The sequence below is a fragment of the Passer domesticus genome, chromosome 1 (assembly GCF_036417665.1).
Source record: "Passer domesticus isolate bPasDom1 chromosome 1, bPasDom1.hap1, whole genome shotgun sequence".
NCBI lineage: Eukaryota > Metazoa > Chordata > Aves > Passeriformes > Passeridae > Passer > Passer domesticus.
The window spans coordinates 45,943,853-46,088,031 of NC_087474.1; the positions used below are offsets into that span (position 1 = coordinate 45,943,853).

The window sequence follows — 144,179 nt, forward strand, 5'->3', positions numbered from 1 at the left end:
GCTGTGTTATTGCTACCTCCTATAGGGCTTCTGCAGCACAGAAAACACCCCTATTCCTTCTCCTACTCCTTGTTCTAGAGTTTTACTGTGGGTTTGCGTTTGCAAAGCGGCCTTTTTGCTCATGAGCACCCTGCAGATCCAGCTAAACCCTTGCTTTGGGTTCAGAGGTCAAAAGGCCCACATAAACTGTGACACGTCCCCTTGGGCCATGAGGTGTTTCATGACTTGCAGAGCACTTCCCTTCAGGAGATCCCAGTCGCAATCCCTGCAGCTCCCACTGTAATTACTCCTCTGAAGAGCGGTGAATATACAGCACAAGTGTGGAACAAGACCCAGCTACAGCAAAGCCGCTGTTCCTCCTCCTCCTTGTGCTCTCCTGCTCGGCACAGAACAGCACTCAGGCACGGCTCATCCGATAGGGATATATTAATAATTTAAATACCACTTTTTGCTAGTGTTGATTAAATATAGCAGAGTATAACCTCATCAGTAAATGCAGTCTCTCCAAACAGATCCATTTCACTCTTTCCTCCCTGACCTCTCATTTTTATCTTTCTGACTAGCTATTCCTTGCCTTCCAGGTGCTCCTTGTTGCTGTCTTCAAGCTTTTCTTTATCCCTCTGCACTCTTCATTTTATGTTCTTGTTTTCTATCTTTGAGTTTTCCATTCAACTGTTTACTTTCCCTAGCCTTTCCACTTTTTTCCTCTCACATATGTAGGTTTCTCTAAAATGTTTACAACCTCTTTATGTCCATCTCATTTTCCTAATTATTTTTATGAATCCTATCCTGTGAAACACAAGGTTTGAGTCTAATGTGCCAAGTACCATGCTAAGTTTTTTTAAAAAAATATTTAACAGATAACTGTCATGTTGTTAGCACAGGAAAGTAATTTTGGTTCAGATTCAGCTATTGATGCAATGGAAGTGTAAGAACAGGATGGCTTTTGCTCTCTTTGTGGCAGTAGTAGTGGTAAGGCCGTTTACACCCCAATAAGGTTGTGAAGATAAACCTGGTACTAAGCAAGCCAGCCTGTGGGTCTGACAGAAATCCTGTGTGTCCAAGCCCTCTTGGCCCGTATTTCTTTCCTTTCTGGGGGAGAATCACCCTTCTACCACTAGCTGTTTTGGGGAGATAACTGCAAAGGACATGTATTACACTGATCTCAAGAAAGCAAGCAAGGAAGAAACACAATTTTTCATATAAGACAGCGGTCTCCTGAGTACCCAGGCTCTTCTTCCAACATGAATTATGTGTGGCAGTTTCATATTGCAAGAAACATTTATCTGTGCTTATTACATAATAAATATAAATGAAGGCATAAAAGGAACACCTTTCAAGTGTTTGAGGATTACATACTATTTTTCCCACCTGCTTTTCAGGAGAAAAAGTCTCACAGTCTGCTCTTCTTTGTATTTGATTTTAATTGAGTAGCCTTGTTATAAATTCAGTAACCAAAGGAGTCTGTTGTTGCTGTCTGAGTGATTGAAGGGTACAGACTCCAGATAGAGTTTTGTACATAACCAGCATAGAAAAAGAGCAATATGATACGTTCTGCTGATTTTTAACTCCTGTAACCTATATTTCATTTTTGCCAAAATCAATAGAGTCATGGAACACTTAGAAACTCGAAGGGTTGATATTATTAAGGTTCATAAAATTGCTCTGGGATGGCTCAGCCGTTGAGATTAACTGGGCCTGCTCCAGCCTGCAGCAGATCAATTACCTTCAGGCTGTTTTCTCTTAATAAAACTCTTCAGGCAATTTATTTCAACAGGTGCCACCCACAGAACCTGGCTACAAAGGCACATACTACTAAACAATTCTAAAGGTTTTAAAAGTTACTATAAGTGTGCAAAAACAGAACATCACCTTCTTAAATGTAAAGGTGCCCATATTCAGCAACCATTAATTACTATAGAAAACCTCCAGCACTACTTCAGAAGAGCTGCAGCAGAGCAGGGCACCTCTAAAAAGAAAATGACATTTGTTTCAATCTCTAAGACACAAGTAGTAAGAAATAAAGCTTGGGTTTATATCTTCACAGGAATTGCATATTATTTTTTTGAGAAGTGCTGTGTTTAATATCCAGCATCACGTTTCAGACAGTGTAGCTCATTACTAATCCTGCACACTACAGCGAAAGGAGTGATTCCAATAAATCTTCCTGTTTATAACAAAAAAGGAAGGGAAGGAAATAAATATACCTCTGAAAATAAATTAGATTTTTCTCAACTCTCAAGGGTGATGATAGACCTATACAAGTACATAGGAGAGACATCATCTTAATCAGATTGTCCTAACTTCTTTTGTCCAGGGAAAGCAAAATCCATAAGAGTTTGTTCCACAGTTTTCTGCTGTCCCAGGACAAGGCACATTCTGGAACACAGTATTTCTGTGTCTGCTAGGTCTTCTCTATCTCTTTGCTCACACAGTTTCTATGATCACTGGACTGTCCCTTCATATTTCCAAATCACTCTGACAGGTATCAGCAATCTCAGCTGGATAGTGGTTGTGACACACTGTCAGCAGAAATAATTCACAGTCCTCAGGATTAAGCCCCTGCTAGTGAAGCACATTGGCCTTGGCAGTTCCTATAAATTCTCTAACAGCATTTGTTCCTCGGGACGCTGGACAGGCACATCTCGTTACCAAACAGTCCAGAGCTTGCATTCCTCCCCCCACTCATTCTCATCTTCTGTATTGTTTCATTACACCAGTTCTCTTTTTCTCTTTCCTCAAGTGAGACCTTCGCTTTCTAGTTTGTTACCAATACCAACCCTTTCTCTCTTCCATCACCTTCGAGGTGATCTGAATAAGGGTGCCTGTAGAGATTCCTTTTGTCAGTCTGTAATGATATTTCTCCTACTGCTCTGCTTTGTTCCAGTGGAGCTGCCTCAGGGCGTATTCTGCAGATTTTGTGGCAAGGCTGCCGTTTCCACCTACCACAGGGCTTTGCTTCTGTGAAGTTTCTGTTGATCCCCCACACTTTCACACGTTCAGCAGCAGACTTAATAATAGCAGGACTGCATTGTAGCAAGTTAGGGAACTTCAGGCTCCCTTTCCTTGGTTCATTTAATCCAAGGTTAGCATGCAATGAAGACTTGTTCTAGAAAGTATGTCTCTTCAGAAAACCACTGTGTGACTGCTGCATGGTTAGATGTACTCAACCTAGCATAAAATGAGCCATTTTGAGTGCTGAGAGCAAGAGAGCTGCTGCAATGTGGAGCTCAGAGCCTCAGGTAACTAACCAGGATGTTAGAGTGTTTTGAACTCCACGCCATATGGCCATATCTGACTTAACTCGTTATTTATACTACTTGAGCTTCAGCCACAGAGCAGACAAATTCTTACTTACAGAAAGAACCTTATGAAAGCAGAAATATTTGGAACCTCTTCTTGTGAAGACCAGGCTAAATAAAAGTGCAGAAGACAAAGGAGTCTCATAAAGCAGAAGTGAAGATGCAGGATTGCCATTGGAGTTTGTACACGGAGGAATTTGCTAGGGAAAACCAAAAACAGCAGAATGCAGTGGCAAACTATTATAGTGTGTATCTTGTCCTATTTAACAGCTTTGTGGGACCAATTCACCTTCTGCAGGATACAAATATTTCCCCCTTGAGCCAACCCCTTTAAACATACATTACCTACATTCTGAGGAGGGAAAGTATGCTCCTGCCAGGTTAGTAATCTGATCTCTGCTTGCACATCTCTGCTCTTATGTATCTTCTCTCACTTTTAAAGTTGCAGTTGCATTAACTTAACTTTTATATATATAAAAACACCATGTAGAACTGGATTATCTGTGTCTATAAGGCTAACTGCTCATACAAGTGAAACCTTGTTTCTATTAGAAACAAGAACAATTTACCTAGCTTGCCTACCCTGGCAGTAGCAACAACAAAAGAAACAAAAAATCACATATTTTGAATGAGAGGTCCTGAAAGCCCTTATATCTTTGACATGGAAATTACTTCCTTTGTTTTTATAATGTTGATTATAAGTCTCAAACTTCCTGCTGCCAGAATAACACTGAAGAACATTAGTGACTCAGAAAACCTAATTAGTCTCCACCAGAGCTTTCCTTATTTTTTTGCTTTTGGTTTCCAGTACCATATATTCATGCTACCTTAAGTGCTTCCGTGCAGCTCTGGAAAAAAAAAAAGTTACAAAAAAACATAGCAGCTAAATACTATGTCGTCAGGAAAGAAATTTAGGCTACACTGAGAACCTTTCAGGTAGTTCTAACATATTTCCAGTCACCCTTCTTTCCTTGCTGCAGACAGAACAATGAAAGCAGCAGAGGCCTTCATTTGCCCTATTGAGCAGCTGACTGGGAAGATTTGGCAATGCCCCTTCCTAAGGCATGGAGTATGATCATCTCCTCCCAACTGAGGCCTGGAATGTTTCTGTAATTCTTCACTGTTCTGAGGACTTTTAACTCCTCTGCATGACATAATCTCCTTACAGGTTTCAAAATGAAGATCTCTTGCTGTACATGCCACATTCTCGTTGCGTGGCATTTGGCCACTGCGAGTAGTCATGCTAATTTGGCATAGATGCCATGATTCACAGTCACAGCAACTGCATCTCATTATGCTTCTATTTGAAGGAGCAAATTACAGAGTAAGTTATCCGAAGCCCACAGAACTCAATATTTACAAGCAGAAGTGATGGATCCGGCTTCCCCTAACCTGATTTACTAGCCACGGTGGTTTTACTTAATTTTTTATGGAGTCGGTGTTTATCTGCTGTGTCTCTAAGTAGCAGCTGCCAAAAGATGCATCAGAGAACACGGAGGAAACAGCTTGCAGCGACAAGCAGAAGCTAAGTGGTAACAACAGAACAGGACCATATGAACATGGGCTGAGCTACTACTATATTTCATGGCAGATGCTCACTCTGTGAGATTGAGAATATAGCCACCACTTATGGTGGAAATACTGGAAGGTCAGCAATGGACTTAGAAACAGAAGGAAAGCAATGATCTGGAAGTGCTCACAGACTAGCTTTTGAGTGAACAACTGGCAGAGCAGCCAGATGTGAGAGACAGTGGGGCTCTTGAAATATGTTGCCATATTGAAGTCAGTATAGCTGCATCGCTGGAGATTTACTGGCAAATCTGTTTTAGCAAGAGAAGCTTGTGGACCACTGTTGAATACAAACAGCTGTATCAGAAACAGCAGCAGGGTCTAAGCTTGACTGTTCAGATGTTAGCAAGTTTATTTGTTTCAGTCTTTGCTTAACCTGATTTTCATTTTGGTGGGGATTCCAGAATGTGCTTTGCTGTCCTGCTTACTGGAGGTAAAGAAGAGGCACATTAAGACAGTGATAAAAAGTACCTTTGGCAAACTGAGTAACACGGCAAACAAGACTCAAGGCAAGATAATCCTACACGTCAAACACCCCTTAAATGACAAACAAAATCATGGCTTGGGAATGCTGCTTGCTTCCTCTATATGACTGAGAAAGGGTGAATTCTTTATGAAAAACTGAGGTGACTAACACAGTCGCTTTGATGGCTGGAGGGCATCTTCTTGGTAAATCTGGTCTTTTTGCTAGATAACTTATGAAGAGGAGGAAAAAAGAGATACTGAGGTTGCAAACCCTTTAACCTATACCCATCCAAGACTAAAAATGTGATACAAATTTTATACAGAAAAATTTTGAAAATGGTACTTGGAGTCACTGTTGGTGACTAAAAATAGTAGTTGCATCTTCTCATCTCTTTCCTCACCTTTTCAAATTTTTGACAGTCTGTCTCAGAGCATGATCCTAAATACTTCATTATACATTCTTAAACTTCATTAAGAATAGCACCCAACTCAGGCTTTAAAGTCTGTGTTCATAAAACATTAAGATGTGCCACAGTGTCAAGCATCTTGATGGAATTCATCCCTTTTTTTCAATTTGTTCTTGTGGAAATTTGTAGTACCCTTACACTGTCTCTGAGTCCTACCCCTCCTTGCTTTTTGGCATTATTTCTCTAGTCTCTAGGACTACTAAGAAACAAACAGCTTTTTTTTTTTTTTCTGTTGGAATAGGGCATTTGTCTCTGTCTGATCAGCTGTGTTCACAAGGCTCAATTACAGCTCAGTTTGAAGCTTATTTTTGAGGTCACAGTGCCCTCTACTGTCCAATGCGTTCTCTCTGCTACTGCATCATCATAATTAAAAACAACAGCAGGTGAAATAACACATTCATTTATGTTTCAATGTACTCTTTCATCTAGGCTAGTAGGCCGAGTCTGGGGTTGTTTCACTGATTGAAAAGAAAACAGATTGTCCGGGCCATTGTCATTTCTTGCTGACTAATGCTGCTTTGTCAGAGTTGCTGATAATTTAAATTAAACAACTGATCTATGCAGATCTTGAATCACACCTGACTTGTAAATGTTGAGTAAGTCTACATGAGGAAGCACTTGGAGATGCATGCAAAGTAAGAAGAATCAGGCCTGTGTTTCAAGTACAAATTTTAAATACCTCTGCCACAGATTTGTATTGCTCCAGGTGATCATTCCAGCTCTGCAGATACAAATTACCTGTTTCATACAGAGGTGTTCTTTACAAGCTCCTCTTCAATTTGTGTTTGCCTTCACTCTCTCCATGAGTGCTGTGTGGCAATGCAGGTAGTTTCACTTCCCTATGAGTGCTGCCTGGAGCACCACAGACTGTCCTGTGAGAATGCCTGGGACCATTCCTGCCAGCTGTCAGCACTGAAGAGATTATATGAGTGGAGGGGAAAAATTCCTAAAATACACTGTTTGTTTCATAGTCTCAATTTCTTTTTAGTTTGACAGAATAACTCATTATGCTCAGACAGCAGCAGCTGACTTACTGTTTTACAAGGCAGGTGCAACCACTCCAGTTCCTCAATGTGCTACAACTTGTTTCCCAGTAAGGGATCTCGTAGCATGGCTCCCCGTGGCATGACATGTGGGAGTTCAGAGGATTTCTCTTCCAGAGAGATTCCATTGATGATATATATCAAGGTGTATGCTGATGATGGACCGAAGCCTGAATATAGGATGGCATTCATTTTCTCCTGCTAGCCCCACAGCAAAATAAGTAGAATTCACTAAACAATGCACTTTCAAGTGTGCACTTACAGGTGTATGTGTTTACATGCATGTTTATATAAAAAGCCTCTATACAATACTAAAAATCTTGCACTGCTGGGCATGAAAGGCATATTTCACAAGACAGATCTGTCTTTAGCCATTTCTCCCATGCAGCTGTCATGTCATCAAGTCACAGAGGATTTCATTGAGTAGAGCTGTGGTTCCAGAATAAGTCCCAGGGTTGCACTGCAAGGAAACTATGGCCCATTAGTAATTCTGGGTTTTGCTGAAGAAATACTTCATGGAAAGGAGTTTTAAAATTGCCACTTAATGGAAGGAGAAAAGGATGTCAAAGAGCAGAATGCAGAATAACTGTCAGAAAAATATGATAAAGTTTTAAAAGGTATTTTCTCTTTAGAGAAGACTTTCTGATCTGTTGAAGCGGTACTTGGAAAAATTCTGTCTGCCTTTCAAACAGAAAGAGCTTCAATGCCCACTAACAACTCACAAACTGCCTGTACCAGGTTTAAAGTAGTTTCATGTTAGTACACTGTATGTGGAACTCCATTTCACAGGCAGCATGGAACCCCCACATTTCAGCTGCCATTATAAGCCTTAGTGCCAGCATTGTTAGAAAAACTGAAGAACAAAGAATACAAAATAGATGATGACAGTCTTACTTTGCAGTAATCTATTAACTTTAGTTAGTACTGGGCAGATCTCAGCTAAAGGAATGTGTCTGATAGTGAACACTGCACTTCAGTAGTGTAAAGACTGAAAGCAGTGAAAGACTTTCACTTTTCTTTCACTTCAGTAGTGAAAGACTTTTCCTAATCTCCTTTATCCCTTGTTGTCATCCTTATTTTACATCAGCCATGGTAGTTGAAAAGCAGATTTTCCTCCTCCACCAAGTACATGCAGCAGAAAATACCCTTAAAGTCTACACAAGGAAGATGTAAAAAGTAACCCAGAGAAGAGTAATCAGAGGGAATGTAGTATCAGTTTTCAAGTAGGCAAAAGGTTGCTACAAGGAGTGACAGAAGCACTGGATAAGGAGTGAAAGGCTAAAATTTCAGTCTGGGTCAGGTTAGATATTAGGGCCAATTTCTAAAGAAAGAATAGTTAAATAGTAGAATCTTTAAAGGACCTGTGGAGTCTCCATTGTCGGGGTCTCTTAAAAACAAAAAAGATAAACATCTTCCAGAGGTGGTTTAATTATAAACTAATCTTGGCTTGAGTCAAGGAGATGATCTCTGAAGACCCCTTCCTGCCCTACCTATTATTATTATATACTGGCTAATCCCTCAGTGAGTATTTATGAAAAACATTCATCCCAAGTATCCACTCACCCAGCTTTGAGCTGGAGACCACCCAGCTCCTAACATACAGAGGAAAATGGTACTTTTACCCTGAGATGCCATGCTGTTTATCACAAAGGCTCTATGTAACTTGGAGATTGTCAGTCTTCAACAGTAAACTACATCGGCAGCACCTTCAAATTTTGCCAATACCTGAAAAAGAATGAAAAAAAAACAAAACAAGAAAAGATAAAGAACTCTGGAAGCAGAAGAGCAGGGGCAAACCTGTAATATTTGCTTGGGCCTTTCTTTTGAGGTGGGAGAGCAGAAGAAAAGAAGGAAGAAATAACACTGAGTTTGCCGTTGAAAACTAGCCCAGGTCTTAAAGAGGCACACAGGTTTCACTGCTAGGTCTGCCACAGATGTACTTTGCAAGTAAAGTGGATGATCTAAAATGAGGTGATAACAAGGAAGGAAGAGAGTTGTGACAATAATTGATTAGTAGCATTAAGAATAGGGGATGTGTATGTGGAATGAGAATGAAGAGGAGTAGGCAATAAATGAGGAAGAAAATGAAAAGTCAGAGCACAAAGAAGGAAAGAGGAAAGAAAAGTCATATTAGAAAATAACCTTTAATGTGCAAGTGCAACAGAGGCCTAACTCCAACAAAGAGTCTGTTCTTTTTAGTCTTTCATATGTTTTTAAAGGAGTGCTACAGGTAGAAAAAAAAATCTGAGTGCTGAAGTGAATCTTGGCTCTGGAACCTGCATCCCCTGACCTGTTGCTATAGTAGGTCAGACACCCCGAAACATCACGTTCCCAAGGACATGTAAAAGCCAGTCAGCCATGGCTACATTTCTCATGTAATTCAAGAGATTGAGAAGGCATCCTTGTATGTACCTTCTGTACCCCAGGATACAATAAATGTTGCTTTCTCATGGCATAATATCCACTCTATTGCCCTTGTTCGAGACTGGGTCTGTCTGTCTCTTCTGTGATGGATTTTTGCCGCTGTCTTCTTTTGAACTGACTTGGGGTTTCTTCCTACTCAGGATTTCCACAAATAAGTCCCAAAGGTCTTGTGAAGAGCCTGTTTCTGGTCCTTGCTCCTCACTGTCACTACTACCTGAATTAGGATCATAGAATGATATAAAATACTGTGTTAGAAGGGCCCTATCAGGATCATCGAGTCCAACTCCTGGCCCTGGACAGGAGCCCCTGAGAATCACCCCATGTGCCTGGGACCATTGTCCAGACACTTCTTGAACTCAGACAAGGCTTGGTGCTGTGACCACTTCCCTGGCGAGCCTGTTCCAGTGCTCAGCCTCCCTCTGGGGGAACAGCCTTTTTCTGATATCCAATCTAAATCTCACCTGACTCAGCATCATGATGTTTCCTCAAGTCCCGTCCCTGGTTATGAGAGTGGGGAGATCAATGCCATTCCTCTTTCCCTCACAAGGAAGTTGCAGGCTTGAGCGAGGTCTCCCCTCAGTCTTCTCCAGGCTGAACAGACCAAGTGACCTCAGCCGTTCCCCACATGGCTTCCCCTCAAGACCTTTCACTATCCTCATTGCTCTGCTTCGGATGCTCTCTAACAGCTTCATGTCTTTTTTATATTATGGTTCCCAAAACTGCACACAGAACTCAAGGTGAGTCCCTTGCCCAGCTGGCCATGCTGTGCCTGGTGCCCCCCAGGACAGGGTTGGCACTGCTGGCTGCCAGGGTACTGCTGACTCACGTTCAGCTTACCATCAGCCAGGACCCACAGGTCCCTTTCCACAGCACTGCTCTCCAGCCTCTCATTCCCTGTGCACACAACCGGAGTTGCCCTGTCCCAGGTGCAGAATTTGGCACTTGCCGTTGTTAAAGTCCAGAGAAGAACAACTGCACCCCTTGTGCAAGAAGAAAAGGAAAGCCAAAGAAGGCAAAAAGTTCACACCCACCTTGCAAAAAGAAAGATTGCAACTGCACCTTCAAGTTTTTCTTACACATCTCCTGTTGTAAGGTCCTTAATAAACACTGTCAGGTTTCTGTCCTGTCCCTGCTCTACACTTTGGAGCTGCCCTATCCGTGTCTTAAAGGCTCTGTAATTTTAGCACTAATGGAATTGGATTTTTTTCCTGTGGTTTAGCTCTCCTGTTTCTAAAAAAGCTCTCCAAATATGGCTTAGAAGAAGAAGAAATTCAAACTCAAGGCCAGTCATATGTCTTTACTCCTCAGAGATGCCAGGGCTATGGCAGACATGTGCTTTGGACTTCAGCATTTCCATTAAAAGGGATTTATTCCCATTTTTACTAGGGAGTTCAGCTGAGACAACCTGATCCTTTTGCAGAGACTGTATTCATCTTTTCCAGTGTATGATTACATTTCTTCCATTGTGTCCACTTGAATTCAAAATCCAAAATCATGAAGATTAAGAAGGAAAATAAGTCCTTATGCTCACGATTTTTACTCAGTTTTCTACCGAAAAAGATGTTTGGATACATGAATTTGTCTAATTATATGAAATTATTTTTTACTATATAGCCAGTTTCAACTTAATTTAATGCTAGACTTGAAAATGGTGGGGTGTGCCTTTGTAATTTGGTGGCTTCTGTATTAATGACAGTTCAGATCAGCATGATCAGTGAAAGCAAAAGGGGACAAAATGCTGAGACCGTCAGCTTGCTTTCTGAGACCCGAAGTGAAGGGCTGCAAGTGTATGAAAATGATTGCCACAAAAGAAAATACATGCATCTTTATGCAAACATGCAATCTGCATAGTTTTGCCCTGAGTAAGGTGTTAGGTGTGGCACGATTACCCGGTTCAGCAGCAGCAAGTCCTGAGCAACTATTCACTTACACAACTCTGGTGTGGAAAGAAAGCTCTAAGTGGGTGCAGACATCTGCTTTAATCCTTGCAAGGCTTCCTGAGCTTTGTAAATTGGCTTTTGTGTAAATGAAAATCAGGCTGTGTATTTTCTGCCTGGTATGGTGTTGAGTGCATGTTCCAAAAGTATTTAAAGATTACTTCTTTATTAAGATACAGAGCAAAATAATTGTTTTGTCTACCTGGAAGAAATTAGAAGTAGTACATGTGGATACAAGCTAATTCTTTCCTCTTGTTCAGGCTCATTTATTGCAGACAACAGTAATATTTGCTTAAAATAGCAGAGTAAAAACATTTATATCTTACCATTTATAATCCAAAAAGACATTTATGTCTTGCCTGGATGCCATCCAACCAGTAAGTAGAAAACAAACAAACAAAACTACTGTGATAGAAACAAACCAAATCAACTTAAGAAACATAAATGGATATCCGATGCAGGCAAGCACGCTTTCTCACTCACCATGTCGATTTTGCACCTGAGGACCTGGTGGAAGATCTGGGAAAACATAACATACCCGAGGCAGACCGTGTAAGGGGAGGGGGGAAAGGGATGCCTGAAGAACATCCGAGGCATTCCAGTGAAATTGTGCAGCGGCGGCAGGAGAGGTCTCTATGCAAAGAGCGGAGTTCCCGCTGTGTCCCTGGGGCTCGAGGTCAGGGGCAGCGGGAATTTAGGCGGCCCGTGGGGAGCACGGGAAACGCTGCGTGCACAAATCCCTCTTTTTCTTCCTTGTGTTTCCCGGTGGCTGCTGGCTCTCCCGCCCGCCGTGTCCCGCCGGTGCCGCCGGCAGAGGGCACAGGGCGGCCGCGCTCCCTCCGCGCCGCCCTGCCGCACAGGTGCGTGCCCAAGGACCATCAGCTTCCCATTGGGAACAAACAATCAGAAAAGTCCCTGTGCCTGTGAACCTTCAGAGCAGGCGAAGTGTTAGGGCACGGGTGAGAAAATCGCTGAAACTCAGTGATGCCAGACAAGAAATCATGAAGGTGACTGCCCTCCTTTTTTTTTTTTTTAATCTTTTTGTTGTTTTTTTTTTTTTTTAAATCTAACAATAACAGCTCTGATGGAGTGGCAGTGAATAATACAGTAGGTTAAATAGACACGTGAAGGATTGTCTTAGGACCCCACATGGCCAAGAAGTTCAGTGATAAGCGCGTTTGTCAAAAGAAAGATCTGGTTCCTGGAAGCGGAAATGAGTTTCTAATTCAGACCAAATGATTTTCAGCTGGAAATAAAAAGAGGGAACTATATCAGAAGTTGAAAATAAAAAGTTATTTGATAGGTGATAAAGTGTTTTACTATTTCAGTTGAAACTGATGTAAATTAGTAAGTTTACAAGAAGTTGTGATTAACTTGAGGACAGAGTCAAATATTTTCAGTGAATATGACATTGTGCGTTTACTCAAAATGTGTGGGTCTTCTTGTTTTTCATTTAAATCAGCCCTTCATACTCCCCCAAATTTGATTTTTGTATTTTCATTTGATTCTGAATTAATTTTCCCCTATTTTTCCAGTTCATCAGCCAACCAAAAACCAGCCACAAGCCCTTTTTTTTTAGAGTCCTAAAGGGTGTGCAAAGAGTGATAGTGAAAAGTCCGTTTGCCATTACTGTGTATTTTGGTTTTGTAACTGGAATAAATTATATTAGAAATAAATTTCTTTTCTGACATAGCAACAACAGCAAAAATTATTCTGTTTCCAGTCCCAAATATTAAAAAAAAGTGTCCAAACAAGAATTATAAGTTGGTTTATTTATTGGTATCCTGAATTTTGAAACATTTATTCTGCCTTAGTTTCCTCCCACCTTTTTTAATGGAAGGTGGGGTTCTCATGAAATTCTGTTTCTTATGTCCATACTTTAAATAGCAACACAAGGTGAAACAACACAAAATTCACAGTAAAATTACCAAAGAAAAATCAGAGGATGCCTTGAAGTGGAAAAGGTTGGTTTCCCAAATGCTGAATTCAAATGTTTTAGTCTTAAAATTAGATTATGGGGAATAGCCATCTGATATTAAAATTTAAAAGTACTCTTGTACCTTATAGCTCTATGTGTGGATATCCAATACGCGTGGGTTTCGGTGGAGCAAGAAGAACAACTAGTTTATAATGTCTTGTATATACAAATAAGGAAATCCAGTTAAAACAGCTGAAACTACACTTGTGTTAAATAAACAAGCTCCCTGCTGTGGTCCTTTGCATCACAGAGATCCGCAATACCTACAGAATCAGGTTTATGTCTGAACTTCATATTTAGGAATCATGATTCTCTTTACTCGCAAAAGTGCAGACCATCACGTAACATTTTTGCAAAGGCTTGGTTTTTTGGTTTTTTTTTAACTTGTGATTTCCTCACTAGCTTGAAATGTTTCATTCAAAAGCTGATTTTCAAAGTGACTTCACATGGAGAAATCTATTTTAAGGCATTGGTTAATTCAACATCAGTGAAGTGTGGAGAGGAACAAAAATGAAGTCATTGTTCATGGTGAAATATGTCATATTCAATGGTGGGGGAAATTTTGCAGACCTCTCTTTCTTTTCTCAATTTTATTCCAACCGATTGGTGCACTTATTAATTCTTATGGCTTTCATTAGTTAAATGAAGATGATACACAGTTCTCTGTTTCCTTTTCTGGGATCTTTTTCGTCTTCTCTAAATAATTTCTCCATCTGGATGCATGTTCAGCACTTGCCATGAATCCCAGATAAAGCAGAAATCCATTATTGCCATCCCATTTGTTGTCTTTGTGTGTTTGGATAACTGGTTTAAGCCACAGTTGAGCAGCTTATTTTATGTGGACATACTCCAGAACCAAAGCAGTAAACAGGGAATTACCAGTGTATTCTAACACAAAAATTAGAATAAGCATTCATATTTCCTGTGTTTAGGCATGCTTACACTGGTGCTTTTTAAATTTTTTTTTCAGTTAGAATCTGGTATAGCTAAAATTTGGATGTATGATCTGGTTTTCCTTCAGGTTACATGTTATGGAAACCTCCTTTCTAAGCTAGAGTTGTCTTTAACCATACTGCTGTTTTGTTTATGGTCACATTGCACGTGTGACTTTTAGTATTCTTTTTTGTGGTTTTCAGTTTCTCGTGTGATTTTAGGTTTTAAAATGTCTGCCCTATTCTCATGTTATCATGCTGTGCTTAGCCAGTGCAAAGTTTTGTGCTTGGCACATAGGGCAATTCATCTCAAAATTACATGTTATTTGCTTAATTTGGTATTTCTATTTACACTAACTCTAAATACCCACTTGGATCTTATGATCAGCTTCCAATTTATTTCTGCTGTTGCATCTGGACAGTTGCTATTTACATCTTTCTGGATTTTCCAGTGTGTCCATTCTGGTGAAAACGTCCATCTCGTCGCAGCTGCACTGCGGATTCATATTTCCAGAATAATGCAAGTGTTAAAAATATTCTAAGCCATAAGTTTTTGTGTGTGTGAAAGAGAGACTCGTACATTGCAGATCTTAGGCTCTGGGCTCTTAGATCACTTGGGGAATCCACAGCCTTGAGTGGCTCTAGGCACAAGCTGACGAGGCACTTCCTCAGCATCAAATAGTCTGCGTGTTTATGTGTTTGTGGGCAAGGTGGGGATGAACCAGTCGCAAACCTGATGCCTCCTTTGCTGCCTATACCAAAGCCCTGAGGAGGAAAACATTTTGCTTTTCCTCTTGGGGAAATTTTGCATGCAGAATGGCAGCAGCTGCTCAGGAGCAGGGTGGGAGTTCCTGGCAGTGGTAAAAGTGTGCTGATCTGATGCCTCTCGGTGTCATTTTACACTCTGATTTCTTTTACATCAAGACAGCTCAAGCTTATGCCTCAAATTTTGGACAGCAAAATTCAATTTTGGGTATATTGTCATGATGGCAACTCTGCCTTTGTGATAAATATATAGGCTATTCTTCTATAAGCGAAGTAAAAAAGAACTAAGCTCTGAGGAAGAGGATCCGCCCCCAAAAAAACCAAAAACAACCACATCCAAAACTCCACAAAGAAAAACGTAAATTAACCTCTTCAGTTCACATAAGTTCTCTTATTATTGAATTAGCAAACGGAAAGGAAGTATCCATGTGTTCTCTAACAGTTTGGCCAAGGTTGAAAGAACAGAAGAACAAAGGCATGATATTATGGCATGGAGCAAAAGAGGCTTTAAAATAATTCAGGAACAAATGTTAAAATGTTTAGGCTGGTCTCTGAAAAAAACCATAGACCTTCTAAAATAACAAACACTATAGAAAATACTTTCTGTATAGGACTCAGAAACACGAGTCTTTCTAAAATTAGTGTGAGCTGTGCATCTACCTTTATAATGGCTTTGAAATTTCAGCCTATAATATTCCTTGTTAGTCTTTGCCTTCATCAGCTGTATAGGAAAGAAAACATTTTTTGTGACTGAGAACACAAGTGAGTTGTCTGTCCAGAACTACTGGAAACCATTCCAAGTTGTCTTAAGTGCTAGATAGGCTCTACAACACATACTAATTCATTTAAGAACTCAGAGATATTTAAAACCTTGTAAAGGAAATGATGGGAGCACAAGTGTTAGACTTTTATATGTTCAGTCAAAAATTCCTAGTGAATTGTAAAATGAAGGAGCAAGGAAGGCCAAAGTCTTTAACCATCTGAAACAATCTAATAATCCTCTGGAAATGCACTGTTTGAGGTGACTATGTTAACTGAAAATGGAGAGATTAAATAAAGTCAGGCTGATAAATCCCCTGAGTACAACTAACTTATTTGTAATATCATTGGAGATGAGTTGTATGACTGGTGTCTCAAGTTGGAAAGCTATGACATTCAGAGGGAAGGTAATTGAAGCCTGACATTCCAAAGCCCTCAGTACATGTTCAGATATTATCAATGCAAATCTTACAGCCAACAATTTGCATCAAGATAAAAAGTAATTCCTCCTTTGGCTGCCTTGGGATCAATCCATGAGAGAACACAGGAAGAAATAATAATTGATTTGTGATGATGTATCAACCATGTATTTAAGAGAAACAGAAACTGCTCTCCCACACTCGACTTTTACACCAGAGTGAAGACCAGTGAACACCACAGAGTTCTTTTTTCAGAAAATCAAATGGGATTTTCAATAGAAAAGACCCTGATTGAAAGCAGTCCATTTTCAGTGACCCTTATGAAGCACAGACTGCCAGTTTAAGCATCACAATTTTCTCCACCTCTGCGAGAGCTCAAAGAGAGGGTTGTTTCTGATGACACCAAATACCTAAATGATTTAGTACTTATACTTAAAATTGTGTATGCATTGTCCCTAGGAGCTGACTGGAAGACAGGTGCAGACTAGAAGGGATGACAGCATGAACCTCACCAATTCCATATAATTCCTTTCACATCATTTAAGACACCTTAAGACAGAGACACTGGTAAAAAGCACAGAAATCATTCTAGTTTGAGGTGACAAAGTCTGGAATTATTTTTGTGCTTTTTACATGTGTCTCTGTCTTAAGGCATTTTAAATGATGTGAAAAGAATTAAATGGAATTGGTGACTTCTGACACAGTTTTTTTGGTATATACTTTGTTTCTTCTCTGACTCTCTCAGAACAGCTGACCAAAATTAAGCATCTAAATAGAGAAGAGCCACAGCTGTTCAAGGAACTGTTATCACCTCCACCTTTTGAGGGATTATTTGTTTCAAATATCATCAATTACAGATTCAGCTGCAAGCATTTTCCCTTTTTGAATTCATCTTACTCTTTGAGCTATTCTGCAATTGTTGGTAATTTAAAGAGGCAAAGAGCTAGCTGAAGGACAACCATTCAGTTCCCAACCATTTCTGCAACTACCCTTCCCCAAACACTGGAGAACACAAACCTTTGAAAGAGATGCTCATGGAGTTTGTGAACATGACTCACACCCAGGAGATTCTCTAGAACACAACACCTAAACCACTCCAAATTACTGCATATATTCCTGGTAGGCTTCACAATGGAAATAAAAACAATTCAAAGTCAAGTAAGAGGCAAAAATTGTTGCTTGAGAATGGCTGCTTGATTTTAATTTATCACATTAGTTAGTCAATGCATTTCCTGGAATAGACCTATTTTCCATCCTAAAAAGCCTTAAAAATACTGGGGTTTTATGTGTCTGATTGTCAAATCATATTTTATATTAACACAGCTAAAAATGCTACAATGGTAATATATCTAATACTCTCTGCATTGGGACAAATTATTATCCCACTCTTCAAAAAAACCTCTCTGTTCAACTTTTCTGATAGGCATCCCCATAGATTTTTCTTGGTTCCTCAGGTTATTACTCTGGAGAACAAGGACCAGCTTCTATACTGCCTGCAAAGGTTCCTAGAGCCTCATTGACCAACCCTGACATCAATGACTAACTTTAATAAAGATCTTGAACATTAGACCACTGTCAGTTCATTTTTTAGAGTTCTTATTAGTGATTATTGTTAGTTTGTATATCTTGAATTGTTGGTGTATAATCTTAATATTTTATGTATATTTTAAATGATCATGATGCAAAATATTGTTTATTGCTCTGTATTTCAAGTATACCATTAAATCATGGATTCATTGTGCTCTGCACAGGAAGTTTAGAAAATAGCATTCTCCAAATATTTTTTTTTCTGCACTGCTTATCTCCAAGATAGATAATTTGGATATAAATCTGTTTTCTAAATGTGATACACAAGGCAGCCTACAGTCATCATGACTACTCATCAGTCTCTTCAAAGTAACCTTACTGGGAGACAGTTCAGAATCTTCATTTTGTTTGATCCCCCAGTTTCTCTTTGGAAAATTGCAAATAAAGGCTCCAGTTATAGAGGTGTTGCACAGACAGCTTGTTCCAAAAGGTCTTGGTTCTGGCAAAGCACGAGGAGTTTTGCTGTTGCAGAGCCACTGCAATGCTTGAGCACTGATTTAACTTTATGCAAGCAAGGCTGCTGATTTCAATGGGACCATTGGCATAGCCATGCCTTGAGCCAGTGTACAGCCAATAGTTCTGATTCAGGAAAGTGCCAGTGCACGTGCTTGGTGTCACTTGTAATCAAGAAAGCCCCCTTAGCCTGAGGTTAAGCAAAAGACTTTCACAGCATTGAATATCCATGAGAGAATACACGTGTTTTGCTACCAAGATGCCATAAAAATATAATGCAGAGACAAAAGGCATCATACGGAGTTACCAACTCAGCGATCTATCCTGATTTTCATACATTCCAAATGTTAGTGAGATACATTAATACATGGCTGCAATTTAGCATAGTTCAAGGTAGATTTGAATTGCCTGAGGCTCTTATCTCCTTGCTTACATTCACAAACCAAGACGATGCTGCTGCTACTGTTCCTTGGAACCTCACAGCTCTTCCATCCCATACAGCTTCTTTGCAAACCAGGGATCTTGTGACCTAGTTGCAAAACACCCAGCAGCTGATCTCAATTTGGGAACAAGATAAACTATGGGTGCATAACAAAAACTTTTGGAGCAACATGAGGATTTTATCAGAGGCTGCTTTAAGGGATGGCTCTTACAGGAAGCTTGGAAGAACCTCAAGAGATCATTTGATTGTCCTAAGGCAAGATTAGCTTTAATCACATCATTCTTGAGTAGTGCATGCTCAACCTGTTCTAAAAGACCCTGAATGATAGGTATTGCTCCTTATACTCTCTAGGTAATCCTGTACTGTGTGTCACTATCTTTCCTGTTTGAATACCTTAGATAAAGTCTCAGGTAACTCTCTCTTGCTTTAATATATGCCATTATAATTGAAATAAAATCCTTTTAAATAAATAGCCTACAGCATTTATGGAGAGGAATTTATTCCTCACTTCTTTTCATTCTTCACTTCTCCTGACTTAACAGAGCTAATTCCACCCTCTTCTTATACTGTGTTTCCCAGGTCTGTATTTACTATCTTGGGGACCCTGAAAAACCCATATTTCAGCCATTTATTTGAGTTCTGCTGGCAAACCTAGGAGTCTTTATGAATATGATTGCAAAGCATTTTGAAAACGAAATTATTTGTGTAACTCCGTGCAAACTACAATTGTATTTAACTACAGTACAACTATCACTCCATATGAATCTAAGACTTAGACCACCTTTTGTAGATGAGCAGCCCTAGCAAATTTTGTGTACTATCAGAAACATCTGTGACTGGTTCCACTGCCCTCAGCAACTTGGTTAGAGGAAAAAAAAAACAGAAGCAGAAAGATTTGGCTAAATAAGAATGATATATCAAAACACCCAATATTTTAATGAAAGAAACTGAATATCCACACATTTGCACTTCTGTACAGTTTTTGTGATATATATATAATTTTAAGCTGTTTACAAATAACATTTAATGCTTCAAATATTACATAATGTTGATATTATATTTCTAGCAGAAATAAATATATTGCACTTAAAAAGAAACTTTTCATTAGATGTTGCTTCATAGTTTATGTTCACAACTTTTTTTTCCATAAAAAGATTTCCCTCTACCCCCACCCCATACACACAAACACACACTGCAGTACATGGTGAATGTGCTCACGCAATGCAATATAAACAACAAAGTCAACACAGCAAACAGAAGAACTGTGGTACATTCTGTTAAAGAGGCTACATCCAGTTTTTTTACCTTCCTTGTTTTTAAACCAAATCTTTCCTCATGTTTCTGAAGGTACAATTAAAAAGAAAAAGATTGTTTAAATGTGCTAAAGGTAAAATACAGCAAACTGTATTTTTTGTCCTTAAACTATCATAAAAAGTTACTTCAGAGCTTTTTAATTCACTGCTTAGTTTTTTCTTAAAAAGATAAAATAAAGAAAAGAAGTTGTCATCTGATAATCTAGAGATTATATGCAAGGACATTTATTACAGAGTAATACATAAATCCTCTGGCCAGTAAGTAGGTGGTTAGTAAAGAAACCACATCTCCTGCAGCAGAAATGCTCTGTAAATAATAGTGGGAATAAAATCTCACTAAAATTAAAATTAATTTTGCAGTGAGTGTTCATCCCCCTGCAGATGATGAGTATACGCACTGTGGCCACAACTTCCTCAAGGCAAGAAGCCATAAGTGTTACACTGATCTCACTATTGCTTTTACCCTTATCTAGGAGTAAATGACCACAATTTATATTGACTTACACTTTTGGAAATTATCCCAAGGTTTTGCAAAAGTTTTTGTTGATACATCTGTTTCTGTACAGTACACACATATAAAGAGGATGTACTACATAATGAAGTTGCCAGCCCAAATGCTTTTCAGTTAAAAAAGGATCCTTTTCAAGTGCCAGTTAGTGTTTGCTGGATGTTGGAAATGGCAACGTCTTCTTACATGTGTACATGTTGATGCAGTGTCCCGGCCTGCATGGGTAAAACTGTCTGGGAGAAATTCTGCAATTGCATTCTGAAGGTTGTGGTACCAAGCATGTTAGCTACCATACAACTTATCATCCTTGGACTCATGAGGAAGCATTTCCATTAGGAACTCTACCTTTATCTACTTGGTCTATGCTTGTTGTTCTGTTTGCACCCAGAAGAGTACGACTGAAACCCAGTGGCATTGATTTGCTATCTTTGACAGTGCCTCAGGCCACACAAAGCAATGCTGCAAACCAAAGACATAAATTAAAAATGGGAGGGTTTATGTTTAGATTCTCAGGGCTCCAAAAGTAGAAGAAAAAATATTCGGACAAATACATCCAAATCAGTTTTGTTAATATATGGGATGCTTTTGTTGAATTAAAGACTGGAGGGTGTTGACAATCTATGGATAAAATGGTAATACAGGAAAAACGCAAAAATACTTGGAACACTTCCAAGTAAAATCTTATCATTCTCTTTGAAAAGCATATTCAGGCATGTTCTCTCGACTCTTCTTAAAAAAAGGCAAACAGCTCTCCCCCCCAAAAAAACCCCAAACAAAATCAAACAACATAAACCAGCTCCATTTTTCTGAGCCAAGAAAAAAGCTCATAAAGGTGAAGAGCACTTCTCATGGGATATAAAACGTGAATTGTATTTGGAAAATAAATTTTAGATTGTATTTGGCATTCCTAGCCCATCTACCAACAACAGATGTTATGTCCTGAAAGTGATGCAATTTTGACAGCAGTACAGCAAGTCCCTAAATAAATTACTGGGCTATTGTCAAACTGGTGGAGTAGTGGAGACAATTTTTTTTTTTTCAGCAAAAGTGATTTCACTCCTTAACCAATTAATTACAACTTCACATTCATTTTCTTCCAGTTGTGAGTTCAGTGCTAAAACTGATTTGTACTTGGGTTTTAATCTTTCCCGTACTGTTCCTGTATTGTTGCTGTCATTTAAGTCACTCTTCCTACTGCCAGACTTTATTTTGAGATGACAATGTGGAATGAAATCCTGCCTCCATTACAGTCAATAAATTTCCACTTGACTTCAGTAGGGTAGAAATTTTATTCCTGGAATCACTCCAGTGCTTCCCCAGGCCTACAGGAAGGTGAGAGGGACATGGAGCAGAAACACTGCTGAGGTGGCAAGACCTCTTCACTGGACATCCTGTGGCCTGTGTGAACTTAATCCCTTTAAACTTAAATCTCTGCAACAGGTTTTGTAGGTAGGACTGTGAGGGCAAAGAAGAGGAAGTGAGGAATGGACATACCTATTGATCTTATTCCTGGGGAAACCTGTCACAAGCTGCCTTCATTCCCTTGCTTGGGACCTGCCTGTGATTCTGCATTAGTGGGAAACCCAAAGGGTTTCTGCTGCAAAGGAATTAAACCATCAGAGAGAAGCACAAGGAGGGATGAGCCCACTGAGAGAGACTTGGTCTGACTGGAAAAATCAAGCTGTGGGTTTTGACAGACAATTCTGCATCATCTGTAATACAAAATTCATCAGAAATAATTTGGAAGAGGCCTTGGCTTTATCATGTTTTTGTATCAAGACAGCCTACTGCCATGTTATTTCAGATATGAATCACAATTCATTTGTAGTGGAAAGCCCTTTTCTTTCATTGAATTTTTTTTTTTGGTAAGTTGTCAAAATCCAGTTTCATTCTCCACAAAGAGCCTGGAGAATTTTCTCTGAAACAGTATAAGGGGCATTTCTGCATGCCAGATATTGATGTTCTCAGAGCAGAGACTGGGACAGTCTGAAAAGATTGTGCAGTTTGTTCTCTGAATTTGGTTCATGAAGGAAGGTGATGTATGAGCAGCCTTTATGTCACATGTTGACCATTCCTAAATCAGCCCACCTGTTTCAAACTTGTCTCTGGAGTCATGTAAAAGTAGCCTACTTACTTGACCCTTTCCTGATGGAAATATCAGCAGTAAAATTACTGGCTTGAGTTCTGAACCTAACCGTATTCCCTGAACTCCAGAAAAGTTAATGAAGCTGCAGAAGGAACCAGGTAAAAGAAACAGAATTTCCCCACAGGCTTTAGTGCATCCTAGGGTCTTCGTACAACTCTAACAGAAGTGAAACACTGAAGAGCAAACTTTCTTCCAAACCTCTTCTATAATTATTGTTTCTACAGAGCCATGTTTACTTGAAGAATTACATTCTTGTAGGTTCAGTATCACTTAATTTCCTGAAAAATAGGGCGTTCATCTGGAAACCAGTTATAAGTAGGCACAATCTTGCAACATGCCCTTTTCCTATGAATCTGATAGACTACAACAAAATCTAATATTTGGGTACACCAAGACAAATTCAGTGTCTGATTCTGAGCCATTTAAATACTGCAGAGCTTGACCTGTTATATTAATTTATGGAACTCCTTGTAGCAGGTCCAAATTGTAAATAAATTTTCATTTTTATTTACACACAGAGCACAGGAGTTGCAAATTGGCACAGGTCAGTTTTCATCAGCAGGTCCAACAGTGATTAATGGGAATTAGAGTGATATTGCAGAAAACTTGGTTGAAAAGGTGATTGAAATGGCCAGCTTGAGAAGATTTTGAATTCAGCTACTAGAAAATACATAATGGTGGTCTTTTTCTGTGGGATGCACATGCCTTGCCGTGTACTTTGCAGAGATGGAAGTAGGTGATTCAGTGTACTGCACTCTGCTTTTTACCATGACACCAATACAGAATGGTGAAAAGCAGAGGACAATAAGTCTGTTTTGTGTTCCAGCTCTACAGAGATCTGTAATATATAAGAGTACATATTTGCTAGTTCTCTTTTGTCAGTAGATGTATTATTGTCTATAGCTTGGATGCAACTCAACACAGAAACTGTGTCAACTTATTACTTACAGTGGAATCCCAGCTCTTGCCACACAGAAAACCAACGTCACACTGGTACTGTTTCCAGTAGTGCAAAGGATTCATGCTAGCTCTTTGCAGACAAGGTCATTATCTTCTTATGCCTCTATAGCTCCTCCATTGCATCAGACACAACATACTAGAAAAGGGGACAGGACTTTGAATGAGCCCCAAATACTAACTGAAAAAACAGTCAGACATGAATTAAAAAAAAAAAAAAAAAAAAAAAACGTTTGTGTGAAGTTCTGTACTGATATTTTTCCAAGGAAACTCCACTGTTATAGCGGGACATGAAAAAACTGGTTTTTCTGGCCAAGCTGATGCCTTTTGTAATAACAGCCATAACCAAACCCAACAAAATCAGAACAAGTGGAAAGATACTCCAATGCCACTCATACCAATCCATTAATTATAGTTTGATCCAGAGAGTCTATAGAGTGATCTAGACTGAAATTGGGTTAACTTGGTACACGTGTGCAGCTGGAAACAGGTCTTCAGTGGCACACACAGCAGCAGACAAGCACTGCTTTAAAATTGGGAATCTTGGGTTTCTAAGTTTAAGTAACAGATTTTTCCAAATCAAAATTTTTCTTCATTATATCTTAACCGACAGTTAAATTGTTCCTCCTCAGATTTAGGACCAACTTCCTTTTAGACAGAAGGAAAGAATACAGTATTACTATTACAGTCCTGTAACACAGTTCTTTTTTTGGAACCGATAAGTGTTTTGTGAAAGAAACAAAGAAAGAAAGAAAGACTTGTTAATAACGTTCTCTTTGTGATTATAGTAGCAACTAAGAAATACTGGTTTTGGTGAATATATGCCAGTCTTAAAAAGGACAGTGATCTTCTCCACTTTGTCCTGTTTTCAGCAAATGTGCTGAGATAGCCTAAAACATGCTCAAAGTTATAGCAATACATTTTTCTGTTTAGATGCTCATCAGTCACAAGAAGAGATGAAGATGAGTAAGAGTATTGCCTTTTTTAGAATTCATCTAGCATATGAAAAAAGACCTATAGACAATTAGTTTGTACACTGCTGCTTAAAGATAATCTCTTTCCACTAGGAATAATGCACCTTTGGAACAAGCTGCACGCGACCAAAGGTCCTGGGGACTTTGGGATCCATTTTGGCTGTGTTACACATAGATCTGTGAGCAGCTCCAAGCTGCATGCTCTCTTCTTGTGATCCCTCAAAAGAGGAATCTGTATCCACGATGCATTTTTTTAGCTGGTTTGTCATGAGTTCAGCACTCCTGCCACAGGCCTTTCTGGAAGGTCCCTTGTATTTTGTCATAGCAAACTTGCACGTTTAAAATCTTGTGTTCCACTTGCGGTACGTCACTCATACAAACGGTGTCATCACTGCAGAGGAGTGACGGAGTCCTTGGATAGCTGCATAAGGACCCTGCTGAAAGTAATGGTGGTACCTTGGCATGTGGAAGGATGGGAAGGTGGGGCCGCTACCTTGCATGGAGCTGGCTATGGCAGAGGGTGTCAGAGGCATTCCCAGGCGGCTGTACGGAGGCAGAGATCCTTGGATCGGATGAGGAATGGGTGTAGCTATGGATGCAGTGCTGGTACCCAGGGCACTCAGAGACTGTGGATGCTGAAATCCTGGGAAACTGGTTGAAGAAGAAACCCAGGAACTGAGGGACAGGTTATCAGATGTTGTAAAGGCTGACCCTGCAAACAAAGAGAAAGAATACCTAACATTGGCACACGAAGCTGGTAAAGTAGCAAAAAGGGAGAAAATTAGTCCTTCACAGCAAGCCTGATTTCAATGACCAGTTGTCATTGGAAATACTTCCCAAATACTTCAGTCTTTAAAATATTGTTTACTGGTTACTGTCCTTTATCGCTACGTCTTAGACAAATTTCCATTTTCAGAAGCTGGTTGCAGTGGTTTCAACAATAAAATCAGCTTTGCACATTGAACATTTTATATATTAAACACTGAAGGACCTTGTAATGCTGCCACTAAACACTGAAATATCTGCTCTGACATGGAAGCTCACAGTATTACATCCCTGTTTTGAAGACATACTTGTAGATTTTTACATCAGATCCTTAGTGGAACTGCTGTTTTGGGGGTTTTTTCCCAAAATTTCAGTGTGGCAAAAATGCAGAAAAATGTAATTTGCTCTACAAGTTTTCCTTTTTTTTAAATCCCGGTAAAAACTGTCAACACTACATCTTTCCAGTCAACCTGATTCTTCCCATAATATAAGCAAAAAATCCTAAAAACATAAATGTTAAAGTATTTGTTGTTTTTCCAACTGTGTACAGTAATCTAATAAACAATATCAGTGCTAATTCATAGTAAGAGGTGCAGAATTTGCTCTGAAAGTAATTTCCACAAATCTTCCAACTCTTTAAAATACTTTGTTTCCTGATAATTGAAGAATCATTAAAAAAAAAAAAAAGAAAAATGGTTTCTTAAAATTAGAACTAATTACTTATGTTGACAGTAAAATTTTGGGGAAACAATAATTTGTTTGGATAATTACACATGGTCATTTTCTAATAATTTGATGACTGTTGTCCTTCATCTCTCTAGTTCCTAGATGCATCTGGCCATCATCATATGTCTGATTTCTAGAAATGGAGAATACAACTAAATGCTATAAATAAACTCATTGTATTCCCCTTTAAATAATAATTTAACTCTTGTCTCTTATGTATTTTCTTACTTGACCAGCTTTCTTTAGAATTTATAAGAAATTTAGAAAATAAATTTGTTGGAAAGAGTATTTGACAAAATATTATTTCAATTCAGTATTATAAAACATTCTGAGACAAAAAAATTTGTAACAGGTGCTAGTTTCATAAATCTAATTCAAGAAGGGAGGTTCATCCAAACTGTAGAATGAAAACATATGAAGACTTCTATCCATCAAGGAAAACTTATTAGAATTAAGTAAAGTAACCAATCATAGCCACATACTCAAACCAAAACTATAAGCAAAAAACAACAGAAATTAAAAGTGTATATTGTTGGGGTTTTTAAAAAAAAAACATCATAATTTCTTATGGGGTATATTCTCAAACAATGAATTATTTTTCCTCTGCTTAATGAAACAAGTAAAACAGCCCGGTAACAGGAAAAATAAATTGTGCCAATTTAGCAGTAGAGATAAACTTGAATCAGATCCTGGTCCTACCGCTGAACCAAATCCTAACTGCTGGGAAATTAGAATCCAGAGCCAAACTCCAAGAATTACTCACAGACCACAGCAAAACCCTTGACAAATCAGAGGGTATTTGAGCATCACTGCACTACAGGGAAAACAGGGTGCAAATCTGGATTTGCCCAGAAGGTTTCATTTGGTTCTGTTCCAGGTGGCTACTATGAATCCTGTGGATGTGTGTGGATGTAGGCACAGAGAAATTATGCATTAAAGAGTTTCCATTGAATTTATATATTTCCTATTTGTTAGTTCCTTTGGAATTAGACATCTTGTACTGTAGGTTAGCTGCTTCCATCTTTAGATGGCTGAAATTTGCTGAGCAGATAATGCTCTGGGAGGGTGCTGAGGTAATTACCAAGTCTATCACTGCTATTTATTTCTTTGTTTTATGCAGAATAAGATACGTGATTCTTTCTCATGAATGACTGTGAAATTATTGTAGGGCTGGAACACTTCTCCTATAAGGAAAGGCTTAGAGAATTGGGTTTGTGGAGGCTTGAGAAGAGCAGACTTTTGGGACACCGAACTGCAGCCTGTCAGTGCTTAAAGCGGGCCTATGAGAAAGCTGGGAAAAAAATTTTTACCATGATCTGTCACAAGTATGGGCTTTAAACTAAAAGTGGATAGATTTAGACTAGATATAGGAGATATTTTTTTTTTACTGTGAGGGTGGTGAAACACCAGTTGGTGAAACACAGGTTGCCCAGAGAGGGGCCGGATGTCTCATCCCAGGAAATATGCAAGGTCAGGTTGGATGGGGCTCTAAGCATCCTGATCTGGTTGAAGATGTCCCTCCCTGCTCACTGAAAGGGGTTTGCACTACATGACCTTTAACAGTCCCTTCCAACACTAACTATCCAATGATTTTCACAAGGAACTTCCTCAAGCATCCTTTCCTGCTCCAACTGATTTGGTCTCCAATTGCAGGTTAGTGCTCCAAATACCACTTTTTCCACCACCAAGGGAATTAGAACTTCTGAGGCAATCAAGTCTCAAAGAGCTTATAGCACACACCACCCAGCAATGCATATGTATTTGGCTCTCAACTCTTATTTTTGTGGGGGAACATCCATCAGTTTTGCATGCAAGGTAATTTTAAAATTCATTGGCAGAAATTAAAATAACTATGGAATTTCATTAAGAACATTGTTTCTCTCCTTGTACCTTTGAGGAGTTTTCCTTATTTAAGGACACTAGACCTAAAGAGAGAGGAAAGGCAGTACCAGTTACTCATTGGTAAGAGCAGTATGATTTACCTTCTGTGCATGTCTCTGGTTGCCCAGAACACTCACATCCCATGTAGCATATGGCTCCCAGATTAGAAAAAAGTTCTTTGCCATGATTCACAATTTTCCTCACTTACTCATTTGCCATATTGCGAGCAAATGCAGAACTGTACCCTTTTATTTCACATAAAATTAATTGTAATAAAGTAGTATATCCCCCCCATGACACCTTTCTAAAGACTCTCTTCTGAAGAGATTTAATGGCCAGCTGTCATACTGAGGTTCACCTGGTTCATTTTGTCACTCCCAAGGGAGGACATCATACTAGGGAGAAATTTAATCTTGAAGAGAAGGTGCTTTGCTCTGAGCACTTCCAGCAATGGAAAATTTAATGCTGTCTTCAGCAATAGCTGGCCGAGGATCTAAGTTGACATGAAGCAAGGTAATTCCCCAGAACTGTGTGAAAGGATGGCATCAGAGCAGGTGAAGTTGCTTCAGAAACTCCATAATCTGATGACCTGCTCTTAGAATAGATGTGTAAAAACAAGCCCACCTAATCACATTTTGCTGAAGAGCAACACATGGTTAAAAATAAGTGTGTTTTCCCTGCACAAGTCCAAAGAGCTCATGACCAGAAAGAATGCTGTTATCTTAGCAGCGCTGTATGAAGTTAGAGGACAAGACAAGGGCACTGCCAGTCGGAAGACAGATAGAACTGCTTTACCTCAAGTGGCTGTGGCATATCAGGCAGGTCACAAAGTCAACAATGCAAACTATAATGCAACACAAGTTTATGCTAGTCAGCAATCCTACAGGAAGGGTTTAAGATCTATTTCCAGTGGTTAATTATGACAGATGCAATTTCTCCAGTAAGTATCCCCGTGAAGATCAAGTCTGTCTTGTTACTAGTTTTTCTACTGCTAACACGGACAAATTGTTTGGTAAAGCATTTAGGGGTAATTGCTTCAGCAGTAACAACACCTTTAAGAAACTAAAAGATAACAAACATCATTTTTTTAAGGGAACTACCAAATTTTCTTCCTGAGGAAGAAAAGCGGGTTAACCACAGGCTGGTTGAAGATGGTTAGAACTGTCCTCTGTTCACAGAAGGCTGGAAGGACAGCAAGTGGCACATCTACACAAGTGGTGTGGAGCCCAGCTAGTAAGTCCTGCCAAGAGATGGGGAGTGTTAACTTGTTCTCAGTACCACAGTAATGAAGTTTCCTGGTTTGCAGACATCTTGAAGAGGAAGCAGAACTAATTGTCTCCTGATGGCAAAGATTATATGATCATCTCTAAAACTGCCTCCTGAATTGAACCATGCCAGTGCTGTGGGCATATCAGATGTCCCAAAGAGCCAAAAGATAACAAGTATTCTTCTTCATTGTATGACTTCATGGCATAGAGACACACCAGAGAAATGCTGTAGAGTACTATGGTACTGCCTGTGGTCCTGCTTTTCTCAGTAATAACTGAGTCACCACAGTTTGCATCATGAGCACGTTTTCCTACCTCTACTTTGTGTTGCCTGGCTGTCATCTCCAAGATCATCTTCTCCTCCATAGGTCCGGATGGGGGATCGAGCATAGGAATGCTTTTGGATAAGGCTCTCCACGCTTTCTCTGTAAAAAGAAAGAACCTAATATATCAATACCATCCTAAACAGCATCCTATTTTGTTAAGGCAAGTACAGGCCTTTTCCTGTCCAGATCACAGCTTTCTCACACAGGCTCTCCAAACTTACTTAACAAAAGACTTACCTCATAGCATGACATTGGAAATGCCAGATTTGGCCTGCATTTTTTAATATTGCGGATCACCACTTACCAGCTTCTTCAGCAGAGTGAACTTCCTACTGTGCATCCTGGATGTGGTCTCAGACAGTGAATATCAGACCAGAACTCTTCATAAATTTGAAAATGCAAACTCTGCAGTTATTTGTGCTGAGTGATGAGTCTGGGTTCAAAGAGACACCTGTGGTCCAGCTCCTTTCAAACAAGCTTTTGCAGTGCACATGACCACCTCATTTGCTGCTTTTCCCTTTTTGCGGGGGCAAAGATAGGTGTGTCCAGAGACAACTCAGCTCTGACTCTGCTCTCTCAGCATCAGAGTGGAGGGCAGTTTGTAGCAGGAAGTCTGCAGATACTACTGATCTCGTGCCACATCTATTCTGGGAGGTCAGACGTGTCTGCCAGGCCTCTGCCTCGCTGGTAGCACAAATCACTGAAGTCACCCAAACCATTTTTAAATAGAAGGAAGGCATATCTGAATGATAAGCCTTAGTAGTTGGTAAGGAAGATCCAACTTTACACATTCCAAGCGCATTTCCATGTAAGTAGGTGGCATTATACCAAAGATGAAAATGACCTAGGCACAATTCCAAAATGGCTTTGACGTTCTGTTCCTGTTTAAGAAATCTAAGTAGCAATAGTTGTTTAAATCTGCTACTTGATGAATGTTTTGTCTGAATTTACCATTTGTCCATTCATACTTGCTAACACCCTTTGCTTAGACAGTGAGCCTGTTCCAGAAATTCCAAGGAAAAATATTTTTCAAGTAACATGATAAATCACAGTGGCACATGTTTTCCTTTCCTACAGAAAGTCCATTATGGTCATTTTGTCCTTGGTCTATCACTGGCATCATTACTTATGCTAGTCTCCTCAGAAAAAAATAAATAAAGAGAGGATCTTATCAAAGTGATTTACTTGTGTCAGGATTGGAAGTGGACTGAAAGCAATGGCAGTTCCTACATAGAGGATGATATAATTGGATTACTGCCTTTTAAGTGATTGAAAACAGTAGGCATATCAGGGCTATCTTGAAGAAGATTTTCCAAAGAAAAAGACAGATGGCATTGTTTACATTATGTGCTGAATGCCTCTTGAAACATTAGACTTTCTTCTGAAGCAGAATGTGAAATGCAGAGAATTTTACTTGACTAAAAGGACTATTTCATATAAGTACAGCATAACAGAATAACAAATTAGACTGGTGTTGTCTGAGTGATTTAGATACTGATATATAAACATGTTCATAATCCAAGAATTACTAGTCTATCAAGGTCTGAAAAATAAATTTAATACAGGTGATTGTCTGTATTGTCTCTATTGACTTTATTTCCAGTAAGGTTCTGCTTATAACAGCAGATATTACAGCATGTAGTAATATCCTGATGCAACAGAAACAATGCAGCCTGTAGTTTTATCACAGTGGGCCAATTTCACCTCTAAAGCATTGGATCCAATGGTGGCTTGGGGATAAACTCACCCCAATAAATTTACATTTGAATTACCTACAGGGATTTAAAGCTAAATCAAATGCCCACAATTATTGCAGACTAAATTCTTTCCAGATGGGTTTGTATGCTAGACAGAGAACTCTATTATTCTATATGGTTGTCTTCTTTTAAAGGAAAAAGAGAGATGACTTCTTAGTGAACCCTGAATCTGCAAAGTTTGAAACCAGGGAACTATGTGGTAGGTTTATTTATTTATTTTATGATGTAGTGTAACAGATAGTATTCAAAAGGTTTTGGAAGATTAATCTCGTTCATCGGCACAAGAGGCAAAGGTTTTTATGGCAGAGGGAATGTGGAAACTTGGATCAGGGAAAGCAACTAATCTCACAGAAACAGTTCCTTTTGTGCAGCTGAGATTTAATATTCTAAACTGTATGAGCTTATCTTGACTAACCACGTTGGTTGGTTATGCTATAATCACAAAACACCTACTGAATTTTCATTTTAGAGGTTGAGGCTGTGACTCTCATTGTGAGTGCAAAGCATTGAGATTCACACCAGAATTTAGGCACCTGCCCCCACAGTCTCCAGGTGGCTCCTCTCCTTTCCACATACAACACATACTGCATATAAACCTCCAAACAGACCTACAAAATGCAAAAGGCTGAGCTCACCTAAGTGTGCAAAAGGAAACAGAAAAAAAAAAAAAGTGATGTATTTTCTCCACTCAAAAGCATATCTCTGAGTTATCCTCCAAGCACTGTTTCTTCTACTTAGAAAAACAAGAGCAGAAGTCTTTCCTTCCCCTTGTGTTTCAAAGGAAAAGGGCGTGGTGGCCTCTGCACCATACTGCAATATTCCATCCTCGGAGAACACCACTTGGAGTCTGGATAGAGAAGACAGCAGTTGCAATTCATTTAACCTATAAAAACATTTGGATTTTCCCACACAGGCTGGAAAGAGGAGACTAACCTACTCCACCCCTTTATAGACAGACGTGCCTTAGGACTTGACTCCAACACAGATACGTAGGAAGAAGCGAAACTTTAACAACAAGACTTAAGTGTCTGTGAAATCTAGTTCAAAATGCAGCAGCAGAGCTGGAAATCTGGAACACAGATTCCTTCTTATATCCTTGTTTCCACTGGGTACAAAAGGACATAAACATCAAAATCTTTCTGAAAATTCTCCTTATGGAAGTATGAACCCTTTAGGTTATACCAAATATGGTGCTCTGGAGAGTGGATTAATAAAATAATTTTATTTCAAGTCCCAAAATATTACACTAACACTACTAAAAGGGAAATACATTATTACCTCTGGCTTTCTAGTTATGCATGCAATTTTCAATGTGGTTCCAATTATTTATGGAAATAATTTTGTAAATTACTGAATAATAAATTAATGTTTGCCACTTTATGATTCCATGCTTAATTTCAAAAATGGCAAGTGAAGAATATGGTGGAGGTTTTTTAAAAGATGTCTTTTCTTATTTTTCAGCACTGTTCCACAGTAAACATGTTGTCTGAAGAACAAAGTGACGTCCAGTAACTCAATACTCAACTTCTGTCCTGTTTCTTTGTTTGAGATCAGAGACTTGTTATCTAATACTGGGACCTAACAATTTTTACCTTTTAATTGTGTAAGAACTCCACAGTTTCTTTATTAGCAATAAATTAGCATTAAACCTTGTTCTGAGAGAAATCACAAGCTGCCAACTGAATAAAGGAAAGATGTCTTCTTTCTGTCAAATGTTTTTGTGTGGTCTACCAACAAGTTCCATCTTCCATGCTGTTCTTCAACTCACATATCTTGGAAATACCCACAGGAGGGGAAAAGCATGCACATACAAACAATATATTACTATGATTAAGTTATGCAATGTGTAAAACTGGATAATTAGTAGGAGATGACAGGCTGGAGAAAAGCAAGTTAGGGACTGAGAAAAAGGATCCATGTGCCAAATGAAAAGGGAAAAACTAAGCTCGTATTGGCAAGCACACCACAGGGAAGATGTGAGGAAGGACAAATGTGAAGAGAGATAACAGGAAAAAGAACTCAGGCTGATCCCAATAATCTGCATTCCGACAGAAGCACACTTTTAGTCCTGTCAATAAACCTTATTATGAATGAAGCACTTGTCTTCTTAGTCCAAGAAATAAAACAGCAAAATTTGAACCTGGAATCAAAGTATGTGAAAGGCCGAAAGAATTCATCAATTATAAAGGGTTTAGGGTGAACAGGAAATATTTGCTATTCTGCAGCTTCTAACCTCTTGATTAAACATTTCACTCTTGCCTCTGCTGGCAAGCGATTCCAAAAATGAAACTTCTGGCTAGGGATGCTTTATGTCATAGAGTTCCAAGCTGAGTCTTTGGCCTTGTTTAGCTAACAGTGCCCTGTATGTACAGAGTGGCCTCGAAGGACTATAAGATGTGAAAATCCTGATGTTACTGACAAATGATTCACTAACACTTTACAGACCAAACCCAAGATTTGCCATGGATTTGAGCTAGGAGAGGGCAGAGAACAGAGTTGGCTTGGTAAGTAGCTGAGGCTCTGTATGAGGGTGCTCACTTTCTTTTGCTGTCAACCCAGATTACAGACATTCTCTCAGGAGATTATGAAGTCCCAGATTACCCTAAACAGGATCTTTAATCAAGGTGAAGGAACAGGGCTTCTTTGTAGGTGGGAGCAGGCATCTCTGATGTAATTTTTTCTGCTCCTTTTGCTGTTTCTCTACTTCAGCTGTGCATGCACAGCAGCGTCGTGATCACCACGGCCCTGATTCTGAATTTGGCAGAAAGGAGATGGGAAACCTACCTTCTCCCTTTAGGACAAAAATCCTTAGGACAAGATATTTAGGGTTGGTGAAGGTGACAAGAAAGCTGATTCAGGAGTAGCTTGCTGGAACCAGGACATCGCTATCTATCTCAGATCTATACCATGGCTACAAAGAGGGTGAAGTTTGATGTAAGGGGCAGCTATCCCTTGCAGTGGAAGCCAGGATCAAGCTTCTTTGAAGACAACATGCTAAAGTCAAACTGTGGTGAGAAAGAGCAAGTGGCTGAGCCAGGCACTCTGAATTTATGTCTTCTGCACAAGTTACTGTTTCAGGAATGGCTACAAGAGGTAAAAAATTAGAGCAGAGCTAAGAAGCCTCTTATTATTAACTGGGGTTTTTTTACCCCTTGCTATCCAAGGGCTAGATATGCAGAAAGGTAAGGCTATTCCCAGAATCTGCTCCCTGTTCCTGCTGTCATGGGATTTGCTTTTTTCTACTTTTTTTTCCTTGTTCTTTGCAAGGAAAGGCAATGTCAATTTAAAAAAGAAGGAAAAATAATAAAATAGTAAAACTAACAATCGTGTTTTGCTTGACCATTCCAACAAAAAGGAAAATACAGAACAGAACAGGATATAAAGTGTATGAATTATCAGTTTGCAGCCTGAATGACTTCTTTAGTTCTGCATTTCAAAGGTTTCCTTTTTTTTTGTAGCTGCCAGTTAGTATGTTTGGAAGAAAGCCCAGATAACAGAAGATGTCAGAAGTGAGGTGAGGTGAAGACAGATGGAATAAATGGGCTGAGAAGGCACAAAAATAAACTTGTCGGAAGTCACACTGTAGTAGGACTTTTTTAAGGGAAAAGATGACTAATTTGTCCAAGACACAAGTGCTAAAAACAAGCCTCTAAAAAAAAAAACAACCCAAAAACAACAAAATAACCTAACCAATGAATACCCACCCCCCAAAAAAAACAAGAAAAACCACTCACCTCCTGAAAAACCAAAATGACATAGAGCCAATAGATTTCTGTACAGCATCTATGAGTGAAGAACTTATGCTGTCAGAACTACTGTTGAGATATCACTCAGCCTTTATGTTCCTGTGGCTTTTATTTGCTACTTTACATATGCACATACATATAGATGTATCAATTTTCTACATATACTTGCTCCTACTGGTAGATAGAGGCTGTGACCACAGAAACATAGTTCAGGTTGTGGATGGTCCATGGTATGGACCAAATCCTTGAGCAAACACAACAAAGTAGTTCTGTTCCACTGCTTAGGTTAGAACTGAACCAACCAGGGACAAAACAAGGCCTACAGGCTACAGTAGCTCTTGTGACCTGGCCCAAAAACTAATCCCGAGTTAATCAAAAACTAATCACTTTCACACAGAGTCCAAACTGCTGGGCAAGTGTTGGATGGATGCATTACTGCAAGAATTTATACAAGAAGGAAGGGAAATGAGTCTTAAATTAGGAAAAATGTAGGGTTTGATGACTGTAGAATAACAAGTGTTCCTCCGCAATGATGTTTACTGTCACCCTCTCAGTAAAAATTGTTGATGAGCTGTAATATGCATGGATGTGACAAAGCCTAGCTGAAGCCATGGCATGGGAAAAGTAATGACATTTATGAAGGAGGGTCATGAAGTTATCAACACACTCACACCACTTCTCTCAATTGCAAATAAAAATGAGAAAACTATCTTACATAGCCAGCCCCATTGAGCCTCACTTCATCCAGGGGAGTAACCATTTCTTTCTGACTGTAACCAGATGATGAGAGGTGACTACAGAGATATCCTGTGAAATTGTAGGGGGAAGTCCCTGGAAAACTTTCTCTGGAGTGGAAACCATAGGTCTAATTTGACATCATCCCCACCTGTTATGCCCACGCTACATCTGCATGAGGTGAGTGGAAACAATTAGAATAATATTTTTATACCATTTTGCACAAGTAAGAAGATAGATAACAGAAAACCTGAGTGGAAAATGAGCCAGAGTATGAGTGCTTAAAAATTTAAGGGAGCTAAAGAGGATTTAAGTGGCACGGGGGGGGGGGGGGGGCTGGATGAAAAGGAACAGTTGCCTGGCTAATGACAAGCAGAGTCAGATGAACCAGATTTGAAGGGACTAATTCAGGTGTTTAAACATAGGCAGGTAGTGTTTTCAAGATTTGCTAAGGCATCCAAGCCACCTGCAGTGTTCTGGAAGGGATGATGCAGAAAATACAGACAATCCATCCACCCATCTGGAGCAGCAGCTGAAGGCTGGAGAAACCTCAGCAACATCTGGAATACTGGCACTAGATACCAGGTGTTTAGATGCCAGAATCCTCGGTATTTCTCCCTAAATTCAGGACTTCTTTTCTTCTCTGAACCTAAACATCAGAGATGATATCTCATGGCTGGTCACTGACATTCACAGACTGACAGCTGGCTGAGAATAAAGGATCAGCTGGCAGTTTGACTTATTGGAGAACGATGACAAAGCCCTACTTAACCATGGATGTGGGGGTAGGTCAGAGAGCCTGTATGTGTTTCTGGCTGTTGGTAGAGGCCTTTCAAGAGTCTGGGAAGTTCTAGACCAGCAGTAGGCAACAGGAATGGAAAAGAAGGCAGCTCAGTGGGATGAGCAGGGAAGGGCTGGGAGAGAGGATGGCTGTGCTCAGCCCATCACTGAGCTTTGACTGATCCTTCAGCAGGGAAGCGCCCCTATCCAGGCATTAGCATGAACTTTGCTTACAGCCTTGTAAGCCAGCGTGATGTATTTCCACATCTCAGAGATGAAGCTCCTCAGGGAAAAATCTGGAATTTTATTACCATGCAAATCCAGTTGGGATGCTGCTCTCTAACTTCCCCATCCCCCCTTCCTTCCCTTCTCTGCCTAAAAATTACTTGGGTGTGCAACCATACTTTTCCAAATTTCCTCTTGAAGTACCCCAGAAGCATTATTGGACTTGTGCAGATGGGTATACTCATTTAACTCTCTCCTTAAATATTAAAAATCCTCACCCTGAGCTTACCTATCACATACTTGGCTCCTGCTCTTGAAATTATCACCTTTTTCACTGGATTTTTGAATGGTATGTAATTATGATGGTTTTATCTATTTATTTTTAACAGGCTAATTTTTCACAACAGCTCAAAAGATAAATTCAGACTCAAGATGAAAAAAATTCATCTGTTGGGCTCTGCCTTTGCATCCTTATGCCTGTGGCAGCTTTTTCTTCAGCAGAAATGCCTCACTACTTAATTTGGCATCCCATAGTCAACACCACAGTGTGCTAAGCTCCACATTCTGGTAATTGCTGCTAAATGTTCAATTTTTTCATCCACTACCACAGTGGGAGCCATTTTATAGTAGAAGAGATGTAAATACCATGTAAAAAGATCAAAAGGTGAGTCAGAAACTTATCTAAATCCCAGTAGCCCCAGATAAAGTCTGCCCCATTGCTATAAATAGATTACCACAAGTAAAGTAGGGAAAGGGTTGATTGAACCTTGCATGCTACAAAAAGTTCAGTATATACCAAACTCACCAAAGATTTTTTTCTACAGTTAAAAGGCTTGCATATAGCTATGAGTACAAGGAAACCATTCTATGGTATTTAGACAAGAACAAAAGAAAACACAGGGCATTGCATAAGCATTGCTGTTGCCTACCTCCTCTACTGCTGTGCATATTTCACTACCTTTATATATATTATTTCAACTCCAACACATACAATTCCAACAGATTTAATCCTAATGGCATTTGCAGCTTGAATTTCTTACATAAGGATCATAAATCTAGAATGGGAAGCCTGAAATCGTTAAAGTCACATATTTATAAAATCATATTCAATTAGGTTAAAAAAGCGCAATTTCTGTCATCATGTCATAAAAAGATGTGTTTTTCTCTCAGATCTACTATAAAGAAAAGCTCCCTATATTGTTACAGATAGAGGCTGTTTTCAATCAGTTACAAGAAGCAATCCAATTACTGGATGGTTTAGTGCAGTAACTGACTCCAGACTAATTTAATTTCTTTAGGTCTCTAAAGATCAATTGATCTGATTTGTTTCCCTCCCCAAAGGCTGTTTAGGAAAAAAGCAGGCTTAAATACTTGGAAATGAAATACAAAGCTCTGTGTGCTTTCACACTACTTAGGTCATTTGGAAAAGCTAGAATTCAGGATAAATGAGTGCTGTCTTGGCCCCAACATCATGGGATGCTTTACGGGAGCCCATTAGGATCACCACACCACACTGTAGATTACACACGCACGTGCTGAGTGCACGCCTGCTGAGGAACCAGGCTGGAAAAGTATTTTCACAGCTTCTAGAGAACTAGACAGTTTTCAAGAGCTGTGCAAGTGTGTTTTGGCCTTCACAGTCTTTTCCTTGGAAAATAAGTATTTTTCTCCAGCAGTGATCTGATAGTTTCCAATTAGACTGAGCAAGAGTCATGCTGTGCGATTCAAGAATCACCTATTTGCAATTAATGTTGCAGTAGACATCAAATAAGAAATTCTCCCTGTTGTCATATCTCACTTTGCTATTTCCTTTGCTTTGTTTCAAATTTCTTTAAGTGATTTTTCTTGTGCTAAGATGGAATCTATAGAACCAGTGGGCACTTAGAGAATGATGTCTTCATGTGCCTGAGTATTTTAATGGCAGAACCAAATAAACCCCTTGATATTTCTGCACCATTTGTATGACTTAGGCAATTCTAAAACACTCTCTTACCAGCCCACTTGCCTGTTACACTTTTATTATCTCATGACTTGATGTGTGGTGCAGCAGATTTTGAATTTTTAAATAATAATTGTAATAGTAATCAGGGCTAAACTTTCTAATTTAAGTGAAAATCAGACCTGACCCAAACCTGGGCTCTCAAATCCAGAGTTTTAATGCAAGTTTAATACTTTTTACATTCAGTTTCTTGTATTCATTGCAGGCTTCACATTTGTCTGCCTTATCTTTCATGGCAACATTTGTGCCTGGGCTCGGCTGCCTGTCTCAGGCTCTATTCTTACTTATCAATAAACAAAAGGGCACTGCAGCTTATGCTCAGCATTTCTGACTCCATGCCATGTGCTGTTATAATAAAATGTCCTCTGGAAAAATTCCCTTCATATCCAGCACCACGATAGTCTGTTCATCTGCACAGAGGTAACTAAGTTTTTCTCCCAGCTTATCTGTTCAGACTCTTTCCGCCCTTGCAAAGCTGTGTTGTTAGATGTCTCTTGTCTGTAAAACAAGGAAACCTCTTCTGACAGGTCCTTCCTTGGCTATTTATTGCATACTAACCTGAACTTTGGATGCTGTTTACCTCAGTATTCTCTCAATACAGCAGGCCATGCTATTTTATTAAATGTGCCTCTTTTGCTTGTTTGTTTTCATTTTCAGTTAAGGCTTCCACTTAAGAAACAATTTACAACTACTTTGCAAATGTGCACTGCAGCCTAGGAGCTTTCTTTCCCCAAATTACTGTTCTTTTACCCATTTACTCAACAGATCACTTATGATCCAGTCACTAGTAAGGTGTAAAGGATACGACTACTTGCCATCCATGGGCCTGCTTAGATAGATGTACTTTTGAACTGCTGTGAAGACTTTCTCTAGCTCTGTGGCTATGACTTCACTGAGCAGCTTGTCCCCTGCATGCACCTGTGAAAAATGATTCACAGATACATCTGGATATCTCCACATAGGAGCCTGGAGGGTTTTGGCCTCTCCAAACTTTCTTTCATGATTGTGTGCTCATAGGAAAAATTGGATGTGCTATATCCATCTCCATCGAGTTCTCTTCCAGCTTAAAGGACACAAGCAGCTTAATTTGCTTCATTTGCCAAGTTATTTGACACGATACCATAAAAATGTGATGTGCTGGAAAGCTACCAAGAGATTGAAGTTTATTTCCTAACTCAGCTGTGGGTTAATGCTTCTGTCCCTATGGCAGCAGTTGCTTGTAATGAGCTGTACACACACAAAACAATTTCCAGATAAAGCTTTCCCCTGATGCAGCTTGTGATACAACTTTGGTGAAACAAAAATGGCATCTTTGTTGTCAGAGTGGGAGTTATGGGAGTCATCCTGATCACAGTAATTGTCAATTTGGTGTCTGGGACTGCTGAAGTGAATTTTGGGAGCTCTCCTCTCTCTTTTCCACAGTGTTGAGCAGTGGGGAGCTGTAAAGATGTTTTTCACAGGACCACTGCCCTTGTTTCCCATTGACCCAATTCACAGCTCTCAACAGGATTAAATGGCATGATAAGAAAAAAGCTTTTCATTCTGAAGTTGTAAAACTGACCCTCTTCCCCCTTCAAGAAGCCCCTGAGGAAGAGGAATATATTGGCTCAACTGGAACAGATGTCAAAACTCAAAACAGCTCTTTCTTCATACAGTTTATAAGTATTTTTAAAGGATGTGGAGGAGTCTTACTATATGCAGCAAGATAACATTAAAATGCACAGGTTCTCAGGAGTTGAAAGGATGCTTTTCCTACAAACTCTCTCTTCTCTTTATCTTATCTGCATGGAAAGTAAACAGAAAGTCCCCATTACCTCTCGATATCAGTGAGTCTGGAAGAGTCACGGAATCCTTTAGCAAAAGGGTTGCTGTCAATTTTCAGCTTGGTTATCTGGGGAACACAAAAAAGAGCAACGTTACACGAATACAGTGTCGGGGCACTGCCAGTACAAAGTGTTGAGCAATCCATCCCCAGTGACTTTGCTGCTCCTTCCATCCGCATGCCCCGTGCGTGTGCGCTGCTCCTGGGACACCGCAGAGCTCAGGAGCCACACCAGGAAGCACTGCACATGTGACAGTGGGAAGACCAAGGACTCAGCCTTCCTGTTGCCTGGAGCAGAATGAACCCACCCACAGACAGCATTACAGCTTCCAAATACTTCACCAGCATCAATCAGGTTGTCTTGCCCACAAGCAGCACAAATGACCCTGCTAACAGCTGAGCCTGCTTGCTGGAGCTGCACATCAACCAACACAAGCCCCAGTGACCTGATGTCATGGCTTCACTTCACCACCACCTTTTTTTTTTTACTGGGATGGAAATCTTCTCAGCCAGGCCTACCAGCCACCACATAGGGGCAGTTTAACTGGTTTTGTATGAAAAGAGGCTGAGGAAGGGAAGGAAAAATGTGGGGAGTGCTCAGATTTAAAGTGACAGAACTTGGATTGAAGGAGCAACCCCACTGAAACTATCACAGTCTTGAAAAACCATGGATCATGAATAAAAACTTCTTCAAAGGTAGCTATAAACCTGCCCACTCATTCAGTCAGCCTTTCCATTTTGACTGAGCATCCCACTGACCAGGAACCCCTCCTGCCCCAAAACATCTGAGCTCCCCTTTGTGGTGAAACTTTTTAGTCATATGGTGGTGGCTTTCAATATGTTTTTTTTGAGGACCAGGAAAAATATGCACCATTGTTCTTGTGAAATTTTCTATCTACCAAACAAACTTAGATTTGGTGAATAAAACCTGACACATCATTGTAATATTTGGATTTTCCAGCCATACTTCTTCCAAGAGCTAAAAATAAAATTGTAAGTGGGAGTTAGAGCTTGATGAGAGAAAACACAGGACCCATCCTGCATGGCAGTGAATGCCACCAGCTCTAGCTTAAGCCCATGAAAATCAACAGCTCTCAACATTTCATATTAAGGAGTTTTGACTTCCCTCTGACAGCCTGACTTCCCTCAAAAAAAAAACTGTTTCAAAGGGGCTACAACCTCATTTTTAATAACTGGGCCTCAAGACTCAGGAAAAAAGAAATGGGATCTTTTCCAAATCCTCAAACAATGAAACACTCTTATCAAACAAATGGCTTCTCCCCCAAAATAAAAATTTAAAAAAATAATGATTAAAAGGACAAATATATATTTATACAAAATGTAAAAAAACAAAGAGGACAACTGGACCCAGCTTTTAATTCTGAGAAAGAGGTCTTCCAAGGAAAACACGGAGAGGAAGGGACATGCTGACAAAAAGAAATTCTGAGTTTTTAATTAAGGGTCTGTCAATGGTCAAACACCATGGACCTGAGGGCTGGTGGAGAGTTTGAGGCTGTCTCATCACTCATGTACAGCTGGTGGAAACAACCTTGAAACCTTGTCACAAGGACCTTGAAACAGCTCAGAAAATTAGTTATAGGCTCATTCTACTTCCAAGACATCCATAAGCCCTCAGCTCATGGTGATGTTGCAGAGTGGCAAGTTAGTGCCTCACATCCAGTGAAGATTTTTCCAGCAGCATTTTGAAAACCACCTTGAAAAAGACAAGCTCTAACTGGTTCCATTGACTGAGATCACCGACACACCAAGCCAACTGCACTACAGAACAATAAGGATGTCTATTCATCTCTTGAGCATATTTTCACCAATCAAACTTCCATCTTCCTGATATTAAAGTTTTGGTATGACATCACAGAAGAAACTTTTTGTATCCACCAAAGCCAGATGAGACTCACAATCATTTATGGCCATATTTTTCCTGAGAGACTGTCTCACAAACAATCAGAGAACATCTGCTAGAAAGCATTTTAAAATGAAATCTGACCTACAATTCAACTCTGTGGCAGTGGTTTGACTGTTTAAATAAATGCATGCCCTTTAAATCTTAAATTATGAGATAGTTTGTTGAAAGTGTAATGTATTTAGCTTTTATCTAATAACCTCCAGAAATGTAATCAATCCCTCCTTAAAACAGTTCTGAAAGAAATGGCAAAAATGAAAAAAGGCTCCATTTTCATTAGTCATAAATAAAAAGACAACATCAACCTCTAGGGGTTCCGGAGATGTTCCATTGAGAAATTTTCCAGGACTCAATGTATGTGCTTTTAGTTTAGAAACATCTCTAGTGTAAATATCGTCGGTAGACAAAAATCCATCCTACAGAAATAAATTCTGGGTTTAGTTGGTTTTGTGCCTGTTACTATTTTGCTGGTTTCTAAAGAAAGTTACGTGGAAAAATCTAACTGCCTGTCCAAACATTATTTTCTTGAGATTGCCAGGTGCTGAGAATGTTTTCTACAGCATTCAGATACAAATCTAAGTCTAAATCAATACATTAAAGCCTTAAAGCAGGATGTGGGGTCTGTCGTAAGGACTGACTTAATATTACGTTCAGAGCTTCTTTGGCACCCTATGCATTAGTTTCAGTTTATTCATAGCATTTCAAAATTGCTTTTGCTTCCTATTAGGAAATGCCTGCTTCTTTAAATAATCCAGCAGGTACATTAACTCTCTGATTTTGCCTGCCCACATATTTGGGCAGTGCCTATATTTTTCTGAACTTGAAGGAACTAAGGAGCAAAATAGGTGGTTTTTTTTGAAGAACCATAGTCAGTAAGTCCTTAAAGCACGCTCTGAATCGCACTGAAGGCAGCAACATATTTCCACTGACTTAAAGCCCAATCCACCATCAAGCAGAGCCTCTGTTCTCTGATTGTTTATAGACTTCCTAAAATTACTCATTAGCAATCCATTGTTATGATCTCCTCCATTTTGTATACATTATTCACTGGCATGCAAATTGAAATTCAAACATCTGGATGTAATCTGGGCAGCCTCTGAACAGCATATCTCTGAGTGATTTTCCCTACGTTTGAGCTTTACAGCTTAATTAGTCAACTTTCTAAGCCCATGAAATCATCATGTGCAAACCAGAATCTCTCTCAACTCATAGCTTGTGGCATGAAAGATCACTGCAAATAAGAACAGTTCTTTAATGAGCTATAATTAGAAAATGACTAAATGTTAATATGCAAGCAGCTTTGTATAGACAGAGGGGAAGACAAAAGAAAGCCTCTTACTTGCCAGTTTCACTCTCATGAATAATCCTTACTGCTCTTTGAAGTCTGTGCTACTACTGTATCTTCAGGAATTACTCGTGAATGTGAATAAGATTGGCATGGCAAGTTAGATTATGGAAGATATTTTCCTAGTTTAGATTGGGCAGAAGAGAGTTTTCAGCAGGGTGGGATCCAGTTACATCTGTGGAAATTAGCAATTCTACTCACCAATTGATTCTGGTAGGCAGTAACAGCAGTAAAAACTGTCTCTGGAAAGATGAATGTTCTGAACTCTTCTGATTTCAGATTTAGCAAAGAAGCTGTGTGATCCTTCTTCTTAATGATGTGCACCCTTGGCTGGTACTTGTGCATGGAGTTCAAAATTATCTACAAGAAAGAATGACAGAGCACTGTCCTGAGAGGAAGGTTGACAGGGCCCTTAAAGGCTATAAAACCACGGGGAGAGGGGGGAGGGAAAGATCTCATTAACACTACAGGGGAAGCATCTGAAATCTACCCAGCCAGGGGCTGGTTTTCAGAGCAAATTCTCCAGCTCCTTTGGGCAGTTCCTGGAAATGAAGGTGGAAAAGCAGGAGCTAGTCTCCTCTCACTCCTACGCCACTGGTGAGCATGCATTTCTTGAGGCATAAATACTTGTTCCTACAGGTGAGATGTTTTACATACAGAATTAGTCACTGCCAGAGTGTGCCCTGGTTGGCAGATGTGAATAGGTAACTCCTGAAAGCTAATGGCCAAGAGCCTCCACTTGCAGATATGTGCATGTGCGGAACGAAAACAGTCACAAATCCCTCAGAAAAAAAAAAAAATACGGAAAAAATTAGACCCATCCAAAAACCTACCAACAGCAGCACAAACCATCTGACCAAAAGTAAAACTCCACGTAGCCTCTCACTGTGGCAAACCTTTAAAACAAACTCCTTCAGGGGTGCTCTTCACCGCAGACTACCAAAAATGAGAGCAAGGAGGGAAACCAGCACGGAACCCCCAAATGACTGGGTTTTGCTATTCTATCCTCATTAATAATTGTTTACGAGCTCCCAAAACAATTCTAAACCTAAGGTACCAACCAACCAATTTCAACGTTCACTGGAGTCAAACCAAGCCAAAGCAAGTCCCCCTTGCTTTAGTTACCACTGGCTGGAGGCCTGTTTGGCGGTCTCTAACCACAGTATTACAATATAAGAATTAAATACAGAACTCAGCTCACACCAGCCCTTGTTTTGGATATAATCACAGTCACAAGACAAAATTGGCAATGGTGTGGGTGGTTCTATTTTGTAGGGGCCATAACGACATTACAGTCAGCTCCGTACATCTGGAATAGCTAATGTGCATTCCTCAGGAAGCGTTAACTTCAGCTGAAACATAGCAGGAGCAGTGCAGTATTTCATGCTAAGTCAATGAGAAAGGTTGCACGTTGCATTGGAGTGGAGAGCTTAGAGACAGCTCTGTCATGGCTACAATTTCCATCAGTGTTTTTCTTTGCTGCTCCTTTGGGCCCAGATATTGCCAAGACTCACACTGGGACTTTGTGGGGAGGCACAGAGCAACAAGAAAGACATTGCAATGACAGTGAACCATCATCCTGAAAGTGTTGCCTGTTTGCTCTAACCAGCTCAGGTCCCTTTTCAAAGCACTTCACCATTTCATATAGGAACACACACAGTGGCCATGGACCTTGCCTTTCACATCCTTAGCACTTTTCCCTCTCTTTGTAACATTTTCTTACCATCCTAGTTAGTCAGAGTGCTCTAAGCAGATGGAAAAAGCATTTTAAAGCAGGGTGTGTGGATGGTGATGAGCTTACTGAGGGGTTGGCCCTCAGACCTTGGTGCTTTCCATTGCCTTTCGTGGCCATGATATACACACTAAGGCATTACATCTGAGCAGCAGTGGGGAAGAAGGAAGAAAAAGTTGAGAGCAGCTCCCTTTCCTTTCAATCCTCTCTGAATGCAAATTGTGATAAAGGAACTGCATTTCTCAAACAAGACTATGTAATCACTTATGAAAGTTTTACATAAAATAGAGTGCACAAGGATAACGTCCCTTGCTGTGGTGCTCTACATTTCTCATTCCCACCAGAGCCAAGTCTGGTCATTCACGTACAAAACAAGTACTGAATAGAGCCAGGAGGTCACAAAACATCCATGACCAAGGAAAATGTCAGTATTTCCTTCATGTGAGGGTCTGTATGTGTGGTTCCCCACCTCCACCCCCACACAAGCTGCTGATGACACACAAAGACACTCCTTAATATCTGTATTAGGACCATATAAAAACAGCCCAAAGGAGTGAGATCCAAAGGGTGTTCCTCACAGAGTAGACTCCAAGAGTGGCCTCAAAGTCCAAGCAGTCTCCTCCTGCATGGTGTAGCTATCAGAAAATCCCATGTGCCAGCTCAGAGACAATCCTGCTGGCATGTCCCATATATTCATGGCAGCCCCCCTGCACACACTTGCTGGCAGCCACAGGCCCTCAGCCACCCATCCACCTTGTGCTGACAGCCTGAGTCAGGGGGATGACCAGGATACCTCCTTACAGGATCCTGATTGCTGTAAGGTCAGGCAGGTTTGTAGGCATCTGGGTCCCACTGGCTACAGACCAGTCACCGGAGGCAATCTGGATGCCAGCTGCAAAATTCCAAGGTGGTTTTGAATTCAGGAACTGTGCTGTGAGTGCCGCTTCCATATTCACCAAATAACAGCATTACCATGTAAAGTTTTCTTTCTGAAAGCACAAAGGTTCCTAACTTGTGCCTGGTTGACTAAAAATACTTGAGCATAACTCCATGAGGCTATTCCACAACCCCTTTTCAGTTTTCACAGTTATTTATTAAACATGTTCACAGCTTTGAATTTGCTATTGCATAGATTCATGTGTTTGAGTAAATGCCAAAAATAATGCCAAGTATATTATTACAATAATGTATTCACTCATGGCTCACCTCACCATAAACCAGAAATGATGGCACTCCAATGAAGGGCAATGAAAAGTTCTAAAGAAAGCACTCTGTTCGAAAAGTATCATTAAAAAAACAGGAGAAAAAATGTCACACTCATAAATATTTCAAAGTCAGAAAAATGGCAATAACTTGCTTGGCCATAAAAATCTAGAGATAGGAGCCATTTCCTTCCTCTGGTAAAGATATCTGAAAGTGTTTCCATGCAGTGAGCTGTATGCCATGCACACAGAGATTAGACTTCTGCCTGAGGCTTGAGGAGAACATGTGCATAACTCTGGGGTTACACATGCTGCTGAAGGTACTCAATCAGAAATGCTTGCCAATCCCAAAAGTCTCGGAATAAGAGAAAACATATGCTAGAACAAACAAATGCCTCTCTTCTCTACTTCTTCCTTTTCAGGAAGGGAACCACCCTACAAATAAACCACAATTACCTTAACACCCAAAACTGTCTTCTGCACGGCGAAGAAAGCAACAACTAGAACAAACTGGAATCAGGCTGGATCCATTTTCCCTACCTGTAACTAGTATTTAAAGGCATGTTTTGGGTCATCCAAATTTCCTCGGGAACCAACATGCCTTATCAAACTTAATTAAAAAATGAAGACTAGCTCTTTCAAACTGAAGGAAGAGATTTCAGGAGGTTTCAATTCTCCTCCTCATACACAGGAGTTCGGAAATGCCATGAGGCATAGCACAGCGAGCCCTCCTTAAAGGCTCCTGAGAAGTGATTTCTTCCTTTATTCTACTGATCATCCAATGAAGGCATTTGCCTAACTTCAGTAAGGCAGCACATAAAACCTGGCATCCTAATTTGGAACATAAAGCCCCATTAAAAAGAGAGTGCTCTGTGAAGGGGTAACACCTGACACTCAAATCTCAACACAGGATCAAGCCTTCAGGGCTTATCCTTAACTGAGCACACAAAACTTTCCATTGTCGTTGGCTGTCCAGAGCCTTTGTGTAAAGAATGGGATCAACCTCTGCTTCTCCGGAAATTAATGGGAAGGCTGCGTCTCAAACACTACAGATCATTTTCTCCTGCTGCCTGTATTTGAGACGATTACATCTTCTTGCTCTGCCACATGTCTCTGTTCCCGACAGCTCCTCAGACCCACTTCTTCTTCCTACTCCTCTGGGCTTCTGGGAACTGCAGCTCTCCTAACTAGCTTGCAATATACTGCTGCAAGCCCTTTATTAGAGGCACACATGGCCCCTGTTATGATGAAAAATGCTTCTTTTTAAGTGCTCACGTATACTGCTCTATCATCACTCGGTGATAGAGCCCACAAATCTTCAGCTTTGCCCTTCTACAGATTATGAAATAAAAGAGAGGAAAAAAGCAAAACCATTCTCTACAAGTCCTGAAGGGAACAACAGTGGGAACTGGGTTCAAGAACAATATATTCACAGATGGATCTCTACAAAAGAAAAACACAAAGGCATCTATCTGGGCTTTCTTTTGTTTATTTGTTTGTTTCAGCTACTTTTGATGCTGTTATTTCCAGGATGTATTTTAAATGATCATGGCTGTGGTTCAATTCTCCGTTCTTGAAACGAGTGAAAATTCACTTTTGGATGAGAAACATTTGCACAGAACACAGCTGAGACAAATGGCCACTGTCTCTCACAGTCCAGGCAATAAATTCCACACTAGGGAAGGGATTTCTGATACATTGTGTTCAGCAATTGTTCAGCTGAATGAATTAGTTATCCTACACATGCTTTAGAATTCAACATCATTTCTCTCTTCCCAACACCTCATTTACTAACACTGCATTTATGCTCGTTCTTCTAAACTGAATTGCCCTGTTCCCAGTCAACAATTCTTTCAAATCCATCCCCTTGCTCCTTCTGCCTTCTTTAAGAGAATCACCAAGCCCAGAGGCAACAATTTTAGCTCTTTCTTTGCAATTTGGAAGCACTATCTAGTCGTTCCTGCACTTCACAGGCACTTTTAGGGAGAGAGCAGGACAGACAATACCTATTCTTACCACCTACCACTAGGCACTCCGATAACTACAGGAGTTGTCCCCGCTGATGGAGCACAGCAGGAACCCATGGCAAGCAGCTCTGAATCCTATTCACCATCCTCCAGCCTCAGGACTTGGGACAACAGACTGGCACCAGTCAGAGCTGGGACCTGTCTCTTTCAGAGGCCCAAGCCCACCCTGTGGCACCTTGACTTGCAGTTAGCCCACAGTTATTTCAAGGGCAATTGAGGCACACTTATGTTTTACAATTCTATAGACCCTGCTTTGGTGTCAGTCAGTATTTTCTTCTGACTCTGAGCCCATGCTGCGATGAGTCTGGAAGTAAAAGAGCTCTTATTGACAGACCCAACCCTAGCAGGTGGCCTGAAGTGACCTGTAGGGAGCTTCCAAGCACACATATAAAAGCACGTGGGTTTGCTGGCCATGGCATGTGGCAGAGCATGGTGCCAAGTCACAGCAAAATGAAAGCAGAAGCACAACAAAAGGCTCAGCTGCCTTCCTTCTAACCCTATGTTCAACTTCACCCTGAACTTGTCCCTGATGGATGTTTTGCCTCTAATGGAAGTAGGAGCATGATTTGAACCATTGATCCAGACTCCACCTTACAAAATATTACAGAAAATCCTGACTTTGAAAGTTGCTTATTCCTCAACAACAAAGGAACACAAAAGGACCCTTAAACATGTTAACCCAAACACATTCAAGCTTCACACAACATCTTCCACCCCTGTGGTGTGAAGGGCTGGGTAAAAGAGGTGTACCATGGGGACCATGGCAGCCTTTCCCCATGGCAGTATCTCTCTCATTCAGCCCCGTGGCACAAGCAAGCAATTCCTTGGTGATCTCTTTTCCCTTTCCCACCCATAGATCTACTCACATGGCCATGCTGATCCAGCTCGTTGTTGGTGAGTTTGACTTTTTCAAAGGACACCATCTGCTTCAGCAGTTGCTCTCCTGTGAACGGGGAGTCAGGGTGCACATACAACCTAAAAAACACAGGGAAAATGCCTGCTCAAAATAAAATCTCACGTCTGTACTTGAGTGTGGGCAGGACCTCAGTATGAAGTCAAAATGTACATGTCATTTTGATTTTGGGGTATGCAGTGGTTTCATGGGCATAGACTTCCTGAGAACTGAGGGTAATAAAAATCTGCTGCTAGAACATGACACCATCTCCCCCAAATTAATGAATTCCTGAAATAAAGCTATTCATGAAGGACAGTAAAGCAGATGACTTATTTAATTCACTGCAACATAACTGAGAATCCTGTGTCTGAGTGCTAGACTGCTCCTTAACCACAACTATTATTTTATCCTGCTATCTAAAATGGAGACATTAACATTCCCTGTTGTGTCTTTTTCCAAATGAAAAATTGATCATGTCTTTCCCCACAGCTGTACTAACAAGCACTTAAAATAACAATGACTACAACTCCAAGAGAAAAAACATGGTGTCATTACAGAGATAATGGGGGAATGCAGATAAAAATGCATTTTTCTTTATATGTAACATTAAGCCGTGATAATGATTTTAACCTGCACTCGATCACACATTTGCTGTAGTGACGTCTGTTTATAAGAGGTTGAAGGCTGCAGTCCAGCACAGTGGTCTGACATGAAAAATTAATTGCAGCACTGCTATTAACAATCCTACACTTGGGAAATTAAGCAGAAGAAAAGGAAGCAAGAAGACATGCAGATGCAATGATATATACATTATGACTACACTAATTACAAGTGCTGTGCTGTTTAAGAGCAATAATTTTATAGGAAAAATGTATTGTGAAAATTATTAACTCAACCATTCTTTTGTGATGGCAAATTAAGAGCTGGTCTAGACCTTCAGCTAGTGCAAACCAGCCCTGTTTTGCTACTGCCCACATTGGTTATCACTCACTGAGGGCCTGACTCTCATTTTGGATGATGTCTTTGGCCTCACAAATTACTTTCTTGCATTAGGTGGGTGGGGCAGGACTGTGCTGCCAGGTTAGGAAGATAAACATTTGTCCTCGTTGTTGAGCTACGATTTTAGAACGGAAAACCACTAAATGGTGGGGCGTAACTCTCCAATAGAGCACGCTGATCCCTAATCAAGGAATGCCCATACTAAAGAGTCTGGGGAGAGCGGCCCTGTTGCTCAAAGAGGAAGGAGATTTGATTCCATATTCTGTTTTTGCCAGCAGAATCCCCAAGACACAGTGAAACTGAAGTTTTACCAGCATAGCTCGCCTCAGATGTGCAGGATGTTTTCCTTACATTGATCCAAAGCACAGCTTGGCTGCTCTAGCTATGTTCATGGGAGGGATGCTGAGCCAGGATTCCTGTCACAATAAAATATTCCTACCATGCAGGCATCCTCTCTGCTATCGACTCTGCTGATTGCACTGCAAAGCTCATAAAAAATGATGATGTATCTGAAACCCCAAGACCTGGAATCATGTTATGTCAAAAGAATCTTAGTTCTCGTGAAAACTAACTTTGCCTTCCTCTAAAAAACTGCAAAAATTTCAATATTTAGAGTCCTGAATTAGGGAAAGCAAAACAAAGAGTGTCCCCAACATGCCCTGCAAATTTTCAGCCAGCCTTGTGATTTGTGATTTTTTTTTTTTTTTTTTGCGCCTGCCTCCTAATTTTGAGTGTCTGGATAGCTAATAGTGTTTACTGCAATCACAGAGTGTCAGACTCAGCAAGGTTTGGCTAATTGGGACCAAGAAGCCAAAGCATTCCAAATATGTGCAGGGAATGAGTAAAGACCTCCCTGTACTGAAAAGCTGAGCACAACTGTTTTACACTATCATGGTTAATGCTTGGCACTGCTTTAAAACTACTAAGAGCCTGTAAACAGTACTAACAAGAAAGTCACTGAAGGATGGGCACCAGAACATCAATTACTGGTATACAATACCATAACAGACCTTACTTTTCTTTGCCCATTTGCTACACCCCAACAATCCCACTGCAACACAGGGTTCCACCTGGTGAGCTACACCTATCTCCCACACTTCTCCCACAGCCCGAGCTTGCACACCTCAGGGAAGAGCGTTGAACACTTGACATTGCAATTTCTGAAGCTGAAGTTGTTGGCAAGACCACGAATGTGCACGAGCAAACAGGTCAGTGAGATAAATGTGCACATTCCAGCACGGCACACGAGGCTCTCCCAGAAGCTTGCCTGGGATCTGCTGCCTAAGGCCAGCCAGATGTGAGGGGCTCCTCACTTCAATTCACAAAGGATTTAGGAGCCATATTTGGGGGTGAATTTGCTCTGTAGTATATAATGATTCATGATATATGCAAGGTTTGGGTACTGCTTCTTTCTTGTGTATTTTGGAATGCAACACTGCACTCCCTCTATTTACTTTAACAGATGGTCTGGTCCCTGTGCATGCTACTTTTATTTACCATAACATCTCAAATAATTCTCAAAATGTAATACCTTTTAAAGTTTTCCTGCCTAGAGTTCTCTGTAAGTCTGTAAACACGAAGTTCATTAAACAAATTATTGTAAACAAGTACAGTTTAAAAAATATATATAGTGACAAACTTTTGAGTGAAAGGAATGAGGCAAAGAAGGAAGAACATCAAATAAAGGTACATGCGGAAACTTAGTGAACTGATGTTTCACACAGTCTTAACAATGTGGAAGACAAACACAAAATATCACATAGGATCTCTATCCCCAGATACCACTTTAGAAGACTTACAAAAGACTTTCTGAAAAGTATTTTTATTTAAGTGCTCGTTGCAACATAAACTTGTTCATTGCAACATAAACTTGTCTTCAACATTGACAGCAGGAAGACAAGGATAAAACTGGTTTTAATAGAAAGTTCCCTGAAGGGCTAATCTTTCAAACAGAATCGCAGAATACTTATTAATTTGGGAAAAAAAAACAAAAACCAAAAAAAAAAAATCCCTACAAAACTGTCAGTGTTGAAAGTTATTTTTAAAATGGAAAGAGTAAAACCATCAAACTGGTTCAATCCTGCAAAGTCTTATACCCAAGCACAATGCAACTCCTGAATTATTCCCCTGATGTCACTGTGCCTGGGCAGATGCAGGCACTGATGTGTGTGGGGAGTAAGTACCTTGTTACCAGTTCCCAGACACTAAGCACACACACACCTCTCACTGACACTCCTCAAGCAGGGAGAGCTGAAACCCTGTGTTTGGAGGACAAGAAATCATAACTTCGTTAAGGGTTTTGTTACTGAAGCAGGACCAAACTCGTTTCAAGATGGGAGGAGAACTACTTTTAATCTCTTCAAGCAAGACTGAGGCCTCCCACCTGAAAAGATGCATTAACACTCTAGAAGAAGCACTGGTAGTGCAAACATCAGCATGCTGAACCTCTTGACATCCTTTCTCTCACCAAAGAGAAGTATAAAGAGGAGAAAGTGCATAAATGTATATGTAAGTACCATCTACACAAAGAAAAAGCACAGTCTCTGGCTGTGCTCTGATCAATAGTCTGTTTAACATCCTGAAAATGAAGCAGGAAAGGTGTACATTCACACACGGGAGCAAAGCATCCTGAAAATGGAGCAGCACAGATTTGCACATAGGGGCACTGATCTGCTGAGGACTAACAAAAGTTATTGCAGTACCGTAAAAATAACTTTTAAACTTCAAGAAGGTTTTATCCAATACTCAGTAGGACAATTGCTAATTATTCCAGTCTCTTGTCTTACGTTCTAGTATTTCCTTGTTGGGCAAATCTATGCCAGAGAGAATATGAATTAGCAACCTATTTAAAGGTATCCCAAAAGGGGCGTGAACAGGAAAATAAGAATGGGGGAAACACTGCCTTAAAATTATTTCTGTTCTTCTGTTATTTCTTCTTTTGATGCTGACTCCTTTGGAGCAGGATCTGTGTTTTTTCTTTGGGTTTTGATCAGTGCCCATTACAATACGTCAAATGAAGCCCTCAGACGTTAACCACACTGCAAGAAGGAGTTTTTGGCCATGAAAACAAAGCAGACATAACTCCTAGGTTGCTGTCTTTAATCACAGCTTCTCTGCTTGCGCTTTTTGTTTGTTTACTTCCCTGAACAGCCTTCCAGAGATCACCAGTCACCAAGATTTCAGTTCAACTATTTATATAAGGAAATTGCGCAGAATTTGGTGCCTATACTCACACACCAAAAAAAAAAAGAAAAAAATTTGTTTCCATTTCTTGTGTTTCACTTATAATTTCTGCCTCTGTAATAAGCAAGTTCTTAACCCCGGGCTAAGCCACCTGGAGCAGATCTGTGCTCCTGCGCGGAGCCCTCTGCAAAAAGTTTCTTTGAAGCCAGAGAGGCATCCGCGTTATTTCCATATCTCCGGCTCTGACTCAGCAAAGCCTTTCGACATGTGCTGCAGCCTCACCGGGCTTGGGGACTGAAGTAGGTACAGAAGTGCTGGGCTGAATACGATGAAGTGTGGGTCTCCTCTGAAGTGCCCTCCCACTGTACAGCCCAGCGCTGCAGCCTCAGTTGCCCAGTGCTTAAAGGAATCAGTCATTAATTACATTGATGGAATGACTTCAGAAATTAAATTTCTAAAGCATTTGTTTCTGTAGAGAAAAGTGAATTTATTTTAGAGAGTTTATTTTACAGAAGGTTTTTTCCCTGATGTCTCAGAATATGTTATGATCTTTTAACGAAAAGTAACTGTGCTGAGGAAGTGTTCTATACTTTGCCTGCTGCCTAAGAGATGATTAAAATCAAGAATAAAATCGTTGGTTAGCAAATGCTGGGTATGTTACAGAAATAATATCATTTCAAGCATAAACAGCAATGAGCTGCAATTTATTTCTAGTTTGGCTTGGCTGCTGGCGCCTGAATGGCTTTAAATTATAAGGTCAAATATTGGGGGGGCAAATCCAAGAGACACATAAAAATTATTTTTTTTTCAGTTTTCTTATCTGAATCACGACAAACTCAAATTAAAAAAATTTAAATCCCAGTATCTGTAAAAGAACTCTTAACCAAATTCTGCATATCTTGGAATACTCAGTATAAATCAAATCTCAAGCAGAGATTTGAGGCCAGATTTTGCAACACAAAAATTGTAACCAGAGTTTTGTAATGAGCTTTGTTGAACATGAACTCAAAATCTCAGAGCACTATTTGAAAACAGAATGGTAAGATTAATACAAGATATTTTGTGAAGAGGAAAAAAAAAATAGTAAAGAGAAATAAAAGACCAGCAATAAAATCTACAAACCTTGCAGGGAGAGGAGGGTCAGCTTTTCCAGCCACTAACCAGGAAGACCTGTGGTAGGCATATCTATATCTTTTATTGTCCACAGGAACTATATCCATTAACACAATATACTTGGCTTCAGGATCCACTCCTGAGAAGGAAACCCTGATCGTTGGAAACATTCTCCTAAAAAAAAAAAAAAAAAAAAAGACAAATCAGAAAATAAATATTTGGGTAGAGAACAGAAATAAGAAAGCATCTGAAAAGCTGCTAAAAGTAGGAATTACACTTAAGTTCTCTGCAAAAACTTAAAGCATGTATTGATTTTGCTTCCTTATGACAGGAGTTAAAACCTGTCCCTCTAATACGGAAAAAAAAAGCAGCTTGAAATCGAAATTATATTTGGGAAGCAAAAAGAAAAACATGGTAAAAAGTGAATAAGGAAAGGAAGAATATACTATTTGCCTCTTAGTTAAAAGTACAGAATGATTTCAGAAAATAGTTGTAGCTAAAGTACATAGATACTTAGGAACTTGGATTTTCTTTAATTATTTATATTTTGTGGGATCCTACAGTAAGGGAAATATTCCAGAATTATTTCCGTTGTTATTCTCACATTTTACATGTTTTCTTAAGCCTGCTCACAATATTTCTGAATGGAATTTTCAAAACTAAAACATTTCTTTTCTGTACTGTTTTGACAAAGCACAATTTTAAAATGTAAGGTTATCCTGTGGACCAGAAATAAAGTTAAAGTTCAATATTTTAAACTGTCAAAAATTATTTAAGTTGCATGTTTTGTATTGCATGTTTTATACCTTTTTTTTTTTTTAATTTAAACCATATACCGATAGAGCTCACCGGTTAGGGGGAAAAAAATCTTCAGGTAGCTACATTAATAAAAAGTAACTTCGGAGATTAAGAAACCCGAAAAGACATTTGGCTCCTCCGGACTGCGATTGACTGGCCCAAACCCCACAAGCTTTACTGAAGAAACGGCATAGTTTGAGGTAAGAAGAAAGCCCGAAATTCTTTCGCGCATTTTTGCAACGGAGAGAAAAGAACAAACCAAACTAAGCTCTGACGGAATCACTTCCCCACGACGCCGATTTCCCCTCGGTCTGTACCAACCCAGCGCCTCAAAATCACCGCAAGATTTCAGTCACAAACCTGATTATTCGGAACACAGCTCTTCTTCGCTGCCGCCAGGACGCTCCGGTGGATTTCAGCCCCGCCGCAGCGCCCGCAGCTCGCCGCCGGCCCCGGCCGCTTCTCCCGCTGCCCCAGCGGGAGCCGAGGGCTGCGGGAAACACGGGGATCACCCTCCTCCCCTCCCCTTAACCCAGCCGTGCTGCTCTCCCCATACAAAAAAAAAAAAAAAAAAAAAAAACAAAAAACAACCTGAGGGGTTTCGGTAACTTTGCCCTTTTTTTCCCTGTCCAAAGCCGCTTTTGGAAAGATGTCCAGAGGGAAACCCAGGGGCTGCCCAGCCTTACCTCCCGGATTTGGTGATGATCATCTCGGTACCCAGTTCGTGAAACTTGTCCCAGAGCTCTTTGGTCTCCAGGCTGCAGGAGATTTTGGCCATCTCCTCGCTGGGGATGATGGGGGTGGTGGGGATGAGGGGCTCGGTGCACAGGGAAGAAGGGCTACTGCTAAAATCCCCGTGAGGGTCCAGGCTGGATAAATCACTCAAAGGCTGGGCGCAGGAGGATTTCTCAACGAATTGTTCTGCAGGGTTTCAGGAAAAACAGAGAGAGACACAGAAAGAGAAAGAGAGAGAGAGGATTCAGCCAGGACAATGCGACCACCGAGACAAGCTATGTAAATACATACATATATATACACACATATATTTTTATATATATATGGCATTTATCGTTCAATTGGCTCCGCACACCGGGCCGATTCTTTAGGCGTCCGCTCATCATTTGCGGGCAGCGGTGTTGATTTTCGGAGATGAGCTCCGGGAAGAGCCGGCAGCGGCGCCCCGGGAGCAGCGCTGTGACCGGCTGTGATCCGCTCCGCGGGGCACGGCGGGGCAGAGCCAGCCCTGCGCGCTGCCCCCGCCGCTAACCGAGGGGTTCCTCGGAAAGGTCACTAATTCTCATTAAAACGGGAGCGTTGGGCGCCGAGGGGTTGCTGAGGGCCAGGGTCACGCTGGGGGAGCGCGGGACGCTGCTCCTGGATTGCGCCTCTGGCAGAGAGCGCAACGCAGACGGAGCCCGAGCGCGGCCGCGCAGGCTCCGCGCTTCCGCGGCGGGGAAGCGAACCCCAAATACTAATTAAACAGCGGGCACGGGCTCACCCTCCCGGAAAGCTGGGTCTGCCCTTCTCCCAGCCGGTTTGCTGACACTGAACCCGCTCCTTTGGAGAAACAGGCTCCGAGGGAGCTGCGTGCGGCCGCGCATCCTACGCGGGTGCAGTAGCTGCTGCCGCCCGCCGCGCCTGGCTCCTGCCTGCCGCCCACCCCCGCAGGCCCCGGGAGGCTTCGGGCGCTTCAGCAGCTCCGCTGGGAGCTTCCGCCGGAGGCGAGGCCGGGAGGGAGCCGGGCTGCGGGGGCTCTGCCCGGCACCGGGATGCGGCACCGGGATGCGGCGACAGATCCGCCGCCCGGCGCCAGAGAACGGGAGGGGCACGAACGCGCCCTGCCCCTCCAGGGAAAGGTTTTGCCTAAAGCTCCAGTTAATAAAACAGAGTCACAGGCGGTCGTTTCCCTTTGACTTTTAGTTGAACGACATGAGGGAAGGGGTTAAAAAAATTTTAAAAGTTAAATTAAATAAGTATTTTCAGGAAAAAAAACCCAAACAAAACAAAAAATCCAAACCAACCCCACTAATACTAAGTTTTAACAGAAGCCCATGTAATTACACCGATCGGGAATACTACAACGTTCCCGGCCTACATTACTTAGTCTTCCCGTCCAGACTTAAAACTGAATTTCACAGTGAATCCCTAGACTATGTGAAATCTTTTGAGACAGTTGATTATGTGCAGCAGTCACTGAGGAGCTGCCTTTTTTAAATTCTTTTAAGATTGAGTGTAATCCTGTTCATTGGCGCCCTGAAAGCTTAACACATATTTTGTAGTTTTCTGCGAACTCCTAGATACACGCACTCCTAGCTACATACAAGGATGACAAACCGCAGAAACTTGGAGGGGGGGGAGGAGGGGAAGATGTTCATGTTTTTTAAAAGCTTTCAGGATTCTGAATCGAGGCAACCGAAAAGAGCGAAATCGCTTGCCCGAAAATCGCAAATGCTTACAAAAAACTCCTCCCGGTCTGCGTAGAGCAAAACAGCTTATATGAGCCTACATCGAGGAGCTGTGCAGTGAAGGGATTTTCAGTTCTACAGTTCTACGCACAAGTTTTACTACCGCTTGTAAGCCTAGGCACGGCAGCGGAGAGTCTCTAATTTGGCTTTAGAACCAGCGCGGATTTGCAATATCTACTTAAGAGATCCATTTCATGTCAGCAAAGAGAAATTGAACTACCGTAGAGTGTGGGATTATCCTGCAAATGGCGAAGCTGGATGAATGAGAGGCATAACTAAAACTAGAGGAATTTAGGAAACTCTTCATGCTATAAACAGCCTCGCCTAAAAACGACAGCGGGTAATAAGGCGCTCAACCTTCAAGCTTAGGTGGTGCAGCTTTCCCCTCTGCAGGGGAAACGCGCCGCTGCCCGGCTGACGGAGCGCTGGGAAGGGTGAGCCAGGGCGGACAGGACAGACGGACGGACCCCACAGACACCGCGGTCACCCCCGTCCCCACTCACCCAGAGGCTTGATGGTGCTCTCGGGGGACTCCTTGTCCTTGGAGCTGCCGCTCGACATGAGGGCGGCGATGGAGAAGGCGTTGGCCCGGGAGGAGAGCTGCGGCTTGGGGGGCGGCGTGTACTCCATGGCCACGGAGCGGGGACGCGGCTCGGTGCGGCGCTGCCCGGACGGGGCGGGGGGAAGCACCGGCCGGGGGTGGCGGAGCCGGGATACCGGGAGCGCTCTGCTCCCGGCGCCGCGCGCTCCCCCGCCTTAACGCGGGGCCGCGGAGATCCTATCGGCCGGCGGCCAATCGGCGCCGGGACACGTCAAGGGCCCCGGCCCGGCCCGGCCCGGCCGCGGGGGAGGGGGCGGAGGCGGGCAGCAGCAGGAGCTGCAGGAGGAGGAGGGACGGACGGAGGGGAGGGAGAGGAGGGGAGGGCTCTGCCCGCCCGCGGAGTGGGGAGGGGGCGGCCGGCCCTCGGGACAGCTCCCCGCAGCCGCTCCCGCTCCCCTTTCGGGCACCCCATCGCCGCTCCCCGCCGGGGCCCCGGCTGCGGTTCGGGGAGCGCCATCCGCTCCTCCGAGCCCCGGGGGCGGGAAGGAGGGGGCAGGCCGCGCGGCCAGGGATGCTCCCGAGAAGGTCCCTAGGCTATTCGCTTTGCCGAGGCAAGAAACGGCGGAGAGGCGCTTGAAAGGATGAGATGTAATTGTGAATTTTTCTGGTGCGTGTGTGTGAGTGTCAATTTTCTCTTTTACATTCAAATATTAAAAGACCGCAGCTTTCAAAGCAGCCGTTTTCGTCGTTGTGTGCTTTCTGCTGGCACAGAATGTTCCTTAAGGCTGATCGTATTCTTCGTTTTGCTGCACCGGATCCCAAATATTGTCATCCCGGTGAGATGTACTTGCCCCCACCGACTCCAGGTGAGACCCTTGCAGCATTCCCTTCTCAGCCAGACCAGTGCGTGGGCCGCTGATCGCACGGTTTTCTTCAAAACCGTTTCATCGGCTGCGCCGAAATAGATGATATTGATCAGGAGCATAAGACAGAGAAAGTCGTGACGGGCTGATGGTACCAACGAGTAGCTTATTCCAAGGCAGTGATTTAAGTAAGTTTCTCACCAGTGCTCTTTCACACATACAATGTAAACACACTCTCATGAATAAATGAAATAAAGAAAAGCGGTGCGTTTAATTAAATTCATTTAAATGAAAATATCACTGAAGATATTTACTCTCTATAACGACTCACAAGAGGACGTGCAACTTTATCAATGAAGTTCCACCTTTTAAACCTAGAACACAATCCAAGGACTCTTGTTATGCAGGATCGTGCCAAGAGCCATACGTACCCGGTGTCAATCCCGTTCCTACTACACTTGATTATTATGAAAAAAGAATTATTTGGGTCTCCCTACCCGGCCAGTGGAGTGGGGAAGACGAACCAGTGCTTTATCGCTTTGAGATCAGTGAGAACCACCTGCAGTTTGCCCTTTTGTTACCTGAATTTGCTAACAGATAGAATATCTATCGCAAGCGGGACGGGCGTATTGAGAAGTGCCTAAAGCGTCTGGCAGAGGATTTCGGCGTGGCCCACAGCGGTCTGGGGGCCCGGTGTCGCCTCAGGCATTAGCGGGAGGAGAGGGCGAAAGGGGAGAGCCCAGCCAGCCCCGCGGCCGGCGAGCCGGGAGGGTCAGCTCACGAAACATCGCCTCTTGCTTGACGCCGGGAAACAGAGACGAGAGGTTCTGCGACACCAATCTTTAAAAAACAAACAAACAAAAAGTCCCCTCAACACTTTATCGCTTTATCCCGAGAGACATCCCGGCAAATACGGGTCCGGTTTCCCTGCGGGACAGCCCCGCTCCTGGGACCCCTCCGGCCGTGCGAGGGGCGGCGGGACGGGGATCCCGAGCTCCCGGCCCTGCGCTCCTTTGACCCTACTTGAAAAGCAGGGTCCGGCCTGCCTGAATGAAAGACAAAGAAGGGTACAAACAGCCGGGGAAGTTATCCTCTTCACCTTTCCTCTGGTGGTGACAGGGATGCCTAAGTCTCCTTCGGTTTCCTACTCACTGTAGGCGACGCGCAAGTAAGGATAATAAAACCTGTCGAAGTAGCAGCGCAGATCCTACCAAAAAAACCAAAAACTCACACCAAAACTAAACCGAAAAAAACCCCAAACAACCAAAACCCCCAAAACAACCTCTCTTTTCCCTTTGCTTCTTTCGGTCCCCCAGCAGTGAGGTCGTAACATACCTGTCCCTAGCAGGGGCTGCCCCCGGTCCGTCGGGGAAGAGGGGAGAGGGGCGGTGGGTGTCTGGCTATTTCTGTGCGTCCGTCTGAGAGACACGGCTCAGTCCCGGCAGCTGAGGAGCTCCGGACCGATTTCTGCTCTCCAGTCCCGCGGGGCGAGCGGTCCCTGCCCCGGCCCGGGGAGGAGGGCTGGGCCGCGGCGGGGCAGCGCTGCGCGGTGAGCGGGGCACTGCGCGCCCGGGCGCGGAGGGGAGAGGAGCTGCGGGCGAGGGGCAACAGGGCCGCGGCGCGGCCGTGGAGCCGGGACGGGGCTGCCGGTCACCTCCGGGCGGGAGGTATCCCCCGGGGAGAGGAGTCGGCTTTGGGGGCTTGCAGATCTCTGCTCGTACCTTGGAGGTAAAGAAAAACGGGATGGAAAGAAACCAGGAGCTTCGTTTTTATTTTATTTTAAATGGGTCCGTCCACACGGGATGGCTTTTCTTTTGCTTGGTTAAGCCATGCAATTTTTCGCTCTAACCGACGTGAATCTGTATTTTTTTAGGTTTTTTTTTCCCCTCGCTCCGCCTCCGATAAGGAAATGAGCCCTGTCTAGACGCCCAGAGCACCCCCTCCTTCCCCGTGGGCAGGGAATGGGTCTCAGCTCCGGCCGCCTAATCCTCGCTACGGCTCCCTCCCCCGCCGGGGCCGAGCTGGGGAGACACAGGGATCGGGCAGCCCAAGGGCGGAAAGGGTGAGAGCCCGGCTTCCCTGGGCTGCTTTGCCGTCCCTGCCCACGGCCCTCTCCGGCGACGGGCCGGCTTCCAGAGACCAGGGGGTGGCAGGGGAACACACCACTGCCCCAAAGCTCTTGATGCCTCTCTGCTTTCCCAACCAAATGGATGATTTAGAAACGTCCGCGCGCTCTTCCCAGGGGATGCGAACCGGAGCTGCCAGTCCCCGCCGCGCCCAGGCACAGAGCGGCTGTCACCGCTGTAGCGACCCCCTCCCGAGAGCAGTCACCAACCCTGCTGCTCCCCAGCAGGGCGGTTGCCTCGTTTGAACCCGTTTCAATTAAATCCTTCGTTATTGTTTACCCGTATATGAAGAACACGCAATCTACACTGCAGTTTGTTTTTAATCTAGCAAATCCATGTGTTTGTCGCTGCTGTCAGCCTGCTGTGGCAGAGACATTTCATTGGGCTTCATTATTCTTTCAAAATACTTTTTTCCCCATTTTCCTTTGCCTAAAAAGCTCCTTAGTCTCTCGTGCACCGGCAAAAAACAGCGTACAATAATGACTGCACACCTCAACTCGCTCGTTCGGTTCCCAGCTTTAATCAGGATTGGGTGTCAGTTTCGCCGTCAGGTTTCAAGCAGGGAGCTTGCAGACCGCTTCCAAAACCCCTCTCTGATCCCTGACGAGCCAAGGAGAAAGCTCGATCCCGTGAAAACCGTGAGCACCGCTTCTTCCCGGCCCTTTCCTCACTTACACAAAATCACGACGGGAACGACAAACGAGGGACAGAAAACCCGCAGAAACCCGCCGAGCAACCTATGGTCCAGAGGGATGGTTTCAGGTGCTCCCTCGCCTGTGTGACAAGAGCTCCGACGCTGCGCGTCTCCGCGCGGCCGCGCAGGCCCGCGGGCGGCGGGGTGTGCGGAGAGGGGCGCACACAGGGCGGACGGCCACGCTCAGGTTATAAGCATCTCTTTCGCGCAGTGATGGGGGGCCGTTGCCCTTTTAGGTTTTTTTTTAGTTTTTTTTTAATTTTATTTTTTGGGGTTTTTTTTTGTTTGTTTGTTTGGTTTTTTTTTGTTCCCGCAAAAGCCCCCACGCCGCAGAGACAAACCTGTGCTGCGGCACCCGCGGGGCTGCGCCCCGAAAACGGGCCCGGCACCGAGCCGAGCTGACACCCGCTCTTCTCACGGCTGTCCCTCGGCATTTGCCTCCATCCCTCCTCCTCCCCTCCGGATCCGTAGCCTGTGCGGAGGGCATGGACCACGTTTCCCTTTAATTGGGAGCCTAGGGTGCGGGATGCTGCTGCCGAGACCCTCCCTGCCGCCGTCCCACGCTGACCGCTGCTGGCCCGGGGCTGCCCGGGGCGTGTGTCTGACCCTCCAGCCCGCAGCCCCTCTCCAAGGTAACCTACAGCGCTGCTTTGGGATTGAGTTTACTCCTGCCTCGGGAGGGAAGAGTTAAAATCTTTTGCTCTTTCTTATTTTTCGCCCTTGTAGATAAAAACGGTTTCTCCAGCATAAAGAATGGTGTTTATTCGCTCGGGCAGGGTCTCCGGCTCGCCCGCTCCTGCCTTGCGAGAGAGCACCGCTACTTTACAAAGCCATGGCTACAGCGCTACCCGGCTCTGGCTACTCTCCCCTGCAACGAGATTATCAACCCTGTCCTCCGCTGCACGTAATTCTATTGCTCTGTCCGCCGGATTCCCCCTCTCTTTGCGCTCCCCGGTGTCGGAGCAGCCCCCGCACCCGGCGCTCTTGCTGCGGCGGGGACATCGCTCCCCTGCGCTCTCCCCTTCACGGAAAGAGCCGCGCCAGCAAGACAGAAGCCCAGGTTCCCGAGATCCAATTTCACCACAAAAACATCTCAATGTCACCTACAGCGAGAAGGTGGCTTATTGGAGCAAAATGCGAGGCATTTTAAACCTATTAGGCATCTCCCAGATGCAAATCCAATGGTAGAAAGAGAAAGGCTCTATTAAGACCCGAGGGCTGACAATTAGATTATAGTCCAATTGCCAGTGGATAATGTGCTAAAAGCTTTCCCATTTAGTGTAACTCCTCGCTGAAAATTATTCACACTTTGCGGGCTGCCGCGCTCCTGGATGGGAGACGTCTTTGTCCGCGGAGAGCGCGAACAGCCGGGCGCAGCTCAGCGCAGACACACGGACGCACGGACAGATGCACACGCAGGAGGTTTCGCAGCCAGGAGGATCATTGTTAAACACATCCTTCCCGACCCAGAGCCCAGTGGCAAATCTCTTTGTGGTACAAGCTGACGAGCGCACGCAGAGCCGCTTCAAAGGCGCCAGGATAAGCGCATCCAGAGGCACCTATTCCAGCGTGCCATGCTGTGCGTGTATAGCGTGGTTTGGGTATAGTATAGATTGGAGGATCGTCTAGTTCTCACATATCGCCGCATCAGCTGGACACATTTCGATTTTAATGTCCCTTCACGTGCAGCAAATAGACTATTTTCCGTATAAACCTAAAGTTTACATTTAATGACAGTTATGACATTTTTACTAAAAAAAATTCCGAGTTTGGGTACTCCACAGATTATTTTTTTCGGTTTAAAACTGTTACTGAAAACTGACGAAATTTTCACTAAGGGCTTGAACTCCTAACGCTCTGCAGCTATAGTTTGAAGCACCACCAAGCAATACACGACTTCGTGTGTGATTTCAGTATTGCAAAATCTTTGTCATGGGGAGAGCGGGTTCGCAGCCGCCGGTGCCGTGCCTGTCCCGGGGGGCGTGGGGACTGTGAGCCTCCCTCCCCGCGGCGGGGACAGGCTCTTGCACCCTCGGGAAGACGATGCTCCACGCCGGCCGGCCAGCACCACATCCTGCCCCAGCAGAGTCTGTCCTGGACCCGAGGGCAGTGGAGGGCAAGGCTGGGCTCTCCATGGCGGGATGGGCTAGGCAGAGGCAGCAGGGCCTTCCTGACTCTATTCATCAACCTCTCCCTCCTTTCATGTCACACGTACCAAAGATCATGAGCCTTTGTGGTTTTTTTAAGGTATACACATATAAATAATTAACACAAAAGTTTGTCTTGCTCATCTCTCCCAACATCGCTTAATTGAAAACTAAGGCAAAACGAGCCATCCCCCCAAACAGCCAGAACTGCCAGGACCTATGCAATGCACACCAGGCTGGAAGGGACCGAGCACCAGCTTTGGATTTTGGGGCTTAAATCAATAGTCAGAAATGAGTTGAAAAGCTGCATCTTTAACACTCTATTTTTATACAACCATTTTATGCTCAATTCCAAATTAAAGTCCTAAGGAGCTCTTCCACCTGTTTTGCAGAGTTAGAGGAAATATTAATTAACTGGCAGAATTAAGCAGAAAGGCTGGCATGTCAGAGAGGAAAGATAAGTTTAGGAAAGCTCCTTCACAGGTCTTAAAAAAGACAACAGAGAACACAGAATTGTCTCTCCAACTTCTTCATTGGAGAGAACTACATTTCAATGGCTTGGAACAGAATCTGTTTGTCTGGTTTCTTTACACAAAAACTATTATTAATTTCTTTACCCACAAAGCATTTCAGAACATTTCAAAATTTTATAAATCATAAAATGTGACTTGTTTACTTAGCAGATGGGAACGTTATTCAAGATGAACAAAATGTGCTTGTGTGTACACTTTTCTATACACATACATACATCTGCAGTACCATACACTTAAACTTGCCCAGTGGTGCTTTTCTTAGTTGCCTTCCATGAAACAATACAAGAAACCCATGGTCTGCCACAGCACAAGATTTACTGTAAGCCGAAACCACTGCTTTGGACCAAAACTTTAGTGGAAAACAAGACTTCTTTATTTCAATGCTCATTTTAAAGGCAAAAATTCATGCCAATGATATGGAAGCTGTTTGCCGGAGCATTGGAAAAATCTCTTCTAGTTCCTGACTTTTGAAGTCTCACTGGAGTTGAGATATCCTGACAGGCGTGTGTATGTCTGTCTATTTGTCTGTCCTTGAGATAGGACAGAGCTTCTTCTTGACTTTCACCTTGATGATGGAAGTCAAGATGCAGGTCCTGGCAGGCTGCAAGAACGTGATGGCTCACTCTCCTTTGATCAGGTACAGTGGTCCACCCAAAATTTTGGGCTTGCAGTTCTTCAGGAAAGCTGTCACTCACATTGTTTGTGGGCTAAAGTAAATCTCTGGCTGGTGTGTGTCTTGATTGTGCAGTTGAACAGCTTGGAAAATGTTCCTCAAGCTCCTGAAACAATATTTATTTCTGCTTTGTTTCTTGTATCTGTGAAAGATATTTTAAGTAAATCTCTTTTTTTTTCATTTTCTTTCAGGCCTTTTTGTCTTTTTCCTCATTTCATATTTAATTTTTATTAAAAAGTAATAAATCATAACTTTTGAGCTTTATTAAGCAAGCAAGATTTAAATGGCTAATTTATTTGCTGTGTTTTGGAAATTGCCCATTTAGGGAATACTAATAAACAATAAATTGGCAATTTACAAGTATTTAGGACAATTTCAGCTATGTAAAAAAAGTCTCAAGGAGAATTTTTTGGTTTAAAAAATCATCAGACTTTACACAGCCCCAAAGATGACCATTTGTACATTTATGAGGAAGGGTAAATTTTTCTCTTGACTTTTGCAGCCCTTGGATTGGTAGGAGAGTTTCAGAGTTGTCTGTAATGGCAGTATGAAAATAGGAATAGTGGGAAGTGCTGGGAAGAATGGAAACCTCAACAACTAAGAAAAAAACTCTCTGGTAAATATTAAAATTTTTCTTTCCTTTTTTTTTTTTTTTTTTTTTTTTTTTAAATAGAAGAGTCTGGTTTGGGGTCTCCAGTTCGAGATGTCTTGGGTGTTACTTACTTAATCTAGATTTATAGTTCCTTGCAATTTTTTTCTTGTGTCCAAAGTTCTGTCCCAAAATATCCACAGCTAAGGACCTAAAATTAGAGACTGCCTTTGAAACTGCTGATCTCTGCATATTTTCCCTCTGTGAACATACAGCAGTAGAATACGCCCTAAGACAATGAGTAAAGAAAATGAGTTTTGCTTTGAAGGCCAGTGGTAGAAAGCATTAAAAGAAGGCTATCAGCCACTTCCCAAAAACTTCAGTAGTGGTGCTTTTTCCGTTTTTGCTCAGTGATGTGTCTCTAATTTTTGTCCACCTCTCCTGGTAGGTGTAAAGAAAAATGGTAGTTATAAAAGAATAAAGGAAAAGAAAAAGCAAATTAAAAGATAGAAAGCAAGGATGAGTAAGGTGAACATAGAAAAAGGAGGTTGCATTTCTGGCCCAGTGAGCTTGGAAAGTGAGAAGAAGTGCTGTGGTTTACAACTCTCCCAGCTGATGCAGAGCTTGTAACAGTGTGTGTGATACGGTCTGGGAGCAGCACTGCTGTTACTGAAGAGCTGCTCCAGCAGCCTTCTGCTGCCTGAAGTCTCACAGCCATGATCACAGAAACCCAGCGGGTGAAGAGAGGATCCTGCTGCTGGACCCACCAGGCACCACAAACACCAGATATTTCTGGCTTGTATCCACATGGTAAGGATGGAGGGAGAAGCATTCCCACACTGTGGCATGGTGAAAGGCATTGCTTTTGCTTATTTTAACAGTATGGGGAACAGGACTGGGGGTGTTCTGGCATAAAAAGGATTTTTTTTTTTTAAGCCTGCAGTTTCGAAAGCATTCGGGATTAGGGCTTGAATAACATATTTTAGTACCCATAACATACCACTGATTTATCTGGCAACAGCTAAGCTTGCAGAGCAAAACTAAGCTTATTTGAAATAACGTGGTCGTAAATAACACTGGGGGAAAACAGTTCACAAGTTTGTGTAACTCCCAGCATACACTTTGCTGGAAGGCTGACACCGAGAGGGTTTTCATTTCAGCAGCAAGAAGACAACCCTGCGAGGTAAGCACTTCCTGCCCTGCCTGCACGGGTTTGCAGGAGAAGCCAGCTTGCTTCCATTAGTTATATCAAAGTGAGGAAACCAATCAACCTGGAATTTTCACCATGAAAAGTGGCTACAAGCCAAGTAGGTTGCCATCAGCTTTCAGGTGATCAGAGGTGAAATTATGGCCCCTTTAAAGTTAACAGTTCATTTAGCATGGATCAGAGAAGAGCTTGAACCAATATTTCAGTTCAGCCTTACCAGGAATTTTTGGCTGGTTTTAGAACTTATTGTTGACCATAGTACAGTATTCATTGTTGATCTTAAAATCTTCACCAATAATGAGTGCAGTATTGAAAATACAAATCAATTAGGTTTCTGGGTGACATAGAAACTAACATTGCCTTATGACAGACATGAGATTACAACAGTTTATATTAAGTGAGTGTGTAGTTTTTGCTAATGAAGAATCTTTATGGTCTTGTAGTGCTCAAATCTGGCAGTTTAAAATATATCTAGACAAGAGTAAGTCATGTGTTAACCTCAAGCATTCTTGCAGGGTACCAGGTTGGGCTGGGTTTTTTGAGATACAGGAAAGGTTAACAAAATTTGACAGAATTGTTACTGCTGTTACTATGAAACACAAATGAAACCTAACTAATCGGATAATACTTTGCTGCTTGTGCTGAAGAAATACAATCATAGATATAGTTCATAAATGGGTATGTCATGTATATTGGATATCTCAGAGATAAAAACAAGGGGGATTTTAAAAGTGTGAGAACAGCTCCTTTCCAACAAAAAAGACAGCATTTGTTATCTATCATGTATCTTATTTTTTTCCGTAGAAGAAAAATCAGGTTTCCTGGGCTTTTACTTAGATGATCTTTGGTTACACCAGGACTGAGCAACATTTGCAGTGTCCTGTTTTGTCCCAGCATTAGGGACATAAATGGGGATCTTTTAAAAAATATAGAATAATTTAGGTAGGAAAAGACCTCCAAAATCATCAAGTCCAGCCTTTGACTGATCACCACCTTGCCACCTAAACCGTAGCACTATGTCCCAATTCCAGTCATTTCTTAAACACTTTCAGGGATAGTGACTCCACTATCTTGCATTCCATTCCAGTGCTTGACGGCCTCTTCCATGAAAAAAATTCCTCCTGATGCCCAAACTGAACATCTTCAGTTCATGCTAGGATGCTATGTCCTCTTGTCCTGTCACTGGCTGCCTGGGAGAAGAGGCACCTTGCTACAACCTCCTGTCAGGCAGCTGGAGAGTGTAATAAGGTCACCTCTGAGCCTCCACTTGTCTAATATGATTTACTCTCTGTAGAATCTGCACCAGCTTTGTTGCCCTTCTCTGGATATGCTCCAGCACCCCAATGTTTTTCTGGTAGTGAGGGGCCCAGAACTGGACACAATACTCAAGGTGTGGCCTCACCAGTGGTGAGCACAGAAGGAAAATCACTTCTCTGGTCCTGATGGTCACACCTTTTTTATACAAGCCAAGATAACTGGGCACTCTGCTGGCTCATGTTCAGCTGGCTGTTGACCAGCACCCCCAGTTCCTTTTCTGCTGGGCAGCTTTCCAGCCACTCCTCCCCAGGTTTGCAGTGCTGCACGGCTGTTTGCTGTGAACCAAGCACAGGACCCAGCACCCTGCATTATTGAACTTCAGCCCATTGATCCAGTCTGTTTAGATCCCTCTGCAGAGCCTTCCTACCCTTCAGCAGATCAACTCTCTGCCCAACTTTGAACTTACTGAGGGTGCACTCTACCCCTTGTCCAGATCATCAACAGAGATGTTAAACATGCTGGGCCCTAGGGAACCCCACCAGTGACTGCTGGGCAGGAGAGATTCCTCTTGTGCAAGGTGGCCATCAGTGGAAAAAGAGAGCTCACTCCTCCTCCATTCACCATGACCCTCATTCTGCCTGCTAGGATCCTGCAAGGATTTTGGACCAGGATTTGGCCTTTCATCTCTATCCGTAGTTACCCAGTATACCCAAATCCTGCCACAACATAGTTGGTGATTAGTAGCCAAGGTAGCCCTGTGTTATACTAAATTAGCCTCCTTGTGTTTTCCCATAACCACTGAGGACTAGGGGCAACGTATTTTGCCTCCATGGTAGTCTCTTAAATTTAAGGATAAACATTTTGTCTTTTTCTCTGTAAGAGATATTTTTATGATGAAAAGCAGGCACGAAATGAAGTCATAGGCTTTAATTCCATCTGTACATGGATTTCAAAGGGAATTTTTTTTTTCAAATAAAAAAATACATTTCATTAACTGAAACATTTTTCCAATAATGGAAATTATTATCTTAAACAGGTTAAAATTGTATATTTCAAGTTGAGGAATATATTTTACATCATGACTTTTTAATTAAGGATTTCATCAAGACCGTAGGTCTTGCACAAGCTGAAATGAGTGGGTTCTCTTTAAAAGTCTATGGCATCATCCCTTTTCATGTATCTGAGTTCATATCCCTCTTTCTATTGCAGAAACTCTTGAGCAAGTATGGAATACAAAACCCTGCAACTTTCAACTTCAAAGACAGCAACCAAAGTACAGTACAAGAATTTTAATGTTTTTTTCTTTCTAACACCAGGAATGCTTTGGGTGTCAGTGCCAAGACAAACCTCGTCCCTCAGGTTTGAAACACTTGGATGTAAGTGATCATGTGGAAAGTGATATTTGCCTTTATAGAGTGTACAAAATACTAAAACTATTAACTGTGATTAGCATGGATCCCTAACAAGGCCTAGAATAAATGAGAATTGAAGAGAAAATTCCCTTTATCCTACTAGAATAAATTATGCGGATTTACTAAGCAGATAGTAAAACCGAGGCTGGCACCATAAAAGAAAGAGAATTATGTACAGTAAGGCTATAGGAGGGATAAGAGGGGGAAAGTTGGGACATAATTTAGTGAGTGCTTTATAACAGGTGTTTTATGTCAAAAAAGGAAACCCAAGGTTAATTCTGGCAAAGTAAACAGATGTATAGACATATTGGATATTTGGTACTAGAAAAAACCTGAGACCAAAGGTTTAAGAGTGAGAGAGAAAAAATGTAGTGCTAAGTTTCAGGGATGGAAATGCTAAGAAGAAAGAGTGGCTTAAGCACAGCTAAACTTTGACAGCTGTAATGACAGCTTTGTACCTCAGGTGATGCCTCCACCTTTCCTTGGCAATGCCACAATTGATCTTGATCAGTACCATGTGGTAATTAGAACACAAGGTTGGATTTAACTAGTCTTAGACTCTAGCCCAGAACTGCAACTCCCTGTGTTCCTGCTTTGCCTTGCCCAAACCCAAGTGGAGTGGTACCAACCTGCTGCAGAACAGGCATCAGAATCTGCTGATTAAAAGCACCACCTAGAGAGATGGTGTCATACTGCCTATAAAACAGGGCACTTGGGAAGGAACTGATTTGTAGACTCTGAGCTTTCACAAAGAAAATAAAGTCTATTTTTATACCTGACCTTTCTACCCACCAACAGCTAATGACACAATCATATTCAATTAGGTCAGTTTTCAGAGAGGTTTTAAATTTATTTTTTTTTAGCAAAACAACCAATACATGAACCTTTTTACTTTCTTAGTTCAATTTCAAAGGGTTGCGTGCCTTTTGCACTGATGTGTTCCTAGGGATTGGGAAGTGCACTTCTATGTTTAACATGCACTCATGTTTCCAGCAAAAGAAAGACTGCATGAAATCTGTCACTTAATATCTGAAACCTGCATGGTTTCCTTTTCTTCAGCTTGACAGGGGAGATTATGCCCACAAATAAACATTCCCAATAGTATATTTGGGCTCTTACCACTTGGCATCTGTCAAACAACTTGCCATCAGCTTTCTAAAATTGACAGTTTCAGTAGATTTCTGCTAAATGTTGAAAAATAGTTTTGCTGACCTCTTCTTTGTTGAGGATTCAGACACCAGCTGAGGCAGCTGTCCAGTCTGCAGAATGATATAAGAGAAGAGGAATTAACCCATCAGCAATTGAATTTGGAAATGTCTTTAGAGAAACTACCGACTGCTGCAGAAAAAGGAGTATTACTAGTTCTGCTGTCACTAAAATGGATGACATCTGCTAATCTGCAGTGACTGATCCTTCTCTTATGTGTGACCTGAGCACTGGAGAACTGAATGGGTGCAGACCAGTCATAAGCACAACACAATGGTCACCACCACTTTGCTGGTCTTCTCCTCTAAAAATTAAGTATATACAGTTTTGAATAACATTTTAACCTTATTATTTATTGCTCTTTTGCCTTAAAATTGTCTGTTGTGCTTTCCATGGTGGTGATGGTGGAAGGAGGAGCACGCACTTGTCCCACCAATGGTGGTGTAGATGGTAGCGATGGTGGGACTGGAGATGCAGCCACCTAGCACAGAGTGAGATCTCAAATGTCAGAGATCTCATGTCAGTTATCCTGGTTTTGTTCTGTTAACACAAATGTGCATTCTTCAAGATGCACCATGTTGAAATCCAGAGAGCCAGCTGTCATGGAAATGAGAGGGCTTCCACAGAAAATTGAGAACCCAAAAGAACCAACTTTTGAGTGCCTCTGAAACACGTAAGGGAGGGATGCAAGAGCTACAGAGGTAGAGAAGGAAGGTTGTGCATTAGAGAAAGAGAGGAAGTGAAAACCATATTTTCTTTTTCCTGTCTTTTTTTTCAACAAAAGAATTTTCAGTTTATTCACGCACTGCCTAAGTCATCTGAATGCTATCTCATGTCATCACTGGCAGCCTACAGTCCTTGACATCTGTAACTCACTTTGGTTCTCATTTTACTTTATTTTTTATTATTATTATTTTAAAGAAAAGTAGTTTCTGCTGTGAAATGCCAGTTCTTCTTCAGAGCACATAAATGTTGACATAAAGCTGAAACATCATCACATTGAGCCCCAGACCCAGAGGAGTTAATAAGCAGAGATCCTTCTGCAGTGTTCCTCCTGTGGTGTGTCACTGTTTTACATTCTTAGGCCACTATTTAGATGGATTTTTGCTAACACACAGTTACTGGTGAACTTGGCCCAGCTATCCACTGGAAACATGCCATGCACCATCTAGCAAAGACGAGGTAATTTCATCAGTTAACCATATTAGTTCTTGATATCTTAAAATAACCTCCCCTCAAAGCCATAAATCAGGGGGGAAGGATGTAACAAACTTTTGCAGCCAAACTAGGAGTAAATTATATTAATAGGCTGTTTATTACCTGTCCACATCAGCTTTGTTAACTCATACAACTGACACCAGAAGCTGCAGTTCCTTGCTAGGCTCTTCATCTTGGTCCTTCAATGTGATTCTTTATTAACAGGTAGAGGGGATGTGAAACCTACTTGTCACCATCTGTCTCTAGTAAAGAAAAGGCATGCCTGACCAAAGCACTGGTACTTTGAATCTCCTGGGGGGGAAGGAAGGGACATGAGAGGCATAACAGAGCTGATGAGACTTTGAGGACACTGGTGCAGGCTTTTCCTGTGAAAGGAAAGACTTCATAGCTGGCTCTGCATATGGAACCCAGATTTTATAAAAGCTGGGTTCCCTTCTTAAGACGAAAGACAGAAAACAGATTTACTATCTGTTCAGCAGATTTGATATTCATGTGCCCCACTGATACCAAATAGCTTAAGACATGTCTAGGTGAGGTCCTTTTTGATAGCTTACAGTGAAGCTCCTAACAAGCTCATTTAGTCATCCACATGCTAGGGACTGGAAAAGGTATAAACTGTTAGATATGAGATAGTAGCACACACAAAACAATAAAGCTAAACTAAACTAAACTAAAGCTAAACAACTAAAGCTAAAACGAAACTTAATTTTGCCTTCTCCGGTGTCATTCGAATTTACCAGTTTTTTTTTTACTTGATTGGTTTTGGTTTTTTTGGTTGGTTTGCTTTTATTAACAGGAGCTTATAACAAATGAAACCTGTGTAATCAAAGCAAGGAAGAACACGTCAGGGCTCACAAAACTCCATGTGTTGGGAAACCAGACCACTCGCTGAGGCTCAAGGAGCAAGATTTCTGGTACATCTATTCTTTGCTCCATTTGCTGGGAACCAGGCTATTCCTCTGTGATGTACTGGAGCAGCAGATTTAGGTACAGTTTCTCCATTGCATGTATTGGAGGGGGCATAAAGAAATATTTTGATTAGTGGCAGAAAGCAGTAGAACCTGTGAAGGCCGGTCACCCATTAATTTGTGTCTTGTGATAATGTTTGCTATGTCAATAATTTTCTAATAAGAGAATCAAGCCATGCCGTAATTCTTCCATGAATGGAAGTATGAAGAGAATTCTGGCCTCATATGTTAGTCTGTCTATAGTCACAAAACAAGTACACATTGAAATTTGTTGACATCCTGTTCTTGTTTCCAAATTGAATTGAAATAACCCAGGTAGTTCAGAAGTTTTGTTGGAGAAGGGGTGGGGTAGGCAGAATTGTTTCAGTCTTGTTTCCTTAAGGAGAACAGTTTTGAGAAATAGGAAACAAACATAGCTCCCTCATGGTAATATCACAACAATGACCCATATCTGTTTTTTGTTACGTAAACAAAGACAGTGCTTTGGGGTCAAAAACTCTGTGAGAGACATTAAGAAGTCTTGCAAACTGTCTGTGTGTTCAATCTTGAAGGTGAAGATCCTGCAGGTGAATTAGATCCTGCAGGGAGTTAGATTAGACCTTCCTCAATTAAAAGAGAGCGACAGTAAATTGTGCAGCATCCACATCAGGTGAGTACAGGAAGAAACAAAGAAGTGAAAGACCCATCAGACATGCCAAGGAGGAAAATCCTGTGTTTTTTCCCCATTGTTTCATATCCTACACTTCTGGGGAGCAGACCAGGCAGTGTTAAACACACAATACTTCAGGAACTTTCCCTGCTTTTGCAGCTTGACCCGCATCTGGTTTAAAAAAAAAAAAAAAAAGATAACAAAACGCAGTATATGTGGGAATATTTTGCCCTTGGCAGCAGTGAAGAAACCCATATAAATTATCTAATATGTCGGCAGATTGTTAGCAGCAGACGTGACCCCGGTTGGGTGGGTATTGCATCTATGCAGAAGTATAGTGGTATGGAGAGGAACATAACAAGAACCAGGCTGGGCTGCTGCATGGCTCACGTGGAGAAGGGCTTTCTTTGCAGTCACTGTGATGTGTCAAGGAAGTGGAGCCTTTTGTGAGTCAGCAGCAACAGAATTGCTAACGCTCCCTCAGAGGGACACTGCTGAAATGGCTAACAGACCTGAACCAGAGCTGTACAGGATGAAAAAGACACTATTATATCATCTGAAACCTTCCCATGTGAGCGATGGGAAGCCTTTACTCACTCTCTGGTTTAAGATGGAGCTTTAGAGCATTTGGGAACCAAATCTGCTGTTTCTTTTCCTCCTCACAGAAGTCCTCAGAGCTTTGCAGAGCAGTGAATGCTGTCATACACGGAGTAAGGAGAGTGAGCAGATAAGCAAAGACTGCTTTGGACAGCTATCCTGTTAATTAAAATACTATTTGCAGGGCTGGAGGAACTGCAGATAAAACACCAGGGAACTAGTTACCCTTTCATCATATGACAGACATCTTTGATATGTAACATTCTACTGTCCCTCTGTTCTTTCCCTTCCCCTTCAGTTCTTGTCCATGGGTAAATATATGAAACACTTTACAGTATAGCCATTTCTCTACATTTGTGCTCTAATGGCAATGGATTTTGCCAGAGTCCTTTACTACTGGTTCATTAGTGGCCCCCACGCTCAGCACTGTGCAGTCCATTGCATCCCTGAAGTATCAGCTGCTAGAAGCAGCCCGAAGGAAAGATGATCGGAGAGATGATCAGAGTTCGAGACATTGAGTACTGCCTATACTTTTTCCACATTTCAACCAATGTTTCACCAAGCACAGGAAGACAGCAATGCACCATGTAAAACTGTAAAATGTCAGGGCAATGTACACAGAATTCTTCTTTTAGTGATCCAGTAATGCATATTCACAGAGAGATGACACCTGTGTTAGCTAGCTCACACCACTGAACCCTGCTGGAAGCAAAAGTCAGCTTTATGACTGAGCAGTAGTATTAGGCAAGTATCCATATGAGATGGGCAGTGGGGTAAATACTATTTATGAGCCATGAATATTTTTATGAAGAAAGATAAAAAAAGCACTTATCTTCTTACTACTTGTACAAATACTTTTTCTTTTTTTAATACAGTGAGATTCTTCCTTATGTGTGAGTGTAATAGAAATAAGTGTCACTAAGACTAGCTAAAGCAAAAGCTGGTGTTTTGTTGATTATATACACATACTGAAGAGTACTGTACCCTCTAGAAATCAGCAATGCAGGAGCAAGAAGGAATGCCCAGGAAATCCATGAGAGCAGGTCTTTGTGTTTCTACCACTCACAGACTACAGTGAAACTCAGCTGAACTGGAACCGCACCGGAAGTCATCAAGACTTGCAGAAAACTCTGTTCGTCAATATTCTTCTCTTTCTGGGGAACTGGAAAGGGATCTGTGGGGAAATGGTTTGTTTGTTTGTTTTGTAAAAGCACCTGCTTATCCTCTCCAGGTAAGCTGCAAAAGTCAGAGGACAAGGCTGGCAGCCTGTATGAACACATCATGCCAAGGACAAGGAAAGATAACAAAAAGGGTCTCTAGGAAAAGAGCTGAGTATTCCCACAGCACTGTTCAGAGAAAGTGTGCCACCAAGTGTCTATTCAAATACAAGCTTCTAAAAGCAACAATATCTGATTTCAGTTAATTAATACATGAAACATCTGCATGAACAAAGCAGAGAGCACTCTTTCAGTACTGGGGAGATGCAGCTTCCCTGGCAGGCATGTGGCATTTCTTCTGAATCAGTGTATCAGAGGAATCGACACGCACGCATGCACATCCTGGTACGTGGGGAAACAAAGGACTGAGTTACAGAGACAGGTCCTGGGCATTTCTGCTTGGGCACAGTGGTCCTCCTCATGAGCTCACACTTAGCTCAAGCTAGGATTGCTCATGCTTCTGCATTAATAACAATAACTAATGATGAAAAGACTTCTTCTTTCACACTTTTCAGTGGGGCAGCTGAAGTTCTTCACAAATAAGTGTATGATCATGATAGATAGGACAGGAAGAACAACATAAACTGTTCCAGCTTTGTCCCCTGAAGCACCAGAAGGTAAATGGCATGGTAGGAAGTGTATGCATGTCTCCCAAGACTCAGCCCAGCATTATATGAAATAAAAAACATCTGTGTTCCTTTTTTGGTATATAAACAAAGGAGCAACCTGAATACAGATGCCTGGACTGGTACTGGTGTTCTCCTGCCATGCCAGGAATCCAAACCTGGATGTGCAGCTGTCAGCCTCCTGCCAGAAACAGGCAGCCTTATGTACCTTATGGGAGCAAAGCTTCTCTGATGGCTGTTTGGCAGCCCCTACAGAAGGAGCAGAGAGTTTGTCTGAAAGGACAGATGTATCAGTGAAACTGAGGCATAAAGAACTTTGGGGAAAGGAAAGAGAGGGAGAGAGAAGCATGCTCAGTCTAGGCTATGGTCTATATGGAAACCACTGCTGAGGGACTTGTTGCAACACGTCACCATCATAAAAACACAGCAGATGCTGACTAAACTGTGGCAGTGATGGAGGTGTGTGTCTTCTTTCCTTATTCTGTGCACCTATACAGATTTTTCTTTACCTTGATGCAAAAGTTCTATATGTCCAAGTAGCTTATTCCTTTTTCCTTTCAGAAATAAGCCAAAGCACTATAAAATATACCTTATGTTCAAGAACAAAATGAAAATTCAGAATTGCTAGCATGCCACATACATTCTGCAGCCCACATCAGAAAAGTTTCAGGACACGGTGAAAGCAGTTTTATTTAATCTAATTTGCTTCATTTGCAAAGTAAATTCAACAGAATCACAGAATAAGATGAAGGACTTTTCGACTCTGAGTTAGGAGTTTGACTTGGGAATTTAAACAACTAATCATAGAAAATACACTTTTAGTTAATTTTCCTTGTTCCTTTTCTTTGTGTCTCTGTCTAGACAAGCTGTTAGTCTGTATGAGCTTTGGTTACTACCTTCATCAGAGACTGAATGCAACAGGATCTTAATTTCAAGCTTTTATCCACTATCCAAATCCTACAGCAAAATGAGCAGTAATCAAAGTTTTAAGTTATACTTATTTTGTCTTTCATATTGTAGGGGATCAAGGCATACTTGGTTCATAAAGAAAAAAAAAAGTCAGACACATGGAGTCTCTCAACCAGCACAATTCTCTGAGATTAGGAGACTGTCATTCAGCTTTCATCTCTAATTTTTCCCCTTGCTCATTTTTCCATCTAAACAAGAAGTGTTATTAAATCGAGAAGATTAGCAACATGATCAACTCTTTCTTTTCCCCCCTGTGTTTTGCAAGGAAGGAAACATCCTGCAATCACTTGCAAAGCACATGGTTGTAAGTATGCTGAAACTGGGGATATGGGCGTGCAAATCGATCCCACGGCTAAGCCTCCTGTTGCTCAAACAAGCAGGGCTACCTGTTCTCAACCTAATTTCAGTATTATGTTAGGGAGAGAAGTCTCTTTGTATCAGATCTGACAGGCATGTGTTCCTGAGGAAGTGGAGGGGAAGCCCTCCGTTCATATGACTAATTAGACAGGCTTCACGCTGGGTTGCTCTTTTTTGATGCTGATCCCTGTACTAATTGTCAGTTTGTTCCTTGGGAAGGCAAGGTTGAGTTCAAATGCTGCAGTGCCTTGTTCCCCGTTAGCTTTTCTGACCTTAAACTGATGCGAATTGACAAGGAACAGACTGGGGGAGAGAGAGCACGGTCCTTTCCACTTGTGGAGAACGCGTTTTGGAGCCACACGGAAAAAAACCAGAAACAGGATGACAATTAACAGGGGGCACTTAGATAAAACAGACAGTCGTACCTGTGAAGCAAGAGCACCGAGAGTTTAAGGAGAAAAAAGCAGCACGATCATGATCACTGTCACTTCTAGCTGAGATTCTCCAGCTCCCTTAGGAAAGTGTAGATGGTTTAATTTTTAACCAGACCTCCAATCGATTTTTTTGCTTTGCTTTTATTCTGGTTAGATCTGCAACAGTTTAAACGCAAGCTACCACAGCTGAGGCAGGCTCACTTCCCAACAGCTGCCTGCCTTTTCTTTTATATTTTCTTTTCTTTTTTTTTATTTTTGCTGAGGCTGTTTTAGCTCTGGTCAGGCTTTCATGGTAGGAGAGGAGGAGGGGGGAAGAAAAGGGGAGCATTTAATCAAATCTGACATTCAGGAGCTCAATCCTGCAAGGTACTGAGCTCATTGACCTCAGTCCAGCAAAACAATATACATAGGACTTCAAAGGGGATACTCACATGCTTAAAGTTAAGCAGATGTCTAAGTGGTGTATTGGATTTGGGCCAGGGAAAGCAGGGCCTTCCAAAAAGCTCAGGCGCTCCAGTGCGCTCAGGTCTGCAAACCACCACCTTTATCGGCTCAGCTCTCCCTGTAAGCCCAGAGCAGGTGTTACAATTATAGCAGGGGCTGAGATGAAAGGGGCCCAAGGGCTTGGCTGCAAAGCCAGGAGGAACCTGGCAGTTTTCTGGGCAGTAGTTCCTGCTCTTTTTTTTGCAAAATAACCACTCTATTATGCTATTTCTGATTTAGGATGAAATGAGGCAGCCAAATGCTCCATTCCCCATTAAAGTCCTAAAATTCTAATTTACAATCAAGGCACGACAACTCCGCAAAAGAGGGAAGAAAGATTTCAATTTTGTTGGTTGGGCTTTTCCCCTGTTCTTTTTGATGCTGTTAATTTTAGTAAAATGGTTCAGGAGTGTTAAGGCACAGCTTTCTGATTTTGAGGGAAGACTGCTTGGAAATCACTCTAAGTCTGTGAGCGTCTTCAGAGTCTGACTGAAAAAGTGGGCATTGTGCAGCTTTAACAGACTTTCTACCTCACTGAGCATAGAAATCCAAGGGAAACAGAAATTTTCAGACAAGTGAGGACTCTCTTGGTCTGATTTCAGACATGATGGTCTCAGGAAGACTTCAACACATCTTGGAGGTAAAGAGTGAACAAGATCCAATTCTGTGACATTAGCAGCAAGAAGAAAAGAAACCTCAAGCAATGACCTCTACCTTGAGAGATCTCTGCTTGAACTCTATTGGATAAAGTAGTGATCATCAACTGCTCTGCTCCTTTCATCCAACATCCTTCAACTAAATGTGTTCTACACAGGTACATATGCACATGCCTATATATCTTCCAGTTCTTAATCTTCTGCTCAGTAAAATTTGGACAACCAGAAAGCCTATTTTTAGACACAGTGCCAATATGTTCCTGTCCACCTTTGTGCATGGAAGCATAAGCTAGAGGGAGGGATACAGATAGAACATTTCAACCTCCAAATAAATTAGTTCTTCAGAAGTCCAACTGGCTGGACAAGAGCTATGCAGTTATTGAAGATCTATGAAATTCCAGCCTTTGAAATGTCTTTGAGATATGCTAAGAACATGTATTAATCAGTACTGAATGCTAAACCTCAGCTCTCTTAAAAGTCACTAGTAAATTACAAGGGATTTACACAGCACTTGTAATGTGATTTTCAAATTTATTTTCAAGATCTGACATTTAAAAAAATTCTGCTTAGGATGTGATTCCCTTTTCAGTGAGACTGTCCAAGCAAGTGAGAGACAACACTCCACAAGCAGGTGGGAGAAGCCAGCAAAAGGAGAGTCCAGAGAAGCAAAGCACTGTCATAGATCCAACCCAATCTTAAATCTCTGACCTAGGTAGGAGCTAATGTATACTTAAAAAAACCCTAAAAATCAATGAATACACCCCCCCCCCACTACACCTTTCTTAATACTTCTTTAGATCAGTTGAAAATAATTTTGCACTGCTGTTTTAATAGCCTGCCAGTCTGAAGTAGTCTATTCCAGTGCTGCTTTCTTGTAATACCTCCAGAGAAAAATGTCACCTCAATCTTTCAATTTCTAGGGGTTCAAGGTGAAAGCAGACTTTTTCAAACTTGCTATAAGCATATATATTAAGAGCTGCCATATAACAGACTATGCAATCTTTCTCTTGTTATTTTCTCTAGCTCCACTGTGGATGTTTGTCTTCTCTGGCATAAAAAGGGTAGAGAAGGATGTTTGTCTTCTCTGGCATAAAAAGGCATCTTTAATTTGTGACACGTGAAGTAACAAAACATCCTTGGTTTCATACTTTGAAAGCACAGGTTCTCTATTTTAGCACTTCAGCAGCAAAACAGCTTCCCTGTCACTGAGTGCCTCTGCAGTAGGCCCTACTTTCATTTAAAATATGGATGCTCAACACCTTTCTCAGCACATTCACATCAGCACAGACTTGCAGGAAATTTTTCTGCAGAACTTTATCAATAGGTGCATTAGCAATACATGTCAGAAAATTGATTTAAAAAAGAAAACATGCACAAGAGAAGTCACAAAGTGTTGTACCTGGCGTACCTATTCCCGCTGAGCACAAAGCTTTGAAAACCTAAGCAATGGGCTCCCCTGTTCAGCCATAATATCTGTCCCTACATGTCCTCATTAACTGCTTTCTAAGAAAAGAGGGGACCTGAGGAATACTAGAAGGCACTGTCCTACATTAAGTTTGCATTCAGATCAAAGTCTTTATTCCAAATCCTGTCATAGGCAGCCATTACAAAACCTTGGATCAGGTGTTATGTTTTGACCCTTCAACTTTTCCTTTCAAAAAAAAATAACCATTTGTCTTAGGCTTCTGTCGCAGTCAGAGGAGTCAGCAGTAATCTCCTTCCCATCTCTGAAAGAACTGGTTACTTGCATCCCATTCCTGCATGTTTGGATAATGTTCCAACATGGATTGAGTAATACAGATAACTTGGGGAGAGCCACAGTTCTAAAAGCCCCTGTTGCATCAAGTCATCAGAAACACAAATGCAAAAAGACAGAGATGCTGTCCTTCTGTGCTGAAGTTCCTATGTCTGTAATGAAAACTCTCTACAGAGTTCCAGATAACAGTTATAACAAGAACACCAGAGTATGGATGGCACAGTATTTCCACCCCTGCCCCGACCACCCTCTTCTCTTTCACATATAGAAAATTAAATAAGGCAAAGGGGCATTAAGCAAAATGGTAACACAGCTCTGCTAACAGTTTAGGTGCCATCATTTGGGCTACATCAGAACACAACCAACAGTCAAGGATTTCTAGAGATTGTTGTGGAAGGAATCTATTTCAGCATCTTGCCTGTGCCATGTAGGCCATCCAAATCACAAAAGAACAGCAGGGTATCTTTGCTGCAGTTCAAGGTCACTAGTAAATGTCTGTTGAAATGAGTCTCATGAAAACAGCACCCTTGATATGGCAGGGGTCACCAGCCCAGTGCTTGGTTTGTCGACATAACAATAATTATTCCACAATAACAAGCTTAGCTGCAATGATGGAGACTGAGTATTGGGGTGGTAGAGTTTCCATCCTGCAACTTTCAACCTCAGCCTCCCCATTCAGAGTGGAAATCACAGTGTGTGTGGCATGTCCTCTGACTGATGTACAAGGTCACTGACAGCAAAACTGTAGCACTTGCTGAAATAAAAGTTTAGACTAAACAGCATGTGATATTGTCAGGACTTGAGCATGTGAAGGAAGCTTTCATCACCAAATAGCATTTTACCAGATGTTCACGAGTATGAACACCCAAACTCACAATCTCTTGTCTCTTAGGAGGAAATTCTCACCATTTTCCTTTGTTCTTTACAATAGGATCCTATTTGGACTAGGTTTATTCAAATATTTCAACATCTAACAGCTCCCATTGTAGACAGCTGGGAGTGAATATTTGAAAACCTAGTTCATCTGCTATAATTGCTGTAGGAGACAGAGAGCCTAGGAGAGCTCACCAAACGCTGTGCTACCAACCGCTTTATTCAAAGGTTGCCCCAATATGAAATGGATAAGGTGAGGAAAAGGGGGACTTTGGGGTAGATGGTGGTGAAATGTCATAGTCTATTGGAGAAAAAACAGAAAACTCTGTGTGGGAACAGTTTGGGAATGGGGAAGGAGCTAGAAGAAGGGGAGTGATATGCTGGAAAAATGTCAAAGAACTTGGAAGCACTGGGGTACTTGAACTCTAGGACAGGAGAACTGAGAAGTAGAATATTATGTTCCCATCACCCAGTCTCTCATGCTAAATCAGAAGAAGATGGGATTATCTTCAGCTAGAGATAAGCAGACTCATTAGGAGTCCAGGACACACAGAACTCCACCTAATTTTTTTCTTGCACTGCATTATCAGGATGCTCCCTAACAAGCTGGAAGTAGCCCTAGCTTTTCCAGCCTGTCTTGGTCATAGGGTAGGGCTGTCAGAATTTTCTAAGCAGTTTTGGATCTCTTTTTTGTTGTGCTCTGTCTTGTAAAAAAAGTGTCTTTCCAATACGCAAGAAATTCTAACATGTCATTAGTTACCAGTCTAACTGAGATGATGCATTTTTTCCAGTTGTAGCCAAACAACAGTTTGCCAAGGAATCCAAAACAAATAACATTCCCTTAAATAATACTCCAGGAAAACCAAAGTCACAACGCTCACAACAAACACCCCTCACTCCTGATAACTGCAAGCTGAAATATGCAATGTGAGTAGTTTCTTATATTTAAATCCTTTCAAGATGGCGCAAAAGCAGTGAATAGACTCTTTGCATGCGAATCTTTACAAAGTTTTTTGACAAGTTAACATTTTTTATAATGAAAGGATCTAGTAAAAATGTGACCATTTCATATCAAGGAGCAATGAATTAATCCTGAATATGGTGCTGAGTACCATGAAAGTAATTTATTTTTGGAGTACTTTAGGGGTTTTATTTAGTTTTCTCTTTGTTTCTTTTGGTCCCCACCTTTCACTAATACAAACTACAGTGACATTGGAAAAGCCAGTCCCCCATTTCCTGTTGTGACATGCTTAAGGCCCTGAAGACCTCCTGAACATCTCCATGTAGGAAAAGATGAAGTAGTTCATGGAAGTACAAAACCACTTATTCTATAGGATCCAAGAATAATTTAGATTAGAAAAGACCTTTGAGATGCTCGAGTCCAACCACTAGCCTAGCACTGCCCAGTCCACCACTAAGCCATGCATCACATACCCAGATCCACCCTGGGGGTCCTTGGAGCACACATGCTGGAAAGAGCGGATGGAAGGGGTTTAGCAATGTCTGTGCTAACTAGCAGCTGTGGGTTAACTTGGGCCATGCCCAGCTTTGGAGGTGGCACTGGAGCAGCTGGAGGGAGCCCTAGGGCAGGACTAGCAAAGGGAGCTCAGACAGGCAGAATTTGGGTCACTGCTCACCTTAAAACCCAACACCCAGCACCACTGGGTTATTCGAGTCTCTGTACCACATGAAAATTGGTCCAAATGAGCTACTGAAAAAACTTTGTTTCAGCTACGACTCACCACATACCCCCTGAATGTGTCACTGCCTCACAGAAAAATGGTATTCATTCAATGTTATTCATGTTGGGGCCAAAGTAAGGAACAAGTGGAATAATTTACTTTGAGGTAGCTAAGATATTTTTCACCTTTGTAAGTGAAAAAAGTAAAATTCATTAGTTCTTCTCGCCACTCATCACCCAAAAATGAAGTTCTGGGAGATGGTTTATTTGCTCCTATGATCTACAGAAGTTTAACTTCCATTCTTATTGAATCAGACCTCTCATGGTAATAAAGTAGTTCCTAAGGTAAATGACACCATCTCCCTGACACAATTTTTCACAGGCGTGAAACATTGATACAAAGATAAATTTCAAAGGATGTACTAGGAAGAAGAGCACAACATCATCTGAAAAAGGACTGAAATAATGGCAATGTTACTGAGGAAAATCCAGACAGAATGTAATGGAAGGAGGGTGTAGCTACATTTCAACACATATAAAGATAGAGAAAACTAAGTCCTACAAAATAACTCATCAGAGAGACAGCAAGAAATGTTTTCTTTAGTAAAGTAGGATTTTTAAATAATATTTAAGAGTAACTGTTCCTAAAAATGGTGGATGTCACATCAAAAACTAGTGAGGTGATGGTATTTGCCTCTCACAAGGCACTTGAAGGTGTAGCTGATGACACAACCCTGAAGCAATCCTAAAGGAAATGAAGTACTTTTTCATTTAAAGAGTTAAATTCTGGGACTTATTGCCACAGAAGGCTGTGAAGGTCAGGAGCATCAAAAAAGATTCAGAGAAGAATTAAGCAAACCTCTAGAGGATAAACCCATCCCTCACTGCATATTCAAGAAATAGTGGTCCTTATATCACCAATGTTGTTAAGCTAGAAAAATATGCCAGAGAACGGATTCCTCTCTATTTGTTCAGCCAGCTTGTAGGAAAAAACAGAGTATTGGCTTGTATGGATCTTTTGGTCTGGTTCACTGTAGCAGCACTTATGGAAATTAAAAATTAAAATAAAAATATTTTATACCCCTTGTTCACTAACATATTTTTTCCATTTCTTTATTCCCACCTATCATGTTTCAACATGATACTGTTTTCAACATGAAAGCCTGCTGGTAGGGTTCTCCTGCCTGTGTTAATAATTAGCAAATATTTGAAAAACAGGTATAGAAGAGATTATAAGAAAAAACATAATCTTTAAAAATAGGCACATAGTGTAATTCTATGGTATATCAATTCAGTATTCCAGAGTCTGTGTTTGCTACTGCCTCTTTCAATGTTCTAGTTTAAAAATAATTTAATTGTAATAGTAGTTTTGTGTTTTAAAATTTCATACTTAGATTTATTAACTAAGGACATCAGATCAAATCTCAAGAGTAATCTATTTTAAGACTATCGTCAGAAGCATTTCTTTCACCCAAAAACATATCCCAAAAAATGTGAAAAGAAGGAAGGTGGGAGTAGACCAGTATCCTGAGTAGAAAGCAGAGACACTTCACATAGTGCATGATTTTATCACTGTAATACAATAAAAATTCTAATTAATTATTTTTCCAGTTAATGGCAACTTTTCCCCAAATGTCCATGCTACACTTTATCTCCCATTAGTTAAACAGACCTATGTTAAAACATGCAGCATCAACTTGAGTTTTAAAAGGCATTTCTCAGGAGCACCAGACAGCCTGTTAACCACAGCTGTAGAAGCTGTAACATCACTGCTTGCAAGCACCTCAGGTCAAAAAAGGACAAGTTTAGTAAGGGAGAGCCAACATAACACCAATGTGAAAAAAATAGCATAGCAAGGAAGAGTTACCTGTGCACAGCTGTCCTTGGAGATGCTCTATAGGTACAGTTCTCAGTTGCATACAGGATGCATGAATGTAGAAGTAGATGACTGCTCACATAAAAGTTATATATTTTATGCACTTTTTAATGCTGCATTGATACCCCCTTCCCTATGATTTCAGAAATCTCCTCTCCACTCATGAGTGCAAGTCCCAGCAAGAAAGTGGTAGATTTCCATAGCCCTTCCATCTTTGTCACCATTAACCCCACAGAAAATACAGATGTTTTTCAGCCCTAAGACCTCCAGATGGACAGAAGCAAATCGGTGCACTTGCTTGCTAACCAGGAAATAGGCATATCACAACTTCTCTACTCTTCCCAGTTGGTTGTGCCTAAGGGTACCTAGAATGAAACCATAAGCACCTGAGAGCCCTAAACAAGTTCCTTACCCCACATATGCTCTCCTATGCAGGGAAGCATGTCTTTGTATGCAGGTGTTGTAGCTCCACACCTAGTAGAAGGATGCTAGGTACTGATTTTAAGTGCCATGTAGATGCTATTTGTGAGTGCTGACAGAGAACTTCACCTTGTTCACTTCTCTAGAGCAGTACTGCAACTCTTCTGTATCTTCATTGGTGACAGAGAAAACAACCTCACTGACACGTAGGACTGGACTACTCAAATAACAAGCTGTGATCTGGTTTAAGACAAGTAGTGGCAATAATTTTGTCTTACCAGGATTCCCCAAGATTCCCCACATCTTGGTAGAAATGGAGACTGAGCTCCTCACATATTTCCTGGTGTCTTAGGGGACTGTTGTGAAGACATCACATGTGACAGCTGTCCTGGGACTTACCTTGCTATTTCTTCTATCTGACCATGGCCCTGCAAATATTAATTTAGTAGCTGTGCCCTCAAGCCTTGTGTTTCAGGAGTTAAACAATCCCAGAGATAAGAAGCTATTTTGTAACCACCTCAAACAATGAGTTTATATAATGCAATATGATACCTTACACCTTCTTAGCAATGAGTTCAGCATCAGTTCTTCTCACTTCAGGAAATTCAGTACATTCTTTTTGAAGGGCTGCGTAAGAGAGGTGTTTCTCATTCTTGCTTCCCTATTCTTTGTCAGGGATTTTTTTTTTGTGTTTTAACAAAAATGTCTACCAATAGGATCAGTGGTTTTTGACAGGAAAAAACCTGTATGAGAAATAAGAAGCCCAAAAACCAAACTGACCAAAGCACTGCACATCAGCATCTGTTGCTATGAAAAGACATTTTCAAAACATTACAGCAGTTGATTTTATTACTCTACCAACTCTAGACCAGCACATAAACCAGCACATCACCTAATTACAATTTGAGCAGTATTTGAGGTGAGATCAATATGTTAGAAAATTAGGAACAGCCCTCTTAGTAAGGGACAATATATACTCCTCTCCACCATGGAATAGGTTGCTGCCCATTTTCAGAGAGCCAGTTACTGTTAGAGAAAGAAATAGATTTTAGAGTAAAACAAAATCAAGGCCTTAATGAACTGATAATGATTTCTTTCTTTATGGTAAACAAGTCCCTCTCTTCTCTGCAAGTGGGATCCAAAATCTGCTGAAGGTTATGGAGCCTCCCTATTTATTTAAATGGGCTTTGGATCTTCTCTAATTTCCTCCTCACAGTTTTATCTTATTTCTAAGGGGCCAGATGCTGGGTCCGTATCTGCTCAAATCTATATTTTGCTAATGGAGCTCAGGTTTCTGTAGAAAGAAATGTAACCGAGTTCCCTTAATCCCCACTGCTGGGTGGCTCTAAAAGAGAGACTTAGTCCATCCTGCAGTGGCAAGATAAGAATCATATTTTAAACCAACCTACTTTAAATGAAATTAAATAGCTGTCAGTGTTAATTGAGGACACTTGTCCCTGGAACCAAAAAAAAAAAAAAAAGAAAAAAATCTCATTTTATTTCTTCCTTCTAAAAGACCTGCACTTATTTCATGTCTTCAAATGGTGAGCTACAAGTGATCTCCAGAAAAAATGGAGGAGAAGTAGGTATTTGTGCAAACAGCTTTTAGGGAGAGAGGTAATCTTCCCTAAGTTTCTCTACAATTTATATTTCACTCAGCCTTAGATCAAATCATAAATAATGTATGCTTGGACCCTTTAATAGTAACTTCTGGCTGTTTGTGAGTGGTGAAGTATCTTACATGTGCAATGTTATACCCAAACAAAAACCCATAATTATAAAAAGGGTACATAAAAAAAACAACAACAACAAAAAAAACCCCAAAAAACCAACCAAACAAAAAAACCCTGCTGCAGCTGGGTGCCCTGTGCCACAAGTGATCTCATGCACGTGACATGGCATTTCACATTCTGGACAATAGTCTGGGCTGAAGCAGGGTCACAGAGCAGCAAAAGGGCTGTTCTGTGGTTTTATCTATAGGTGGTATTACAGACCACTCTATTCTTCCACGTCCTTTCTTTAAAACTTCATACAGATTAATAGATAAATAAATAAATAAACAAATATGAGGCAAATAAGGGAAAAAAACCCCGCAGTTTAGTTTTGATGGTAATTTAAAATGGTCTTCAAAATATCTGTCCTTTAAAAAGTCAAACAACCTGTTGTGTTGTGGCCTTTATTTCCAAAGGTTTCTCTCAGTCCACACAAAGTCCTTTGCCAAGGTTTGATATTCAGTGTCTGAACTGTACTAATTTGACAATCCTCACAGGAAGATACATTAGCCTTTAGCAGACCAGCAAATATAAATGGAAAAAATTACAAATTTTTAGGTTAATTTGTTCAGACAAGCCACACGGTACCACCTCTGCTTATTAAAATAATGAACATGCAACTATCTCTAGAATTTCGTAAGCAGATTTTCCTTTTAGTCATGTTGAAGTAATTCCTAAATTGCTTTCTTTGAATATACATACCAATACAGTGCCATCACTCAAAGCTTTGCAAAAAGCTATCCAGAAAAAGCCTAACATGGCAGCAGAGAATTCACTCAGAGAAACACATGAAAGTGTCAAATTTCTTTTGGGACCCATTCTCTGTGTCTGATCAAAGCTGCAGGCCCGAATTGCAGAAATACTACATGCAAATTTTCTCATCTGCTATCCTTAAGATCATAAAAGTAATTCCCAGCACGATGATTTCCTCTTAGATTGGAGATTATCCCTTTCTGCTCAGCTAGCTGGTGAAATACATCCTGCTGCACATGTTTCCCTCTGGTTGACGGGACAAACCAGGAGGCAGTGGTCCAAGAGCTGCTTTCCTAGCTTCTAGTGCTAGGAAAGTTCAAAGCTTTTTATATAGCTGTTAATTACACTAAAACCTTCTCTAGCTGCTAAACCATATCCCTCTACATGTATCAAAACAAATCAAGGGTCAAAGATTTATAAAATAACAAATCTGAATGGACAAATTGTCTATGACTAAATAGAGGTGCAAATTAATCTGGGTACAAGCAAAGTGGAAAATCCAGTGCAATAGAAAAAAACTCCAAATCCTGAATGATCCTATTCCATTATATTTAAAGGAATAAAACCCATTTGGTCCACTGGTACTTTGGAGAACAGGAGAACTGCATTTTGTTTTCATACATGGAATGAAATGCAGAATGCACTATATAAAGAATGAATACTCAGAGGGGTTTTTTCTTTTTCCAGCGTGGTCTCTGCTTTTTTCTCTTTGCTTTTCCCACCTCTTCTTGTCCACCCCCATTGCTTTTATTCAGAAAAACAAAGTATGAATGAATAAGACAACCAGCTAGAATATGAAATATAAGCAGAGAAATCTTGTCATATTTCTTTACTGTGGCCACATATAGAACCTAATTAAAAACGAATACATGGTACATTACACATTAGACTCTACTAACACCCTCCTCCCACTTTTAGTTTTTCCATTTGATTTTCTCAATTCTGGGCTTTTATCACCATAGTGATTTGATAAAAGTCCATCATAGTTGTGTGACACTGTAAAAAGGATTTTATTCTCAAGAACATTCTCACCATTTCTGAAGTATCCAATTTTTGTCTCACTTGTACGGAAGAATACTTGTCTCCCGGGGTGTTTTCAACTCTACTTGAGTGCTATGGTGTTTACATTTATACATTTATTCCAACTATGTCATTAAGATAATTTTTAATGGATGGCATTTCCCCCCACCTGACTGGGCTTAAGGTTAGATGAAGTTCTGCTGCCTGAGCAGCAGCAGTGAACATTGAAGTTGTTGATATTGATTCCTGTGGCTGAGGAACATTAATACCAGAATGATTTATAGTACTGAGAGTGCTCTCCAGGGTTTAGGACTGCAAACACCTGTCCACAGCTTTGAAGGGTGAGCATATCTGTATCAGGACCTGGGTTGATTGCTTCATCCTAGGGGTCTGGCCATGAGCAGTCTCTGCAGGACTCCCCTTCCCTCCTGATCTACACTGAAGCTCAGGCTTCCACCTGAGTCTCTGCCTGAGCTGTGTCTCCAGTGCTCAATTTCATATATCACCATTCCTGACCCCTGGCCTAGAAGTCTTGGCTTGGCTGTGGACCAGCTTTGCCACCATGGGCTCCTTTAGTGACCTGGGCTCCTTATCTCAGCCAGGCAACCATCCCCAGACATGCTCTGCTTGCAGCTGTTGAGTACCATGGGACAAATCCCATAAGATTCAGCAATTATAGGCTTAGAAGTATTTTTACAATAAGGGATGAGCCACAGCACTCAACCTGTGCTTTGTGGAGATGACTTCTGCAAGCATGAGTCTCCAGCCCATCTGGAGATTCTGCAAAGAGCATGGAACTATTTGTCTAATGGTGAACATGGTGGGGAACGCTGTGTTCACACTTGGACTTGATCTTAAAGGTTTTTTCAACCTCATAAATTCTATGACTCTGTGATTTCAAGATTCAGGTGCATTATAAGATCTTAAGTTGGGCTTCACCTGGAACCTTCACCCTGGAAAATTTGAGGCATGAAACCCTCTTTTCTCCCCAGGATATTTGGAGCTTACAAATTTCTATTAGCTCAGAAACAAATGCTGAGCAAGACACTGGTGGGGAGAAGGTTTTGCCAAGAAAAATGCTTGCCACAAAAAGCAATGTTTTAATGAAAAATAAGATATTTATTGAAAACACATGATTATTTTGTGGCAAATCAGTACCAGTCTCAAAACCTAGAAGCGAGATTGCCTTAGACTTTCCTATTCTTTGCTTTTCCTGTTATTTCTCTGTTGCTGTTAGGTAAACCACTTGCAGCTGTTTACAATTTCCACCCAGTCTGCAGTTTGGAAGACGAAAAGAGCCCGTTTGGACTCAAGAGGACCATTTTCATAACAGCTCAGAAGCGCCAGAGCCAGTGACTGCAATGGCAGTAGGAAAAGACTGCCAGGGAGGAGATCAGCATTTAGCCTCCTTTCATGAAGGCATTATTGAGTTCTGGTACACAGACTGCCAGTGGAGTGTCCCTTTTCCTGTCTTTTTCCTGCCTGCTTCCTTCTCTCTTCCTCTCCACTGCAGCATGATGAGATATCGACAGTGGCATCTTCATGGCACCACTCCCATCCTTGGGTATGGGGAGAAGCCAAAGGGAAATAGGGGAGGAAAAGGGCCATGCTAAGGCACAGGCTGTTTGCTTGCATGGCTGCCTGCCAGTGGCTCCAGCACAATGCCCAGAGCCAGCCTCAGAGAAAGGAGAGGGAGGGCAACACAGAAAACCCAGGAGACATGAGCAACCTGTGTTTCCTACCAGCACTGAATTTTTTGAACCTGAAGTGCTTTACAGCTCTACTCCATTAAGAGCGGCAGGATAAGGAGACTCCAATCCATCAAAGCCACAAAACAAATCCTGCCTTAAGCCATTGGGTTTCACATGAAAAAAACCAAAAAGAGAAAACAGAAGCCAAAAACGTTCAATAAAACCACAGAGACAATAAATCTGCCCAGTTTTGTGCAGACAAGTTACCTTTGAAACATCCTCTGGCAAACCTGATGAGAGCTTCAGGTCCCTAATGAAACCCGAAACCTGTGGGCTTGTCTTTTGGCTGTTAACTCAGCACAAGTCGGGGAAAGAACTACTCCCACAGCTAGAGTGGGGAGAAACCGCTCAAAACACCTTTGCCTTCTCCTTCTTCCCAAGGCATTCCTGCTTCCTGCCACTGCCAGTAGGAAACAAACCTTGCAGATTCAGTGGGAACGGGTGGGAGAGAGATACTGCCCACATTTCTGAGAGATTTTGGGTCAGGTTAGGGCTTGCCCTGTGCCCAGGAGATAACACCCAGCCCCAGGAATGAGAGGAGTGGTACTCTCCATCAGCCAGTCTTTAACTATAAGGATGCATAGGCAAAGCACACAGAGTGTTTCCCCACGGCTGCTCAGTGAGTGATACAGGGATTTCCTCTTCAAACACCTTCAATTCCATTTTTACCTCTTTTCCAGCTAGTTAATATTATTGCCACGGCAGAGAGTTTAGCAAGCCAAGAGAAAGTGCCAAAACCGCTACTTTCTTAGGGACAGTGGGTAAAGGGCAAGACTGCCCTGAAATTAGCAGATAAGAGCAGACCTTAACTGAAGCTTTTATCGGTTGTTTGTGTTCACCGAGGCCAGATGATTTTCAAGGAGCCGCTTAGAGATTTAAAGCGCTGATGTGACAGGAGCTCTTTGATTTTAATGTTCCTGCCCTCTTCTTGCAGCCAGTGTTTATGTAAACTTGAGAAAAACTGCCACTACTGTTCATCTCCCTCATTTTTCAGCCTTAATGGTAATTACATTCCACGCATGACAGGAGACTCAGCATTGCATTCAAGACAGGGGCTGTAACTTTGCCTTTGACATGCCATTACTTTGCATTAAGTCACAGTTTCATAGAGGGGGAAAAAATAACATGTTGCAAAAGTGGGGGCGTAATGACCGCTGCAAAAAACATATTGCTGATGCGCATAAGTGGTTTCAATAAAACACTGCAGCTTGAGATTTCCAGGGGCATCCAAGTGATGGAGGAATAACTATACTATTGAATAGGTTCCAATTTCACGTCAGTTTTTTTGGGGGTTTTTTTGGGTTTTTTTTAGGGACAAAATTTCTATTTGTCTGTGTAAGATTGCTACTGTACCCTTCTTTGCTCTTGGCCTCTCTAATGTGCTAAGCACTCTCTGTTCTCAGTGCCTTGGAAAAATCCCATGCTACCAAATATATGTTACCTTTGCCCAGTCCTGCTTGAACTACAGACCTTAAATTAAGATATGTAAATGTGATACTTAGCAAATAAATTGCTCCTTCTCCTTTGTTTAATCTGCTTGAGGTTTACTGTTCCAGATACAGTCTGGTCAGTTGATGGTGTGAGGGACTTAAAATACTTAATAGTTGCTAATTTTCTCCTCTAGGTAGAATACTGTCTGCATGGACACCTGACTGATGGTCATATATGCCATGTTTTTGAGAAAGTTGCATCATTAACAAACTCCCACAAGATACAGCTTACAACTGCTTTTTGTGTGACACTCAGAACATCACAATGTATGCAAGCATCTTTTGGGACTTCTCACAGCTGTGAGCAACAGGCAGCAGAGTACAAAGACATTTTGATTTGGAACTGAAGTTCATCCTCAAGCTCCCAAATATCATTACCCATCTGAACTGCATCCCCAGCAGCCACAGACTAAAATAAATGGACCACAGTGAGAGATTTCAAGCAAGTCTTGACATAAAAACATCTTTGACTCACAGTTTCAATCCTGAAACATAGCCAGCTGCTTTGGGCAAGGATTATTTCTTTAGCACTTCAGTTTCAGCCTTGGCTCCAAGGTTCTGGTGAGGAAAGAGATGGTTTTACCTTGAGCAGAAGCCAGGTTCTTCCCCCACCCTCATCTCACACCAACTTCTCACCAACTTTCCTGCCAGCAGCCCCTCCAGGATAACCCCTGTGTGCTTCCATGGCCCCAGCCATCGTGCAGCACCTCTTCCCCTTGCAGTCTCTACCTCAGTTTACTGGCACAGAGTCCAGCTGGGGCCAGCCCAGGCTGATTTATCTATTTGCAGTGGTCAGTTGGTCCAGGTGTTGGCAAAGCACTGTGGTGGGGATTTGGGGATATCACACCTCTGTGCCAAGGGGCCGCTCAGTGCTCCAGCCTGTATCTCTTGCGAGCAGCAAGGTGCCACCACTCTCAAGCACGTAGACAGCTTTCAGATTACCATAGTTTTAAAACTACTTCTTTTATAAAGGCCAGCTGCTTTTCTCTCCATGATGGGGAGCAAAATCTGTGTGTGTGTGTGTGTGTGTGTGTGTGTGTGTGTATGTGTGTGTGTGTGTATGTGTGTGTGTGTATAATGGGCAAAAAGCTGCATCTGTTACTCTGCAGATGTCCTAGAGAGTGGAATTAAAAAAAAAAAAAAAATAGAAAAAATAGTTCACCTGTATGTTTAATCCAGCCTGCGTTGAGCAGAAAGAACCCGACAGTATCCTGCCCCTAATGGAAACGGACTGTATACCAATTACATTAGTTTTCATTCTTTAAATTACAGATTAGATTTTAAAATTCCACACTGTTCCCAAAGACTCTTTTAAAGGCCTTTTTCAGGGTTTTATCTCATGGCCCTTACAGAACTTGCTTTAGATGAAAAAAAAAAAAAGCAGAAAAAACCTTAAGCTCCAATCGATTACTCTGGTAATGGAAATGGAAACCCTGCTTGTCCTTATTATCATGAGCCTTATTACCCTTGTCATCACCACCACCATTATGCCATGAGGCTTTTATTCTCCAGGCATTGTGAGGAGGTTCAGCGTCAGAAGGGGCAAGCACCCAAGTCTCTCCCTGCTTGGAGCTGCAGAGCCACACTCCCATCTGTCAGTTGTTCCCTTAAGTGGTGCTTTATCTTCTCTGCCTAACGACTTACCCTTTATTGTATCTGTCTCACAGTAATGCCCCGAGTTCTCTGCTAAAATCAGGGATCCCCTCCAATGACTGCCTCTGCAAGCTTATGTAACTTCCCTGCCTCCCTGCAATTCAAGCCATCAGGGCTTTCTAGGCTGCATCCCCACCCTCTCATGATGCGCTGATTTGTACCTGCTCAAATCAGTAATTTTTGCCTGGAATATCTACCATCCAAGTCAGGAAACATGGTTCCCCTGAAACAGCACATGGAAAACCACATTTCCTATATGCAGAGGGTCAAATTTCATTATTCAGCTGAGATGCAAGTTCATGTCAACTCTAGCAACTTTGATAGAAATTGCTAGATTTTTAGGAGGATTACTGAAATCAGGGTATAGTCCACCGCAAATACTTTTTAAAAATGCCGTATTAATGACTATTCTGCTGGCACACACACACAAAAAAAGACTGTAGGTAAGGAAATGTAGGTAATCTCATAGTTTCAGTAGGATTATTCTACTGTGTTTGGGTATTTTTGTAGGCACAATTAAGCTGGAGTAAGGATACATTTTTCTCCCAAGTGACATATCACAAACTGGAATTGGAGTCACTGTGGAGGAAGTATAAAGCCTGAATGTGGCAATAGGATTAAAGGAAAATATTTCCTCTCATCTGGAAATCTTGGCAGTATATGAAGAATTCCCTTGGGTTCTACAAGTGATGCTTTGCTCTTCTATAGATCCTATATTAATTAGAGAAATGTATCTCAAAAAGTGTGTTTCAGAAAGAAGGTTTTTCCAATCTGATGAATATCAATGCTGCTGATACTAAAATCCTGTGGGCACAAAGTCCCCAAGAGAACCCTGGTACACAGAGACAGGGTTTAGTGGTGATCTTGGCAGTGCTAAATTAGCAGCTTGATTCAGTGATCTTAAAGTTTTTTCCAATGTAAATGATTCTGTGATTTCTTGAAGGTGCCAGAATGGGCTCCCACAAAACATGCCACTTTCCTATTATCTCCCTAAAACACCTGAGGTCCATATATCCCTGTGGTCCTTGGATTCCACCACTGCTCAGGGAAAAGGGCTCTCAGGTTTGAGAGCAGTGGATTGTTGCTAGTAATACACTGCCTTCTCCAGGCATGGAGCAGTGGGGTCAGGAAGGGCACTGCAATCACCTGTCCACTGTCCTTTGGAGACTGGAGCTGCCACCTCTGTGTCACTGTCTGTGGTGTCATGAGGATGCTGCGTATCTGAGCAGAGCTGCAAGGGTGCTGGGCTGCAAGACATAAATGTGCTCAAAGGGCTCGGGAGTGAAGGCTGTAGAAGTAGAGGGAGTTGAACCTTGATCTGAGCCTTACATTTATGAACTGGACTCCAGATCCTCACTTCATCTTCAGCTGGCAGCCAGACCATCTAGAAACTCTCACATCTCTCTTCCTCCTTTCTTTGCCTTGTGCAAGAATTAGACTCACAGTCTAATTAGCTGTTCCTGTTATTACTACCTTTCTCCCATGATTGCCTTTTTCACTCCTAGCAATGAGGAATGCACTGGCTGGCAGTTATCAGCTAATTGGGGCTGAATAAGGTCACTGGCTAGGCATTATCCTGACCAAACCAAAATGCACATTGACATTCAGTGCAAACATTATCCTCTGCATGAGATAGCCCAGATTTAACCAGAAGCATGCCTTCCAAATTTGGATGAAACTGGTCTGCAAAATCTCATCTGTGGTTCTGTACATCCAAGGGGACAAGCTGCAAGGAAGGGTCCACCATGGCACATGCTGCATGTACACTGTGTGAGCAAGTTTTCTGGCAGCCTTATTCACTGACGCACCCAGTGAAGTGAGTGTGGTTCAAACTAGGATCATCACTGGACTATGATCACAGTGATGAATTTCTGCATTCAGTAAATCTCATGCAGTGATCTGAACATCACAAGAATGGTCCTAGAGACTCTTGCTGTGTGCTGGGAGTTGATGCTTCTTTTCCCCAGGCCAGGTTGGAAAATCTTGCTTCTTGACATTCATTTGATTTCTGAGAGGCTGCCCTCCTTAACCTTTTTAGCATCCTGCTTTTATTTGCTAATGGTCTGTTTACACCACCAAAGTTTTGTTGATATGAGTAGTTGAGACATGTCTATTAATCTTCCTAATGTCCATATTAATTTGCCTGTTCATGCATCACCCTGCCTTTTTTTTGTTATTCTTAATTAATTTGATAAATCGTTTTGTAATTTAATTAGAAAACTGAAATAATACCCTGTGACTGAGGGGCCAGTCAGACATCATGCTTAAGTTACAAAGGGGCTGGATAAGAGGTTTGATGGACAAAAAGGCATGAATTTTGACATGAGAAGAAAATGTTTGCAATTAATTGAATATAATTTCTACTGCTGTTAGGAAGCAAGGCCCACAACATGGGCAGGTGTTTGCTATGGGTTATGTTCTCTGGAAGAAAAACTGGGTGCCCTGCATGGATTGCTTTGAGGAGGAATGAAACATTAGCCAGTCAGTGCATGGTGGGAAGGGAGGAGACTTTCACCCACAGTATGACTCCTAGGATGGTTGCAGCAGTGACTACACAGTCTTGGGAGGATATCTCTTAATGCCAAAGATGTACATTCACCTAGGAGCCCAAACCAGGTCCTGTTCATGAAAGAATGGGATTTTGCCTTTGGTGAAATTGTAAATACTGTCAATGACTTACAAATAGAAGCTGGAATTGCATTTGACCTTTTGTGCTTGAAGATTGATTTCTCCTCATACCACTGTTCTCATTTAACAAGGATACCACTTTCTCAGAGCTAATACATTTAAATACACAAAGAAGACTATGATTTTCCCAGCCACTATTACTTTGTGCAGGTGAATAACGAATACATGAGTAAAAAGCCTCATAGAACTGGGGATGAGTATTAGAAGGATATATCTGCAGCTCAGACTGGCTGTACAGTCAGCAAACAGTGAGTGCAAGAAACAGAGAGGATGCTCTTTCCCTTCAGCAGCAGGGGAAAGGGGTGGAAAAGGGGGGGCCCTGCCGGAAAGGCTTCATGTGCTGATCATTGACACTCAGATTTCAGATTTTCTGACAGAAAGCAAAGACTTAACCAATCAAGAAGATTAACGGCGATGAGGTTGAGGTTCAGCTCTGATATAAAGTGATTTAACACTTGGCTGTGCAAAACACTGAGAGAGAGAGTTTCCTTGTGCCTTCAGCCAAGCAGAAACCCTCTGTGAAATTATCTGAAATACTGGCATCCTTTATGGGCTTTCATCCCCTCACCATCTGGTTGCAGTTGGCCGAGGCTGTTTCCACGCAGCACCCTGCACTTGGAGCACACGTGCACAGCCAGCTGTGTGTCCGGGATGGGGCTGCCCACCTTCCATGCATGGAGCCCACTGCTGGGGCACTCCCACATTTCAGTGCACACAAATCTCCCCGGTCAAGTTTCTATTTCAGGACGATTTTATAACTTTCATTTAAAGTAGGAAGCCTGCTTCAACCGAGAGCCAATTTCATTGAAGGGGAGTCTACAACTTCAGTGTACTTTAGGCTGGGCTTTCAGTGAATAGGAGTGACTTCAGGTTTGCTTCAATGTAATTTATAATTCTTAATTGTTCAAAAATGAAGAGAATGCTGATGCCTATCTGTCAGTTATTCTTTCACCAGCTTACCTGCTTTCTCCTTTTCCTTTGCCTTAACAAAATGAACTGTGTTTGCTTTTGTATCTAAAAGAAGCTGATTAACCATATATTGTGTTTCACTGAAATGCAGGGAGGAATATTTTGTCATTCCACCTTTTCCCTTTAATTTCATGGACCAGGACAATGCTTATTTTTTTGATTGAATGTGTTACCTGATAGCCGAGAAAAGTTGATTGACCTGGGTAATATGTTTCCATATCATGTCCGGTAGACCTAAAAAAATCAAAAGTTTCAGCTGTTAAAAAGGATTGCATAGGACATTTAAAAATGTGTCAGTTAAATTAGCAAATCAATACAATTTTGCACTTAATTCAACAGATTCTTACTGTAATTTCTTTTTGGAATGCAGTATTTTATTATCTCAGATTTAGGTTACATGGATACTTAGTGGCTTTATTCCTTAGTTTAAAATTTGGCTTTACACATTTCCTCTGGAAGTGCAGATGAGCTGCCTCATGCAGCTGTCATCCCCCTCCTGCCCAATCTTGGGATACAGTGACCCATTTCTTAGAGGACTGTTATGAAGCCTGGCCAATTCTCTCTTATCAACAAAGCTTTAGAGGCAACACATTACAGTATGCAAGAAGCAAGGAAGTGGGCTGTCTCTCCCTATACTACAAATATTCTGGGGAATGAAGATGACAAAAAAAAATAAAAGCTGTCTGGCTTTTAACAACTGGGACACTACTTTCATTGTTAATTTTCCTCAACTTACAGCTTTAATAAAAATGGCTGTAACCTGTATTTTCAGCAACACCATTTTGGCCTCTCAATTTTAAAAAAAGTCAAGATAAAAGGAATTACAATGAGTATGCATTATTTCATAAAGCAATGAGCAAAACAGATATGCCAATCAAGTAGAGACAGACATTACATTCTCTACTACTGTCAGCAAATGTGTTTACAAAAAGAACAACAAACCAAAATCAGTCTGGTTTCTTCTTTCTTACCCTTTTTCAAGGGATGTCAGTTTGCTACAAATTATTCTATTTCCATTTATTTCCATTTTGGCCACACAGAGTTTCTTCCCATCAACTGACCATATTTGCCGTACCATATGGTGCCTTGATAAGCTGAGATGGGTTTCTGCCAGGGGGTCAGGATCCCTGCTCCATCCTGCCATCTCTTCCCTGCCAGCACCAGGCTCTGGGTGCGATGTGACATCCCACCACCCCCACAGTTACTGCGGGATGTGGTAGCAGTGATTTGGACTCTCTTCCCTGGCACTCACAGTATCAGGAAGTGGCATGTGAATTTGTGAGTGGGTCATGTCCCTTTGATGACTGACTAGAGCCACAACTTTGTGTTGGTGTCCTCTCCCTCCTCAAAACCTGGTTGGGCTGCTCAGTGCTGCCACTGCCCCTCACCCCTGCTCCCATCCTCCAGCAGCTGGTGGAGATGGGAGGTTCTTGCCCCCTTTGGGTTCCTCCTGGTGAGCAGTGACCCCAGCAAATATCTTCCTCGCAGTGTCAAGGCTGCGGTTTGGCTCATGGTGCCAGAATACAGTTGTTGGCTACAGTCCCCAGATGTCTTTATCTGTTTATGTTTCCCCCTATCAAGGCTTTTTTCTAACACCCACGGTATCAGGGCTTGGGGGAGGCAGGGCAATGTCCTGGGACTACCTCAGACATCCATTTTCCAAGAGAAGGGCTGGGAACTTTTGATGCCAGACAGCCCTGTAGGATGCAGAGGTGAATTTGCTCACCCTATGTCTCCAGCCCAATATCTTAAACTCAGCACAAAACTCTTTCCCTGATAACTGTAACTAATGGCCCTTGGGCTGCAGGGGGATGTTTAGGAAGGACAGAGTATCTTTGCAGTCAGGGACCACAGAGAGTTTCAGTAATGCAGCACCTACCATGTGCTGCTGACATCCCTGCTGATGCATCCCCTGGACCTGCTGCATGCTGCATCCCTGGAGCATTCTGCCGTTCCTGAAGGAGGCCATGAGATAGGGATAAAGAGAAGTGGGAGGAGAGGACACCCAAAAGGTGGTGGGTGGGAGAAGAGATGGAAAGAGATAATGCCGTTGCTTAGATGTGAGAAGAGGAGCTCATGTTATTCCTAATTCCTTTGCTGTAGTCCAAGAATTTCCCCTAATATGTTCAGTGAAAACACCTCTATTCTAATGAGACCTCCAATGAGATTCACTGGAAAACTACCTACTGACCCTCAGGACCCAAATGAGTCAATGCGTCTGCACCATGGCATCAGGCTTGAGGGTGGTAGGGATGACTGGAAACCATGTAGGAATTTATGAATTTGCAACCTCTTTCCAAAAGAGATACAGGTTTCCAGAAAAAGAGTTCATCAGGGAAAAATACCAAAAGAAAAGCAGCTGGGTAAATTTCAATGATTCTGAAACTGATATTAGTTTCTAAGTGCTTTAGAAAAAAGAACACTAAAAGTATGTGTGTTGTTCTGAGACTTTGAACTACCTCTTCTTTTCTTAAGTTTAAATAAAGTATCAGAAAATGAAATGTAACTTTTTTTCAGGTAAACCTAAAAACACTCTCTTCACTACTTCAATCTAAAGCATCTTTTCTTAGTTGTTCATTAGTCAGGAAACAAAGTTATTTTGTGCTAATATAGATTCATTTTTAAATTGTGATGGGAAAAACCCCACCCCAAAATAATGATGCATTCTTGCTGCCCAAATTAGAGCTGCCATGGAAAGTCAATGATCTTGGGCTTCCCCATCATGCCAGTATCCTTGAATATTTGATGTGCATGAAAATATTTTCTTATATTTCCTGAGTACCCAAATGCACAGTTACATTCAGTTACACTTCCAAATAAACTAGCTTCATTTACAGAAGATGTGTAACCCCTAAATGCCTGAAACTCCTAATACACCAAACCTGCTGTGTTGTTGTAATACCTTAGCATCTTTGAAAAAAAAAAAAGTCAAGTATATGTAGGTTATATAGATGGCTTCTGAAGTCTCTTTAAATACTTTAACACACCAAATTTCAAACTTTGATCCAAATCTAATATATTTGTGTACTTCCTCTGTATGCTGAAATACTTTAGTGAAAAGGGGTTGAAAGAAGGTTGGTTCTAAGCAAGTTGCTATATCATGTTATCTTTTCCCATTCACCAGGTCAGAAGAAAGCTTTCAGCTCATAACAAGGTGCCCCTGTTTTGATCAGTTAAGGATTTTCAACACCCAGAAGCTGCCTTCATAATTTACTGTATAAACTGTGGATTTAATTTGAAATTGAAACTCTTTGGCTAAAACCAGTTACGGATCACACTCAGTGCACTGGGTGAAATGTGTATCACGTCCACAATGGGAAACTCTAAAGAGATTCATACCCTGTATTAGTAGTGGTGTTATCCTAATGTCATGTGTTAAATTTGTCTGGAAAATTCTTCTAGTATTTCAAACTGCAAAAGCTTTTTTGGGAGAGTAGAACATCAACACATCTAAATACAGTGTGAATATTTCCAAATTATCCTAATGAGAGCTTCCTCAAATTTTTCAACCCAGCAACAAGAATTTAATATATTTGCACATTGAGAAACACATGGGCCATTTACAATTAAAAATATTTTCCTTATGTTCTAGTATGAAAGGATCATAATAGCAGATTTGATATTTTCTTTAATCCTCTGGAGAAATTGAATCAGCTGTGACATTGCTGCTTTTTTTAAAAAAAAATTGAAATCTTTGCATCAATTTTTAACATGATTGTAATTGACAAATCCTTTGGAACATTAGTGAACATTTAAATACTAATTAGCTAAGCCACTGGTAATCTCCCCTCAGCAGAGCTCACAGACACAAATGTCAATTAAACCTGAGTTTGTCCCCAAGGAAGGAAAGGTCAGAGGGTATTGTTCAGTCAGCTGTGAGATTATGTTAAGGCACTGTTAGAAGTAATAACCTCTGAAAAAAAAGAAAAAAATTTAAAGAAAACAAAGCTAACTTTCTCTTACTTTTTTTTCTTTTTAAATAATTGCATTAAGTATAGGGTTGAGAGGGGAGAAACAAGGAAAGAATTAGAAGAATTGAATCAACAACAGTTGCCTCTTTAGCAACAAACCAAACAGCCATCAATCCATTACCTAAGGAGTTAGGAGACAGCTCATTCCCTGCTTACAGTTAAATCATTCAATATCTCAGGCAAACTCCTTTTAGTTTCTACAAGGTTTACTCCCGAACTGCTGGGAAGTATTTAAATTTGAGTTGCTTTTATTTTCTTTCCTCTTCTAAAAATGCCCCAAACCTTCCCCAAAGAAAATCACATCTGAAGGCCTCACTTCATTCCATCCTTCTGAAGACCTGTGGATCTATTTGCTGTGACTAACGAAGACTAACAAATTAAGTTGTGTGTGCTCACCACACTCTCCCAGTTTGCTTCCTTTTGCTTTTCAGAGCACTTTATTCCATTTCTACACTTAGGAGCTGGATGGCTTTGAGCACACACACCATCCCATTAATTTCAAGGGACTTCTCCTGCACTATGGATGACACAGCTCCTCAACTGCTTCCGTAGACTGAAGCTGTAACTCATTAGAACTGGCAGCACAGGGCTATGTTTAAGTATATGCTGCAATGTTTCCACAGATCATTTATTTATTTTGCATTGATGGACTTCAGCACCTGGTTAAAGTTAAGCACTTGCTTCCTCAACAACGGACTCAAATACCTTCTTCTCAAGTTATACCCAGCCTCCCTTCTTCCCCACAGAACCTTCCAAGGAGAGGCTGTGTAAAGAACTGCTTCTGAGATGGCTCTACTGATAATGCAAAACTATCCCCTTCAAATGAGGAACTAAAGCACACGAAGGACAATTCCTCAGCCCAGCTCCTGTTGTGAGAAGTGTGTAGATTAACAGCTCCTTCTTATGAGAAAAGAGTTCTTGTGTCAGCCTGCTTTGTCAAAACTTTATCTTTTGTATAAATTTTGTGGTAGAGGATAGGCAGCCAACAGCATGGTAGAGTTGACATTAAAGCTGGTATCAGGGCATGTGGAAAGTGCAAATTGCTACGGGAAAGGTTTTGAAAAGCCAAACACAATGAAGTTACATAGCTTGGTGAAGTTCTAGGTACAACATAGTAATTCTCCCTATTCTTGGAAAGTTTTAGTATTAGAGCCTCCTAACTGAACTTGAAAAAAGAAAATCTTATAAACCATTCTTCTAAAAACAAGATTAAAAAATCCCTAACATAGCTCAAAAAAACCCAAAAAAATCAATGTTAGTTAGCAAGTTTTGTATGTAATGATTTATTTAGGAGCTTTGGAGAAGTCTCAGCAGAGAAAAATATTACAGCTTGCTGTCATAATTTCCTAAAGTTTAAGTGTTCATAGATTTTTAATGCTCCAAGCTAGGAGGAAACACTCTGCTATCCAGTCTGACCTACTATATATCACAGGTCATCACATTTCATCAAGTTACCTTTGCATCAAGTCCAATAAATCGTGTTTTGCCAAAGACTATCCCCAGAAAGGCATCTGTCTGGATGTAAAGACTTTAGGAGCCAGAGAATCGACCCTACCCCACTAGAGTATTCCAGTGATTAGACTCACTCTAATAAAAATGTGTGTTATTTTCAGCTTAATATGTCCAGCTTCAGCTTCCAGCTACAGATTCAGGTTATGTTTTACTTCACTGGACTGTAAAACTCTTTGGTGTTCAGCCTTCTCTTCCAGTGAAGATGCCTCTCTGGAGAACATTTATGGAGGGTAAACATGCATAAGAAGCTCTATCTCAGTGATTTCTCTCCAACATTTGGTTCTGTTTTATAGCTGTTTCTGTGCTTTCTGGGTATACACCTCACAAGCTGAACTTGCTGAAACTGAAGCATTCCAGCATCATTCTCACCAGTTCCAGCCACAGACAAACTCAGAGCTCAGTAACCTCTTTATTCATGCAAGCATTACTGCAAAGAGAACTGGAATATTGTGCTGCAACCCCCTGCTTTCCTTCTGGTCCAACATAGCCAGCACAGCCTCTTGGTTTTCAGAATACAGCCTCCTTGCTTGTCGATGAGGGCTGTGTTTTTTGTTCTAAGGTATACAAACTGGTATTTTAACTGCACCACTTCATTTCACAGGGCTATGTTTACCAAGTCATTCAGACCAGTTTATATACGTATCACTGCTTAGTCATCCTGACTTTTACCATTCAGGTAGTCTTTGCCTTATCTCCAGATTGTGATTTTACTTCAACTCACAGATAAAGATGTCAAACTGCCAGGTCACATATGTATTGCCACTGAATAAAAAAGAAAAATCCTCATCCAGTTAAAATTCCTCATTTACCTACAACTCCTTCAAAGTTTAGTCCATCTCATATATGCTTTATTAGCAATGTATAATGTTGGCATGCAGAAGGCAATGCCATAAATACCTTCCAAAACTTCTTTTAGCAATAAAGTTTTCAATTCCAGAAGAGGAGGGCATCAGCTTTGATCTAAGAACAGATTTAAATTCTGTTCCTGTCCTTGAATATTTCACTAACAGAGCCTTGTAGAAATTAATTCTTTATTTTGACTGAGCCTGATGTTTGTGTCACTGGTTTAAGTTATCCCACTTACTCTTTGGGGCTACTGACTGTCTATTAAAAATGTAAATATTGGTAGTTTTACAGCATGTCCTAGGTCTTCTGTGGGCTAAGATTCAGAGAAGATGAGCCTAAACTCACATATTTATGGTCTGAAGATGCCTATTTTGCAACCGCTTTAACATGCAAAGAACCACATTCATGTGACCTTGCTTAAGTAATTTATGGGTCTCTAGAAAGAAAGATCTTAAAACTGTTCTTTGAAAGCTGAAAGAACCAAAACCAGAGGACTTTAGAAGGAGTAAGGTGATGCTGCATGACTAGCACCAGCCACTTACCTTTATCCTTCAGTCATTTTACATAAGGGATGGCTACTGAGTAAATGCAACTGTCCTTATACCTGAAGATGTTTATGCTCCAGAGTTTATGTTCAACAAATGGTATTAACTTCACCTAAGTGTAAATCCCCTGTGGGCTTTTTCACAGCCAGGGATACACATGCATGTGCCAAAATGTCTGTTTTGCCATTCATTCTGACACTGGGAGCCCTGAGTGGTGGAGTAACAGCCAGTTATCAAGTCTTCCTCCTCTTACATCCCACATGCTGGCAGGGAGTGTGTCCATGTCCCCATCCCTCTCTTTCCCATATGGCTGCCTGTCATCCCTGCCTGTATTTTGTTGGGTTCCAGGCCTTTTCTTTACATGTTCCACTTCCAGTCACTGTCAGATTTGTGCTCGCCAAAAGTGATAGAGTTGTAATTCCGACATGTCAAAATAGTTACATGAGCAGAAATCTCCTTGTCCCCGATGGCTTCCTCTCCAGCATGGACAATGTTTTCCAATAAAGCCTACATTTGCTCCAAACCTAAAATGATACAGATGCATTTTATACTGTGCAAGAAACAGGACAGCTGTAAGCATTGCACAAAAATCCTGACTTCAACTGTAATCTTCAGATAACTCCTGCTATGTAATATGCTCAGCACCAGGGGAAATATCAAAGGATGTTTCCAAATAATACTTCCACATAAAAACTTGCTAAATGGCAGACCAAATCCTCAGCTGGCCGGGATCACTGAAACCACAGGGGTTTATCTCACCAGGAATCTGTTTCAGCATCATGTACATAGAATTAATGTGGCTTTGCTTGCCACTAACAAGTAAGGAAATAAAATTAAAGTCCATAGGGTTATAGCAAAGAAGCTGGGGATTTACCTGAAACATGCATTGATCTTTTAGCTTGAGATGATGGATTCAGTGTAGAAACAGATTGATTAGATACGTAATCTGCAACATGTCTTTCATCCTGGAGTGTTTTCCAAACATTATTGTCACAGCTTGCTTTCCCTGATAGCTCCCCAGGTACGTGATCACCCTTTTTCTCAGAGGTCCAGGCTGCATTTCAGCATGGCTGGCTACAAATGTGTGTGGGGGACTTCAGTTGGGTATCAGGGCTGCAGCTAGAACCCTTTTACATTTCCTAGGTGCATACATTTCTGAACCCACTAACTTTCAGGGCTTTGTAGGGCAAGATGACCTAGACCACTAAAACTTCAGGCACAAAGAACTGCCAGTTTGGAGAGAAAATTTCTGTGAGAAGTTTGGAGAAGGAGGAAGCCTAAGGAAGTGGAAGCTCAAGGAAGTGGAAGCCCAAGGACCAGCAGTCCCTGCTGGACCCTCCACTGGCAGTGGGAGAGTGGCATTTAGCAGGCACCACCAGACAGGTCTCTCCCCTCTGCAGAAGCACCCTCATCATCAGCCATGCCCTCCTAACAGTGCAAACAATATGTATTCCATGACACAAGAGGGACAAGGTGCCCCAAAGAGGCTGTGGGTTTTTCTTGGCTGGACAGCACCCATACATCTTCAAAAACATAAATCAAGGTGCCTTGTATAGCCCAAATGTTTCAGTCCTGGCACTCAATTTTCCAATAGAGCCAAGACAGCATCATTATATTTTGAATATTTACACAATATGCTAAGAACAAAACAATTTGGGGGTTTGTGTGAATACAACTGATTTTAAAGTTGGAATTTGGGCAACTGCCATCACTCCTTTCCTCCTGCTGTCCCTCCTTCCTCCTCACTCCTGTCTGACCTTTGCTACTGCCCCATTGACTCTTCCAGGAATGAACCCAGTGACTCCAGTGCATCAGCCTCACAGGCTTCAACCAAAGCAAGAGGATCCCTCCTTCTCAATGAGGCAGCTGCCAGGCACAGGCAGCTCCAGCACTTCCATAAAGCCCTGATGATGCCAGGGCCACATGCTGCCTTTCCTCTGCAAAGAGAGCAAAGCACCACTGCTGTGTGACCCCCAGAAATCTCCTCTGGCACATTATTGCTGCATTAGTAAGACTGCAGTCTGTGATTCCCACATCCTGGATAAAACTCCCTCTCTCTTCTGATTACTGCTAACTCATACTTTCCAGAGCTGATTTATCCCAGGCCTCATAAAAACGTTTCAGAGCAGCCAAAGCATGTTGCCTTCAGAGCACTCCACATTCCTTCTAGCACCAGGTATTTTAAAAAAGACATACCCTCAAAGGAGGATGCCTCTCCCAGTTCAACTTCTATACACAAGCACTTCACACTTTAAATCACGTAGTGTCAGCTGGCCTGACCTAGCATTTCTGTTATTATTATTAGCACTGGTAAGGTCAAGATTTGTTTATTCTGGTGCCTGCCTTTTGCTCTCAATGAGCAAAAAAAAAAAAAAAAAGAGAGGAAGGATGGGAAGAGGGAGGACACAGCTGAGCTTCTCACAGGACTGTAGCAGGAGAGTGGCAGCAGCTGGAGTAAAAGGTTGGACTTTCCTAAATCTCTAAGAATGCTGTACATTTGGTCACTTACCCTGTGCATGAGATCACTGACTTGCTCTGCGTCTCCACAGATGTTCTATTCCTACCCTGCATCTTCTTTCCAGGAGCCATAGGTACTTAAGGGAGGAGCAAGTCACTGTATATGACTACAGTGCAGGTTGGCTACAGGTAGCCCAACCCACCTCTGATGAATAGATACCTTCACCCCAGTGAGGCTGGGCCACTAAGCAGGGGTCATCTGCCCATGCTCAGCCAGGACTATGATGTCGTACTCCTAAGATAGTGCCCTCCAGCTCTGTGAACACACAAACTTCTTGAAAGCAATGATACCAAAAATTTTGGTTCACCACACACCTTGACCTTGACTCTTTTTCCTCTGTCCATTATCAGGCTGGTTTTGGCTGGACGTGAAATGATGAAACACTGGAAAATGAATCATTATCTTTCACTGGCATTACTCACATAAGAAAATCATACACAGCATGCTAAAGCAGAGGCAAGCAGTAGCAAAATTACTTGTTGCACCCCAGGGAAAAGATCTGCCAAGAGGCAGCAAGCTGAGGGTCACCTGACTTCTCTGAATTCCTCCAACATTTTGTCCTGCTCCTTCAAGGATTCCACATTTTGTCTGGAGAAATGAAGCACTGGCACCAAACAAGCTTAAAGACTCCCACATATAATCCCGCATTACCATAAAATTGAATATACTCAGCAATCAAAGCCTTTGAGTTTCTCCTGACATGGCTGGTGGGAAAACAGAGAGGCAATGGAAGAAGAGTAGGGTACAGACCCTTGGTTCTTGTTCCTTACGGTCCTGACACCACATCAGAGCACTGTCACATATTCCTGCCCATTGGGGCTGACACTTATCATGGAAGGGGCTGTGCAGACACAGAGGAAAGGATAGAACCTGCTCCTAATACATTTTAGATATTAGAGTTACTTATTGCTATTAGCACATCTGCATTTGAGTGGTAATGGAGTTCTCTGTGACCTTTTGCTTCACTTTATATCCTCTAGGCCTGTGTTAGTCTCACACAAATACAACTATGCATGAATTCATTTAAGTAGGAAGAGTCATCTGCTTCAAAGGATGTTAGATAAAGTCTTCTGAGTGTGATTAAAACCAGTGGGACTACTCAGTGGACTCTGGTTAAAGCCCTGCTTTACAGGGTTTCCATGCTGACAGATCTGTCTGCTTTCAGCAGTGCTTTTCTCCCTGAAACAGCAGATCCCCATCATTCCTGACACCAGGCAGGATACCACAGAAACCAGTCAGATGTCTGCAGTACACAACATCTCCCTAGCCAAAAAAACATCCCACAGGCTTAACATAATAAGTTATTGTCTTCTTAAAAAGCAGCAGACACAGTGATCACTGTCATTAAGGAAGCAGGACAGTTTTCTTCTATAAAACTCCAGCCTTCATAAATGTTGTAACTGGTCCAAAGGGAGAAGTGGAGTAGTTTGGTAGCCTGAGGACAAATTCACAGTTTCTCCCCATGCTGTTGCTCAACTAGGGGGGAAATTAATATGGAAGGGGGAATTTGCAATGCTGAACTTTGCTTTTTCCTCATTTCTTTAGTTTAGAGAGACCTGCTCTCACTATGGGGCAGTGGATCACTAGAGGGACAGCTTTCATCCCAGAAGCTGGACCAAACACAACAGTTCAGCTTGCTTTCCAGGCTGATCCAAAACACTCATAGACAAAGGCCTTGGCTCTTAAAATTCACTGTCCCAAAAATCTTCACAGGAATTGATTTGATGGGGCTGTCTCTGAGAGTGAGTCAGTGTCTCTTGTTATTTATATTGAATAGCAATATGCTTCCCTACATCTGCTAGAAGCTCTAAACAGATGTATTAACAAGCAATCTCAAAGCTGCCTGTCAGCCTAAATTGCCTTCCCTACCTTATTGTTCTGTATGAAGAAGGCACAGAGATGCCAGGCAGGGAATGCATGGGAGAAAAATGAGGAGAGATGCAAAGCTGAAGGTTTTCATGCCAGGGGGAAAGAGATGACCTGAAAAACACCACATAATTCCTCTAGCATTAAAACCAGCAAAACACTTGCTGAAGAATTGCACATGACCATACACATATAATAACTATCAGAGTAAGTCTTGGAGGGAGGGACATACAGCTATGGCAGTGAAAATCCAAGCCCCTTTTCCTCCTGTGTGCCTCACAGCATGGCCATGTACCCACACGGTACCACACGTGTATGGTGTGTATGGCATGCATTGTGGGGTGAGCAGCTCCCTCACTCAGCAGGGGCTCACACCATGGGAGGTGTGTCAGGAGAGATTTTCCCATGTCCCAAGAGGATGGAGAGACCACACATTTTTAGCAAATGATGCTTGCCAGTGAGTATCCGCCAGGACTCTGCATTACAGAGCACTCCAACAGCAAGCCAATTTTATAATCCTCAAACACAGACTGTGTCTTTTTCCCGATGTTTTCTCAGAGGTTTCTGGTGAGACTCTGACTAAATGTAAGTGTGAAGGGGCTGGATCCAAGATCCCACCACCAGGTAATTGCAATGGGTAATAGATCCTGTCAGGTAGTTTTTGTGGTGACCAAGGAAAACAAATGCACCATTGAAATAATGGAGACAAGGACCAACTTTTGATCCTTTGGCAGCTAGAAAATGTATGTGTGGTGATTATTTAACATGGGATTAAAAGGCATTTCTTGTTCTACCCTCATTTAATTTATATTTTTCCCATCACTGATGTCAGTGTATGGGTAATTTTGTCATCTGAAGGAATGAATGCATGCTAGGACGCCATGCCTTTTCCTGAATTAAAGCCCCAGGTAAAATAAAGATATTCAGTATGACAGTAATTTACATAAACATGGTACAGGAGCACCTGTAGACCCCAAGAGTTAGAGAGATCTTGTGTTAAGTAAAAAAGACCCCAACATCTAAAAACCACAATATGCTTACACAGCTACAGCTGTTATTCTTTATACAGCCAAAACAGTCCAACTCTTTCTAAAAGTCTGAAAAAATCACCTGTTAAGACCGACTAACCTAATTTGTAATATAAATACGTTATATTCCTTTTGTGTATAATACAGATGGACACATCCATTCCCTTCAGCTTAAGCTTCCTATTCCTTCTTAAATCTCCTTATTTCTTATGCACTCCATACATATATACATGCATATATATAAAAACGTGTTAGATTCTGTTACAGTGGAAGCCTGGAAACCCTTTCTAATAGCAAGTGTTTCTGTGGGGGGGAGTAACAGCAGCTTTGCTGTAATGGTAGAGCCTCAGACCCATTTTATCCAGTGATTACAGTGTGTTTCCTCCAGCTTCTTTAGTACATGTGCCATTGGATAAATACATTGTCATTTGTATTTTAATCCCTTTTGCTGGTGGATCCTGAACAAAAACCAAAATCCAGGAGAGGATCAACACATGCTTTACTTAACCAGATCCATACAAGAAGTGTTGGCACCAGCAATTCCTTTTCCTTTACAGTGTTGTTCTTGGTATGCAAACACTGTTGTCTTTGAGACTAAATTTTGCCCAAGAGGGTTTCCATCTCACCTAATGATCTTCTCCTTCCCTTTTTCTATGTTTTTGTTTTGCTCATTAACAACTAATCGTACATAGTGTTTATAGTCTCTCAAGCACAGAAATACTCTTATTTCGGTACAAAGTCATGTACCTGATTATCCTAACTAGGATTTTCTGGATCTGAATGCATCAGGCTTCTGAGGTCTGATGCTTTGCAATTGCAATGGCAGCTTAACGTTGAAAATGCCCTATGGGAAACGGATGTGTTTTACTGCGGCTTTGTTCACTTGTTTATTGAACCGAGTTGGTTTAATTGTTAGCTATTCAGATTTATAAATTACATTGATCTAAACAATTCCCTAGCCAAGTGGCAGAGAGAAACCCTGAGGCTCTGGGTTTTGGTGATATTAGATCCATTGTGTATTAACTCTTTTAAAGCAATCAAGTCAAAGTGCTTTCAGCAGCCTCCCTCAGAGACATCCATCCCTCTTGCCCACCTTGTTCCAGTCTGCTGCAGCTTTCTACAGGAGCTGTGGTCATGTATATCAACCATAAAGTAAACTTGTCTAGTAAGTGTCCCTGTCTGTGCAAGCCTTTAGTGTGAAGAGAACCTTGGTTTAAAAGTGATAACTCCAAAGATTGGGAATTTAAAGTGTTGTCAAAATAACAGACCTGCTTTTTTACCTCACTTCAAGCTTCTGCATGACCAAACCAAACCTTCTCTTAAAAAATTACTCTTCAAAATATAAAGCAGAACTTCAGCATTTGGGATCCCTTTTTACTGTCTCCTTGCACTCCTCTGCTCCTTTCATGTAGCAGCATATTTTAATTGCTTTTAGTCAACTGGCTATATAACTGCTTTCCCCAAACTGGTTTGTTCCATGGGACAGAAGTGTTTTGTAGTGCTACTTTGTTTTTACTGAAATCACAGTAGAAAATGAAACATGAACAAAGGCTTATCACACTTTCCCTGGCCCAGTTTAAAATAACCCAAACCTGAACAACTTTCAGATGTAAATTTTTTGTGGACATTTTCTTTTGCAAAATCACAATGGGAACTTCCTCAATTCTTCTATTCCTACTATTATTTTAGTGGCAAGATGAATTTTCACAGTTTTGCACTACAACTTGATAGGAGGATTATCTTTAAATATCTCTGCCTATTACACTTACATCCAAATGATACAGGAGCAGCATCCCCAAAACAGCAAAAAGAGCGAGGGAGAACCAGATGCCTGGAGTTAAATACCAAGTGCACTGATGTACACGTGTATATGTATGAATCTGCCCAGCCAGAGCTTCTGTGGTATTTGAAAGGACAGTAAACCCTGAAGAGCCTGAATGTTCACAGGGGAGCTTATCAGTTGTTGATGAGGCCCTGTCCAGCCTTACAGACAGCCAGTTTCCTTCTGCACCGAGGCACTAGTTTGCTGTGGAGCCAGCAGAAAGGTGATAAGCTGCGGAGAAGATTTTTTAGGAGTCTTGCCTATCTTTCACACCAAGTGGCCAGAGCACATTTTCCACAGTTGCCACTTACAGATAGGCTGGCTGTTCTCGGATAAGGCCAAGGAAGAAATAGGAAAATGGGTTCCAGTTTGCTTCCTCTTGCAGCCCCATAGGACTCTGAGGTTAGGTCAGATTTTTTTCTTCCCACCCCCACTCCTTTTTAAATATATAAATCTCCCAGAGCTTATAACTGCACCAGACAAGGTAGCTCTGGAGTCAACTCAGAGCAAGAGACAGATTTCAGACAGGCTATCAGCAATTCCCTGTCTACAACTGCCAGGCAGGAAAAGGCTGCAAGTTCTGCCAGCTGATAGCAAAACCTTTGGTTAAACCAAGCGATAAAACTTTTTCAACCCTCTCAGAGGAAAGGGGTTCTTGCAGAATTCACCTTTTGCCACATTTCAAGTGACTGTTTTTGGGTCAGGCACCAAAATAAGGGTGAGACAGAGCAGGATGGCATCACTTCTCTGGGAAGCAGCTCCAGGACAGAGCAGCCTCAACCTTGCTCTCCAGGATGCTTCTCCAGATACAGTGGGAAATGCAAATATGTGGTGTCGGTGTCTGAGGTTAGCATTCAGGGTAGATAACAGTAGGATACTCCATGGGGGGCTTAAGCTGATGTCTGAGGTTGTTGTGTCTTCATCTTTCAAACTTGCTCTCAGTGTTTGACCCCCTCCTTGCAATTGTTAGAAGTGCATCCAAGCATTACCCTGGTCACTGCTTTCCAGGACTGCAGACTTACATTTGCAGGTTAAAACATTTTACCCTCAACTTCTGATGATGACAAGAGCCATCTCAAATTATTACATGACTTTTTGTTAAACACTCCCCTTGGGATAACACTGTTAGGACATAACATACACAATCACTGTAAATCTGGTGTTCTGAAGGACTGTGGTGATGCATTGAGTGGGCAGTTTTACAGCAGAGAGGAACTCTGACAACTGCAACATTGCATCAGCCCTCTAGACACCCAAGTGAATCTTTTTTGTTATTGCCTCCCACCAAAGAGACTCCCAACAGAAGAAAGAGATTTGAGAAAAACGCTACGTGATGCTTCAAAGGCTTAGCTGAATCTTTTCTGCTCTAAGGCATAAATTTGAAATAATAGAGAGTCTTGTGTTTGAGCGCTGATGTGCCAACCCTTTCGAGCACTGCCAGTGTTTGGGGTCAACATGTTAAAGTGGAAATGGCTGAAGGGGAAAAAAGGATTTCAAAAGCTTCATTCCCAGCACAAATTCTCTCTGGAGTCTGAGGCCTGCATTGTGAAGATGTCTGTGTGCTGCCATCTTTTCTGTTTCATGAAGGCATCGACATCTCCAACCTCTTGCTAGCACAAATCAAAAACCTTTCAGACAAAATTATCCTACAAGCTATTGTGACAATTATGTCTGGTTCTTGTGCAGAGGCAGTCCCCAAAATGTGTTCACACCTGGTCCATGCAGAACCAGGCATGAGGCAGCCACAGTTCACCTCCCTCTAGCCCACAAAAGGAGAGGAAAGGGAACTTATTTGGAATTTCATGTGGTTTCCACACAACCTTGCAGACCCAAATAGGGCTTCTCCCATGCACACAGGTGTGTTAGGGAGCTGCCAGCATCCTCCATGGCTGGCACTCACCAGGGCCCTGGTAGCTTCCCCCTGCCAGATGGCTCACAGTCCCTCACCCTTCCTTTGCAAAGCATCAACATTTCTAATTAGTGCCAAGACCTGCCAAAAGGAGGGGAGAAGTGGGATGGGATGACACAGAGGTGGCTCAGTTGGGGCAGCCATGCTCCCAGGAGTAGCAAGGCACTGAGGCTGGAATGAGGAGAAGCTGGGAGATAAAAAAGGGCAAGAGAGGAATATTTTGCTGTCAGAAAATAAATATGCTTTAGACTAATGTCTAGTGTGCGTGATATTTTAATCTCATTGGCAAGGAACTGCTTTTTCAGGGAGGCAGAAATAGATTGGGGGTTTTTGGTGTCTTCCTTCAGGTGGAGGATCAGGTGAAGGGACATGGTCCATCTGCTAAGTACCACTCCAGCACTGGGGGTGAAGAATATTCCCTGACCTAACAATCAAGAATTCACTAAGAAAAAATAAACTCAAGGTTTGGTTGTCCCTCAGGGAAACTTTTATTTTGGTGACACCAGTAATTGCAATGCTCCTGACCACTCTGGTGCAAAGAACAGAAGAGCCAAGCATGAAAACTGGGCCCCCAATCCTATTTAGCAGCAGCAATTAATGAGGCACCACTATGGCTGAGTTGTTCACTGCAAGACCACCTCCATGACCCCTTTGTCTGTCAGCAGCCACAGGAGCACTGGACAAAACATCCTTGGTGCTACCAAGAAGGCTTAGCACTGAAGTATAAATCCATCATTCAGAAGGGTCCAACACCAGAAGACAGAATTCCTGTTTTATAGTCTGCAACTAAGAAGCACCATGTGCAGGACACAAGAGATTCTTTTTTTTTTTTTTTTTTTTTTTTTTTTTTGTCCCTTTATTCCCAGATACTCAGTGGAGCCAGACACATTCACTAGGACATCCCTTGGAGAGCCATCCATGTCACACAGACAAATGTACTGTCACAGCCATAGCAGTGGTTTTCCTACCTCCCCATTTGCAAAACATTTGTTCCTTGCAATACCTGGTTGTTATCCTTGTGCAGGATTTCCCAATGACACAGAGATAAGAGGTCAGCACCTGCTTCTCCTGCAACAGGTCTGCAAACTCCTTCCCCAGAATAAACTTTCATTTTCATACAAACTAATTTTCTACCAGAGAGATTTTACTAATTCCTGACTTATTCTTGATAATGAAATATCTCCAAATACAGGTTGTTGGAAAGAGGAAGCTTTTGACTGAGTTCATACCACATTCTACAGTTCCTAATTAGATGACTGCCTATCAATTAAAAAAGTAGTTGCATAAGTTACTTGCGATAGCTGCCTGAATAGGCCTGGGGCTATTAAAGCAGCTCAGTTTACCTTGGGTGATAAGAGCCATTCAGACAACCCTTCTACATGGATGAGTCAGTGGATGAGTCTCAGTCCGTGCTGCTGGCACCCAGTTCAATCTTTATGTGCACCAGCAGCATTCACCCAGAATATTTACCTAGCACAGCTAGAGGAATTCTCATTGTGAATGCACAAGAATGGAAAAATATTATTTTTCTCTAAAATCTGGAGCATCAAAGGGTGACCCAAAGTATGAAAAAATAAAAAAGTTCAATTTACTCTTTGGAAGGTAGGAGATTAGGAAACTAGACCCGGAGACTTACTACTTAATTGCCAGTGTATTGCATACTACTCCTGAGAGCTTTCACCGTAAAGAGCCTCCAGTGTGGTCCAAAACAATAACAGGGTGTTTGTCAGGCAGGAAGGAAAATTCACAGAATTTCATTATGCCAATGGACACCAAAAACTGGACAAAAGACAGTGGAAAAAACATATTACTGCAGCTTGGGAGCAGAGGTCTGCCAAATCCAGAGAGTGAAAAACAAAAGGGCTGTAACCTATTCTGGATAATATCAGAGACTACAGTAAAAAGGTTAAAAGAAATAATCCCTTTCTACCACATGTTTATTGCCTGCCTTTGTTTAGACTTACAAGCCTGAAGGCTCCGTTTTTCCTCTTGATCATTCGTCTTGAAGATTTCTTGGTCATCATTTTGTACAAGAAGTTGCTTTTCTTCAAAGAGCTCACTTAGATTATGCTGCAGAATTAGGACATTGGTCACTCCAGAAGAGGAAACACCAAACAAGCATACAAACAGGGGGAGACAAAAAACACATCCCAAAAGAGAGCAGTCCAGCAACAGAGACATACACAGGCTTGTAAAACGTGACAATCACAATAACAAAGAAATTAAATCCCTGCCAGACCTCTGATAGACACTGTGCATGCTGAGCCTAGATATTTCCTCTTTATCCTCTCTGTTTTAAGACGGGGCATTAGTTGAGACAAACGTGAAGCTAAGGCTGTCAATAAAGATTTATTGGCTTGCTGACAAAGTCTGCCGGTGGCCAGCAGCATTGTCACAGAGACTCAGTGAAGGCAGGAGCTGCTCAAGAAAGCATCACTCAGACTGATGGGGGCTAACCATTGCCTATGTTTGCCTAAACTGCCAGCTAATTGAGGTGGGAAATGACTTCTCAAGAAGACAGACACTCCTTCTGATCTTGATTAACTCCCTTTGTATTGTGGTTTACAGAAATATGTCAGCGTTCTCCATCAATCTGCCAGCAAGTCTTTTCTCTAACATATTTCAGCTTGCCACTTGGCCTTTCACTGCGGATAGGTGCTGCCACAGCTGATATAGCTCCCACATGACATCAGGGAGCAGCGGCTACCTCTTCCTGCTGGTGCTGACCTTCCTTTTTTGCAGCAAAAATGAAGCAAGACAGGAACTTCAAAGAAAAATGCTATACTGGAAAAGTTGTATTTGTGTATTTGTAAGTGAACACTTCTCACATATCTTTTCAAATCCTTATGACTGAGAATAGTTTTTAAAAGTAGGATTTGGGATCAGTGCCATTAAAGAGGAAGGGTGCTGCTTTGAACACGTATCTATGGTATCATAGAAAATGTGGCTTTGAAGGAAAGATCAAAAAATATCTAAATACCTACTGTGTTAGTTGAAAGAGACATAACAAAGTGATATTTAATTTGCTTATCCCCTATCAAAAATATATAAAAAACAAAATTAGGAGGAGGATAACTGACTCCATCCATCCCCGATGGGTTGCCAAATTAACAGCTCCTTGTGGATCTTCTGTATTGCTTCTTTGGGAAAGACCTCTTTTCACTGTTTCTCTATACAGCATCTAATTCAGTAAGGCTCTGATCCAAAAGGAAAGTCTACAGGCAGCAATAGAGAAGCTCACTTAAGAAACAATTACCCAGTATTAAATAGCTGGAATAATTGGCAGGAAATATTCTACTTGCTTAATCTGTCATTCAGTTATTATTAAGTATACATAACGTTCCAGATTCAAAAGAAAAGCAGACTGAAAATTCACATTTGTTTTTTCCTCTACCCTGGAATGTAGGTAGGTTGCATTTGAATTTTACACATATATTTATATATGCCAGATCATTAAAAGTGATAAAGACTAAGAAAGCCTCTTTCTTAATTTGCAGAGTACTAGGAAGCTAAAACTTTTGTAAAGTTTCTTTTCTATTTTAATTTCATTTAAAAAAATCTTTCTTTTTCCTGTCTGTAACTATATATCTAAATATTGATCTTTTATCCTCTTCACCACTGCAGAGTCTGTGTCTTCCATCTGAGCCACAAAAGGATGTGAATGAAAACAGGATCTGCCTGAAAGATGCCTGATGCTCCAGAAGTCAACATTAGTTTGAGGGAAGAGCGTACAGAAGAAGGTGAGAACAGAAACAATATGTGAAAACCAAATGGAAATGTCTAAGCTGGACATTTGGTGTGCAAATTACCAGGCCAGTTTCTCTCAACTTCTCAGATTAATGTTGTTCCTTCATATCTAAGGCAGGATTTTTTTTTTATAAATGCCTGTGTATTTGAATTTTTTGCTTTCTTACAGGTGACAAAGGTGCATAAATAATCATCTTCAGACATCTTCCAGCCTTGTGGATCTGCACTTACAGAGAGGAATTCTCATTTAGGAGTAATAAAGAAACTTGAATTGATTGTGGACCAGCCTGTGAATGCTTTCTTCTTTTTCTTTCCTTTCATTTTTTAATTTTTTTTTTTTTTTTTTAGGATAGGATGAGTTAATTTCCCAGTTCTACACAATTTATCTGTGCTGAGCTGGAAGAGTGTTGAGTGGGAAAGGGTTTCATTGTCCGCTAGGGCCTTATGGCTCTTCAACACCCACCACTTCTGCCTCATGTCAAAGAAAAGCAAATAGGTTTATTAAATAGCTGTCAGGCCAAATGAGGCTGTACAGAGAACAAACAGAAGGGAAATTGGATTAGAGGCAGAGTACATGCCATACTAAACAAGGGTACAGATTTACGGCTTTCTCGGTGTAACTGGACAAAGGACTTTGAAGATGAGTTTTGGGGAGGGGGGCACCGAAGTCTGGGGAAAAAGGGGCAGGTGCCCACATAGCCCCAACAGACTGGCAGACATCCTCCTCAATAGCTGGAAAAACAGAGGTGAAAGTACCCCTTTCAAACACCTAGCTGTATTTCTCCAGTGTGTGAAGAGGAAGAAAACCCAGGTTGTCCCTTGCCCACCTCCCTCAGGGAAGATGCCTTCACCCCGACCTTCCCAGGCGTCAGTCCTAAATCACACCATCTAACCCAGCAGAGGCAACAAAAGAGAAAAAGAGTCATGGCAGAGCTACAGAGAATTAAACTTTCCCTGATAAAAGCTTTGGCTCACAGGCAGGCTCAGAGAGGTTGGGCAAGTGGCTGATAGTTATTCCCAGAGAGACCACGGCCAAATTCTCACCATAGAGGAGAAAGTGCCAAAATATTTTGAAGTCATTTTTAGCTGAGAGAAGAGGGAAGGAAAATACAAGCACACTTGCTTAAGGGACTCCAGGGGCTGGTAAAGTCAGAAGGATCATAATGGGCCAAGCATTTGAAGGAGCTATGTGTTTTGGGCTAGAAATCTGCAGACCTCAGCTAGTTGCAAGTGCAGTACCTGGAACTATGACCTGTGTTGCTAGAGGAGCCTGAATTTTTCTTGTGCTGCATGAGGAGTCATGGAGCACATCACCCACATCACTGACTCCACCATGAGAAGCAATGGGCTGTGACCTGTTGACCCTTGCACCCACCTTCAAAACCTGTGTTTTTGTCTCCCACAGCCAAGTGTTAGATGCCAGGTGCCCCTCCACAGTGAGGTTCAAAGTCAAACACTTTTCTGGATCTTCACCTCAAACCACACCAGGCAGCTTGGGTGGGTTATCATCTGCTGAGTAATTTAAACATGTGGTGGGCACTGGCTTTTCTTCATCTCTTGACTGTACTACATGCTCTGAGGTTTCTTGATTGCAGCAATTTCTAAGGTAATTTGTCCTCGGATCATAGTGCATTTGGAGCTATTCTTGATTATTTAACTTGCAGGAATTTGAAGACTGGTTGTTAAGATTGACACAAGCCACTAAAATGGTGCACGTACCTTGACATCATGCAGCAAAAATAAGGGTCTTCATTCCGTGCATGGTCCATGTACTATATTCTCCAATTAAAACGTATTTAAAGGTTTAATGTAGCATAACAAACATCAGCCAATTTTCAGTCATATTCAGCATCTAAGACAAACTTTGGCCTTTCTGTACTCCATCCAAAAAAATCCTTAATTTTAATGAATGAACCAGTGGAATTCTTTGAATAATTACTGTATTAGCATATGTAAGATGACAGTTGAGACCATGAAGAACCATTCAGATATTCTGGTGAACAGAACAGAGAAAATTGCAGTTTGGGGCTTTTTTGAAGAGGGAAAGTTCAATAAGGATGGCTTGTGGACTCTGCTACTAAAATCTTATTTCTCAAGGTCTTGGCCTGAAAATATCAATACTCCTTTAACTGTGAGGGACTGGGTCAAGACAATATTCCAAAATATGAACTGGCTTAGGTCCTTTTGTAAGCACAGTGTTGTCCGACCAACAAGGTCATTGTAAAGATAACAAGGTCAGTTGAGGATCCTAACAGTAAGAGCAACAGTTCAGATTTGACCAAACAATTTGGCCTGGAAGGAGAAGGGAAATGCCCCAGTTCTCTGGTCCCACAATGGGGCTTGGCAGCCTCTCCTCATGGTCATGCCAGAGTGGAGAGGCCTGGGAGACACCATACATCTGGCATGCTACTGGGTCAGAAGAGGGACAGAGATGTCATCCCCAGCACATTACCTGCTGTGCATTTGAGTGACAGGCATCTGTCATCAGTGGTTGAGCAGAACAGCCAAAAGTGCTGATCCTCCTGCGCTAGGGATAGCTCACCCATGGCACCCATTAGCTTAGGTTTACTGTGAAGGCCAAGAAATTTGCTGCTGTGTTTCAGGCACAAGTTGCTGCCTCTCTGAGCTTAGTAAGGTGCTATCATAAACCACAAAATTAGGTGTCATGGTGGAAAGTGCTTTGCACAGCAGTCACATGGCAACATGTGGTACGGATGGTGTGCTATATCCGTAAGAGAATCCAGGCAAAATCCACCTCAAGATGCTCAAGGCTAATTCCCCTTACAAGAAGTCATGTTTCTTTTGTCTCAACACTAAAAATGCAAAGGCTTCCTCTCCTCCCTCCCACCAGTTTGTCAGGAGCCAAGGCTATTGTTACCAGTGAGCAGTTGAAAGTTTCCCTGATGTACTGCAAGAATTGGAAAGGAAAGCCTGGTTTCAAATGCATTTTTGCAATGATTCAAACGGTCTGGTTTGGGATGCTGTGGCTGTGCTTAATTTTATGGTCATATTACATGCTGATAGATCTTACTTTTTGGTGGGTTTTTTTTTTTTTTTATTTCACTAACAGAAAGCATCAGTATCTTGCCTGTGAATTATCTAAACAGTTTCAGCTCTCTCGATAATGAAATATAAATCAGAGGGCAAGTTGATTAGTAGCATGCTTGTAAAATATTGCACATACTCCAGCAATGGCAAAAGAGCATTCCAGCCAAATGTTATAGGCTTTGGCTTTTTGGCTTGAAATAAAACACCTAGCACTACATACACATGAAGTGTTAATTATTTGTACCACAACAGCACACACAGGTGGTAGCTATGAAGTAGGTGAGTACTTCATAGGAGGCTATTTTATTTGGGGCTGAGAACAGGATGACTCTCTACATATAACAAGAAAGATTTTGAGGAAATGATGACTATTGGTAAAACTCTTTAGTCATCATCAGAAGTGAGACTCATCCGCTTTATTAAGAGCAGATTTAAGACTGCACAAGCTTCGACAGGAAAATGGTTAGAGTAATAGCAGTCCCTACTGAAAATCCCACCCATTATGTATATACCAATGCTGAATTAGAAGCAACATGGTAGAATCCAAATCACACAAATAATGATGCAAACACAGGAATAAATCTGGTGTTACACATAGTTATAAACAGAAGAGATTTTTAATTGAGACCGCAGTACAGAATTGTTCAGAAGCCACAAAATGGGTAGTATTAGTGTTACAAAACCAGGCTCTTCATAAGAGCCACCAGGCCTTGTTTTTTCTATATGGACTAATGAAAAAAAAAATCAGCAGATAATGTACCATTAAGTTACTCTGTGGCTTTGTCTGACCAGAGATTTTGCCTTGAGCAAGTTTCCTATACAGTGGGCACATGATAGACCTGCAGACAAAAGTGTCATGCCAGACAGGGAGATCAGACTTCAGACTTGACTGATTTACACATATAGAAGCAACTATTGAGGTGTTTGGAATATGGCAGAAGCAGCAGATTGATCAGCTTCCAAAATAAGCTGTAGATGATGTCCAGTTTCTGGTAAAAGTACGGTAGAGACAAAACAGCCAAACCTCAGAAGCCACTGAAAGCTTAAACCAACCAACCAAAAACAACCCATGGACTGAGGCAGTCAAGTTTCAATAATCCATGAAACTACTGAAGCAATAAAAAGGAAGCAAGTGAAAGAAACATGTGCCACAAGTTAAAATCTTAAGAAAAATGAAGGGCAGATATGTGCTAGCAAGCAGTTCCACTGCAGTAGGAGGGGATCTGCAGAGCTAAGAAAACAGTGAAGAGAGCCCAGCTTCACACTGCACTCAGCTGAAAGGGGTCCTTCAGCCTGGCACTTGCCCAGTTACCCCAGACTTAGAACTTATTAGGTGGAGCACATTGGTCACGCATCCTCTGCTTCCAGTCCACACAGAAGAAACAAGGTTTGTGACCTCCAGGACTGCCTCACAACACAAACCAAAGCATGTTAAGTGGGGACATGTGGGAGACAGACTTCAAAAACACTCCTGCCCTACAGTTATATACTAACACAGGGTGGAGCCCTGCTTTTGTAAAAGTATACCTGCATTCCAGAAATTTTCTATTCAAATTCTGTAACATGATATTTTTCATTCTGTGATGGAATTTCTTTTAGGGAGAGTATTGATTGCAGTATTATACAGCAACTACTACCACCAAAAAACCAAAAAAAGATAAGCATGATGATAAATATCATGGCGTGTACTTTAACTTTTAGTCAGTCCTGAAGTGACCAGGCCATTATACTACATCTAGGGATCACTGAAGACCACTTTCAATAGAAAATATTTCCTAGTCTTCATGACCATGCCTGACTGTAATAATGCGGAGGCAGCAGATTCATAAGATGATGTCTCTCTCAGTAAAAAACCTTCAGTGAATCATTTGACTTCAGCATGGATGAGAGATGGACTGATGCACAGACTGGACTCCTGCAAGGCAGGACAGGGCAGGCTGCTGTAACATTGTGCTGAATACAACAGCATGTATGCATATGTCTGAGATTCAGCACCCAGAAATGTTAGAGCATTCTTTCTACCAACATGCAAAGCAAAGTTTGCTCATCACACTAACCAGACTGCTCGTGCTAGTTTACCATTTCCATGGCATCTTTGAACTACTACATAAGGAAATAATCTAGGACCAGCAGCAGGAAATATCTGTGATCACCTCCTACTATGTAGATTTTTTACACTCCACTAACAGTTCCTCTCCCCATCTTTTTCTGAAGACAGATTGTTTCTTCTGAGTAAGACGCAGATACAAGATGCATTGGGTCAAATTTAGCCTTGCAGCCCATGGGCTTGGTTATGGTTATCTACAAACCCATGCAATGCTTTGTAGATAATCCTACAGCCTGTTTTTTCATAACAACGTCTATGGTTCAGGTAGATGCTATCAAAAAAGGTGTATGATCACACAATTTTTTCTAAACAGACTGACTGGGACCACACCAAGAAATCTAAATTCACAGCCATGAATTTCTGAAAATGAGACCTTGCAAGCTACACTTAGTTCTCTAGTAAGTTTAAAAGACACTTGCTCATCCAGTGGCACAGAAAAGATGCAATACTGAACTAAACTGCCTGGATGTCTCAGGTAAGGTGGTATTTTGTCCTGCAGACAGATACCATTTGTCTGTCACCCTTGGGGAGTGGCCTATGGGTCATACAGGATAGGTAGGTATTGATACTGGCTGCTCTGAAACCTCTTTCATAACGTAGTGATGAAGGAAAGTTGGTTAATGACAAAGGAAGACCTTCCTTTGTATTATGGTTCCTTCTTGGCAAGGATCTCACTTCAATAAACACATTTTAAAATGATCACCACTGGTCAAGGACAAAGTGAATCTCTCAAGTCAATTTGACATAATTCTGTTTGATTTGAAGTTTATCTACTATTTGATAAATCATGGCCTGTCATCCTTCAGGGGCAGCTACAGGAAAAATAGGTCCTCAGTGACAATGTCCCCTTCACCCTCTCACCTTCTGGGCTCTCTAGACTTGAAATTTTGATTTGAGTCACTTCCCAGATGGTATTAAAACAGGCAAAAGGATTTTTTCTCAATCTTGATAGGCAAAGTCCTAGAAAAGTAATACATTAAACACTAACCTGTAGCTTCAGAAAAAAAACAGGACTAGTAGTTGTTTGCCAAAGCCTGAATTAGAGACCAGCGACTTGAGATAAGATAGGCAATCAGCTCTGACTCTGCCACTGCAGACTTCTGGTCTACTTGCAAGAGAAGACATGTCATCATTTCTCTTGACAGTCCCCAGGATCTCAGAGAGAATGCCTAACAGTCACAGGAGAAAGAGGGAAATGAAAACAGGACTCTTAAGGAAGAATGAAGGGCCTTAGGAAAGAAGGTCTTAGCTTTATTTTTAACAGAGTCTACGTCAGCTCTGAGGTTATATAGTTTGTGTATGCCATCATCCTTGAGCAGGGAGATTGCAACATAGTGACGTAACATAGATTTTGTTGTTGCATCAATCCCTTACATAAGAGTCTCATTGTCAGAAGAAGTCTGAATAAAAAAGAAATTCAGTTTATTCTTTGCACTGTTCAGTAGTGCAAAGAATAACACCCTTTTTTAAAATTAGCATTTCTTCCTTATTTGCCTATTTCTCATAGGCAAATAAATGGGCCATATTACCACTGGAAACACATTTTCCTAGACACTTCATGTGTAAAAAAATCATGTACTACATTGAATTTACAGCTTCTGTCAAGAAAACAATGGTTCACAGCTATACATTCTACTTAGTGTTCAAACAGGGAAGCAGTTGAAATGAGGTGGTCAGTCCATGGGACTGGGTTCCTAGGCAAGCTTCTGAGGCTCGCATTAAACTCTTCAGCACATTGGCAGCATGGCAGAACCCTGGATAGCAAGAGCCAAATGTGAGCACTGCAGACATGCAGCAGCTGTTTTTGCTGTCAGCTGTGGCAGGCTCTATTTCTTATGGCTAGCTAGGGAGGAGGAGAGGGAAGGTGCTAGTCCATAAACAGTTATAAGCTAGGGAAAAACTCCCTTGATATTATTTCCTTTCTGAAGTGTAAATTCATATTTACACAAAAGTTACACACAAGCATGTTTCATTAGAGAAATAACTTTTTTGTTGCAGTTTCTCAGGAGACTACAAAATACTTCACACCCACAACTAGTTATATAAAAATGCTACCTTATTTTGTCATGTAGGAAAAAATATTTTGGTAAGGAAGCACAGAACAATCAAATTGTTCTTGCCTGGCTGAGAGGGTGGTTGTTCTCAAAAATGTTCAACTACTGTCAGGGGTACCCAGAGAAATACAATACTGCTCAACCATAGCCAGACTATTCCCTGGATTGGTACCAAAAATAGCAGATGAAAGTGGTTATGAATCATGGTTTGGTGGAGAAGGAAAAGGCAGAAGGGCTGCTGGAAGGACTGTCCCCTGTCATGGTGTACAGTCCCTGTCACATTGAGCATGTGGGTCCTTACCTGGCTGTGTGGATCCCCCCAGTTCCCAGACTGATGCCCTCCCCAGTGCAAGTCTGTGCTGCTTCTATGACTTCTACGTATATGATGGCTCTGCCTGAGCCATTTGACACCAAACCCATTGCACGTGTCTCCTCATTTCTTAGTACCTACCTCAGCCAATACTAATCAAATCGGAAATTCTTCACAGGAGGGTTCTCCCTTCCTCCTCCAAATGAAACATCTCCTCCTGCTATACACGTCCTCTTTAATTCTGACACTATTCAGAATAGAAACTAAGGAAGATGGTTATTGCAACAGGGTCTCTTCCTTCTTTTCAGAAACAAATAAAATGAAAAGTTCAAAAGCCTCTTGGTTTTGGTCACAACCATCAGGCCAGTTTGCCAGGAGGCGTACGTATGTACATTTGTATTTTATACAGCCTTTCTTCTTCCTTCCCTCAAAGTAGTCCTCTAAAGACCACACAGTACGCAGCATTTGGAATTTTCTTTCTTTTTTTTTTTTCCCCCTCTGGAGCTCATTCTAAAGTACTTCCACAGATATTTTTCTTGCTTTGTGTTGCGTTTCCTCTGTAAGCTTTAAAAGACTTGGCAACACAACTTCCCTGGCTGGTATAAATACAGCCATAGATATTTTTAAATCGCAAAAGCAAACCTTCGTACTCCCCCTCCCTCCTCCCCAAAAGCCATATCACGCAAGAATCTCTCTCCTCCTTCTGATGGAAGTAATTTCATTATTTTAAAAGCACTTATGCAACCAACAGAGGCAACACCATGTGTGTATGCATACACAAGCCCCCTCAGGAGTCAATATGATTGTGCCCTCTCCCTACATTCTTCTTTCTCTTTCTCTTTATCAATATTAATATTTTTTAAAATTTTTTTAACCAGATACAGGTTGATATCCACTGTATCTATCTTAAACATGAGCTTCCAATGTACAGTGTTAAATCCAAGTAAGTTGCTGCATTTGGTGGAAAAGGCACAAAGAATGCCCTTTTGATGATTTATACAAGTCCACTTTAATAATGGAAGTTGCTTCCTTTTAACAGAGAATTTTAACAATTGTCCCCTGACCAGTAGGTTAATTCTAACCACCTCCAGCCCTTATGTGTTCTTAGGGATCTTCATTTGTTGCAGCGCTTTCCCTTACTCTAAAGCAAACTAACTGCAGTGTCACTTTTTCCCAGTGTTTGGAAAACATGTTTGTCAGGTTTTGGTTCAAATTTAGATACATAATTTGCTTGCTACTGAAAGTATCTATTTTATTGTCCATTAGTTTCATTTTTCTGAAATCTGCTTCAAATGATACACTTCCAACTAAAAAAAGCATTTACCCTCATTACATATTCCTAAAAGCCAGCATAATAAGCAGCTAAAGGCAATGTTGACATAAACACCCCCAAAACACGGAACCAGGGCAGCCCATCAGATGGTTTGGACTGAGACAGTCATTCCAGATACAGTATTCCCATTTCAATACTTGGTTATAGCAGTCAATCCATTTTCACTCTCGTCCCCTCAGAAGGCAAGCAGCCCAAACAAGAGAGTCTTTGGAGCTTTTTTTACCCTTCTTGGTGACTTTTGTTGAACAACAAATAATCCCTTTTTGAGACCGAAATTATTTGTACAGCCTTTCTTCTGTTTTAAAGAGTTGCACTTTAATGTACAGCTAAACAGGAATGGTGCGACAGGTGGAAAGGGAAAGTTTGGTATTCGACAGTCCCACCTTTGTCTGGTGGGCTATGCGGAGGAAGAATTGTGCTGTCCTCTCTCCAAATGTCAACATCTCCTAATCATAACTCCATCTGTCCCTGCAGAGCGGAAAGATCTCTGCCCATGGTGACAAAGATGGCAAAGAAAGGGATGGCAGTGTCTTAGCATCCAGTAATATTTGAGCTTTTTTCGGACTCAGAAACTAAAAAGATGGCCTGAAAATGCCAGAGGTACAAAATTAGGATTATGTTGGGCTATTAGAGAGGAAAAAAATTTTATTTAAGTATATTGATTCCTCATGCAATTCCTGTTCTCATTATTGTTCAGAAGCAAGCTGCTGGAAGAGCTCTACAGAAGCCCCTGAAACCAAATCTCGACCCCCAGCTTTGTAGCCTTGCACTGCCTGGAGTGTGTGATCCTCACCAGGGGAGCTGAGTGGTGTTTCTCCAAGAGCAAGGACCTTGGGCATTTTGGTAGTTGCAGTAACCTTAAGTGAGAGAAGAGCTGTGACACAGTGGTCATTCAGCACACCCTAGCATACCCACTCTCCCATCTCGCTGTGCATTTTAATGTCCATTAAGTGTTAGAAAGTCCTGTTGTACGCTGCTTTGCTGGCCTCAGAGCTTCTACTTCAGCCAGATCTCCCCAGTACTGGTGTTAATTGTCCATTTGAATCCCCAGGTACCTGAACTTCCTCTCTCCCTGCAGACAGTTCTCCTACACCCATCATCTGTGTTCTGTATTTCCAGACACATCCCCCGAGCTCCTTGAAACACATCTGAGTCTCCCGAGCTCCAGAGCACTGGAGGAAGCAGGGCCCAGCAAGGGCCAGGCTTCTCCTAACATTAGCCTTATGTGGAAGGGTCAGCCTTAGGAGACCAAAACTCAAGTTTGACTATAAGCAGAGCCGGCAGAGAGCTATGGTGATGAATCACTCGTACTGAAGTGTGCTTTTCCCCAAAATGAATGCAGCTTCTCTGCTGCAGAAAGAGCCATGGCTGCAGAGGACAAAGGAGGCTGTCAGCAGTTTAAAAGTCTTGCCACACATCTGCTAACTTTTATTACTCAGTATGATTTCAAACAAGAGTATTCTATTTTCACAGGGAATTACGGAATTTTTTTTAGTTTGTAAGATGGAAGGAAGTCTCTATACACCTCTCTCTATCATCAATGAAAGAATTAATGAGCACTATTTGCCTTGTCAAGGAAGAAATAAAAGATACCTCAGAACAGTGGTGTCACAGCCACCTTTAAGTATAATTTATTCAGTTTCTTTGCTTCAACTTGCCTAGCTCAATGCTTAGAGGCATGCATTTAGCATTCAGGTTACTGTACAAATGTTACAGAAGACACCTACAAATTGTACCATAACGCCTTATTTTTCTTACCCCTTGCACTTTCCAGCTATATTTATTTTGTCTTCATGTTTGGTCAAATGCACAAGTAACACTGAAAAGATAAAAAAAATTAAATTAGAAAATACTACAGGAAGCAATTTTCAGCATGAGATAAACTCCATTTGGAGAAGTAACAGCAGAAGATCTGTGGTGGACCTGCAGAGAAACAAACCTGTGGTAGATATCAAATATCACAAACCTTCACCAAGACTCCCATAAAGGAAACACAAATATGGTGCTACTCCATGGGGCAAATTCCTTTAAGGAAAATGAGCAATGATGCACTGTTAGCTAATAGAACAGTATTGCTCATTTTCCAAAGGCATACTTGGCAAGGGAAGACAAACTGCTGAATAAATGTCAAGAAGAGTAAGAACTGGGGAAGCAATGGCAAAACAAACATAAAGAACTGCCTCCAGATGTTCAGGCAGATCCCCTTTTCCTCTGATCAGAGTGGTGGAGCAAAAGTGCAGCTGCTCTTGTGTCTGTTCAAGATTTATATTAAAAATGAAAGCATCAGCATTTGCTTGTCCTGCTTCAGGGTGTGCTAGAGTCACCCAGGCTCCAGCAGAATATAATCTGCACATGGAGGTTAACATGGTTGAATCAATCTGATCATGGATGAAAATTCAGCTGCTATCGATTCCCCGCTTACACTGATTGCCCTTCCCGGGTCAGAATGGAAACCCATCCCATTGTTCAGTGAATACAGTATTCTGTTCACTACATCAATTACCCTGACCCCAGGGGGTCCAAAAGCCCCCCTGCTCACCCATTTACAGTGACAGCTGTCATGCTAATGAATCCACATTGACATTATAATTAAACCATTACACAAAGTGAGGCCTCACTCTCAGCTGTACAGCCAACACACACAAGGCCACTTTGGAGAGGTTGCCTCTTAGAAATGTAGTATAGTAAGAGGAGATACCCGGCAAGTTTTAGAAGATGAAAAATGCAGGAAGAAGATCCTAACTTAAAGAGAGGTTAGAAAACAAGGACAGCCCTTGAAGTGACTTTTGTTTTCCTCTTTAGAGTGGCTTTTGCTGAAGTGGTTTCATGGCAGATTTCTGCCAAGTATCCTTTTGAAGTACATCTTATAGAATAAGAAGCACTGCAGGACAATAACAAACATCACAAGCAGTGTCAGGCACAAACAACACCACACCCTCTGCATGCACCTCACCTGAGCTAGAGATCTCACACATCACAACCAGACCAAGGATAAAAAGCAAGCTGAATATATACCAGTTGTTGTGTTCATATGCCAATTGTCCAAGAGGAAGAGGAAGGTGCTAGGTATCACATTTCCATTCTGCTTAGATGAATGGGCACTGCGCCATAGGGACACTCAAGCCATAATCCTCGGAGTTCCTTTATATACAGTGCACCCTTTTCAACTCTGGCCACTGCTGACCAACAGTTTCCAAAGGTTTTTTTTAAGTAATGGATTGGGTGGATGGAGTTTCCTATCATACAAGGGGCTGTTGCTCTTTGCAGACTGAAATGTAGTAGATGGAGAAGGCTGGAAGAGAAAAATATTGATACTTAGGAAAAGAAATAATGATATTTTGCACTATCCTCTGAGTACTGATTTTCCCATAGATACACAGAAGCCTATTACATAAAATATAGTAGTTACTGAAATATTTTATTCTAAGGAATATGAATTACATGTGCTCATCCAGATGGAGAGTATGACCTACAGAAGGCAGTGTTATCAGGAGCATGGAGGTCATCAGTTTGATAGTATGAAGTCACACGGTCTGGCCTGGACAAGACAAAAGGGTCCTCTACCCATATTTAGTGTATCAGGAGTCTCTCACAGGAGTCTGAGTATCGGAGGATTTTAAAACTGTGTTTGGTTTTTTAAATACAATGCATTCAAGTCTTGTGATAAGCTCTGGGATATTATTCCATTTTGCTGTTTGGGAGCAAATACTCACATTTTAGTACTGAAAAGCACTCAGTGTAATGTTTTATCTCAGGCTTTCAAACTTAGTAGATTTTATGGTATGGCTGTTGCTCAACAGAACAGATTATCTGAACTTACTTTGAGGCCTTTGTGACCATCATGAAGTGATTTCAGATCTGTCAGAATGAAGAGGAATCAATGAGTTCCTGGGACTATCTAGAAGCCTCTGCATCTGTGTTATAAAAATTCAGCAGAATTCTGCTTTCATGTAACCTAGCAATTCTTGGTGGCAGATGATTAAACTATGAAGACTTGACTTCTCTGCCCCTTCCAGCTGTTAAAAGCTGCCCAAAATGTACCTTGTTGGTTTCTATTAACTAATAATAAGGCAATATAGCTTCTGCACCTACCATGTTAAATATGTTCCTCCCAAAACCCATGGCAAAGAGTCAGTTATACACACCATTCCTGCCCTTCCCACTCCCCCCCAGAAAAACCAAAACCAAACAACAAAAAGAAAGCTGGACTTTGTTTTTAATTACTCGGACAGAAAATGAATTCAAAATTTAAAATAAAATAAAAATCGAACAAGAATTTTTTTCTTTTCTCTAGAAAATTCAGATTCCCTACAATAGGTGGAGATGTTCCAGTCATTTTCCTTATTGAAAGAGAGCATGCTTCACACTTCTAATTGTTTTTAGAGTTACCTTCTCCAACTGATAAGCCTGCATGTTTCTTTCCTCCTTTCATCTCCTCTCTACAAAAGATTACCCTACATCCCAAAGTGAAAAATAGAAAGGAACAGACATAAAAAGCAGGTCATGGAGTTAAGCACTCACAAGTTGGGAAGTACCAAAACTGTAGCTACCCTGTGACCCCTAAATCAGCCCATGGGTGGTGAACATGTTACAGTGTGTTTAACTCCGTTGCCTTGCACAGATCCCATTCAGTACACGAGGAACATTCCCCAGCAATGCAGCAGCCATCAGTAGAAGACCAATGAAAAATTCTTATAAATCACAGCAAGACCCAAGGGAAAACACACTGGGAATATCATGTGGCATCATGTGGTCTTCCACATAAATGATCAGAGAGCTAAAATTCTTAAATCCCCCATTATCATATTAAACCAGTCCAAAGGAAACATTTAGTACTGGAAAGGGATATATCCTGGTGAAGTTAGGGGCATCTGGACCTTGGTCAAAAATTTCAGCAGCAGGTTACACTTCTGGTCCTGCTTATAACACTGCATGAACAGAACAAGACCTTAGAAATCTATTTTATTTTTTGCTTTTAAATTAGCACAGCTCCTTTGCCTTCCCTAGGGCTATGCAAGTCTACAGAAGCTGAAGACTGCCTGTAATGTATGTTGTGTTATTCTGGTTTCCTAAACTGTACTTTGAATGATGGATGGGAGACTGAGGCAGCTGATAACAATGCTAAATGGCGAGAGACCAAATATGCACCAGTAGCTCAGCTAAAATTGTGTAGCTGGCATAGAGCTGGGCTCGGGTTGAGAAACAGATGAAGTGTCCTGAGAGTGTGTCAGCCCTGGAGTCCTTGAAATGTGGTTTTCCTTTGCAAAACTTATTCCTCTTGGGGAATGGTGCAGAGGGAAGAGTGTGACTTTTAAAAGCCATGAGGGTTTCTAATCAAGAATGCAATCAATATACCAATAACTGTAATACCAAACAAATCGAGGGTACAGGATGTTGGGATCAGCTTGCTCCTCTCTGAAAGGGGAAGGTGCATAGATAGGGAGGGCATGTTTTGTGCTGCTTGTGTCCAGGACAGACTCACCTATATGCTTCAGCAGGAGTTTAGATCTTTTTAAAAGATGTGACATTGTTACAGTGGAATTCTTCTCTTCCATGGTCTGCATACTGCCCTTCAAGGAGCCTAGTTAGGTGCAGCTAACTCTTTTGAAGTTAGTCTTAACTTCAGGGATCTGTGGTGCCTATCCTCTGGTGCAACAATTTGCTAAAGTCATCCCAAATCCACAAGTATTGACAGACCAGAACATTAATGTTTTCCCCATCAGAACCTTTCTACATGTGGATAAAATCCAAAATATTTTTGCCAATGTAAGTACTTACAAGTGCTGGAACACTGGCTAAAATGAGCTTCCCCTCTGCCTTGGTATATTTAGCAAATTCTAATGGTAGGAGAGACATCAGTGACCAAGACATGGTGTTATGCTGTGAAATAGCTGGTCTCCGTTGAAGCAAGACAACTTGAACTGGAAGGCAAAGTTATATGGAGCAAAGACTTAATAGGCTCCAGGATAAGATACTTCAGCAAATAAATCTAAGCTGGTCTTAATATTTAAAAAACTAATATTATTCAAACACAGCATTTACTAATTCAGCATGCTTACAGAACAGCTAAGGCCTCCGGACATTTCTGAGCTACAACCAATCAATGATGCTTGGATTTGGGCATTCAGTCAAGACAGAGGCAGAGAAGGGGGGCAAAGAAGTCACTAAGTCGAAAACCTCACTTTTGCATTTCAATATTTTTCCTCTATTCATCTGTGTCAGTCTTAACAATGAGGAGACCTGCTTTTCAGTACTCTGTCCCTCTTTACTGATGGGTCCCAAAGATCCCCCCAGTGTAATCCCTACTGCCTGAAATTTTACAAGATCCCCACAGCTCTTCAATTACCTTCGTTGGCCTGTCAAGACTCCAGCATCTCAAATTCAGTTAGCTGGTGTTTGGACCTCTGCCAAGGGCCAGCCTTTGCTCCTAATGACAGCCAGCTGAGGGGACACTGAGAGGGGCTGAATTCAATTTGCAGGCCCTCTAATCTGATTAGGGGAGCAGGGTTTTTATTTTCTCCAAAGTTTGCAGTAGCCAGGATGAATGATGGGCAAAGGATGAGCTGTCAACATCAACAAAGACTTGGAGACAAAAGAAAAAAAATGAGGGGGTATAAAAAAATTTTTTTAAACAAGAAATGAGTCTGCTGTGATTGACAACATAGCAAGCTGTTGAGTGAATTGTTCAGGTGACAATGTTGTGTTTGCAGAGTGTCACTCTGTGTGGGCTGTTAAAGCAGGAATGGATCCAGCTACCAGGCTGATGTCAAATTACAAGGAGAGATTTTCTTTTTTCTCTAAATAGATCCAGTGTCAAGTCCCTAATAAATATTGCACTGTTCTCCCATCTAGATCTAAAGTACGTAATACTTTCTCTGTTTTCTACTTTATGATACTCTATTACAATTACTCAGCTGCAACAAAAACATTTTCTATAGCTACATGGACACTATATTTTTCATTCTTCCACATTTGAGCATTTCGTCTTCTTGAATGGATTTGATAATCACTCTGGTAAAGGTATGTATCACTTCATATTAAAAAAGCCCTCTCCTCAAACATGCAGGTTTTGCTTGATTCACTTCATAATACAGTTATGACAGTACAAAATCACTTTCTCACTATGGTTTTCCTAAGGTTTGAACACCTTGCCCACTCAGTTAATCTTTATTTTTTGTATCACCAGAACATGAACCTGAAGGAAGCCACTGGAACTACGGCAATTCTGCAGGCTCTGCTCTTGCTCTCACAACACCTACTGACTCTGCACACATTTATTTCTACTCACTTAAGTCAGATCCTGAGGAAAATTATTTAAAGAAAAAGCATTCCCTGAAGAACAGGCACAGAACAGGCTTAGACACCAATCAAAAACACCAGTAAAAAAGATATCAGTACGAAAGGCCCATAACACAACACAAGAGGTATTCATACAATCAGGATTTCCATTTAGAAAGATTTTGTGGTCTACAATCCCGTAAACCATGAGCAAAGCAAGCATATTTGGAGACAGGGGCTAAGGGAGAACCCTGATTCCAGATCTGACCCTGCAGTGTCACAGCATCCTTGACTTGAATAGTAGAGTGACACCAATATGTTTCACCGCCCTACAAAGATCATGACTTCAGCTATCCATGAGAATCCCTCAGAAGGATACATTTCATCACAGAGGGGCTTTTGAAGTGGAAAGATACTATTCTACCAGCCCCTCATTGCACTTCCAAGACAACATAAAAGTTAGCAAAAAATTCAGCTCAAGTGACACATAACACCACCTTTTCTCATCACCCTGTAATATCCACCACAAAAATTCATTCTCAACCTATGAGCACATCAGCTGGCAGAGCATCGTGAAGAGACAATTTTGGGTATCAGACTTGAAGTACTAGCAAGGTAGGAATCAAGTTGCCACCACCAGCTGAGAGTAGCAGGACAGGCACGGTCTCAGAGATAACCAGGCAGGAGCTGCTGGTGTGCCAAGAGCTGGGCATCAGTCACAGGAGAAAGGGAACCCAACATTGCTCAGGCAAACAGCACCACAGTCTTGTGACGGGGCACAAAACTGTTGCATCATTTCCTTAGTGTCGAAGGTGGGAAACATGGGACTGGTTTTGGGATATCTCAAAGGTGCTTCAAAAGGAGAAAAGCAGCAGAACCAAGGAGTGTATACGATAGAGAAGGGACTGTTGTAGATATCACAAAGGAGCAGAGAGAATTAAAACAAAAATGGTAATAAATCTCCTCCTATTCTCCCATAAGCAATATCAGGAGTTGCACACAGACTGCCTTTTAGCAGGAATCTAACTTTGCTAGCAATCTTGACTCATCCTTAAATATTTCGGTGCACTTGCATCAGGTAAGGCTTCCCCTAACCATAATTTGGTGATGGAGAGTTGGTGAAGGGGTATCTCTCTGCCATGTGCAGAGCTCTGTGGTCTCCTGTGCTTGAGAGTGGAAGCTTAGCATTTGGGAAGTAGCTTGTCATCTCATCAAGAATGTGTTTTCTGCCTCTGCCCATATTCAAAGCCTCTGCAAAAATAAAATAATGCTCACAAACATTCAGCTGGAACATATTAGCTTGTCTACAAAGATCCCTGATGGTCCCTTACTCTAACCTCCCTCAGTTCTTGCATTCAACTGGATTAGGCTGTCTCCACAGAACATCCCAGGGCTAAAGGGCCAAGTGAAATGCTTGTTGCAATTATTCTTTTCTCTGTCTATCTGGGGTCTCCGTGGAGCCAGACAGGGAACTGACAGCAGCCGCCTGTGTTGTGCCCTCTGCTTCCCTTGATAATGTTCTGGCAGAGAAGAATGAGAGCAGCCTGACAAAGCTGCAAAGGGGTGAATAAGCAGAGAAGAGGAAGGAGATGAGAAGATGAAGCTCGGATGAATGAGGAAAGCACATAGGAAAGGAGATACAAAAGCAGATGAGGGCACATTGTGCAGGAAGAGCAGCAGCTGGGAAGAGCAATTTTGAACAGGAGAAGAAAAGAAACACACACCGGCTTTCTGGAGCCTGGAGTCAGCACAGAGGATGCCCTTTGCAGTCTAATAGCAAAAACAGAACTCTAACCTCTTATAAGTTACACCTTGAGCTTAGTTATTGCAAGAACCATGATCCCAATTTACTATTCTCAATACGTTGCAAATGTTACATGGGTAGGAAATTACAACTCAAATGTCATAGTAGCAGAAAGGAAAGGCTGCAAAATGAAATACTCTAATGTCACAAAGTGGCAGAATTGGTCACTGATGTCTTTTAATCTAAACTTGTACAACAAAACTGTCACCTGGGCTTGCTATTTGCATTACATTTTTATTGAGAATAAAGTGACCAGTACGGATGCCTTGCCTTTTTATTGGCATCCATCCATTCAAAAGCATTAAATTATAAGAAGATATCATCTTATCAGCAACACTCCAAGTTAGATGCCAAGTGTGCATTCCATATTCTAGATCTATCTTTTTAGTCTAATAAGACTGAAAAGCCAAGGTAGACAACTAAGGGAGATGGAAAAGGCAAAAGCACTGAATATCCTAAAAAGCCTATGGATGATAAAACTTCAAATGACAGTGCATATGTTTACATCTTATTTGAGGTCATTAATGCAGTTACACCATGGGAATATTTGGCCCATTATTCATAATATCCAGAAGATGAAGAAGAGTATCACACTTAATTGAAACCGTTGTCAAAATGAAAAATTAATTATTCCCTAAAGATTCTCTGTCAAACTGTCTCTTTCTATTTGCTGTACAAGGATAATATCAGCAAAACAGCTCTGCAAGTCCATGCTACCAAGAAGCATATTATATAATGTAAAAGTAACAAAGGCAGGAGCCAAGTCAGGAATTCTGCTATGAAAAACACTTTCTTCAGACAATGCCTACTCCAAAAACAAACCTGGTTTTAGCAGGGTATTGGATAAGCACCAGGCATTGCAGTTGGAGCACAGCTGCCACAACTCGAAAAAAGAGTTTCTAAGAAGCAGAAAGGATCATCACAAAACTATAGGATGTCCAACAGTCTGGACATTCTGCCAGATAGGGAAAGTTGGGGCTCTGCTTTGAGTAAAAGCAACAAAATTCTGTGCTGAAAGAAAGGACCAGGAGGTCATTGCCTGTTTTGGATTCCTGCTGCCTCTGCAAATAGTCCAGAGACCCTTCAGGGCAACAGGAAACAAGGACAGGGACTTCCACATCTGAAAAAAACTACTGAGGAATGGTACAACTTCATGCCCATCCCTCTTCTTAACCAGGAAAGCAACAGCATCCCAGGCAGGACTCACACACCTTCAACTCTGTGACCCCTTTTCCAAAAGGGACAAGGAAAACTAAACAGAGCACTCTGATAGAAGGCACAGATAACAGGACAGTTGCCATCTGCCCAGGCCCAATCAGAAACATTCATTCTGTTTCTAAGTCTTCCTTGAGCAAAGGCCTACAGTTTCCATTTGCCCAGATATTTGCTTTCTCCCCTGCCAAGCACTAACCCTGAGACAGAATGAGCCAAGTCCCAAGTGCCTGTTAAAGGCCCCAGTCCACCAAACCTAGAGAAGAGAAAGACCCCTGGCTTTTTTCACTTGCGCCACATTATCACAGAAAGGTGGATTAGAAGTTATCTCAGCTCTGCTTTCTTTCAGAGCTCCTTGGCAACACAGCCACCAAGATATAAATATGCACACAAAAAAATTTGCAGCAGGCATATGTGCACGCACACACACAAGCCAATAGGCAAAAGCATTTCAAGGCATGGGGCAGATATAGCCAGGAAGGCAAACGACTTCATGAAATTCTGAAAAATAGAAATATACTATCTTCTTCTTGAAATTTAGCTTTATTTAAGGGTTAAAAAAATCAAAACCCCAATGCAGAAAATAACTTACTTCACAGTTTTCCTACCTACCACCAGCAAGCTTCACACAGATTGAAAGCAAAGTTTCAGACCTGCATTATATAAAATATAACTTAAATTAAGAAGACTTAATTTGACTGAAGTACGATTGACAAAGACCCAACTTAGCCTGAGTATTCAGTAGCACACTAATTAAAGGGCTGTAGGCAAGAGAGCTTCCAGTCTCTGAGGGGAGCAGGCAAGTGACATTTCAAGGATCATTTATTACTTTTCTACCCTTTAGGTGGCCATTAGCACTTGCACCAAGTTTGGGCCAAGGACAATAACACGCTGTTGTTACCATTTCCATTCAACTATGGTAACAGCACAGGAGGATAACACACACCAGGCATGTACACAATATACCACAGTGTCCTGGGCAAGCAAGAGCCCAGCAAACAAACATACTGCTGTCACTCATGGTGCTCATACCCAAAAGGGGCAAATGAGCCCACCACATCCATTCCTTGTGCACAGCAAATGTCAGACACCTCACTATCCAGCTCCACAGAATACCAAAAATTGTTCTCAGCAAAGGCCAAGGCGAAGGCTGCTCACCATAAGCTTTGTATAGCCTTGCTTTCTTCTGGGCCAGCACTTGTGCAGGGGAGGCCTTCTCCATCTCTTTGGATGGGAGGTTTCCTACAGGTGATGGCTGTTGATGCAAACACCTGGTGAAGATATTCCTTCTCCTGGGTCAGGTGGGACACAGGTTTGGCATGGCATTTTGGTATATTCTTGCCCACAGTTGTTGTCCTCGGACACAGAGGAATCTATATTTGCTTCCTAATAATAAGCAGCACCAGGTTGGGAGAAGAAGCACTCATGTCAAGGAAGCAATGATGGGATGGTCTTTGGGCTCATTTAAGCTCTTCCCTTATAATTGTTTATCAGCTGCTTCTGTATCACTTTTTTTTTTTCTTTCTGTGTATGCAAAGTGTGTATTGAATTATTGCATTATGCAATAAGATGAAGAAATATTTATTCTGAGATGTGTATATTAACTGTTCTTAAGTCCAAAGCACAACTAATTGTGATCCGGGTTCTGGAAACCCTTCTGTGACTCAGCTTCATCATTGTGAGCAGTATTTCTGAAGTCCACATGGTTCCTGTAGTCTTCAAGGGAAGAGTAAATATAAAAGTTTGCAGTGGGAGTATTGCAAGTGAAAGATGTTCTTCAGTTAACCTAGGTTCTGAAGGACAGAGATAAGGAAAATATCACTGATTCTGGTCTGCTGACAAAGTTTTTGGAGAAGAAAGTTTAAAACAGAACAAAATTTATTGTGAAGCACAGGGATTCTTGGCCCATCTCTTGAAAAAATGTACAAATCCCCAAATTTCTTTCCTTTATGATTTCTTTTCTCTCTACAACTTTAGAAACGCCCATTAATTTCAAATTTTGAATGTAGTATTTGAATCCAGTTATTAATATTGATTTTTAAGGGCAATTTAATTTTCTTATATTTATAAGAAAGAGAACAGTTACAAAAAAAAAATCAGTAGTTTTCACCTTGACAAATTCCTTTCCCTGCCCATGCAGCCATGCGAGAGTTAGATATATCCACTACTGGATGGTTTTCAGGCAGACTTTTAGAGCATCATCCATCTCCTCTGAGATATCTGAGCATTCCCAAATGCCATTACTTCCCTCTAACATGTGTCTTTTTGGTCCTCCTGGTCCCTGGGGTCTCAATCAATATCTGGCTGGGTGAGCAGCCCTGCAGTCCCTTTTAGTTCCTTTTCTGGGAGCTGATATCCCACAGAGTTGATACTTCATCATGAAAGATCAGACTCTTCCCCTAACATGATTCTTCATTAGTGAACTGCTATATCATGGTCCTTCTATGTTTAATCTCCTCAATTAGTTCAAATAATGAATTTACTGCCAGGAAAGTTTACAAGAGAATATCATTTTAAATAAATACACAGTAAGTAACTAATGACTACGTGCACTCCAAACCTGCACGTGCTCACCCTGGCAGGCTACAGCCAAAGGGCTGTGCAGAGGTGTCACTACAGCCACTGTCTCTATTTCTGTGCTACACAAGGGAAAGGAGGGCTCCAAGCTTTTGGGAATCCCTGACTGTTATTTGGGGGTGCTCTACAATAGTTCCAGATATCTTCTGGTAATAAGATCCAGGCATTAGTAAAGAGCTGTTAGTTAATTTGTAGGAAACCTACAGGTTAGATATTTAAATCTCATCTTCCTTTAAACTCTCATAAAAAGTAGAATGCATTTACATGATCATCTACAAAGGCAGAATGGTCTGTATAAACTAGGTGCTACTGTTTTTTCTTAAAACAGCAGTTACTGACCAAGTGGTGCATTTTTTGTCTATATTTTGTACACAAATCTTGGAGTTAAGCCATTCTCAGTAACATGCGTTCCTCACAAATCTGGCTTTAAGTGACAATAAATTCTTTCAGGAAACATTCTTTGTTCAGTTAAACTGTTCATCTTCCAAAAGCTCTGAAATTACTTGGTATTTTGAAAGATGTTTGTTCCATGGTATTAATTAAAGCCACTCTTGCCTTTCTGCAGGTCTTTGCTTTTATCATTATTTTTAATCTAGAAAAGCACATAATTACATAAAGTTCTCTCATAATGTTTCAACAAAGAAACTAACATTTCCAGTTTAACATCTTCTTTGAACAATTAAAACTTTTTTTCTTCAGGAAATCAGAATTAATACCTTCAGACTTCTTTTAAGGAAAAAAAAAAAAGAAAATAACAACAAATAAAATTAAATGGGAAAAAAAATATTTTCATGCTTTTTTACTCTTCTTTCCTAGACTAATTCTGGAAATCCACAAGAAGGTAAGGGAAGGAAGATCTTACCACAGTCTAAATTTTCTTCATTTTACTGTGGGGATAAAGAGAAAAACCAGCAAATGTTCTTATGGGGATTTTTCTAATGAAAACTCCTGTAAGCTCTACTATGTCTAGTTCAGGGTGGGGTGTCTATATCTCATTATTACCATATTGAATATTGAAAGTCTCCAGAAGTGACCCAGTGGGTAGTTTTCTATTTGTGGCAAGACCTCCTTAATTACTGAAGTTCAGATGTCTTCACATTCTGTAGACCTGGACTCACGTATAGGTTGGACCTGATTTTTTTCAATGAGAAGTCACTGTTTTCCTAAGGAATTTTCAGAAATATATTTTAATTATCATAGTGCAACACAGAGCATTGAGGCCTTGACCATGTGAAACACTCCATGGGAGATGATGTAGAGTCCCTCAATATCTTGGTGGAACATCTGTGCTCTTCAGAATGGCTCTGCCCAGGTGTCCACTCGCAAGAACAAGAATCAGGACACAGCTCTTATGTCCTGTGTTTAAAGTCTAGAAAGATGAGTGTGGATTCAGGAAAAAAGCAAAGTCTAGAAAGATGAGCGTGGATTCAGAGGCAAAGCAAAACTTATCTCAGTAATGCCATGGATTTAAGGGTAGCTGTTATCCTGTGGATTTATTTGATTCTTATTGAAATTCTAATTCTGAAAACATTAGGAATCCTACTTGCTGTCTCCTAAGCACTCCTTCCAGGCTCAGAGGAAAGGTCAAGGTTATTATTCCTTATAATCCATCATGAGAAATTTTCAGATATCAGCAGTGGCGCTTCAGTAATTTTCCATGACACCTAATGCCTGAAAATTGTGTATTGTTTTCCAGGGAAGGATAGCAAATAAACCCCTTATTCTGAGTTCCTGCTACCTAGGTCAGGATAGGTGCTTCTTCCTAAACAGAAACATACACATATATGTACATAAATAAGAGAGAGGGGGGAGAGACAATTTCTCAGCTGCTCTCTGAAGAAAGCTCTTTCGTGATGAAATTTTTACTGAAGAAAAGCTCCTAAATCAATTGCTCCCAGGCGAGAAGGGGAGGAGGGAAGACAAGGAGAGCCACATTTCCCCTGATCAGCAGTTTTCCATTGCCCTTCCCTCCTTCCTTGCATCTCCATCAGCAGGTTGCAGATAGCATCTGGGGTCTGAACAAAAGCTGACCCCAAGGCAGGGCACCTCTGGGTGCCTGAATGGGCAGTGAAAGCCTTGGCTGGCAATGCCAAATACATGCAGTCCTTGTCCCTTTCCACCACACTGCCTTCCAGCAGAGTGAGAGCAGGGCTCCCATATCAGTTTAGCATACCAGAGACTTAGAGGGGCTTACCAGGCTGCTCTGTTTAGGGGATAAAAGATGGGAGCTTGGCAGGAATAAACATGTCACTTGGGGAGCCTGCTCCACGGGGCCTGATTTCCCTCTCGTGTCAGCTCCCTGCTGGCGCAGCTCCCCAGCACTAATCCTGATTTATGCTGAATTTCAGAGGGGCAGGACCAGCCCCTTTATAGCTCCCAGGCGCTGCCTGAGTGCCCACTGGCACTCAGGAGGAGGGAAAACATGTCCTCCTTGTGCTGGTAGAAACAAAATATGCAACTTAAGCAATTTTCTAGCTTCTTGGGCAGCAGCACATTGCTTTGCAGATGTTTGTGAAGCATTGTTTAACACTGTTTAACAGTACTCATCAGGATTGGGAACCAGGGGGGTAAACTCTGCTCTTCTGCTGTTTCCCATGAAGCTGGGCTAGAAAAATCAGCTGTGATTTCAAAGCTAGAAATATCTACAGGGCACACTCTTCAGTGAGTGGACACCTGACATTTTCTGTCAATGGGGTGGCTCATTGTGACTGCACCATGCCTGAGAGATGCACATCTTGTAAGTGAGTGGAGGACTGCTTACAGGCCTTCCTGATGGATGTACTGGGAGAAACAGTCATTTATTTATGGTGGCTCTGAGATATCAGAATGTTGAGCTGGCTCTTAGCAGTGAGTTTGCTTTCAAATCCATAGCTTTTCATTTTAAAAAGGAAGGTTGGCATCACTGTTTCCATGTTGTTTCTCACACATCTTTTAGCTTTTTGGTATTTCTTAAAGGGTGAAAGTGGGGAAAGAATCCCCAAGACTTTAAAAAGGCTTTACAAAGATACCTGCTCAACAAGGTAATGTGCAACAGGCTGGGATAGCTGAGCATACGTGAACATTTCATCCCATGATCTCCATCACACAACGCACAGATCAGCGTCTCCCCCAGACCTCAGTGGGAAGTCCATCAAGGGCAAAGCCCTCCTGAAGTTTGTTTTGGAGGTAAGTTATCACTCTTCCCCTTCCCCACCCCTTCCCTCTTCTCAGTCATGGCTGATTCAGCTCAGCAGGATTCAGCTTGAGCCCATGCTGCCCAAGAAACTGCAGGGTCCCTTGCAGATGTTTGGTAACACATCAGCGGCACGGCCCAACACAATGTAATGAAATTCCCCCCCAATCTCCCCCAGACATTACCTAATTGATAAAGTGGCCGTCCCACGCCACAGCAGCTCCCTCCCCAGCTCATGCGACACAGCCGGGCTCTGTTCCCTTTCGCCATGACCTCATGCCGGCACTCGCCGCCCATGCATCATGCTGCCTGCAAGCTTCCTCTTCCACACCAGATAAACACGGCTGAGACAAACTCCCTCAGCAATACAAGAAAAAAAAAAAAAAAAAAAGACAAAATTAAAATAACTCCTAACCTTTCTGAAGCTCCTGCCTCGGGCCCTCATTCCTGGTGAGATCTGTTAGCCGTGGGATCCCATGCGGAGCCTATCTCAGTGGCCTCTAGCCTACTGCTGTTTGCTGACAAAATCTAGAGAGGGAAAATACTAAGAAATGCAGAGGTTTCTGCTATAACTTCCAGACATGAATACCAAAGTTACTCACACTTATACAAGTGCACATGCATAGGTAGAATTTCCATGGGGTCAGGCTCATTGGCAAAAATCAGGCATAACTGAGTTGGTGGAGCTGTAGTTATGTTTGCACTGAGTTTTATTTACTCAGTAGCACACCTAATGCAGAACTGGAAAACTAAGCTGTGCATAGGGGAAAATCTATGCAAGCAAGTTTAGTAGCAAAAGAGCCATTTTCTTTTTTTTTTTTGTTAGTAGCTTCTAATTTGAGATTGCCTCTTAACATTGCCCCCTCAGTACATAGTCTACAATGTCTTTTTGTCATGTGATCTCCCCTGTGACCTGAAAGCTGAATTCAGTTAATCTTCACTACCTGGTCTATGGATCTGTCATGGAAAAGACAGCTGTTAATTCCCTATCATCCTTATCATGCTTAAACATGGTGGGTCTTAGCAAAGTTCACACACTAATGGAATTACTGAAACTTGCAATCATACATTGACCAAAATTATCTATAAAACCCTGTGGAATTTAGCAAATAAGAACAGGAAAAAAAAGGATCCAAATATTCGAAACATTTTCTGAATTATGTATTTTGAAAAAATTATTTTAAATTGTTTCAATTCAAAATACAATTTTGTTTCAAAATCTCTCTTTCGATTATAAAAGAATGCC

General features: G+C 41.6%; 1 protein-coding gene and 2 long non-coding RNA genes across 3 annotated transcripts in view; all 3 read right to left on the minus strand.

The window, feature by feature from the left end:
- Positions 1-23,680: 23,680 nt before the first annotated feature.
- TBX20 (T-box transcription factor 20) lies at positions 23,681-58,780 on the minus strand. The gene is made up of 8 exons (XM_064418110.1): positions 58,654-58,780; positions 56,372-56,606; positions 54,897-55,061; positions 49,564-49,672; positions 43,938-44,096; positions 40,463-40,539; positions 29,396-29,505; positions 23,681-25,152 (listed from the first exon to the last, which is right to left on the minus strand). Exons 1-8 carry the CDS (start codon positions 58,778-58,780, stop codon positions 24,812-24,814), a joined length of 1,323 nt encoding a protein of 440 aa, XP_064274180.1. The 3' UTR covers positions 23,681-24,811.
- A 6,575-nt stretch (positions 58,781-65,355) lies between these two features.
- On the minus strand, positions 65,356-94,415 carry LOC135287914 (uncharacterized). The gene is made up of 6 exons (XR_010351354.1): positions 94,356-94,415; positions 94,127-94,195; positions 93,440-93,522; positions 74,831-74,929; positions 71,312-71,451; positions 65,356-65,869 (listed from the first exon to the last, which is right to left on the minus strand). It is a non-coding gene; the product is annotated as an uncharacterized LOC135287914 (long non-coding RNA).
- A 43,880-nt stretch (positions 94,416-138,295) lies between these two features.
- LOC135287920 (uncharacterized) overlaps positions 138,296-144,179 on the minus strand; it is a 17,972-nt gene continuing 12,088 nt past the window's right edge. The window contains exons 3-4 of the long non-coding RNA XR_010351358.1: positions 143,119-143,291; positions 138,296-138,977 (exon numbers count right to left, since the gene is read on the minus strand). This is a non-coding gene — a long non-coding RNA (uncharacterized LOC135287920). The remainder of the gene's footprint in view (positions 138,978-143,118; positions 143,292-144,179) is intronic.

Excerpts from the sequence above, each read along its gene's own strand:
- TBX20 (XM_064418110.1), bottom strand. The coding sequence starts at position 58,780 with ATGGAGTACACGCCGCCCCCCAAGCCGCAGCTCTCCTCCCGGGCCAAC. Across the intron at positions 56,607-58,653 it reads GAGCACCATCAAGCCTCTGG|AACAATTCGTTGAGAAATCC; the intron begins GTGAGTGGGGAC and ends GAAACCCTGCAG. Across the intron at positions 55,062-56,371 it reads ATCATCACCAAATCCGGGAG|GAGAATGTTTCCAACGATCA; the intron begins GTAAGGCTGGGC and ends TTTTTTTTTTAG.